The sequence below is a fragment of the Hibiscus syriacus genome, unplaced genomic scaffold (assembly GCF_006381635.1).
Source record: "Hibiscus syriacus cultivar Baekdansim isolate YM2019G1 unplaced genomic scaffold, ASM638163v2 tig00111689_pilon, whole genome shotgun sequence".
NCBI lineage: Eukaryota > Viridiplantae > Streptophyta > Magnoliopsida > Malvales > Malvaceae > Hibiscus > Hibiscus syriacus.
This window is the reverse complement of record NW_024063154.1, coordinates 638533-756610: the sequence shown is the minus strand read 5'-3', so window position 1 is coordinate 756610 and position 118078 is coordinate 638533. Positions and strand designations below refer to the sequence as shown.

The following is a 118078-nucleotide window of genomic DNA, read 5'->3' as shown; positions in this document are numbered from 1 at the left end:
AGGAAAGAAATGAGCCCACATTGAACAATGTCAATAACGTCTGCAAATAAACAGAGCAGCCTTTTTTTAATCAGGATGTCAATAATGTCGCTCTCTTGTTTTTAGTTGCATCAATTCTGCCTTTGAAATCATTCAATTTTATTAATTTCGTCCTTTAATCACGTTGATTGTTACAGTGTTGACGTGACAATTAATAGTTCAAGAGGAAACATTTATCATTCGATTTATTTTGAGGGTTAACAAGCAAATTTTGTTATATCAATGTCATCTTCGCAAAAAGGAAACATTTATCATCAATTGGTAATTGCAACCATATACATTAGCAGAGTCAGCGAATAGTTTTCATAAGAAAAACCATACCATCGTTTGCATCAATGTGACATCGTTAAAGAAGAGACCTTGTGAGTTTCAAGACCCGTTGTTTATTCCGCAATCCTTGTTAAGAGTATCTGAATACCATATTGAGGCTGTGTGGTGATGAACAGCATAGGGGCATGAACATATGTCGAAGATACTGCCAATGAGTATTGCCGGATAATCATAGCTATAACTATTTTCATCTCCACCATGGCTAAATTCTGGCCGACACAAATTCTAGGCCCTAAACCGAATGGAATAAACGAGGCTAAATGCTTTCGAGGTTCTTTAAATCTCAAGGGATTGAATCTGTTAGCATCTTCTCCCCATATATCAGTGTCATGATGAACAGCGGTCAGTGCCAGATAAAGCTGTGTACCTGCAGGAACATTGAGCTTCCCTAGCTTAACATCCTTGCATGCTTCCCTCATTAACATCACTGCCGGAGAGTATAGTCGAAGTGTTTCGTTTATTATCATGGTCACCTGTTTATGAAATCGTTTATGCAATCATATGCTTATCTTTAACATGAAAGCTGAAGGTTATCAGAAGATAAAAAACTTACAATCTTCAATTCACTCAAATGCTCTGCAACTGGAAATTTATTGCTTCCACAGACGCGAACCACTTCTTCTCTTGCTTTGTTTGTCTTGCCATTCGGGATTCAATGCCAAAAGCAAAAGTGCCCATGATAAAGCATTAGCAGCTGTTTCTTTCCCCGCAAGGTAAAAGGTCTTGCACTCGTTTATTATCTCTTCCTCATTTAACTTCTCTTCTTTATCATCCTGGCTCTTATATGAAGACATAAAAAGACCTAGTAGACTTGAAGAGTTTTCTCTTCTGTTTCTGTTAGACTGGATCACCGCCCTTATGGATTCGCGAGTTTCCCGTTCTAGTCTCCACCTCTCTCTGTTATTCTTAGTAGGCAAAAAACCTGACTCAACAATAACTTAGGCTATCACTTATCATGCATGGATAGACTAGGCATCAAAGATCATTTCTTCCTATTATTTTACCAGCATATGTTGTATCCATAGTTGACACTCATCTCGAGTTTGGACATTTACATAAACAAACTTATTTTGTTAAGTGAATTGGAAGAGAAAAGCCGAGAAAAGTAAAGGTTACCTGAACCCTGGGATATAGATACTTCTTATAGCCACTGAGAACAACTCCATCTGCTGTTCTTGTAGCATGAAGATACATTTTCCTTCTTCAAAATTGCTTCCGAATGCTGTTCTGGATATAACGTCAGCTGAGAGGTCATGAAGTTCTTTGTTCACTTCCAATTCGAATTCGTCTCTCCCGCCTCTTTCTTCCTCCCATTTCTCTAGCAGTTTCGTAGTAGCAGCTACGATTTCAGGTACCCAACCCTGAAGTTAAAGAAGAGTTGCGTGCAAAAACAGTGTTGGTTCGAGTTACATAATTGATAATCAGGAAGAATTCAACTGTACACGATTTTACATTCACAATTAGGCCTGTAAATGAACTGAACGTTCAGCGAACCGTTCATAAACCGTACGGCGGGAAGTTCGTTTATGTGCGTTTATTTATTAAATGAACGAACATGAACAAGATTTTGTGTTCGTTTAATTAAATGAACGAACATGAACATAGACTTCGTTCATTCATTTACGTTCGTGAACGTTCGGTTATATTCGTTCGGTTATGTTCGATTATGTTCGTTTATGTTCGTTCGATTATGTTCTTTATGTTCATTCATTTATGTTTAACCCAATCTTCTTAAATCAATTTTGGTGACCAATTTGTAAGCATCTTAAAAATATTAATTAATCTGATATTCTGATGATCAATTTCATAATTAACCCAATTTTATTTGTAGATTAAATCTAATATATTAACCCGTGAGACACCTCACACTTATATTCATTTTCCCCCTTTTTTCTCAAACTCTAGTGTTCACTAGAGAGTGGAGACGATCACTGAAAGCTTCAAAACAAGTTATATTATAGTACAATCTGAAGTTTTACAGGTATGTTTTCATCTCTTTCTTTGTTTTATTTAGCTTAATAGTTTATATGTAAAGTTATTGCAGTAAAGAGAAAAATATATAGAATTTGGTTAGATTAAAGTAGTGTGAATCATTTAATATCTTTAAAAGATCGATCGAAATATTTGATATCTTCAAACATTTCATCATTGCTAATCAGCTCTTACGCTATTTATCACTGAAGTTTTAGTTGATTTGCATTGTCGACTATTTTTCATGAAAGAACAATGGAAGGTAAGGTCTCCAACGTTTATGATCATTTATGTTTGTGTTCGTTTATGTTCCTTTATTTATTAAATAAACGAACATGAACAAGTTATATTCTTTAATAAACGAACATGAACAAAAAAAAATTTGTTCGTTTACGTTCGTCTTCGTTTATTTATTAAATGAACAAACATAAATATATCTCCGTTCGTGTACTTTCGGTTCGTTTACAGGCCTAATAGAAAACCCATAAATGGACACGGTTCGATTTTACCTTAACTATTTCCATATTGAAGGCCAGGTTTGCAATCCTCCTATGGATGGCCCATTGTTCACCTGTCAATCCAACAAGCCCCTGTCCGAACAGCAACTTGGACATGGGATTATACCGGACCTTATCAACCCGCTCGTGTTCATAGCAACTTCCTTGATCATATCAGGATCCGAAATTCCTAGCCTCGGCTTCGACCCGAACCAATACAGAAACGGCGTCCCGTACATACCCGACCACCTGTGGTAGAAGGGCCACTCGTGGAGGATATCGTGGTGGTCAACTGAAGCTGGCTTCAACTTAGCTTCCTTAAACAAACGTTGGATCTCGGGTGAGTTCCCAAGGATTGGACGGTAGGCAGGCCCGGTCACTCCTTGCCTTTTGAAGTGGTTTTGGATCTTCCAGGGAACCCATATGATTGATACAAATTTCAAGAAACATGCAAGGAATGAAATGAAAGCGAGAGTGAAGTGATTCATGGTTCAATCTGTGAGGTGTATCTAAGTTTGGGAAAGATCTGTGGTGAGCATGGGGGATCATAAGTCACAAGGAGCGTTGAATTCATATTTTTTAACTCTTAAACTGAAGCTTTGAGTATCGCTTTTGCAACCACTTGTTTTATTATTATTATTATGCATAGAATTAAGTTGGAGATGAATATTTAATAGCAAATGGTTATTGGCTTTGCGTCATAGATGACGGTCCTGTAGTGTACCAGAAACAGTCATCGGTCTCATCTAGTAGATGTAATCCTTTACAAGTTTTATTTTATATGGGGTCACAAGTTTCCCAATTGAGTTAAAAGAAATCGATGTTATTTGTAAAAATTATGGGTTTTCATATTAGTAATTGTAAAAGTGTTTTAATATTTATTATTAAATAATTGAAAGTATTTAGAATATATATTATTTTGTAATTATTTTAACTTAATAATTTAAAAAAGAGTTTAATTAATTGTAAATCAGCGGCTACAACACCATGTTATTCCAGGAAACAAATGCAAATCTTCGGATTGAATTAGTCATAATTTGAAGTTTTACTCCATTTGGTTTGTTTGTTCTTTCTTATTTACTCTTATTATACATGAATCTATATCCGACCCAGAATCTAAAAAAAATTATTTTATAAACTCTCCTCACCACTTAAAATATGAACCCAATCAATAATATTAAAATATGTCAATAACTTTTTATTAATCATTATTAAGTTTAGACTTAAACTTTTGATTATTTATTTATTTCCATATCAGTATTAAATTTCTATATTTTTTCAACCTCTTCACTCCCCTTTTCTTTCTCTTTGTTAACCACAATCACCTAGCCACCGTCGCTTCTCTTCCTTCTTTCCAATGCTTGCTATCTAAAACCGTAATTTTCTGCCAAATACTCCAAGATTTTTAACTAATGTGCACGCGTTGTGCTTGTTGATGAGCTTTGTAAGATTTTTAATCGGATGCTCGATGTTTATGGTAAAACCAAACTTTGAAGAGTGAAGAAACTATTATGGATGGCAAAAACTCGAGGCTTGGTAGATGTAATTAATCTCTTACAATATTATAATAAAAAAAATGACAGTTACGGCAGTTATGATGATTGTGGTTAACAGAGTAGGGGAAAGGAAGTTAAGATGTTGAAGAAGATATGGAGATTTAATATTGATATTGAAATAAATAAACAATTAAAAATTAAAGTATAAATTTAATGATCATTAAGAAAAAAAAACTGCTGACATGTTTTAATATTATTGGTTGGATTTATATCTTACGTGATGAGAAAGATTCATAAAATAATTTATCCAAAATCTAGCTCCCTCTTTTCTAAAATCTCTCACCTTACCTTTCGACCATAAATAAATTGTCTATACTTTTACTCAAACATCTAACACTTTTTTTTAATTATTCTTTGAATCGATATTCCTTTTTATTATTGGTACTTTTATTTAAAATATAATTCGATTATTAAAATAAGAAAAAAAAACAATAGATTAATAGTCATGGATATAGTTTATCCATATAATCAATTAGGGGTGTGTAAATCCGGGTACCCCGATTTTCGGGTATCCGGAACTTCCGGGTCGATGATTTCTCGGCCCGTGTTCCGACCCGGATGTTACGGGTATCTGGTAATCGAGTACCCGATACCCGGTTTTTAATTTTTTATTTTCAAATTATTAATTTAAAAAAATATATACACAAATTTAAATGTTCAAAACTTTGAATTACATACTCTAATATCCGAACATAAAATTTAAAAGTTCAAAATACAAAATATAATAATCCATAATATAAATAATTCATTATATTTTATATAATTATATATAAAAAAATAAAAAAAAATACAAACTAACCGGGTACTCGGGTAACCGGGTACCCGGAAAAACTAGATTTTATGACCCGGGCCCGACCCGGGAAATGTCGGGCCGGGTACCCGACCCGACCGTATAATTTTTTTTAAAGAATTACCCGATTTTTTTAGATCCGGGTCGGCGGGTCGGGTCAACCGGGTCGGGTAATTTTGCACACCCCTATAATCAATACATAAACTGGACGAAAATGACAGCAGCACTCTACTTCGTTCTCTAATTTCAATTGAACTTGGAAGATAATAAAGGGAAAAGATTATATATTGCACCTAACACATCGTAACAAATAAAAGAATCGACTCTGTATGAGGGATAACCCTGTCAACTAACCACAAATTGCAATATAGTCAATATGTGTCACTATTAGCTTCATGGCTTCCCTACCAACGGGAAATGTAATTTTCAAATTAATTATTGAATTTTTGATGTTATGGGCATTAAATCATTAATTAAAATTATTCAGCATTCAACTACGCTAATGGCGGTTTCCTCGTTGAAAGGCAAAATTTCATGGTTCCCCCTCATTTAAGGAAAAGCTAACATCAATCACACGTAACGGCAGCAAGTCAGCTACAAAGCCATGAAACCAAACATGAAGCCCACGAAACATCCATTTGTTTCTCATTTATCATATTCGGTCGCATTTCCCAGTCTCTGCATATTTTTTTTTTCTGAATGCGCTCTCGTTTGAAACAGCAGGCGAAAACAACCCCACCACCTACAAAGGCTCAAGGGCCCAGCTGCCAGGATATACATGCACTTATAGCTTTGCCAACTCACCTCATTAAATGGGGTTCTTCAGCTTTGAAATCTCAACTCCAAAGGGTCCTGCATCTTCTATTTACAAATTGACTACCCATTTGACCAAAGTTTTCACTTCATGCCCATTGTGTTGAGTCCATTTTTGGGAAACGGAACTCCAGTTGACAGTCAAATCTGAACTTGGAAGTGAAAACAATGATCTGAGAAATAAATAAACCAAAAAAAAAACTGTATATATAGTTGCATCATATTTCGTGCTACATCTGATGGCTGTTAATTAGATGAGTTCCTGTACAGCCTTTTCCCCGGATCCATCTCTTCCAGGTTTTACCTTAAGAGGAAATTAAGCTTTAAATGCATGTAAGAAAACTCAAAATTAATGTCTAACATCATTTTTTGGGTTCTAAGCTGTAACTTTTGTTTTTCATTTCGGCACTAGGGAACTCAAATCTCTAAAGCATGGTTGGGCCATTGAGTTTTATTTCAGGTGCACCGTCCCATGTTTCTCTAGGAGAATTACTCCCTCCTGCTCCAAATGTTGTCATGGTCGTTGCTCCGACATTGAAGCCACCTCCAAAGGAAGCGAGCAACGCAGACAGTCCATTTGAGGAAGCTACGCCGTTAGCCATGCCAAGGCCGAGAAGATCCAGCGTTGTTGGCTTGTTTCCAAAAAGCGAGGACGAGTCTATCATGGGGTTGGTTAAGCCAGAACTTCCGTTTGAGGGAACTCCAAGGGCAAGCCTCAATGTCTCAATGTTGCTGTCGGACTTGGCATTAAGATCTTGACCAGCGGAGGGAGCCGAGGATATTGTCAAGCCTAGACCACGAAGCAATGAAGGGTTCGATGCCGCGGCACCCATTTGGGCAGCTTTTTGTAGCAATGCAGTAGCCGACATGGGGAGCTGTGGAGTTGGAGCATAGTGACAATGATCGTTTTCGGGTCCGGTGAAGATGGAGGAGCCATTGTTGGATAGGTAAAGTGGAGACGAAAGAGATAGGGATGTTCGCTCCAATGGTGCAGATATGTTGGACGGTTGGGAGTTTGGTGCAAACATGCTAGAGAAAACATTGGCGTTTGAAGTAGAGGCAGTAACTGCTGCTGGAGTTGCCGGTGAAAATCCCATTGCATTTCCAGGTGTTTCTGTCAGACATTGAGAAAGAAAACAATCAAATGAAAAGAAGCAATGATAACATGGGAGCTTAAAAGAGAGAGGGGTTTCCTTTATGGTCCCATTTTTTAAGCCCTATGAAACTTGAAAAGCTTTAAGAAGTAAAACAAAAAGCAACAATGCCTTCCTTTCGTTCTTTCTTTCTCTGATCAATTCACACCCTTTTTGCTGAGCTTTACTTAATACTTATTGGCACTAATTAACTATCTTACTCGTGAACCCAAAACTAAACTACTCAAACACCTCTCTCTCTCTTATTCTTATTATATTCTGCTGCTGCTTCTCTCTCACCTACCACGTGTTAGGTTCCCTAAGACTAAACATCCAAACGAGAGCGACAATAATAAGAGACAACGCAGAGCCATAAAACACCAGAAACTTTATTTCAATGGACTCCCATAAACAAAAACGATTTTGAAAGGAAGCACCCCTACGATTATCTCAACTATGACCTATCTAATTAATAAACAAAAACAAAATATAGTGGGGAATCTTCAACATATATATATATAGAGAGAGACCCACACTAATATTTTTTTACCTGAACTCTGAATTGATAAACCCGGAAAAACTACACTAGTAGAGGGTGTTAAAGGTCGAGGTGGTGGTGATGTCGCAGCGTCAGCTCCTCCAATAATAGTTCCACCACCATTTCCATTCGCATTAACGTTTACTTCTGTATTAACAACTGCTACCGTTTGGGCCTTAGCGCTTTCCTCAGCTAACGCATCGCAGAAAGCTCTATGCGTTATGAAACTATCCCTCCTTCAAAAACCATCATCGTCGTCAAACCCAGAACCACCCACAGAAAAAACGCCCGGTAATGATAAAAGAAAGAGTTGAATTGTGAATGGGAAACGGATGAGTTTGTAATTGTATTTATACCTAGAAAAGATGGCGCCACAATCGCATTTATATTCTCGGGTGCCGCAAGTCTTCATGTGGGCCTTCCAATCGGACTGAACGGCGTATTTTTTAGAACACCGCTCGCATTTCCATTTCTTTTCACCGTGTTTCCTGCAAAAGTGTTTCTTTATACCTGTAAGATCACCTAGGGCTCGAGCCGGGTTGTGGTGGACACAACTCGGCTCGGGGCACACGTAGACTCGCTTCCGAATTTCTTTGCTGGTTCTTTGCCGTAGCTTCCATGGCAAGTTATGGCCTCGTCTGTGGAGTTGCAGGTTTTGATCTCGTTGGAAGCCTTTGTTACAGATCTCACAGACGAACCGGTTGGTCGCTAGTAGGGTTTTTGGAGATAAAGCTATCACCTCAGCATCTGGATCTGAAATGAGTCCAGAAAGAAGAAAAAGATAGTATTATTTTTTTCACAACAATACAGAAAACTTGGAAATTCAAAATTATTGAGATTAAAAAAAGGTGGAGTATGAATGTTCTTGTATACTTCACCTGGCATCCCGGGAAGATTTCTTTTCTTCTTCGGTGGTCCTCCTGCTGCTAGTTGAGTGTCTTGAATCTGATTACCTAAAGAAGAAGCAGTGGCTTCTCCAGAAGCTGCAGAAACTGTCACCGGCGACGAATTTTCAAGCTCCATCGTGTTTTTTATCAAACTTAAAATCCCAATAAAATACAGCCCAAAAGTTTCTTCGTTTTCAACTACAAAACAAACAATAACCCAGTTTTTTATACAACGATTCACCGCAAATAATGGTTTGGGTTTCAAAGATTATGAATTGTTTTCACTTTTCGAAAGGAAAAATGATTAAAAAAACACTTTGAAAGAAAAAGACAAAAAGCTTTTAGTCTAAGTATTTGGCTTTCATTTGAGTTAAAACAAAAACGAAACAAAATAAAATAAAATAAAAGCCACAATTCAACTAAGTCGTCGTCGAGTCAAGACCGGAAGAGCACGAGGAGGTCTCATAAGGCGGCTTCATGCCCATGATATATACATATATAGCGAAAGGAGAGAAAACAGTAAATAAGCAATGGAGACTAGAGAGATTGTGAAATTAAAAAATGCTTGATTACTTTGACACACTCAAATTTTTGAAAAAAATCAATATGACCCTAAAACTTATTTTACATCTAATATGACCTTTAAATTGAGAAAAAAATAATCTTGTCTTTTAACTTACGAAATTTGATGATAATGGTTATAATATTAATACGACAATTCATGGTATTGACATGATAATTTAAGGTGGATGATTACGTAACATAAAGACTTAATTAATTATTTTTAAAAACACTTAAAATTTTAAAAATATCAAAATATTCAATCAAATTAAGTTATTAAAAGAATATTGAACACAATGTTGTAATTTCAAAGAAAAATAAAAATAGCATAAAAATAATGTAGGTTATAAAATAATAAATGATAAATTCTTTTAAAAAAAATTAACACTTTCATAAAAAATGTCACCTCTAGTTATTTTGAGTCTACTACTTATTGAATATATTTTTGGTTAATCTTTTTTGACTTTTAATACTTTATATATGTAGATACAATGATAATGTAATTTAATCATGCTCATACCAGTTGGATCATAAGACAAATATAAATATATTTAATTATTTTTTAATTAAATCACTTTAAAGTTTTTTCGTTTTTATGATTTTATCTTATCTAATTCATTTAGACATACAAGCATGTCAAATATATACACGTAGTCATTGTGGTATATATTTCATATTTCAACTATATCGTATAGAAGCATGCTTTCACGTCAAAAATGTTTGAAGCATATAAATTAACTTAAATATCATGTATTATACATAATATATTCATGTAACATATACGTACAAAGAAAAATTAAACATATTCATATAATCGAATTAACAAAGTTGGTATACTTTTAATTTTCATATTCATATACTTTTAACATGTATGCCTACTGAACATACTTTTATAATCAAGCATTCATATCATTAATACTTGTACAAAGTATTCTTACTAGATTAGTCGAGACTTATAAATTTTTAATTTGAAAATAATAAGAAACATCATAAAATCATTTGTGTTAATACACATATCTAATCATATTTCAGATAATTCAAAGAACTATTTGTAAATTATGCTAGCATATAAACCACACTTATATTACTTATTTGTATTCGAATTCATATTTTTTATGATACTATGTTAGAGGAATATTCGAAAATATAAAAATATTACTATATTTTCAACTAAAAATATGTTTAATAAATGGTGGTAGACTCAACCTAATGAGAGACAATAAAAGACTTTTCGATTAAATTATTTTTTTAACAAATATTTTTTATATATTTTTTAAAACTTTTATTTTCTAAATAATTTTAATTTATCATTTATAGCTTTTTGATATTTTTTTGTAATAGATTTTATAATTTTATTTTTGTTATTTTGATCTTTTAAATTTAAATATATGTTTTATTTTTTAAAATAAATAAGACATCAAACTTTCTAAAAATTTAATTAAACCTTCGATCTCTTTAAAAAACAACTAAATACCTTTGTCACGTCAATATGATAAATCACCATTTTAACATTGTAGAATGTCATATTAGAATTGTGAACCCCAACATCAACATGTAACGCAACATCAACATGTAACGATCAACATTGGATTTTATTGTCAAAGGACCAAAAATGATTTTTTTCTTAATTTAAGGATCATATTAGATGCAAAAATAAGTTTAAATACCATATTAGTTTTTTTTAAAGTTTGAGGCTCTTAAAATAACAATTAACCAATAAAAATAATAGTTAAAGCGGCGCCAGATTTAACCATGGTTGAGTTAAGGTATCAGCTGTCCTTCAACTCTGAGTTCTGGCTGCGTTACAAAAACTGACCGTCTACGTGTCCCGTTTTCCAGCTTGCTGACATTTGTCGGGAGCAGTCGGGACTAGACGGTGCTTGTCGTTTAGTGAAAAGAGACCCCAAAACGAATTTCCTCTTCTCTTTTTTTTCTTTCTTTTAAACTCATTCCTCACGAATTTAGGGATGGTATGGGTCGGGTTTTTGTCCACCCGACCCGACTCGAGATCAAAAAATCTTTCATTTGAGATTTGACTCAATTTGACCTAAATAAAATTTCATCAGATCCGAATATAAATTGATATATAATTTAAAATTTTGACCTAACATGACCTAAAATAATAAAAAAATATTATTTTTATTTAATAAAAATAATAACTTAATTGAAAAAAATATATATATATATATGAGTATTATTGTAATTACTTTTAAATATATAAAGTAAAATTATAAATTTTTCGAGTCGAGTCTGATATTTTCACCCTAAACCCGAACCCAATCGACCTTAATTTTTTTTTTAAAATAACTCGATCTGATCAAATCGGATCGAATCGAAACCTGTCGGGTTTAGATATTTATGCCCATCCCTACTCAAGATGTTATTGTTTTTGCGAACCTTTTCGAAACTCACTGATATTATCGATTATACCCCTATATAAAACCAAAATTCACTGTTCTAGAAGGATGGTATTTTTGGAATTTCAAAACCAGTTGACCGTGTCACGTGTGTTTGCACGGTTAAGTTACCTAAATATTATCACCAATTAATTATTAAAATGATATTGTAGGATTTACCAAATGTGTATTTCGTGAGTTTAAAATTATTTTAAATAAAAGTTTAATTACAAAGGATCAAAGTAAAAGAAAATAATATGTTTAAGAAAAAAATAAATGAAATTTAGGTATTTTCATTAGAAAAACATTAATTTCTTTATTTATGTAAATAATGCTCAAAATATTATTCATGAAAATATCATTATGAAATATTGAAGATCTCATTATAAGAAATTGTCTTATATTTGGAAACTCAAAACAAAAAACCTGTTCATATGATTTTTAACTATCATATTATATAAGGGTAAAATACACAAATAGTCCCATGACTATAGGATATTGATTTATTGAGTCATTTGAAAAATTATAAAATAGACCATGATTATAGGGAGTTGCTTTGTTGAGTCCATTGACTATTAAAAGTTATAAAATAGTCACTTGATTGTTCATTATATTCCAAACTTATCTTTTTCCGTTAAGAAATTAATGCCACTCTGAGCTGGGCGTTAAATTGCTGACTGAGATATGATAAAATTTGATCTCATAATCTCAAACAACTATCATATCTCAGTCAGCATATTAACGTCTAACTCAGACAATCTTTTTTTAAAACAAAAAATGACGTGTTTGGAACATAATTAATAGTCAGTGATCATTTTATAACATTTAATAGTAGATGAACTCAATAAAGTAACTCCATAAAATCAGTGATCATTTTATAACTTTTACTAATAAGGGAACTCAATAAAATAATATTATATAGTCGGAAGATAATTGGTATATTTTATCTATTATTTAAATATATATATATTTTTAAAATATATAAAAATAACCTTTTATATATACATTTATTTAGTGATTGAAGTACACACGCATTTTTAATGCCGTTAAATCGGTTCTGTTTCTTTGCCAACAAGATGTTACTTAAATATCTTTTAGAGTGATGTTTAGGTCAATAATTTTAAATTTTAATCTCATGAAATTATCTAAAAGTTGTCTAAAAAGAAAAAGATGCATAAAGTTAACATTAAAGTTAGTATAAGTTGGTCTCAGATACACTTATGTACTAAATTACTAATCTTATATTTAATTATTAAATGTGTACGTTTAAAATAATATATTTACATTTAAAAAAATTTAATTAAGATGTAAGTCAGACTAATATCATTGCTTGACTCATACTTGTATTAACATGTGTTGAAGTATTGCACATATTTCTCCTGTTTAGATAAAACTTAAGGGTTGTTTGTTTATTTCAGAATGATTAAGCGTTGAATAATTAAGCGCTGAATGATTTAAATGCTGAATGATTCAGATGCTATGTATGAATTAACTTTGAGTGTGACATGTTGTTTGATAATGGCTCTGAATCATTCAGAATGTACTTCTGTGCTGAATCATTTAAAATGTACTTCTGTGCTGAATTATTCAGCACTGTTTTGTTGAATCAGTCAGCACTGAATCATTCAGAGGTGCGAAACAAACGCGCTGAATGTTGAACGGTTCAACATTCAACGCTGAATGGTTCCATTAAGAGATAAACAAACAGTCTATTATTTTTCTTTTAAATATATTATTTTTTATTTTTCGATGTATCTTTTAATGTCACGTAAAAAGACACAACACATCAAATGCACTATTAAAAAACACAGTTAGCGTGACATAACTTTCAGAAAAGTATATGATGTGTTATATTTTTCTTCGAGTAATACTCAAAATTTCATTTTAATAAACAATAATTAATAAATATTATTTTTACAGTGATATATGGATAAATTAACATGTTTGCACAGCTGAGTAATAAACTAATATAATAATTACTGTTTTTTTTTTGTTGTCATCCATATTCTCAAGCTTTCGTTCTGATTAATCAAGATTGATTCGAGCCACACATTTTGATTTTAGTGGATGAATCTCTCATCGAGAATTTTTTACATGTACAAAGAATCGAACTCGAAACCTGATTAAGCGATATCAACCTACTTATCACTTAAACCAATTCCGTTGGTATAATAATTACTAAGTTAGAGTAAGATTATATATATTTCTCAGGTTTGTTGGAAAGAGAAAAAACTGCTTTTTTTAAGTATTATTTATTTATATTTGATTAACAGCAAAGGCATGCCATTGAACAGATAAGGACGAGCAATACACAATGGGAGCTTGAAAGATTTTGGTCCGAAATTTAGTGGCTTTCTCGTGAATATGCTAAAAATTCTTGTCATATGCTCGTAATGCTGAGGCAGCTGGTATTTTTTTGCAATTATGATTCTCTGGCAATCTGTAATTGTATTTTCCTTCGATAGATGGGAATGGATATGAAAGTGGCAACTTTGGTACATAAGATGGTATTTTTGGACTATTTTCATTTTAAATAGTAAGAAGTCTCTGGTTTTTCTCTTTTTACTTGGCTTTTTGTCCATAATTCTGGTAAATACTCCATAATGTTTTTTTTGTGTGTGTTCAAATAGCAAAGCATGGATATAAGAGGAAGAAAGAGCAATACAGCTTTCTGGGGTTGGTTCGGGTTCTTATCGTCATTGGTATGTGTGTGCAATTTCCATTTCCATGGGCTTTAAGTCGAGTTTTGTATGCTTTATTCCATCTTTTGACAGATACTTACTAGAGGAGACTGTACGGAACTGTTGTAAATAAAAGAAGACGCAGCTATTGTTGCAAATATGGGAGGTTATTTGCTTTAACGACGTTGAAGGAAATTAGTGAGAAAAAAAGTTGAGTTGGAAAAGTTATTGTTCAGATCATAAACTTAGGGATTGATTTTTAAAATTTCAAGAGAAATAAATTTTTAAAATTTTAGGAGAATAAAAAAGATTATTAATATAAAAATATGAAATATATAATAATTTAAAAATTTTATACGAACGACCATCTCACATGCTCCCATTTTTTATTTAGATGGACGTACTAGGCTTCAACAATATCAATAATTGATTTCGTTCAAACTGAATTGTGACTTTTAAATGGTTATTTTATATTAAATGACATGATTTGAGGATAAAACGAATTTTTTTATGGAATTTTATTAGTTTGTAAACTGAAGATGGGTTGATTTATTGTATATATATATTTTATTTGAGTCGACTCTTCATTTAATCAAATAAATATATATATGTTTTAATGAAAATGTGTCTGAAAATAAATAATGATTAAAAAAAATTTGTTCTCCAAAAGAGTTTGTATGAAAAATTAAAATTATTGTACGACAATTACTTGATTGACAAGTTAATCTTATTTTAGGGAGCTTTCTTCTATGACAAAGGAGTTATTGACCAATTATTTCTAAAAGATAAGATCTTAGTACTTAAAACACATCTTAAATATTATTAATCGTGTTGGTTCAAGTGGTAAATAACTTGATATCGCTTAAGCGGATCTTGAGTTAGAGTTCTTGTGTATGCAGAAAATTTTTACTGAGAAACTTACCCACCAAAATTAAGTTTTTAAAAAATATATAAATATTTTACAATTTGTAATATTATACAAATATATAATAAGGACAATTTGGTCAAATATACATTTCAATAATCTTTTATTCTTTTAACTAAATATGATAATCTTACATTCCTGCTAAACCAACAAAAACACAAAATACAACATTCCCAGTAATCCTATTCCCTGGTAATCTTTTATTCACACTGGTAATTTTTTATTCCTACTGGTAATCTTACATTCCGTGAACCAAACACACCCTTATAGTTATTGATGCTCAAATCTAATACCTCTAAAGATAACAATTATAATTTTAATCACTAAAATAATTTAATTCGTACATCTATTTATATCTAATAAATCGGGACCTTAATTTTTATCTACATAATCAAATTCTCATTGATTAATTATTTGCTTCTGTTTTGAGGAAAAAAATACGTAAAAAATGAGTCAAGTGTAAGTCAAAGATTGAATGGGTTAGAATTAGTAAACGCACACTTCGTTTACGTACTTTGGCAAATATCATATTATATGCTTTATAGTATGGATAGACTACCAAAATTAAGAGAGGGATTTCGTAAGAGTTGAGCCAATCAAGTGTTTCGAAGGTGGACCCATGCTTTGCTCTGCATTTATGGATAGGATTTCTTTTCTTTTTATTCTCTTGCCTTTTCTTTAACTTTAACTAATTGTATAGCTTTGCTTCTCCATAATTTAAAACTATGAATGTGAGTGATGTGAAGGTTTAATGTAAAATGATTAGAAGTTATTTTTAAATATATATTATTTTATATTTATATTAATAAAAAATATATTAAATTTGATTAAAATCCAAAAAAAAATATATTTAAAGAGCATAATCTTTCACACCTAGTCATCTATCATTATTTAAAATTTAAAAAGTAATTAATTTATTTTAATATTTAATGATAATTAACAAGGAAGCTATCCGTTGTTAGAAATGTGGGTGAACACTCAATAATTTATATCTTTCACGATAATATTAATACAACTAAAATACAAATATTAATTGAGGCTAATTTATAAATACAACCTCTCTATCAAAAACTTGCTAAGTTTCACAACCTATCTCTCAATTTTTTTTCGCTCGTATATCATTTGCCGCCATACCCTTTGCTTGCCGTAAAGGAATTTGTTGCTGCCTCCATACGTTGATTAGCTTCCAATTTCCAAGTGTTTTGCTGCTCACATAGCTTTCAAAAGTTGCTTCTCTTTTTGCCACGTGTTTATTTTGCATCTTTATTTCTTAAATAAGATTTTGCTTCATTAATCAACCAACATCTAGTATTTACCACCTTAATCTTGCCAACAATATTGAGTCAAAAATCACGTTTGACTACCCTTCCCCCCTCAAACTTGATTTTTCATGTTAAACTTTTCTTTAAGTTTATAGAATACGACTCCTTTCAATGGCTTCGTAAAAATATCTGTTTGTTGATCTTCAATTCTGCAGTAAGTTAGTTACACAATTTTGTTCTTCATCTACTCTCTTGTAAAGTGATACTTTGTATCAATATGCTTGCTTTGACTATGGAAGACAAGATTCTTGGCAAGACATATTATAGACTTGTTGTCGACATAAATTGTAGCCGGTCTTCTTGTGTCAAGTTTAGCTTGTTCAAAACATTTTTTAACCACATTGCTTGGCAAATGCAAGCTGCCGCGGCTATATATTCTGCTTCACATGTTAAAAGAGCTACCGTTTGTTGTTTCTTTGACGACTATGAAAATGCTACGAAACCAAAGTGAAATAGATATCCAGAAATGTTTTTTCGATCATCTAAGTCTCCTCCGTAATCAATATCAGAATAATCAACTAGCTTCAAATTTCTGAATGCGTGTAGAATAAACCATGATTTATCGTACCTTTGACCTATCTCAAAATTCTCTTGGCCACAATCCAATGACCTTGTTTCGGGTTCTCTATAAATCTACTTATCAATCCCATAACGTATGTTATGTCTAGTCGTGTGATAGTCAGATACTTTAGACTTCCTACGATGCTTTTGAACAACACCAGATTCATTGGCTCTCTTGTTGAAATCACACTTAATTTTATGTCTGGTTATGCTGGAGTGGTTACCGGCTTGTATTCTTCCATATTGAATCTTCTTAAATTTTCCTCTGCGTACTTCTTTTGTGATATAAATATTCCATATTGAATTTGCTTCATTTTGGCTCCAAGAAAGTATGACATTTCACCAATATATGTCATTTAGAATTCTTTAGTCACAATTTTCTTGAAATCATTAAACATACTTGGATTATTCCCTGTGAAAATTATGTCGTCCATAAATAAACACATGATCATGATATCACCGTCTTCATTTTTCTCCATGTATAAGGCATGCTCGTATGAACTCTTCGTGTACCTATTTCTCTGGAAGTATTCATTTATTCTCGTGTTCCACGCTCTTGGAGCTTGCTTTAATCCGTACAAAGCTTTCTTCAATCAATAAACTTTATTTTCATATCCTTTTCAATGTATCTAGGTTGTTGCTCGATATAAACTTCTTCTTCTAGGTAGCCATTAAGAAATGCTGACTTCACATCCATTTGATAAATCTTCCATTTGTTTTGTGCTGCAACTATTGTGAGAAGTCTAATAGTCTCGATTCTTGCTACTAGAGCAAATACTTCATCATAGTCTATCCCTTGTCTCTATTTGTATCCTTTGGCAACTAGTCTTGCTTTGTGTTTCTCGACCTCTCATTCTTCGTTGATCTTAGTCTTATAAACCCATTTGACTCCAATTTGGTTGTGATCTTCTGATCGGGTTGTTAGCTCCTACATATCATTTTTTTCTATTGATGCAATTTCTTCATCCATCGTATTCTTCCATTTATTGTCTTAAACTGCTTCTTCATATGTTATTGGATAACTGTTTACAAGTAAGCAGAAGAGTTAAACATTTTGCAATTCATAATCATTGTACCTTTATGGTATTCTTCTCTCCCTCGTAGATCTTCAAACTTCAGTGGATGGTGCTTTAAGATTTTCTATTATATTGCTACCACGGCTGGTGTTGCTTGATGACAATGATACATTTTTCTTAGGACCTTGATCATCATTTTGTTCATCTTGATTGATAAAATCATCATCATCTTCATTAAAAAATAATCCTTCAACTTTCTTTTATTCTTTACTCCATCCCCAATATTCTGCTTCATCAAACTCGACATCTCTTGAAATTATTATCTTTTTGATAAGAGGATTATATAACTTGTAGGCTTTGTTTCTTTCATCATAACCAATGAAAATACATTTTTCTCCTCCGTCGTCAAGATTTTTTTTCTAGTCTGTTCAGGAACGTGCGTGTATACTTTGCACCCAAAAATCTTGAGATATTCAATCCTGGTTTCTAAACATTCTATGCTTCGTTTGGCGTCATATACTTCACACTTTTGTTGGATATCGGTTTAGCAGGTAAACTGCACATCATACTGCTTCGGCCCAAAAGTTTCTTGGTAGATGCTTACCTTTTATCATGCTTCTTGTCATGTTCAGGATTGTGCGGTCCTCCTTTCAGCAACTCCATTTTATTGTGGTGTGTATCTGACTATTAGTTGATGGATGCTGCCATGCTCTTTACAGAAGTTCTCAAATAAATTTGATGTATACTTACATCCTCTTTCAGATCTAAGTATCTTTAAATATTGAACACTTTGTTTTTCTATCATAGCTTTTTAAATTCTTTCAATTTTCCAACGCTTCTGACTTTTTTTTTTCAAGATATAAATCGAACATTTTCTGCTAAAATCATCAATAAAAGTTAGGTTGTACCTGTTCCCTTCAAGTGATGGTATGTCAAAAGAACTGACTATTATTGTGTGTACTATCTCTAATAGCTTTCTGGCACGCTAGGATCTACAAAGCTTTGTCAGTGTTGCTTTCCTTTAATGCAAGCCTCACATAATTGATTTAGAGGGTTAATCTTTGGTAGTCTTTTCACCATATTCACCTTCGATAAGAGCTTCAGACCTGAAAAATCCAAGATGTCCATAACGTAGATGTCATAACCATGAATCATTTTTATCGCAGTCTTCATGCACCTTATTTCTCCTCACTCAATATCAATTGTAAAGAGATCATTTTGAGTCATATCGACTTTGACAATTAATTATCCTTCTTTATTTTTGATAGCAAGAGAACGTTTCTTCATCTCCACTTCGTATATTTTTTCAAGAAGCTGTCCAAGGTTAATGATATTGCTTTTCAAAGCCGATACATAATACACATCTGAGATGTATGTCTTTTCACCATTTTCTGAGTAATCATGACTTCTCCTTTGCCTTTGACTTCTGCGTGTGAGTCGTCACTAAAGGTTACTCGTCTATGGATTATTTCGTCTAATTTCACGAACAACTCCTTTCGGCCACACATATAGTTGCTGGAATAATTATCAATATATCAAATATTTTTCTTGAATTCTTCATTTCCTTTATAAGTAAGGAACACATGAGATTTTTTTAATTTTTTCTTCTTCAACTGCTATGTTATTTATTTCTTCTTGTTTAGGAGCTGATCTACACTCATAACTATAGTGACCATATTTTTTGTAATTATAACATTATACTTGTGATTTATTTCTTTGTTGATATCTACCTCAGCCTCGAACTTAGATAAATCCTCGTCCACGACCTGATGTTTTATAATTTTCACTTGTTTGAGTGGTGTCATATGATCGACCATTACGTCCTCGTGCTCCTCGTCCTCTTCTGTATCTTCCATGATAATCACCATGATTTCCTCGACCTCGTGTGTAGCTTCTACTGGCTTCACCTTCATTGACATTCATCTTGCTTTGCAAAGCTTGCTCCAAATTTTCAGAATCTTCATTTTGTTCCATCTTCTGCTCATGGGCTTGAAGTGAACCTACAAGCTCATCGATCAATATTTGGGATAAATCTTTCGATTCTTTGATTGCCACGACCGCGTAATCGAATTTGCATGTCAAAGATCGCATAATCTTTTCCATCATTCTGACTCATCGAGTGATTCACAATTCATTTTCATTTCATTTAGTACCATTTTCACGCGATTGACATAATCATTGATATTTTCTGTATTTTTCATTTTTAATATTTCAAACATAACTCTAAGAGATTGTAATCGTACCTTTTTCATCTTTTCTGTACCTTGATGATATTTTTGCAAAATCTCCCACCTTTTTTGCGGTCTTTTCATCAGAAATTTGTTTAAAGATAGATTCATTTACTCATTGAAAAATAAAGAACAATGCTCTTTTATCTTTTTTTGGGATTCCTTCACTATTCTTTTCTCTTCATTTAACAGGACTATTTTTGTTGTTCATTTTCGGGCTCAACGTAATCTTCTTCGACAATATCCCAACAATCTTGGAAACCAAGTAACACCTTCATTTGAATGCTCTAATTGTCATAGTTCGCCTTTGTCAATCTTGGGATTTGTGGTTAAATCATATTGATCATAGTTTCTACCACGTTAAACTCAAACCAAGCTCTAGATACCACTTGTTGAAAGCGTAGTAGGGATTCAATAATTTATAACTCACATGATAATATTAATACGAATCAAAATACGATACAAACACTAACTATGGCTAATTTACAAACACAACTCCTATAAAAAGTTTTGCTAAGCTTCACAACCTATCAAAATTTTTTTCACTCGTATATCATTACATTGCTAATCTCATAAGCTATATTTATAGCATACCTAAACCGACTAATTTACTTCATCAATTGCCGCCAGACCCTTTGCTTACCGTAAAGGAATTTGCTACTGCCTCCACACGTTGATTAGCTTCCAATTTCCAAATGTTTTGCTGCTCGCCTAGCTTTCAAAGTTGCTTCTCTTTTTGCCACATGTTTACTTTGCATCCTTACTTCTTAAGTGAGATCTTGCTTCATTAATCAAGAAACATCTAGTCTTTGTCACCTTAATCTTGTCAACATTATTGAATCAAAAATTATGTTTGACATCCAACATCCTCGATCATCGTATAAACAAATATTCAATTAAACCAACATATCTTCACTACTTAATTACTTCTTTTTTACCTTAAACAAACTCAAGCTATAAATATGTTTTAATTAAAGATTAAACTTTCCTAAACATGTCATATCTTTTAGCACAATACATTTTTTGTGTTCCTCCCTCCTTTGTCTGCCATTGCAGGGTGTAGGTAAATATTGCATATAAGGGGAATATTCTGGAATTAAGTTGGGAGTAGATAGGTAAACGAAAAAGCTTTTGGTTCTAAAACAAACATGGTATCCGACAAGTTAAATTATGAAGCAATCTAGTTTTAACAGGTTTCAGGTCCAAGAAAACCCAAGCTTTTGGAGTTTTTCATGATTATGTTCATCTTCAACTATTAAGTTTTCATTTTCATTATTCTTTTCTCAATATGTATACAAAATGTAAGGTGATGAGCAATTGTCAAAAAGGAGAAAAGAAAGGTATTGAAATTGAAGCACAGGCCCTGGAGTACTAATCATCACCAAATTGATTAACTTTTTGCTTCTTTCTGTTTCCAATGGCAATAAGTAAGAAAAGGTCCACCTTGAATATCCAGACAGACAAGCACATTCACCTCCTTTTTTTCCATCAACTTTAGGAAAAGTTTTTGCATATATACGTACATTCAATAACAAGAGCTAAATTTATATAAAAATTTGAAATTTCTAAAAGATACAATTACTTTCCAATATCTCTCGATCTATCCCTACTTATATATATAAGGTGTGGGTCGGATTTCAGGATATTATTAGCTTGGGGTTAGTGGCTGAGTCAATATATTTTTCCGTGCTGACCAGTTGCCACCACCCTACAAAATGTATAGCAGCAAAAGGTTTAGGACCAAATGTATTTATGTACTAATGGCTAGATATGGCCTTGCCAGTCACTCTACAACACTATTATCCCAACTTTGCAAGTAATTTTATTCATCCAAAATGTACTTATCTGTGTAACAAGTCTGTTATGAGATTTTGGTGTATTTCGGACAAATTAAAATATAAAACTTCTAGTTAAAGATTAAAATTACAGTTTATATTTGTATTTTCAACTGCGTTGTGTTTATTGTTCTTATGAACATAATTGATAATATTGTTGTCACTGCAAGTATCGTGGTTGTGAATTTTCAATAACATATGCTATTGTGGAAATAACAGTTGTAGATATCACGATTTCGGACAATGTCGTCACCTCTATATAACGGTCGTTGTTGTGGTTATAGACCGTTTTTAAGTAATTGTTCTTAATAACAAATATTAAAAAAATAAATTTTAAGGATAGTTCCATAATAACAAGTATTGAAAAAATAGATCCCTAATAACAAATATTAAAAAAATAAATTTTAAGAGTATGCTCATAATAACGAATATTTAAAAAACTAGACCTCTTATAAAAAGTACTGGAAAAATTAGACTCATAATAACAAATAAATATTAGAAAAGAAAATGTATTTTAAAAATATGCCCCTAATAACAAACATTGAAAAAAATTAAGCCCCTAATAACAAGTATTGAAAACATTAGGCCCACAATAACAAACGTTAGAAAAAATATTGACAAAAAATTAAACACTTATACAAATATTAGAAAAAATTAATTATAAGAGTAAATCCTAATAATAAATACTGAAAAAAATTAAACTCGCAATAATAAATATTAGAGAAAAATTAAATCTTTAATAACAAATATTAAAGATAATTGCACCTTTTAACTGATATAAAATTATTTTTTACAAATATAATATATTAAAAAAGTTCTAGACCTGAACAGCTACCCCTCATGCCCAAACCCAAACAAGCCCTGCTTTGTTGTTCAAGGACCTCTACAGTACTTTTACGGAGTAATATATATATATATATATAAATTAATCTTTTAATTTGGATGTTATAATTTATTGGTTTAAGTTGAGGAGTACCTAACGACGGGTGTGAAAATGACGCGTCTCTGTCGTGTGAGGAATGATTGGCTTTTACTGAACTCCAAAGGTTATCATTTCAATTAGGTGCAACAAATATTTGCGAATCTCATCTTTTTTTTCCATATTGCTCTCTCACGATTGGCATTGACAAATGTTTGGGAACTTTTTTTCATTTGGAATAAGAAATGAATCCCTAGTGGGGAAAGCTTTTCACTTTAATTTTGAAGTGACCTTATACCCACAATCTATGAGATCCATCACTTGGGCAAGACAAATTAATTATTTGGAACCATTGCGATAGGTAACGTTTCCAACCACTTGCAAGTATTATTTAATGAGTTGACTATCTTCCATTATTATTATGTATTCGTTTGTATCTAAATTTAATTATCATTTAAAAATACAATATTCATAATTATCATTTACTTTGGTTTCAGCGCAGATCGCACTATGGATACTCATGGTGAAAATAATCTATATGGAAAGCCTCCACAGGCGGTATCATGGTAAGTGACTGCAGCCCTCTTGGCTTGAGCGAACCAGGAAACTATCCGTCACCTCTTGTAAGACAGCACTGTCATTAGTCGATGGTGGGCGCAGCTTCTCAACAATCAACCCCAGATCGGTCATTGGTCGACGGTGGTCACGGCTTTCTCAACAATAAACCCCAGATCCCAGGCATCAATACGAATGCTGAATTGTCCGTGTAGCTAAGGATTGGGATGGCTGGTAAAACGGTGGATACAATGGCAGTTGATCTGTGTACAAGTGGATTAACAGGATTGTGTTGTGACCAGAGCCACGCAAAAAGCTACTGGATTCTTTGCTCTATTCCCAACCCTTTTAACAATGGAATGAAGAGCTACAACAACGGAATCAACAGGTAATGCCTATGAATCACGCTAATTATAGGCATATGGAACGTGCTAATGGAATCGCCAGATTTATCAACAAATTGAAACCACTGCTCGTAGAAATGATGGTAAGGTGATTCTCTTCATCTTTATGTAAATTTTGTCCTCGTTTAATTTTACCTACTCTAAAAGCTTCCTATGGAACTCCTACTTAATTACAATCTTTTGAACCTTCTTTCTTTCATTCATCATTTTGATTAAAGAAGAAGAAAAAACCTTTAAAGACATGGATTTATGAAAGATACCTTTGGTACCTGAATCAACCATGAATTGAGATTATGGCCCTAAACTTCTGGATGGGGAGCACTTGGCTGAATCCTTCCCAGATTGTACGAGTACATCGTGATTTATTGATGCAAGTTGTGACAAGTTCTGCAATAAAAATATTAAATTTGAAAACTACAAATATACAAATGCGTATACCTCTGTATGTTTCAAGAAGATCAAGAGTCGTACCTTAAAAGAGAAATTTATTAACGAGAGATTAAGAGGAGAGGGATCAAACTCCGCCAAGTCACCAAATTCATCCATCTGAATCAGAGGAAACAAGAGATGATCATGACAGAATTGCTCCATAATAAGATGAACAGTGCAAATTGAAAACGGGTGAGTATTGCCGCATAATAAGAGAGCGAATTCCATCCAAATACACACACACACACACACACTGCCAGTGTATGGTGTACAAAAAATGAAACCATATTACTATACTGTTAACGTTAAGATACTTCTGTAAAAAAAACATTAAGATGCAAAACCAAGCATTATAAAACCACAGAGCCCTAACCACTAACTGGGTTCGACTACAAAGGTCAAATTCCAAACATTGAGCTTTATTAAGATCAAATTCTATACGTAAAAGGTCCCTTAATGACATCATTTAAAACAATAATTCTAGCACGAACCAAGCGACCTCGGTGGTAAAGTAATTGTTGTTATTCCTTGAAGTCCCAGGTTCAAGCACCATAAATGCCAAGGGTGTGAGCATTCAATGTCAAATGATTAAGAGTTATCTTTGAACAAATACCGCTTTGTACTTACCCCAGATTAATAATAATAATAATGATAAACAATAATTCTAGATGAAAACCAAATCTGAGCATGCATTCCCATGTCCATCCCTCTAGGGTTATGTCAAAAATATTACCTTTCAGTGGGATTGACTGACAGATACTGCGGTATATGAGTTAGTTAATTACCTCGGGTCCAGAATCTGATCCCGAGTCACAAGTCCCATTATCAGTATTACATTCATTCTCATCTGGGATTCCACTCGAAATTCGACTAAAACGTGATGTAAAATAGCTTGTGTCATCTGCACTGTCAGGGTGTGGTACAAAGGCAGCCTGCAAAAAGATAATGCTAACATGTTAATATTGGATTTCCATCAAAGACAAATCAACATTTTCTACCGTTCTCCTAATCACGCCCCCTTTTCTTCTACAAAAGACTTGAATACTGTTGCTCTTATATACATGCATAAAACAGAAAAAAGTAAGAAAACATTTATAAAAGGCTAGAACTTTTACAACTTAAGCAGAAAATAGAAGAAATCACTATATCAATACTAGACGTGCTTAAGCATATACAAAGATATCAATGGGCAATGGTTATAAATCCCAAAGAATAACGATAAAAACCCTAACTTATACTAATGAGTACTAGAAAGTCATCTTCAAATAGAAAATATTGGATTAGCAGAAAACATAACCGTCAGACATTCTGCTTGAGGCAGGAGAAGGATGGCTTATGTGGATGCATACCTTTTGCAATGCAAGATTATCCCAGTTAACTCCATCGAAAAATGCATGCAATTTAACCTATAAGATAGTCCCACTTAGTTAAAAAGAATGATATTAATGTAACATAATACTCTTTTTCAAGTTTTAGCAGTGAACAGAAGGTACATTTTGCTTTTCCATGAAATAAAGAAGTTAGAAAGTGAAGTACAACCTCAGTTGCTCCATTTGCTCCTAACCGCTGATTGGGGTCTTGTATAAGAAACCTGCAAGAAAATGAATTAATAATGAATAAGTTGTTTTGAATTAACTTTTCCCTTAACATGAATAAGTCGATAAAGTACAAGCAAAATCATATCTCAAGACTCAAAACCAAAAAACCTTTTAATTAGATCTTGAGCCTCATAGGACATCTCACTAGGAACAGATGGCCATGGAATTTTTCTGTTCAGAATGTTGTCAAAAATTATCTGCAAAGCCATGACAAAAACGGGAAAAGCATGAGACAAAGCTGTTCCTAGTCTCTGGCATCTTTTGGGCAGAGTTAGATAATAAGGAATCTGATAAGGAGTGAGTTCGAGAGATGAAAAGGGAATCCATTATCACTTTTTAAAGAACAAATTCAAGGAACACAAAAATGCTTAAAAGATGCATGGTAGTCGGGGATCATATATTATGGCAATTAATAATTGCAAGATGAATAATATACAAACAACTAAAGTTTAATGGAAAAGTTTCATCACTTATAAACATGTTTTGAAGAGATTATTTTGATAAACTGAGTTACCATCCAGTTCGATAAGAACTAAGGATAACAGACACAGCTATTTGCAGTTATAAAATAAAACCTCAACCAACGCTTCACTGAAAAATAAAGGTTCTTGTATGTGTTCCTTTTTCAAGACTAATCTAAATATCAGATTTTTTTTTTGGCTTGGCAGTAAAACATGTCGCCAAAACGGACATAACAATTGAACAGATTGATCAGAGTTATCTACTGCTTCAGATGAGGATACAAGTGAGAAGAGAATAGTTGAAGAAGATATTACCTCAGGGCGTTCAGCAGTGAAAGGTGGAATTCCTGTAATCAACTCAAACAAGATTATCCCTACTGACCACCAGTCTGCAGCATAACCTGCATGAATTTCATTGTAATAACATCAATAGTCAATTCTATTAACGACTTAGAGAAAAACTTACATCAGCTTGAATCCAAACCATGTTCAGTGCCAAGAAGAATTTCAGGAGCCAGGTAGTCAGGTGTCCCAACAGCTGAGTGTCGACTTCTATCCTCCAATTGTTGCTTATGTAGATTACAAGCATCTAATGAAGTGGTTCCATTTGTTTCAGGACCAGATAAATCAATTGTGTTGTTTATGAGACCAATTTTTGATAGTCCAAAGTCTGTAAGCTGGTAACATAACAATTATTAGCTCATTATCGGTACAATAACATGAGGTTATTGAATAGATGCAGAATGAGCAAGTCAAACTAGAATTTAATGCTTCTAAACCCGCAGCATAATGCACTTAATACATTAAAAGAAGAAAATTGAAGAACAATTCACCAGACCTTAATGTGACCATTGTGTGCAATCAATATGTTGTCTGGTTTCAAGTCACGATGCACAATTCCAAGGGAATGGAGATACTCTAAAGCAAGAACCTGAAATATGGATGTACCTTTAGAAAAGCTCATACAATAATTAGATCGGTTTCCATAATACAGAATGAGTTAGTACAAACCAGCTCTGCAATATATGTACGAGCTACTTCTTCGTCAAGGCATCCAACTTTTCTGAGTAAAGAGTATAGATCACCACCATTGAGATACTCCATAACCAAATAGAGGTTATCTCTACAGGTGAATGAATAAAAAAATCGAACCTGAAATTATAAGCTCACTTCTTTTATTCAACTAGCAACTTTCTTAGAGACTTGGACAATAAGAAATTATAAGTAGTTACAACATTAACTATAATCTTTGTCAAGTGATAACAAGGATAAATAGGTTCAAGACGAAAAAGAAATTGTGAGCAACAAGATAGACTTAAAAATGAGGTAAATGCATTTTATTTAAATCGAGTAAACAATGTAAGAGCTCAAAGCATGCTTGAATAGGCAATTACCACAAAAGGGTTTCGAACTGCTATTAGTATATATTTCGTTCAGCTAATATACGCTCAATATCATTTTTACGTATCATATCCAATTTCTTGAGAACCTGCAAAAGAAGCAAAATTGCATTGAGTTAAAAACGAAAAACAGACATTTCTTTTTCCAAGAAAAAAACTCAAGATTACAGCTCATCTATCTAACGCTTTACAAGGAAATTAAAAGACATGTACTGGCGATGAAAGCAAAATGTTGAGTGCAACTTCCAAAAACTAACTCAAGAGATGTGTTGGCTGCACAAAGCTCCAAATTTATTCTTAGAAGTCAATTAAGCAATCACTTGATTTGTCAACTTCAGTTTTTAGAAACTGAAACAAGATTCTTCAACATTTTCCTTTTCATATAAATGCATATTATAATAGACATTATAGATTCTTGAACAAAAGAGGAAAGCACTGAATGTTGACTTTGTTTTCGGTTGGAAGAAAAAACATCAAGGAACTTTTAGTTTTTTTACCTTTATTGCAAATAGGTCGCCCGTTGTCCTTTTGCGTGCAAGAAAGACTTTGCCAAAGGCACCTCTGCTAATGGGTTTGATGATCTCAAAATCATCTATTTTCGTTCTCTCTTTGTGAGACATATTTAAAGGAGTTGACACTGTACTACTTTGAGATGCATTCTCTGAGAGAAGTCTAGAATTTTTTCTCTTTGTTCACAGCACTTCGTTGGACTTTTTATATCTGCTGCTTCACATGCAAGTATATATTTTTCTCTGCATGAGTAGTTAAGTAACAAGATGAATGATTCATAAGTTGAGATATGTGTTCGGTCTCACAAATATAATTCTTTAACACTGTACTACCTCAGAAGGGTCTCTATCTGGCCTCCAAAAGTATCTATTACAAGAGCTTTAAGCTTACTATGCCGTAAAATATCTTGCAAATCTTGCATGCAAGCAAGCAAGAACTCATGAGACCCTTCTTTGGACAAGTCTGTGCCTGCTACACAACGGGCTATATCTGAAAGGTCAACCATCTGCCAGATATAAAAAAAGGACTGATCAACCTATACATAGCATCACACTTTGACAATACAACATTAGATGCAAGATAGAAGGTCATGGCAAGCACAATATCAGAAAAATGATTGAAAGAAAGTATATATTTAGACAAATGCATCAACTAATGCATATGCATATATAGATTGTCCAAATATATGAGCAGATTATATTTATCCATTTAATTGGGTCACCAATTGGATGAACATATAAGTGGAGAGTTTCTAATTGACAGAACAGCTCAAGAAACATATTAGCTCTATAAGATTCATGAGGATTTCATTAATCATTTTGGCAAATCGTTATGGATATTTTTTGCACCAAGTAGAAAGGGATGACAGTGTCAAAGTAAAAAATCCGAAATACTCTAGATCAACAGACCTGTTGTACATCTTCTAGCTCAGACGGATTGTTACGTTCCAACCAGAAAGAATCGAAGTGACTTCCTCTTGGAGTATTGTTAGATGATAGTGATGTCATGCTCCCAGTTGAGGAAGATGCTCCATAGTTTCCAAGCCTCATGCCCAGATGACCCTTAAAGTCAATAGAGACCAAATGAGAATCCTCAATACTGGCAGTGTCCATCTCATGTATGTCCTCAAACATTCCTTCAACGCCCTTGTTTCGCCACTCACTTATCTTGGGAGAATAACCTTCAGATGTCACTGCAGAGCTCAAATTTTGCATCCTTGAATTCTCAGGGCTCCCAATGGAATTCAAATTCCGTGACTCTATAATCTGTTCCAATATTTCTGCAAGCTTTACAAGGCGTTCATCTACATCTATGCAATTCAGTGCACATTTATCTGCATATGCACATATATAAGAATGAGACTCTAAATGAGAAATAGGAACAGCTTCCTCACATATCCTACAGATCGCTGAGTCAAATCCATCTAGTGCCTGTTCAGGCTCCATAAGTGAACCATCAAAACTATGGTTGTGCTCATGAAATGAACTACAACAGAAAATTTTCACTGAATCTCCTACAAAATAGCCATCAGCTTGACAAAATGGTCGCTCGTGTGAAGTAAAATCAGGTTGAGATCCCTGTGTAGCTGAAATTTTCTTAGGAATAGAGGAATCTTTTCCTGAAGTTATATCCTTCTGTACAGCTGGCTTGGGGAAAAGAGACACCTCACTTTGTCCCTGCAATTTTTTTTCACCATCAACCCCCTGATACATAGCATTAGCTGAGTAAGAATCAGCAATATCAGAAGTGAGAGCCCAACTCATTTCAACAGCAGGAATGCTTTCTAAACATTTCTTAAATTTGATAATAGAATTCTCATCAATCGGTTCTTTCTCTTTCTGGAACTGCAAAACCCTTGTACAGCGTGTCAAAATGAAGAGCATACGTGTGCACAGCCACTTCACCAATACTGTTTGACATTGTTGTCTTTTTTCTGTCAAATCTTGAACTATTGTTTCACATTTCACACGAAATTCGGAAGAGGTCATTTGAACACATTGTTGAGCAAGATAGAGAAGATCCTCTGCCGTTTTGCGACCCTCCAGAGATGAGGAGTCTATGGTCTGAAGAACATCCATCACATCTGCAGAAAAAGTAGCCAGCTCTGTGTCTACCACCTCTTTAGCAGCATCAAATCTTGAATGTAATGAACCAAATAGTTCCTGATGATCAATTAATAAAAAAGAGAAAGGAAAGAAACAATTTGCTAACTAATCAGAAATGAAAGAGTTCAATAGAACTGAAATTGTGGCAAAGAATCAGAAACATAAGCACCAGCTTCTCCATTAAGGTTTAATGGTACTACTAATTTTTCATGCAGAATTGCAATAATAATAATCCACATAAAGTGATAGAATTTTTTCTGCAGCAAACTGGTAAACTATCCAAAATCTGATTAATGAGTTTAAGAAACATATATTAGAATCAAGCTGTTCCTTCAACATGCAATATAGGTGAAGCCTCTCAAGAAAAGAGAAAACTACATTGTAGTTAATAATACCATGAATGCTTCATGTAATGTCAAGAATGTTAATAATTTTGAAAATAAATTGCAAATTCCTTTAGATTTTATTTTATCTCATGGAGGATTAGAAAATCATGTTATTAACCAGGTTATTTCTTTAAAAATATCAACAACGTACCTTTAAATCGTTGTAACTGTGAGCTCGAGGATGGGAAGATGGGATACCACCCTTAGGTCCTAATTCATGTGAAAAACTCTTTAGACCTTTTGACATTATGCTGTAGCCCGCACTCTCTGCTGAAGATTGCTTTCCATTGAACTTATTTTCTATTCCAGGTTTAGTTCTCACAGGTTCTTCTTTGTCACGTGACTTAACTTCTGACGTACCATCCTGTCAATCATGGTTTCATTGCAACACAAATATATAATGGAACTACTACGTAAACAATGTTAGAAAAAATAAGTATAATTTAATGTCACCTCAATATGTGTATTACTACTGAAGCCTTGAGTGGAATTCCTTGAAATATAAGATGAAAACCACTGTGCTATCTTCTTCCCTTTCTGTTCTGAAAGAGATACAAAACCAAAAAGAGCAACAAATAAATATTAATTTTCCTTTCCAACAATCAATTCTTCATTAGAAAATAAGGAAAGGTAAACCAGGGACTCAATACAAGAATAAGATAAGAAAAGATAATGAACTTGTTAAAATAGAAGCAATAATGTTAGGTAAAACGAGGGGGGGGGGAAAGCTTGGGTACATTCACATAGATCATAGCCTAAGATAACTTTAGCAGAAGTATTCTCCATAAAAAATTCGATTAGAAAAAGTCTTTAACTCACAAGAAAATTAAGCCTAAGAGCTAATGGCACGGTGCATTATTGAAGTTGCAAGAATCCTGATCAGATTAGTGCTTTAATAGACGAAAAAGTTTCTGTGCATAAGAAACGGGGCAAAATTGATGAAATCCATGGATAACTATTTTGATGTGGCATCATTTAAATGACACAGCCCTAGCAAACAACAATACTATAGTCTCTTTAACTTGTTTTCAATGGTTTCATGCAGGAACTCATTTTCTATGGTTGAAAATCTTCTTTTTTATGATTTTTTTTAGCAATAGCAAGTTGAATACACACTTCTATGAAGAGGCAATACATATTGATACAAAAGATAACAAAATGACACTCATATTCGTTATTTTATGCTTAATCATCCTTAAGCTCTAGAATGATTTTAACACGTTTCATATATACCACTATCACTTAGTTTTTCTTTTCATCCATGTCTTTTCCCTCTTTCAGGAAACGAACAGAGCCTTAGCAGTTAGCACAGACCTGTAAGCTTAAATTGAGAAAACAATAATAAAAATAAATAAATAAAAGGAATTCAAAACTTCACTATAGAAACCTGATGTTTTGCTTTGTGCATGAGCGACTGACTTCTGTTTGAGCTTTAAAAAAGGCTTCGAAGTCCTCGACTCGTTCAACCGGCCTGGTTTTGAACTCGGTTGTTCCTTCAAAATAACTCGCGGGGTCTTGATCCGATTCAATCCGAAGGAATCCCCACTTCCGACGGGAAAACGTGGTCACTTCGTCTCGTATCAGCCATCAATAACAAATATTAGAAAACTAAAACCCCTACACTCGAGCTTCGTTCAGATTACGGAAGCAGTTTGAAAATAGAAATAAAACGATTCCAAAAAAACCTTTGAAAATAACAGAGGGAATTTGAAAATCAGAAACATAAAAGGGAAAAGGGAAAGATTGAAACAAATATAGGGACTCCCGAGATTGTTCAGTTGGCGAAACAAAGGAGTCGTAGCCGGCGCGTTTGTTCCTTCTAGTTGCACTTGCAAACTTGAAAAACATAAAGCTATGTTGCGGCTCTCAATATATAACATTTTTTTATTTTTAATCTATTTATCAATCACGAAAATTGATGTTTCTATATTTATTTTATAATTATAGCAGTCTTTCAACGTGTATACTATTTAAATTTTACTTTAATTTTTTTCAAAAACATTGATTAGTCGTAAATTTAAGTGCACTGATTAGGTTAATTAAATATGTGTATATAGGAATTTGAGTTGAATGTAATTGATTTATACCATCATTTCAAAATTATTAAAAAATAAATTATGATATTATACGTAAAAATATTACCATAAGTTCCAATTATTTTTATTTGAAAGTGAAAAAAAATATTTGTTTTCTTTAAATTATATACTATTAAATATGCTTGTTTAAAACTTAATAATGTTAAGATTAAAACATCATGCACGAAATTTGACAAATTCTCAAAGACCCTTTCTATTCTATGTTCTCTCTTCCTGGAAGCAAATTTTGACTTACTCGTTAGGCATTTCAGTAGTAGATGCAGGATCAAAAAACATGAAATAAGTTTCTTCAATGGTTCAGAAGACTCCTATTTAATTGAATTCGAGTATTAATATTCTTTTTAAGTTTTTGAGGAGTCCTACTTCCAAATCCATATCTGGACAGGCTTCAAACATCAGGCACATATTTGAAGAAAGTAAAGAGTTGGAGCACCACCAAGAATAGGTATTTTTCAAACCATATTTGAAACAAGGGTTAATGCTAAAAGCTTCTGCATTTATTCTTTGTTTATGTAAATTAAAAATACAACATTGCATGCTCAAATGGCTTCATAATATCTTATGAAAGGCCAATGAACTATTTAAAAGCACCCCCTTGTTATAGAAGTTAATGGAAACTGTTTTTAACTGTTAATTGTTGTCATCCACAACTTGGCTGTTCATAAACAAACTTTCTCTACGTTTTCGAAAGCCGGTAGGTTCCAGGATTGATCCCCTATACTTCAGCTCTGGCGCAGCTCTATAATTGGGTTTGATAGATGCAGGTCTAGAACTTGGATCCACTCTATAATTAGGTTCAATGGACGCAGGTCTAGAGCTTGGATCCGCTCTATAATTGGGTTCAATGGATGCAGTTCTAGAGCTTGGATCCGCTCTATAATTGGGTTCAATGGACGCAGGTCGAGATGTAGGATCCGCTCTATAATTGGGTTCGATGGACGCAGGTCTAGAGCTTGGATCCGCTCTATAATTGGGTTCGATGGAAGCAGGTCTAGCGCCTGGATCTGCGGAACTCGGCCTGAAAGAACCAGCTGCTCCACCTTGATATCGAGAAGGAGATGCATACCTTCGACTTCGAAGACCGCTGCTTCTCAAGTTCCCCATATCGGAGCCTCCTGAAGAAGAATCTGTAAAGGACCTGTCTCCAGTGTTGGATCCTAGTGAAGCTCCGTCTGTAGCTGATGTAGAGCTAAAATGGTTATCTGGTCCCCATAATGTGAGTGCTTCTTTTTTCTTTGCAAAGAACTGCCACGCCCCAAATAGGAAAAGTATGAAAAATAGCACGGGGTTGGTCCACAGCATCGTATTAGATTCAGCTTTCGTAACCGGAAGGTTAGAGCGATACATTCCTACATAATCACCTCCAAGGCCAAGAACAATGAGCTTTTCATGATCACTCGCTATTAAGGACATCGTGTTTCTTCTCTCTTTATTTGTATCCATTGCTTGGTGAGTTAAAAACAACGACCTGATCTCATCCAAGCCGGCAGAGAAAAGAAACCGTGGTGCACCAGCCCTAACATAGTGCGGTGTAGAAACGTTATACACAAAAACCTTCTCTACATCAACGATAAGTAAATATCCTTTAATAGCCAGAAAAGCGAGAGGCTCATTCATTTCCAACTTTTTCTTGGACCTAACCCTGCACTTGAAGTTCATACTATCGCCCAACAGCAAAACATGAATCAAATCACCATCTGACGTAAAACCATAAGCTTTAGATCGCTCTGCTGCATCGAAGACATAATTCCGAACAAGAGAATGATTCAACCCTTCGCAATCTGATTCCTTAATTTTCATGCTCCGCAAATCCAATGAACCAGCACCGGTTTCTGTCAAGAATAAAAGCCTTTGCTTCAAGAACACAAGCGGCCTACTTGTTGACATGGCCGAACCATGAAGTGTCCCATCTTCTCTAAAAACCCTGATTTTTCCACTAAGATCTGTAGACAAAATATACCTCATTCTCCCAACATGATGAACTTCCAACATAGTTATCGGCAACCCTTCATCCCCGCCTTCTGCAGCAACAAATTTACTAACAGTCCCCATTCTAGGCGAACCCAATTCTTCTCCATTTAATCCTTCATAAATCTTATGCACCAATATCAAGCCGTTATGATGTCCTGTAACGACAACACTCTCATTCTTAAAAACAGACATGTATGAAACCATTGCCATAATTGAAGACTCGGACTTGGTGTGAAACTCGGCGGCAACATCTCCATTCCTTAAAAAGACAAAAACCCTTCCTTTTTCATCTCCAACAGCAACATACTTGCTAAGTCCCTCGTAATCACGAAACGGCAAAACGTTTATACAAGTAGCATCAGAATCTAATTTCACAGCTGACATGAACTGAAACCTCTCGGACCAAAAGGGACTGTACTTAGTAACAGAAACAGCCCTCCCTCTTTCCCCATCTCTAACTTCAGCTTCTTCAACGTTTGTTTTAACACTACAGCTGTAATCAACTTTTGTAGGTTCTGACAATTTTGATTCTAATCTAGAAACTATTTCACTAAGGTTTCTAACTAGTTCTTCGAGTTTATGCAACAAAACCTGTTGAGAATGAAATCACGCGGACTCTTAGGCTCAGTTTCATGGAGAGGAATCTGATCGTGCCCGTGCTCGTTTTGGATCGAGACGGAACTGGAGTCTACAAAAGCTATAGCAAGCGGTGGAGAAGAGAAAATGAAAAGAAAAAAGACGAGAAAAAACCTGCCTTTGATGGGAGTCGTCATTTTTGAAGGTGGGAAGCTTGAAGGCTTTGTTGATTCAATGTTTTGCCATTACACAAATCAAACCCTGTCTGAATTAGGGATCTTAATTGAATGTGGGTTCGGAGAATTTCTGCTGGAATCTACGTTAGATTCGATGAATCTAATGTCGGGAGATTAGAGATATGGTGACCATATATATTTTTACGCAGTGGTATATTTGTGGGATTACTTTTTATTATAGACGTGCGATTGTCTAATTACGTATTTTATTTATTTATTTATTTAAATATATATTGTATTTTATTTTTATTTTTAATTTTTTGATTGCTGGAAGTCTTTCACGAAAGTTGCTCTTAATCTGACGTTAGGAGACAACCTACTACCCTACCTCCCCTTATCCCATTACATATGAAAATAAGATTTTATTATTATTATTGTTGTTGTTTGTACGCTCTAATACGAGTTAGGGCAAGAAATTCGTATTTCCCCAAGCACAAAAAAGGGAAATTTCACATCGGATAAAAACATATCTAGAGACAATGATTCAGTCAGGTTATCTCACTTGTAATAAAAATGAAACCCAAACTGTAGCACGACACGTTGGTTTCAAGAAAACCCCTTTGTACTAAGTTTGACTTTGACCCTATATTAATTACATATAGTTTTAGGCCTCCTTGAAAATTGAAATGTGTTCAGCTCGTTGGTTTCGGGCCACTAAAAAACGAGGCGTTTGGTTACTGTTCCTTCTTGCTAGGTTAAGCACTGGCTTCTTTTTCCTTGCGAAGAAAGTTACGACCTAATGATAAAGATATTAACATTCAAACTTCAAAGCAATGTTACTTCTTAAACATAAGCCTAGTTGAGTTATGAATCTCATTTGTGAGTTGCAAAACTTGGCTGATGCAATCTTGTTGACCGACTGTTAATGTCAGAAAAATGAAATGGCAGCAAAAACCCATGGCAACCCAGTGTTTGCAGTAGGGATGATAACATCAGATAAGATCGAATTATAAGTATTTAGGTGAGTTAACAGGCACACGGCTTCGTTTTCCATCACTTTCACATTGAATATATATAAACAAAACCAGTTTTACAATCTTCAAACAATTGGAAATGGGAGTTTTTTGTATTGTACGCAAGCTAAACATTTAATATGCTAATCAACTACCTGCATGCTTTCTTCTTCAACCTTAAACATAAAAAAGTCTCCAAATAAAAAGTCAAGTTCCGGTATGGTGATATCTCTCGTTCGGATTTGTAGGATATGACCTGCATAAGCTCATCATAAAAGAGGAAACTGAAGTCTTGAAAATCCCAAGGCCTTGCAAGAATGGCGATCTCGTATTCAATTTGATCAAATGACAAGTTTGGTGAAAGCACCGCAAGTATGTTTTGAGCTTATATTAAGCTGTTTGCCCAAATGTATATGATTCAAACAAGCAAATAAACAATATTGGTGAACAACATCACATTTCCAAATCCCAAGAACTCTCTGCAATAATCTTTGGGATCTTGGTTTCTTCAGCCAGGTTGACAGATGCTGAAATCTGTGGAAGAAAAAAAGCGAACATAGTTAGAAATCATATCTGACAAGTTGTATCACTAAGCAAGAAGTCATGATATCAACAAATAGTATTAAGATATAAAAAAAATCATCATAACTCAACGTATCATGTATACAATACTCTCAAGTTTCAGCATTAGATTTATAATAGGTGTTCTGCTCCAACTTTTTTCCAAAACACAATGTATAAGAGCTTTCAAGACGGATTACCCATCCCCTAAATCACTCCTCTGATTTCTTCTCCTCAACCAACAGAGGGATCAAATCTGTTTCCACCAAGGCTATCTGACAATGCAAGAAGACTATGAATGGTCCTCTCTTCAGTAAAATCCACTGCTTACCAGTTACCACAGTGTATTCATCTAGAAACTCCCTAGGCCAAGAAAAAAAACTATTCACTTTATTCAGTATAAGGATTGCATAAGCAACAGTAGCCTCCCAATAAACCACCACTGTAATGCTTCAAAAACATGACCTAAGTTCAGTATTTATATCATCAACCTAAATGCCAGTGTCATTCGATAAAAGCTTCCCTTCAACAAATATAAATAGCGTGTACATCCAAGAAGGATATAAGCAAATTAATCAAGCAATCCAAAGTCTTGCTTGCTTCAAGCTCTTCTCAGCATTTGAGATTGAAAATCTGTCGCTATTGTGAAACCTTAATTTGCCTCTGTCATTATAAATTATGATTTCGCAACCACATGAGTCACTTTTTTTAAGTTCCATAACTAAATAAATTAGTTAGATCAGATTGAAATTCAAATTCAGAATCCAACTTGCAGATTTAAGACTATACCATGCAACAGAAACACGAAAAAATCGATGAAAAAAAACAAAGAAAATATTAAGAAAGAACAATCTAGTTAGTTTCAGTAACCTTAAAAGTCCCATTAAACTTAGAATTTCTCGACCACTCCAAGGCCAAATCCTTGCTCAATGTCAGATACGTTGCCTTAAAAACATCGTCATACACTCTCCTCGAAATCGCAAAATCCCACGCATTCTTCCCAAAATCATAACATGGCTCCAGAGTCGTAACCCCTCCGTGCACGTAACTGTACTTGAGCTTAAAGTTCCTCGTACCAAGCATGTAATTAGCCGACAGCTTGTTAGCAGAATCGAACGCGAGTGACCCATCCACCACGGTCCGGTTGTCCCCTCTGCTGTGAATATAAGTCAGGTTCAACGGTTTCTCCGCAACCTTAACTGAGTTCATAAACTGAAACCGGAAATCCTATCCCAAATATACAAAATTCAAGTAAGAAAAAATAAGTCAATGATTAATCAATTAAAGACGTAGTTAAAGAAATTTTGGTATTTTTCAGTTATGCGTGCCTTTTTGGGGACGTCATAGTCGATGATGAAGAAGCCGGGTTTCTCAACGGCAAGAGCCAAACCGTTCAGGCTGGGACCCTTGAAGACAGTGGCATCAGTCATGGAGGCGCGGAGCTTGGCATCGCCGGCATTGACGGAAAGGGTAACGGCCCCGATGCTCTTGTCATTAGTGTATCTGCCTTTCATTGACGCCTTCATTTTTCCACGGAAGATACAAGGAACAGAACTGGGAGAGTTTGGTGGAACTGCCGAGGGTTTGTGTTTTTTCTTCGGATTTTGTAATATTTAACATCCAAGATATTCTATTTTCTTTGCCGCATATTTTTTTTTCCGGCTGGAGCTGGACGGATCCTTGGGCTTTCATTGCATATGATGAAATTTATTTTGTCTGGGGGAACGAACTAATGGGCCATAAGCCCGTTATTGTGAAAATTTTGGATTTCACCCTGCTCTAATTTTAAAATAATTAACCATAATTTATGTTAGAAGTTTATATTCATACATATTAACCCTAAAATTAATACTTATTGTGTTAATGATTGTTTGAAAATGTGATTTTCTAATTTAGTACTTTGAATATATAATAATTGTTTGAATAACATACAAAATGAATTATCTTACTTATAATTTTAAATTTTTAAGAGAACGAATATCCTCCCTCGTCCCTTAACATTGATGTTTACGGTAATGATTCTGATGAAAGGTAAGTGGTTAGAATCCGTATATCCCCGACTGTTAAACTTACTCTGAAACATATGCTAATACTTAAATTTTCAGATTCCACCGGTGGGATTTTCATTCATCCGCGTTTTACAGTTTAGAAGATTCCATTTTTTTCTTTTTGGTATATTTTTAGCTAAATTCAAAACAACAATAAACTAAAATTAAAGTTAACAAATACTAAAAAGATGGTAAACAAAGAACCTTAATATATATATATTAATACATGTGAATCTCATAATTAAATAGAAATAATAGTTATAAAAATCTTCCCAAAATTCTGAAACCTGCTAACCTGTTTCATTCTAGGTAAAAAAGAAAAAAAAATCGGAGCGTTCGGAGAGTTGATTTTCAATTATGATTATGAAATTTTGGCCTAACCTTGATAACGAAGAAAGCCTGGATACCGTCCTGGAAGTGCCTATACCCGAGGAAATGTACACCAAGATGGGCAGCAATGAGATTTTAAGATGGCAAAACATGCGCAATTTTATGAAAGCTCAATCATCTCTCGAGAGCTCAACGTTTATCCCCGCTAATTCCGACAACGAGTTCTTAACATTGCTTAAGATCGTCGGTGCTCCCCTCATCCCTTTCCGTGTCGATTTGGAGAATTACACGCGTTCAAGTTCAATCAAAGATTGTTCCATCGTATGTTACAACTCTTTTCATATATGTCCATCATTGAAATATGGATCGATAGTTCGATACAAACATGAGTAACCAATATTGTTGTTTTGTCGATGCGTGAAACATGAAGCTTTGAGATAAAAAATTTAGAAAATAAGAGTAATAAATTAAACACGTATATCTTAAACTTAACGTGCCTTCTCCAATGTGCATTATATGTTAAAATTTAGAAAATAGGAGTAATAAATTAAAATTTAAATGTTGAGGACTCCAGGGACTGAGATCATAATTAAATCACCTAATAGTTCTAATTATTTCTTCTGTCTGCTACTTCACTGCTTTTACCCTTTTAGCCAGAACAGGGAGATTCGAAAGCTGAGGTTGAGAACTGAAAATGGAGGAGCAAGATTCACCCAGAACACTGCAAAATGCAATCACTTCACAGCAACAACAAGCAACATCGAGTACTGTGAAGAGAGATAGCTCCGTAACTGGTTTCTTTGGTAAAAGTGGGTACAAATTCTGGGTTTTGGCTGTAATTCTCTTACTTGCTTTCTGGTCCATGTTTACTGGCTCTGTTTCCCTCAAATGGTCTTCCGATGAACTTACTACATTCTCTGATGACTTTGAACTCTCTGTCCACGACGATCTCGACTTCCTTGTAAGTAGCCAAACTCTCAATTTTTTATAATTTGTTTGATTTTCTTGGATTTGGGTTGAGTAATTTTGGTTTAAAAACAGGAATTGGAGGAAAGAGAGACGGTGGTGAGGAAGATGTGGGATGTTTATACGCAAAGCGCCAGCGTTCGATTGCCAAGGTTTTGGCTTGAAGCTTTCGAGGCCGCTTATGAATATTTATCAAGTGATGTTCCTGGAGTTCGAGATGCTGCTATTTCTGAGATTGCTAAATTATCTATGCATTCCTTCAATTTTGATTTGGCCTCTTCTTAATCGAAGGTCACTCTCTTGTTATTTTCTCCTTCTTTTTCCATTTTTTTGTTGATCTTTTTAGCCGACAAAGCAGTTGAAACAAAGGTTAGAACTCGGATTTAGGTTTTTCCCTTTTGCATTTTTTGTGGGCTTTTTTATCTCCTAACAGACAATCAGATCGTCCATACCTTTTTGTTCTCAAAGGAACCTTGAAAGTAGATAGTTAAATTAAAATAAATAAATATGATTTGATAATAATCAAAGTTGAGCTGGAGTAACTCAGGCTATTGGTCGAACTGAATTTGAGAGCACCATAATACTGTAAATGCTTGCGAACTTAATTGAGTTTTTCATTAATAGATATTTTAAATATTTTATATTATTAAATTATATAAATATCCTTGTTTTTAATACAAAAGGCACTTAATTCCAATTCAAGTTTGAGTCCGAACTTAAAATATAAAAATCGTACTAGAGTTGAAAGATTTTAAACAGGGAATTACTGAATGTACCATGCTACGAAAACAGGTTGTCTCATATTTATCATGTTGTTTTGACGTGCAGAGCATCAGTGTAGGGAAAAAACTGCTCACAGAAAGGAGATAGCTGCAACTAGGACTACCTTTTAACTGGAATTCCAGACGCAGTTGCCAATGCAACTTTCATTCTATCGGATGAAATGGCAATTAGCTTCAAGTCTTTCGGATGAAGTTTGCTAAGGGATGCTTTGACAGGGATTCTACTTCAGTTTGAACCTACTGAGGGTGCCCACATTAACAGGTTATTGTCGGTCCAATAGAATCCTTATCTGAAATAAAGTCTTGATTCATGATCTGGCTGTAGAAAGAATTAATCCAAATACCAGTTTTGATATGAATTTAAAAAAAACTGCTCCAAGGACTTTACCGCAACTTTATTTACTTTCACAAAATCGCTAGAGCAGATTCAGTTATTGCTGCTGCTGTTGCTTACTCTAAAGGAGATTAAAAAAAGTACTGGCTGAAACATTTACAAACAGTAAAGCCAAATGTATTTACATCGACATTCCAGTAATATCATTAACTGTGAATATCAGAAGTTACGATCCTGTCTTGAGTCAAAATTCCCAGTCCTCAAATACCTGAATCTCACCCATCATGATACGTTTACTGACAACGTTAAATCCCAAAACAGCGGGGCTCACCTTCTTTCCTTTCTTCCCTTTCTTCTTGCCTCCCTCCTTTGAAGACGCATCTGGGGAGACTGCAATTTCCTGCTGAAAATTAGAAACGACAGTATTGCCAGAGTTCACATTTCCGGCACCTAACTTCGCCAGCTTTCCGACATTATGACTTTGAAACACAAGCTCAAAAGGTCCCCCACCCATCGACTGCTGCCGGCTTTTTGTAGTTCCTTTGGCAGGAGTGCTTTTTGTAGCCCAGCCACCCACATTTGCTACAAGAGGGAAATCACCTCTGTTTACAACAAACAATTCATATTTGCATTTAGTGATTCCTACTGAATTTGACAAATATTTAAGTCAGCAAGTATAAAAAATAACATAACGACAAAATGAATTCCCATAATGACTATGGCAAAATATCTCTTGAATTTAGCTACACTGAATAACAAGGTGTCGCAGAACAGGATAGCATATTGTATTATCTTTCTAGGCTAGAATGCAGGTGATAACAAAGATGCAATTTTCCAACTCACTCCAGCATGTGCAAGACAATCCGTTAAACATTTAGTGCAGAAAGGTGTGCCATTTCATTTATTTTATTTGCACGAGGGAGGGAGAAAGTAGGGGGAGAGAACATACTGCTTTGCTTCTTGCTTTGACTGATCAATTGGACCCCAGAATAGGTCATCGTCTCCTTTATATTTTGATTGAGAAGATACATGAGAATTTATCAGGACAGGAGATGTAGCCTTTGATGGTGGAGATGCAGTGGACCATGATGAAACCCCACCATGAGTCCACTGACTTAGTTGGGGCTTCTGAGGAGTTGGGATAGGAATCGGAAAATGGACAGACGGATCCTTTTTCTGCTCCTTTTGGATGTCCCTCAATGATGGGCATTTAGGAAGTTTCATAGAATCAGTAGCCCAAGCCGGAGCAGGTGCAGGGAAAGAGTTAACCTGCTTCCCTCTCCATGGAACAAAATCTCCCAAAGAAAGGCTTGAATGAGGCAGTACTTCCTTTTCCGGCTGTGATGGGTCAGAAATTTTGCCTTTGTCAATAGGACTTCCATTAACAAGCATATCAACAGTATTAAGAGGAACTGTCGCTTTTGCCACCATGCCCTTTGCATTGAAAGACTTTTTCCGACCATTTTTAGTCTCTTTAGCCTCAATATTGTCATCATCAATAGGTTTCGCAGTTGTAATGGTAACATGGGCAGTGGATGTAGGAACATCTATACCTCTTTCTCTGGATTTTGCCAAAACTTCTGCTGCCAACAGATCATGTAATGGGCTCTTTTTACTCTTTGAAGTTGCAGAGTTTTCAGGTTTCACAACAGCTGTCTCAGCAATACCTGCATCTTGTTGACTTTCTCTAGAAACTTTGGGTTCTAAACTAACCACGACCCCAGCCCACGGAGTTGACAAATTCATAGAGTTGGCAGAAGAAACCTCTGATACTGCCATTTCAGTTTGTGCCTTCATCTGTTCTTCCAGTTGGATTTCCAATAAAGACTTTGCCTTGAAACCAGGAGCAGGTTTCCAAGCATGTACCACAAGTTGTTTAGATGTGTTATGCGCTGGGAAAGAACCAGAAAATCTGGAATCATTCATGGGTTCTATAGTTTTAACCTCAACTACAACATTAGCGGCAGAAGAGCTTTTAGCAGAGTGAGAATCCATGGGGGTTATTCGAGACTTGTTCTCTCCCCTATTTCCTGGAGATGACCCAGTAGGGTTATCTGAAGCAGTCTTACCATCACACACAACAGGCTCTTCAGATGGCTTCAATTGCACCAAAGAGGAATCATTGGCAACTCCCTTAGCCTGATCAGAACTTGTGATTTACTAGATTTTTGTTTTCTAGACTTCTTTTCTGAAGCTTTTCTTACCTCACAAGCTTCAACATTCTTTTCTCTCACCGCAGAAGGATGATTGTTGCTTCTCTCTCTCTCAACTGGCAGTTCAACAATTTTAGCAGTAAGTTGAACACCCTCATTAACAGGCAAATCAATTTTATAGGTTCTAGCAGTAGAAATTCCAAGTTGCTCTATGCTTCCACACACATCATTCACTGAGGTGACACTTGGTAAAATTCTATCAATCTTCTGAGTGTAGTCCCGTGACTGAGCCAATGTAAGAGTGCGGCAGTCAGAAGAAGTCTCCCCGGAAGATAAGTCCGCTAGCGAGCTTTCAACAATTGTAGTCACTGGCAAAGACTTTTGGGTGTCATTAACCAGCTCCGGGCTGTTAGTCCCCCATCTTCTCTGACCGAACATCTGGTGAGGTAGATGCAAAAGAGGGGATTCAGAACTAACAACATAATTGATATCATTGGAAATTTGTGGAGGCAGAATCATGTAGTTATTAGCTTGTTCATCTTGGGTGCCAGGAAGTTGTACCTGTGAACCAATCTGAAGCACATCTTGTGATGATGGCTGCAGTTGAGTGGTATCCACAGATGCATTCACTGTTGGCATTGTAGTAGTCTGTATGTGTCCATAAGAGGGGTCACCCAAACACTGCTGGGGACAATGTTCTTGCAAAACCTGTGAAAGCAATTGTTGTTGCCGTAACAACTGTTGTTGTTCCTCCCGTTTCTGTTGCTGCATAAGTGACATGATCTTCTCAAGCAACATATGTTGTGTTGATACTGGCATCTGGGGTTGTAGCTGCTGCAACATATTTAGCAGTAGGGATTCTTGAGATATAGTGGAGGTTAACTTTTCAGGTGTTAAAGTACCAGTAGGATTATTCATATTTTGACCGAGTAAACTTGTCAAGGAAGGCAGGTTTGGAGCGACCCCAAAGGGAGCTTGGGTGGGAAAATTTCGAGTATGTTGTAACTCAATCTTATTTTGAAGAGGATCCAATGCACCTTGTGCGGGGAAATTTGGCCAAATCCCAACACTATTATTAACCCCAGGAACAGAAATTGAATCAGCACCTTGTGAATGATACAGCTTAAGAGTGTGGACAGTCAATGATGTGAGGAGCTTTGCATCAGGTGTTGGTGATTCAGAGATGATCTCTGGTTTTGAAACTACAGGTGCAGTATCTCTCCCTGGACAATAAGGGGAATCTTCTGGTAATGATTTCTGCCATTCAAGTGTCATTCTCTTTGCCAAGAGATAGAGATCACTCCCATTTTCTATTCCAGATAACGGAGAGCCACTAAGATTATTTGTACGATAACCTTGCAGACCTTGAAAAGGAAAAACACACGAGACGTGTTAGGCAAATAAAACTGTGAACAACTTTATAGATTAAAACCTTATGATAATCAACCTTCAGAGTTCAGCAATCAAAAGCGATATACAATATTATAATTAATATATGATCTCCACATAAAACCCAACCTTGGAATGGATTGCTCATGGCACCAGACATAAGAGACTCCAAAAACTTACTTTCAGCTTCAGTTTTCAACCTTTGTTCGTTTCTACTCATATCAATCTCATTTGCACCTGCATGAACTTTTCCAAGGCTACTAAATTTTGGCCTGCTTGACAAATCTGGGAGTTCCCCATGTTTTGACACATCAAATCCAGGAGGTGGTTTTGCTTTAGCTCGCAAGTGAGGCATTACATCACCAAGTAAGGAAAAAGAAGAGTGCTTCGGTGCACTTGCAAGCCTGACTTCCAAATCTATCCCAAAAAACCCTGCCTCAAACCAACCTATGATGTCAACCCCTGAAAAAGGGCCTTGAATTTCTCCTTGAGGATCTTTGTAGTGAAGGAGAAGGTCCTCCGGAGCAGGCTTCTTAGATTCTGCTTCACCCTTGAAAACTCTAGATGGCCGCCTCTTAATAATAGTATTGAGGTTAAGGTATCCCCTATGCTTTTCATGCAATGAACCCTCTGAATAATGTGAATAACTGTTATTCGGAATGTCAGATCTTTCCTCTTTAGAATCAATGGCATTTGACATATCTTCTGCACCTCCTGAACACAAATTCCAGCAGAAATTAAATGCTACCTAAAAATCAACACAAAACAGCCGAATACATCTTGATCTGATTGGATACCAGTCTTGTTTTGTCTTAAATGAGCAAACTCAATAGAGTTCTGGCTTGCGAGCCCATCTTTAGGCATCTTAGTAGCACCACTACTTGTTATGTCCCCTTTGTCAATTCCCTTCAGCACAACCTAGAAGAATGCAATTAAAACAACAGAAGACTCTAAATCAAACTTCACCATCATAGTACATAAAAAGGAAATTACCATTTCATCAGAATTAGGAGCACAAAGAGAGAGAGGTTCCAATGGTTCATCCAGTGTAAGAGAAGGAATTGATACTGGCCCTTCTAAGAGTTTATGATAAAATTCTCATGTCAGCCCTCCTATATAAGTCAAGTAATTTTATCCTACTATATCTTAAAGGGAAGGGCTCTCCACGGTCAATTTCACCCTTGAAAGATAAGGTTCCTAGAGATCGATGATAAGATGGTATACTAGCCCCAGTGTTTCCACCGGAACTTCCCCTTCCACGACCAGCAGAAAAGGTTGCTCCACTTCCCGGGCCATTGGAAAATGTTGGTGCCTGATTTTTTGGAGATAGTATTTGGTGATGAAGAGGCTCTCCCCTTCCTCGGCTTTGGGAAGAGCTCGATCTCCATGGGCGATAATGATCCCCCTCCCTATCATCCTTCCCATTAATGGAAAGATGAGACAACCCTTTCTCAAGAAGCATATCACCAACTCTTCCAGAATCTGTCCACGTGTCACCCAAGCTTTCAGCCTTCTTATCATCAGGCCCCCACCGTGTGTTCCATTTGCTTTCACGCTGTTGATCATAACTTGAAACGTTGTTACCTGAATCAGTCCACCGCTCAGAGAGTGCACGGCCTGCTTCCCCAAATTGCCTTGAAGGCAAGTTCTCTGCCCAACGGTTCATCTTGCGGGTGTCACCGGGATTTTTATCTCCATCCCTCCAGTTATCTTTGCGAACAGATAAATGGGTCTCTCGTTCCTCATCACGCCAGCGATACTTCCCAGTTTCCATATCAAGTAAAGATGGCCCGAAATCATCCTTCCTACTCGGCATATCATCTATCTCCTTGCCATTTCCCAAGGGCTTCATAACATTGGTCTGACTTCCCTGTACAGATGATTGAAAATTAAGGAGGTAAAAAGAAGCACCTATGGTATAGCAAGATTATTAATCATACCATGAACTAATTCTTGATATGATAACAGTGTGTTAATAGAGAAATGAACAAAACATTCACAAATCCGAGCCTAGGAATGAAGAAGAACAACATGAATCAAAGTAACCGAATTATATAACCAAAGCAGCAGCAATAACTCATACCATAGTTCCCATTCCAGGCTTACTGTCACCTGGCTTTGGCAGAAGCCACTGTGGTGAAAGTGGAATACAGTTGTCAGATCCTTGAACATCTGCATAATACAATCGGAAGCATCAATTGTAGATATGGTTTATATTTAAGGAAAACATTTGAAACTATAATGCTTAGTGTCATGTTCGACGATAATGCAGAACAGGTACGCTGGTACGCTAGCAATAGTCTCAATTCTGTACAATTTTATATGATTAATCAGATAAAATTTTGCATAAAAGTAGAAATTGGAGTACCACAATTATGCAAGAAATGAAATCGAAGAAGTATGTCCAATAGTTTCTTTTTCAAATCGAATTAAACTTAAATTCAGAATAATTAACTAAATGGACAAACATTGCGCTCACATTATACTTTTCAAACTGAAATTATTATTTTTTACTTTAAAAAAGGCTATCTTTTTTTTTAGTTTCGTAAGCCAACAAAAAAAATGCGCTGATTTGGAGACCAGTTTAAATCTGTCACCGTTCTTCTTAACATTTCAATGACTAAATGTCAGAAAACTGGAACCAGTGGGAAAAAGGCGGGAAAAGGAATGGCAAACGGTCTGAGTTAGGGTTTTAGATACCGAGAAGATGGAAGGTAAAATACCTTTGGAGATCGAAGGGGAAGGGTTGACGCTGAGATGGTGGCGGAAAGCGGAGGCAGGGGCATAAGCCATGAATGAAAGTCGAAATACCAAAAACCTTGTTCACAGTTTTCCTCTTATTTGCTTGCGCTTTTTGGTAGCGTCGCTTAAGTTAGTGAGGAAGAGGGTAATTTGTCGTCCAACTGTAATACAGTTAGTATTGGACGGATTCTTATGCTGATATTTTTATAATATCTACGTGCTTGAGAAAATCCGGTTTCTGAATGAGTCTAACGGTGGGTTGCACGCGAAGGTTGTTAAGAGTGGGAGATTCAGAGGGAAATTGTTTCATCTGTTTTGGATTTCGATGGGTGCATCATACGTCACGACCGTGGAACTTGGGGTAGACTGTCGAGTCGTTTTAAAAAAGTAAATCAGTGGAACGTGAGCTTGCTGAGAAATCGGAACTCGACCTTTTCAAAAGTTCAATTATCCATCCCCATTATTATTTAATAAATAAAAAAAGGTAAGTTACGAAATTGGTCACTTTTGTGTTGATTCTTATCAGTTTTGATTATTGATTTTTAAATCATTATATTTTAATCACTTATATTATCAATTTGTTATCATTTGATTGTTGAACCGTAACTCAAATTAGTTTGATGATTAGTATGATAATAATATAATTTATTTTGAATCTGACCTATTAATGTTTTAAAGTTTATTTTTGACCATATTGAAAAAAGAAAAGTTCTCTTCTTCTTTTTTCTCTTCTTTAATCTAAACTCTATAATTGATGTTATCTTCACCTCCGATCTTCGTCTATGTTGTCTCTAATACATCATTTGATCGATGAGACTGTCAAGCATTTACATCATATGGCGTCATCATATACTCTTTGCATGGCCCTCCTAAAACATTTAAGAGAGAAATTGAGATATATATTTTTTTAAGTTTCATTTTTTAATTCAAATGATTAATCAATGAAAAAGACAATGAAGGTGTGCATATCTCAATCACAAGTTCACCGAATGATAAATACCATTGACTATAAAAGAGAACAAAAGATGATAATACAGGTGATCTAATGACCTCGACAACCTATACTCGCAAATACCATTTATACTTAGAAAACTGAAAGCCCTGACAAATACTCCAATAAAATAATTATAGAGTGACCAAAAATAATAAATTACCATGGTTAAGAGGAGCAACGTAATGGAATTCCCAAATGGATGACGTCAGTGAAAGCCTATACTATAGTGGCTTTTGAGACTTCTTCATTAGTTTTAGTTAGGGGTGTATTCGGTTCGGTTCAGTTTTTTACTAAAAAATGAACCGAATCAAATTAAAAGATTTTTTTAAAATTTAAACCGAAATCGAATGGTTAAAAAATCATTTGAAACTATAAATTTTTTTAAAAAAGTTATCTATTCGGTTCAATATGGAACAAATGAGTTCCATATAGAAAACCCGAACCGAATCAAAAGAATTGAGATTTTAAATCAACCCGAAAACCGAACCGTATAATATTAAACCGAATTAAACTGAACCATTTTATTCGAATCGTATTACTTTTTCGATTTTTTCAATTTCGTTGCTCAGTCCTAATTTTAGTGGAGACAAAATCGTTGTCCAAAAGGCTTTCTTTTTATGCTTTACTGTGGTTTACCCGTAATTATAAGGGAAAACTAAATAAAAAAAATGTATGAGAGGCACAAGTGATTTGGAGTGGCGTTTGCCAGTTTGGGAGAACAGTCCACCCCCCCCCCACCTCCCCCGAGAGAGAGGGGTTGAAAGAGAATTTTTTTTAACAGAGTGAAAATAAAGTTATAAAAATTTGAGGGTCAAATTAGAAATAAACTTTATTACTAACATGTCATGTTATTATACGTTAACTCAAGTCCACCCCCCCCCCCCCTCCGTGAGAGAGGGGTTGAAAGAGATTTTTTTTAATAGAGTGAAAATAAAGTTATAAAAATTTGAGGGTCAAATTAGAAATAAACTTTATTACTAACATGTCATGTTATTATACTAACGAAAATTAATAATTTGATGATTAAATTATAATAGATCAATAACGTAAATGATCCAAATATTTATAAAAAAACTAGTCATCAAAACTAGATGAAAATGAAATAAAAGTGACCAAATTTATAATTTACCCACAAAAAATATTTAAATTATAATCATAAAAGAGATAAAACACCACACGAATTTATCAAAACTTTTTTTTTATTAATTCAAATCAAATTCTGTAAAGACTATTACGGGATCAATTTTTCATACATAATTTTATTCATAAACAACATTAAGATTGAAACATTTAATCATAGTTTTAAAAGATTTAATATTTTAGCTCTTTAAATCAACTTGTAAGAATTAATATATTATCTCATTAAATTAGTTTACAGTTAATTTATTAAAAAATTGATGAAAACCCACTTTTTAAACTCCAAAATGAGTCCCTAGAAAGCATTAATCACACAAAAATATAACCTCTAGATCCGAGTAGACATAGTTTCCTAGAAATGTAATTATGCAAATGATCCAAGAAGAGTTACAAATCCAATATGATAACTAATTCCCAGATCGCGAGGCAATCTAATAGAAATGTCAATGCGTAATACGGATTTATATATTTATGTATTAGATTCATTTTACGTGAAATTATATATTAAATGATAGTTTGATATTTATATTTTAGTATGTAAAATAATTTTAGGGTTCACCTGAATGAATGTTAGATTGAAATAATAATGATGATTGTGAAATTAATTGATGTTGATCGAATGCTTACTCATAGAACCTGCGTTACTGTTGAGAATTATTTTTGCCTAAGGATGCCAACGCACTATGGTCCAGTGGCATTTCAAAACACTTCAAAGTATATACGAATATTAATATTTAGATATTTATTATTTAAATTCGTTTTATACAGATAATAATTATTTGAATATATTTTATGTAAATAATAAATTAAAATTTAGATGTTATACTTTATTATTAATTTTAGCTTTTATATTTATTAAATAAAAACATTTAATAATTTCAGTTATTCAATAAATAATTTAATTAATTTAAATTTAATGCTTATAAAAAAATGAAAAATATTCAACCTTATTAAATTATTATCCTACAAACGTTTGATACGGGGTTTGTCATTGGAGCTTTTAAGATTTTACCCAGAAACGAAAAGAGTGAGACGTTTGGGCTTGAGAATGGCCCACAGGCCATTGCCGGCTGAGAGCATTTAAGCGGAGGTAGGGGAGTTTAGTTGGATATTGAATGGTGCGCATAGAAATGGCGGGAACACATGGCGCCATCATCTCATGGGTACCTAAAAATCCAGGGTTTATTTCTATATAACAAGAATCGCCCTGGCTCAAGATCGTTAGTCCTTAAACCAGTCTGTTGGAATCATTCGTTTCTTTTATGTCCGTTCTCAAGATCTCTCGCGATGGCCCAAGCAGATCTGATTAACAACAGCCCTGAAATCAAAGAGTCGTCCCCTAAAGTACCAAAACTCAGCCAAAACGGAGTACAAGAAGTTATCCAAGGTTCAGTATCGCTCTTGAAAGTAAAAAGACTCTCTGAAAAAGCTGTTTTGCCGTCTAGAGGCTCTGCTCTTGCTGCAGGCTACGATCTGTCAAGGTAATTTCTCAACCCAGTATCGTTAATGGAAATTTCCCTGAATTTATAACAAATTTGATGGATTTAAAAAAAATATATTGGTATAGTGCAACGGATACCAAAGTGCCTGCTAGAGGAAAAGCGTTGATTCCTACTGATCTAAGCATTTCAGTACCTGAAGGAACCTATGGTCGCGTTGGTATAAATCTCTTATTCTATAGCATCTTTCATTAACCCAATATGATTCGTTTCGCTGGCTGAATTAAAATTTGGGGAATTTGTTTTTGGGTGTAGCGCCAAGGTCTGGTTTGGCTTGGAAGCATTCCATCGACGTGGGAGCTGGAGTAATCGATGCAGATTACAGGGGACCCCTTGGGGTGATTTTGTTCAACTATTCGGATGTTGACTTTGAAGTGAAAGTGGGTGACAGAATTGCCCAGTTGATTATTGAGAAGATCATGACACCCGATGTTTTGGAAGTTGAGGATTTGGATGCTACCACTAGAGGGGCTGGGGGATTTGGCTCCACTGGTGTTTAAATCTCTGGGTTTTCTTTTTAATGTCGCAGTGTATTAGGATTAGGGCTCGTTTTAGAGGGCTAAGTTTGGTGGGCGGCACTGGTTAAACAAAATGCTTTTCTTTTTTGCTTATGGATATCGTCTTTTGGAAGAAGCCATGAATGGTCAATGATGTATTCGGTAATAGGCAGTAGCTGATTTTATCCGCATGTTAATTTATATGGTCTATTGTCAATGATTTTTTTGCTGCTCTGTTAACCTCGAGCCTCAAGCTTTCCATTATCTGGAATATGAATCATTGTGCACAAGTTTTCATTTGACATTGCCAGGGAAGTGTAGTTCCAAGTGATTCTAAGTGCTTGTACTTGAAAGATTAAAGCCATAAGTTGTGCCGTAATAAAGTGATGCAAAGACATTTGAATAACAACGAAGCCGATAGTTAAAACCGTTATCTGCAAAATGCTTCGCTAAATCAAATTTAAGGCAAAGAAGCTACTCACCAGCCCAATACTGTAAGCATTAAGAGATGGAAGAAATAGTCAGAGGGCCTATTTCCAGAAAATGTTAAAGGAAGATTATAACAGTCATCAAATAACCATTAAGCATGTAATGATTGCAGATTGCTTAATCAACCGCTCTTTATTAGTGAAAACAGTCTAATGTGTGTTGAATGAAACATAGCATATGGTAAATACAAGTTTGGAATACAACAAAGGAGCTTATACTTGATTATCCATTCTCATTTTAATAACTTGTAACCTTCGTTCCAGTATTCTTAGATTCCAGCCAAATTCATAAACCCCAAAGTAGCATTGTTAGTGATTCTAAGACAATTTAACGAGTGACAAAGACCCCCGGCTGCAGTGGAATTTTAGCCATAAACTTGTTTAGAAGGTGACGGGAAAAAGTTACCTTCAAATCTTTCTGTGGCCGAGTGTTGTAGATTAGAATGATCGAAACCATCTGAACTTAAAACGAAACGATCTCTGCAACCAGAAAAAAAAACATTTTGCTAGAAATTTAAATCCAATGGGAAAATGAAAAAATTGTCAACAATAACTTGAGTCGATGCGGGGAATTGAACACGGGTATCTTGGGTGAAAACCAGGTATCATAATCACTGGACGTCAATTAAAGCTCGTGCTTAATTCTGAAAATGTAAATCGTTAATCATTAATGAAGTTTCTTAGGGTTCTTTTTTAATCATCATTGGGTTGGCCAATGAATGACCTTTCTTAGGGATCTAGACGGGGGAGTTTAGAGAAGCTATCTACTCCCAGTAACATTCATGTATAATCCATATTATTCGTGTATCTTTTTTTTCTTATGTTATTAATTATTCATTTAATGTGTCAAAAATACAAAATCAATTTAATTTATTAGACTCTTTTTGACAGATTAATTTGCAAGATTTTAACTTAATATTTAAAATGTTATTTTGTATAACATTTGTAAATGATGATAAATAATTTATGATAATTGGATAAATTAAAAAGACTCTAAGCATCTTCATTCTTAGGTTTTCCTTCTTGAAATCCTAAACTTTCAAATTTTGCATTTTCCCTTTTATGTTCTACTAATAAAAACTGATTTCTAGCTGTTGTGGGAGGAGTGAACCTAAAGTTGGAAAGTGAAAGAGAACAAGTATTAGTACTTATAATAATGAGTTTACCTCCAAGCTTGGATTGGGTAAATAGGGACGAAAACTAAGTAATTTGGGAGAAAATATTATCTTTTTTAGAGGTGTAAATGAATAAAAACATTCAACAAATTGTTCGTGACCCGTTCGTATAACATTCATTTACTAAGCTAAATAAATGAGCATGAATAATTTTTATATTCATTTAATAAATGAACATAAACATGTATGTTCGATTTGTTTATATTCACGAAGATGCTTATTTATTAGATCGTTTATTATCTCTTTTATAAGCCCATTTAATAGGTCCCCCTTTTATTTTATCTCTCTCTTTTTTAAAATTCTAAATATCAATGAATATATGGACTAAATTGAATATAAGATAAATTTTGGAGTTCAAACTATGAACCTTAAGAAAATTAAGGATGATTATAACATAATTTTACATTTTTTGGCATGTAAATAAAAGTGTGAAAATAGAGTGAATATGCTCACGAACGTTAAATGAACATGTTCATGAGTGTCAAATAAATGAACACGTTATTAAAATTTTAAACGAACATAAATCAAGCTAAATACTTTCAAAAATAAACAAATGAACATAAACATAATTTTATTCGTTTAAGCTCGATTCATTTACACACTATCATTTTCCTTATTTGGGAAAAATATTACATGAGAGGGAAAGTACGAGGTGTTGAAAATTCCTTACATTCTTTTATTTTATCCTATTTTGTAAAACTCCAATTTGAGGAAAGGAAAGGTAAAATTATTTTATACAGAATTGACGACGTTAAGAAGAAGCCATTTCTATGGTTCTCGGTGAACTAAAGTTCCATCGCGTGACCATATATATCTCACACAAAAAGAAGAATTGTTGCCTGCATATTAGTATTTTGCTTCCATAGTCCAATGTAATTTTTTTTTTTGGCAAGTTGAGGAGAAGTTTGTATGAACAATCAATCAACTATAACAACCTTTAAAAAAAGGCATGGATTACCCAGTGCTTTATTAGTCTGCTTCATTATTAAAGATAATATATTACGCCAATAAATTCAATCAAATACATACATAACTCAACAAGACCTGGCTTCCTAATTTCTAAGTTGACATGAACATATTTTTCACACTTATCACCATCACTCACAGCAACATAATTCTTCCAACTATAAAGGGCCTAAAAGAATTGCTAATCAGGTATTACCCAATACCATTATTGAAAGATGACGAGATTAAAAGAACTCACTAAATGACAATAAAAAAAACAGCAAAAAAGATATCCACCGCCCTTTATTCATTCATCTGCCCGAATATTACTCTACTTTTCAGTTACCCCCGCCAGGGAAATTACAGCCATTAGTGCCTGTAAAGTGTCAAATATTCATAAAAAATTAAATAACTTGCTTTCTACACCAAAAAAGTAAAGATCTGCTTTAAGAAATTTGAACTTACTTGGGTTGTTTGAGGAAAGCATGGCTGTTTGTGAGAAATCACAGCTCGATGGATTCTGACCAGAAGTTAGATAGTAGAGATTCATTGCATATGCAGCATGTGCTGTTAACGTATTTGGTTCGAAGCAAGCCCCTCCTGGTTGAATTGGACCACAATCTATGCCTTGTCCACAAGCGTAATCCAAACTTGCCTGCAGTTCGGCATCTGAAACACCAGGCTTTGGAACACACCAAGCTGCTTTCTTCGGCTCTGTCGATGGTGTCACCGGTGCCTTCTCCGTTGATGGACTCACCGGAGACTTGAGGAGAGGAAAACAAAAACAGATCAAAGATAAGATTCACTACCAAGACTTAACAGTATGTTGATTTCTGTTGATCAGTAATAGTTGCAGTAGTCTCACCTGGCTGCTACTCTTTGAGAGGCCAACGTCATACGTCATGGTGAGATCGTCGGATTTGAAAAGCCCGAAAGATCTTTCGGATGTTGGTCCGGGTTTCAAGTTCTCATCGTAGAGAGCAAATAAATATGTGTCGACCGATTTCCCTGGCATCAATGGAGTTCCCGCCATTGATCGAAGGTGTGCAACCAAATTTCCATTGTAAGCCTTGGCGTTCTCAATGGTTGCTCCTACTTCATCGCTGTCTCCTTTGTACGGCCAACCTGTTTCTGCGACCACAATTTCAACGTTCTTGAACCCCATGGCATCCAATGCAGAACGAACAGCATCCACCTGTAGAAGCAATGAAATGAATCCACGTTAAACCATAGTACTAAATTGTTATCTTGACCCAGCATAACATCTGCAATCTTAATTTAATACTAGTATGTGTTAAAATAAGCAATCATTTTAAGGGGGCATTACAGAACATGTTCACGGGACTACCTGAGCATTGAACATGTTCATGTAATTGATTTTCGTGTTGGCATCGAAACGTCCCGGATTCTGTTGGAACAAGCAGAACGCCAGCGTTTCAGGCCTTGGATCGCTCCGGTAAGCAAAGTAAGGGTACGGGTTAATAGCAAAAGGCGAACCGGTAGCATTATTAAACGTTAAGAGTCCTTTCAACACGTCTCCATAACTCGGGTCGAATATCCCAGAAGATGGCGGCTCAGATTGTTTCAACAGATTCATTGAATGCACCGTCGAGACCTTCACTTTGTCCCCCAACGAAGCCGCATCCAGGGCATTCTTGATATTTTGCATGGCTGGCAACAAATGAGATATCAGATTGTTATCACCAGACATGATAACCTCGTTGCCAACGTTTACAAGGATGATTTTGCTGGATGGGTAATACGCAACTACGTTGGCATTCACCCAATTCTTGGCAAAATTTGGGTCTGAAGCTAAGGCGGGGATGTCACCGTTGGCCGTCGCGATGACGATGCCAATTCCGGTGTTGGCTAGCGCTTTGATGATTGCTGGGTCGGACCCGTACAGTCGGACCTTTTGGATTGAAGTTGATTGGAGAAGCTTTGCCGTGGATGACGGTGATGGAAGATTATCGGCAACTTGGCCATAATTTACACCAATAAATGATTGGGATTCTGCAAACAAAGACGTACGTTGTTAAACACTTAAACTTCTCTCTCATATTTTCTCAAGAGGTGCAAATTTCCCGTTATATGTCGTAAAATGAACCGTTGCCACTGCTTTACGTTGTCTAAAAAGCAAAAGTAAAGGAATAATCTGAATTTTTTCCTTGCCAGAGAAAAGTTTGCATAAACAAGAAAAATTGAAAAGAAAAAGAAAGTTTTACATATTTTCGAGCCAAAACGGAGCCAAACAACAAAGTAATATTTTAAATATAGAGGGAGATAAAAGGAAAGAAGTTTAATTCAACATTTACCATGCAATTCATCTCAGAAGCTTTTATTAAACTGTGGAAAGAAAGGAGTGAAAAAGCTTACTCGCTTTATTTACTGCCAGTAGCAGAGCTAGAAGAAGAAAAGTTCCAGTAAAACGAAACGCAGCCATAAGTGAAGGGATGAACTCTGTGTCTTGCACGTTGCCAAGTTTGATCATCTCATTCATCCGACAAAAATGTTGCAGCAATAAATAAAGAAGGCATGAAGCGTAGATTCGTAAAATAAAACTTTCGGTGGGCAAAGACTATAAGAAAAGGATAAAAAAAACTTAGGAACTAGTTTCGCGTGTTTATGGGACCACGTGGAATTCTTACAAGGAAATAAACTGAATTGCCGTAGAGGCAGCAAGCGGCACATGCTAATGGTAGGATTGTTTTTTGAGAATAAGATTTTGAAATATTTAAAGAAAATAAAATAAAATTAATTTTTAACTCATTCGCTCGTAAGTAAATCTCACTATATAACTTTAGAAATACTAAAAATAATAATATATTAAATATTTAAATGTATAAAATTAAATAAAAATATTTAATATATTTACTCAACAAGTAATTACTTATTAATTTAAAAATGAAATAAAAATTCAAATAAACAAAATTCTTATTCTAGACATAATATAATTAAAAGAAAATGAATGTAATATTTAATATATTGGTGAGAATGGCATTCAAATCATTAGTTGGAAAAAATATTAATGTTGGGAAAATATATAACATGTTTAGTCTAAAAGACAATATCATTGGTTTTTGAGTAACATTGAGAGTCCAAATGGGCCGTCGGTAATGGAAATAATTCAAAAGTCATGTTGAGCATTTCCATGGAGGTTACATAGTTTTTGTTTCCCTTGTCCATTAAGAAACGACAAGAGGAGCTCTGAAAATAACTAAGAAAGTAAAGCATATTCTATCAAAAAGAAGAAGAGCTTCTCACATAATTAGAGTGTCTTGGACAAAAGCACAAAAGGTGAACCAGCTTTAAGAATAACTGGGTCACAAGCAACTCTGAAATATTATATAAACCCGATTTTTAAACCTTCCACGTTAAGTTTTCTACTTGCTCCTCCCTAATAATAATAATATATCTATTAAAAGTGATTTTGTGTACCAACTTTATTTATACACTAAATCCCTTCATGGTTCACTATAACCCTTTAGTTATCAAATCCAATGAACCTAGTTTATGTGACATGTACGGTTCTGGTCAGGATATTTGTTTGCTTTGACTTTGAACTATTATTTTATTTAATAAAAGTCATTTTAAAAAAAATAATATAGAATTATAAGCATTATTTTAAAAGGAAAAAATGTAAACAAACAGATCGTGACCTCTTTCGGAATCACAAACAAACTTCATCATAAATTTTCTATTAGTTTCTTTATAATAACTATCATTATTGATTTGTTTCATTAAAAAAAATATTTTTAAAAAGTGAATTATTCAAGTTTAATTATCATTATTGATTAGTTATTTATTTTACTGATGATGATTTTAATTTTTTTATTTAATTTAAAATTTATTTATTATTAATATATATATATATATATATATATTTATATATACTTTTTTTTATTCGCTAATGCTTAACTCGTCCTTTGGCAATATTATGACAGGCAACACATATTTCTCCAACCCTAGTTTCTTTCCTTTTGGGCCTGATCCTTTAACCCAGAAATCGTGGCCTTAAAAAGCCCCTATTAAGGCCCATCCAGAATCTTCTTGGTCTAAGAAACAAGAGCAGTTCACGCCTAGCTTGCCTTTCTCCACGAGGACCACGACCAACCAACATCCATAGGAATAAGTGTATCACTCAAATCCAACCGTTGATCTTGTCAACCATGAAACAATCAAAACCGTTAGATATTTCAAATTCTGCTCCAAAAATATCCGCCACTCTGTATATAAATGTAATGGCGCGCCTCTTCAGTTTGTACAGTTATGCTTTTCTCTTGTTGTTTCTTTAAGCTTGATCGAAATTTCAGGTAGTTTGACGAGCGCTTCGTTATCTTTTATTTTGTGTTTTCCCTCTTTTGTTGGAACCCATTATTCCTCTCCAATCTCCATTCTTTGATTCGTAACATGTTTTCCGCTCACGCGATTACTAGAATCGATTTCTTGCTCATATATCTACTGAGGTATGCTAATGTTTAAGTTTCTGTATTCAATTACCACGTCGTTTGTTCTGTTCATCGATGTTTTAAGCTAGAGTTTGACACCCACTTTTCTTTTGAAGGTTGCTACTTGCTATAGCTGATATCTGTGTTTTAGTCAGTTATTCTCTAAAGAGACCACTTGATCATTTTTTCAAACTCGGATATCTATATTTGGGTCTTTGTCTATACATGAGGTATCAATCTTGAACCCTTATTTTATCTGCCTTTATTCTGGTTTCTTGATTGCGTGTTGTTTCTTTGACTTTTTTACAGCTGAAAATTTGTTCAGATATGATGACTGATTTTGGTGTTTGATGCGATCTGTTCAACGATGACGTATTGTTCAATGATTTTCGTGGTGTTGAATGCATTCGGAGAAAAAACAAGCTGTAAAGGGTTTGCGGATATTTGTTACATTTTGATTTATTTATTGATTTATACCGGTCTCTATACTGTAGATTGATGAGGTATTCTTTGTTTTGTTACATGGATCTTATTGTTGTAGTCTGATTAGCAGCTAGTAGTTGTTATCAGTTGAATAATTGAGAGTGAGAATATTGTTGCAGAGAGGATATAAGAGTTGAAAATTTTGTAAGGGGAAAGAAACAGTGTGACTGATATTGGTGTTATGCGACCTTTGCCATTACAGGTGCTTGTATGGCAGGTCATAAACCCTAATAAAATTTCAATTTTCTTGGTCTTTCGGGGGAGATGGCACGGGAAATATATTTTGTTTATTTATTTATTTTCCCCGGCACTCCCCTTTTGTGTCTTGGCCTCTTCCCTCTTACGTTTCTCCTGCATTGCTAACTCCTTATTTTCGATTTGCTGCTTTATGCAAAACATGCAATAATATTCCGTATCAAAACGTATGCCATTTGATAGATTTAAGTTGAATTCGATTCTGGAGAGCATATGGTTTCTCTGAGTACCATTGCAACTAACGAGGTATAATTCTTCATTGCAATTTTAACCCAAAATGTCCAATGCTACTTGTATGTTAGTTGGGCTCCATAACCAAACTATCTTTCACATCTCATACCTGATTTCGATTCGATACCAACATTTATATTATAACATCTTATATTTCCGTGGACAGTTATACTTTCATCACTGCTAGACTTGTCTTGCTTCCAAATGTTCTTATTTATGTGATTGACAATAGAAAGCTCAATAGTGGCCCTGGGAATTATTGGGGTGAAATTAGTATAGATTCCACTCAGCCTGTGGTTGAAGCCTTATTTAATAAGGATGTATTTTGTTATAAGAGAAGTGGTTATTTGGTTTGTTGTAAATTGTTTCTGTTGCTGGGTTGATACCTTAGTTCACAAATAAGTAGTATGCTTCATTGAAGGAACTGATGGCTTTGTTTGCAATTGATGCTGTTGTCATCCTATTACCTATGGCAACAATGTATTGCTGATGACACGTGTAGAGGTTTTTAGACTCCTAAGCTTTTCAATACCCTGTGGAACGTGAGCAACTTCTTGCATGTTTAGTTATTCTATTCTTTTCATTTGATGGTATGCCCATTAACTTGTTGGACTTGCTGATCAGGATTGCATGTTATACACACCCTTGGAAAGTGTTGAGCAACTTATTCAGAAACATTTTGCATGAGAAAGAATCTTGCTACATACTTCCAATATGGTGACTTCTTTTCGATATTTAATCATGAACTCTATATGTAAATAGAACACACTGTAAAATTGTTTGCGGTGGTCTGTTAGTTTTTGCTTTATTTCATTGTATAACTTTGTTCTGTTAAACCTGTCTCATTATTGTAGATTGATGAGGGAGTCTTTGTTCTGCTACATGTAGTCTGTTTAGCAAGTAGCAGTTATGTGTTAATGAATCAATGGTTAGAAATTTTTTGCTGAGAAGATACACGAGGTGAAAAAATTGTACAGAAAAAGAAACTAAGTAATTGATTGTGGTGTTATCCGACCTTTTCCATGACAGGTGGGCTTGCTTTGTGGGTCAAAAATCCTAATAAAGTTTCAATTTTCTTTGTTTGCTATGGGGAGATGGCACAAGAGATGTGGTCTAGTTTCTTAATTTTCTCATGCATCTCCAGTTGCCTATTTGTGATTTGCTGGTTTATGCAAACCAAGTAATACCACTTCCTATCAAAGCATTTTAGAATGAAACTGAATATGATTCTGAGAGCAACTAAGAAGGTATATTGCTTAATTTGCCATTTTAACCCAAAATGTTTAATGCAATGTTAACTCTATTTCTTATGCTTGGTTTTGATATGATACCAAATTAGTTAATACAATCATATATCTCCATATGACTGATGTGTTTTCAAGTCTTTTGAACTTGCAATGGTTCTCATTAATATGATTAGCAAGTTCAATGGCAGCCCCTGGGAATTATGGGCATGGAATAAATATTAGGTTGACCTTTTTTGTTTATATGAACTGTAACCGAAGGGTGGGTGTTATTACTCTACTGTATTATGGGCATGGTATAAATGTGGAGGTCTGCGTCGTCTTCTTATAGTATTGCTGGATATGATCACGTATTAGTTCATAAATAAGTTGTATATTTCATTGATCCAACTAATTGCTTCCTTTCCAGCCGAGGCTACCATCCAGATTTTAACCAACGCATCTTTGTGTTGATGGTGAAGCAGAGAGCTTTTCGGATTTTCTTGCTATTTCTGTGAGAAGTGAGCAACTTAATGTTTTTTTGTTACGTTAGTTATAGTCTCTTTCCATCCAAGGGCATGTGAATCAACTTGTTGAATTTGTGTTGCAGGACTATATGTTAGACTCACTCCTTTGGAAAGCTTTAAGCACCTTATGCAGGAACTATTGCATGGAAAATTGCTCCAAATACTCACAACATGGTGAATTCTTTGCAATACCTAGCAGACAATCTTATTATTTTAGGATTGCCGATGAACTGAAACTTTGGCTTTATGTTGCACCAATGATATATGTAACCAAATCATTGCTATCAGACACGAAAATTGACTAGCTTGCAATCATATTTCTCTTGAGTTCTTAGTCGCAGAGTTCTTTTGATCTTTTTCATGTAAAATCTTTTGCAACTCCAATCTAAGTTTACATATAAATCTTCTGGATTAATTTTACATGTAATTTGTGGAACATGATTTTGTTAAGTTAGATGTGGCAAGATACTTGTTTATGGAGCACCTATGGAGTAAGTTTAAATATGTTTAGGGTATATTTAATATTTTAGAATTTAAAGTTTAGTTCCTATATTTTATTTTATTTTTATGAAGTTGAGTTTTTGTATTATTTTTTATTTGAAAATCTTGGTCTTAATTTTTGTTTTGTTATGATTGACCTGATAGTTATAAGAAAGGTGAAATAACTTTTTTTAACGCATTACATTTGCATTTTTTTGTCAATTTGATCCTTAAAATATCATAATGTTGATGATTAAAAAATGTATTGTCTAATTTATCATATATATATTTTTATTTTAAAGAGCAAGTGTCAAATTGTTAAAAAATGTAAATAGAGTGCACTAAAAATGTTATTGTCTTCTTTTACAACAGTCAGGTCAGCAATTAGGGAGGATCAAGATTTTCAAAAAAATAAAGTTTTTTTTTAAGTAGCATATAGATTTTTTTTAAATAAAGTATAAGGACTATGATTTCTGGAACATTTATGATTTAAACTTCTATAATTAAAGATGTTCTGTTGAAAAAAAAAATAGTTTTGGTGCTGGTTAGACTGTGGAGGGAGGAGTGGCCAGTGTTTTGGTTAGGCTGTTGAATCCCAATTTTGGGGGCCCTGTAATAACTATTTTACCCTGCCTTTGGGTCATTACGAGCGGTTGGAATTAGAACCCGTTATCTGTGAACCTTGTGGTTGTGGATCCATAAGCTCAAAATCGGCAGAGCGCTCAAACATTGTGGTTTGTGAAGTTGGTGGTTCGAGTCCGCCTGGATCCTTAATTCCTTATGTCTTCAAATTTTCATTATTGTTGAGATATGTCTATGCAAAATAATTAAAATGGAACTTCCAAAAATTGAATGATCAAAATACATAAAAAAAAGTTACCACTTCAGTTTTATCTGTTTTTTCAGTTCTTTCGCTACATCTTTGTATCTGTTCATCTGTCTTTATTCCTTTTATCTTTTGGTATTGATATTCTTTTACTCATTTTTTACTAATGCGGAAGCTTTTCTTGGTTATTATCAGGTTTAAATTCTATATATTCGTATTAGAAAAATAAAAGCAGGAAAATTTGGAAAAGATAAAGCTTTTACTGTGTTGATGGAACAAGCACTAGGTTTGGCCATACCAGTTGTGCTACTGCTAAGAAAATAAGAACTTCTGAACTAGGACAACCCAAGTGTTTACTTTTACTTACCAGGCCGATGCAAAAAGGCATCATCGTTTTGCTCTCTTGCTGATGGTGATTAGGCGTTATATGTTGATTAAACAATCTTATACTTTTCCTTCCATTTAAATTTACAGACTTTTTGTATTACATGACATCAGAATTCATCAGATTTATCCCATTTTCTTCTGAAAGTTTTAGCAGTTGTTGAATCATGTTTCTTTCGATTTTTTTTTTAAATTTTGTAATTTGTGTGACCAATGTTTTGACTGCCACTGCTTTTTATATGAATATTGTAACTTGTCAAAGAATTGATTCCATAGGGAGACTAGTTGCGATAGAAAATTATGGCAACTTTTATGAAAATAATGCTCTTCTGTGGAAATGATATGAAACCAGCCAGCTGCCTGGTCTCAGGTGTGGTTCAAGTTTATGTCTCAGGTCTCATCCTTGTTTCCAAGGTGTGTGATCCTGCAGCATTATGTCATTGTTTGCTGTTGAATATTAGTGTATACAATGAAATTATTGATTTAGTTCATAATTCTTGCTCTATTTTTTGGTTCTTAAATTTGTTACTTCCTTAGACTGTAATGGTGTGGTGGTATTCTGGGTGGGGAGAACTGAAAGCAGATTTTCTCTGCAACTTTTTTGACTGTTAAGGTATACGGTCTAATTTCTCAGTTCTCACTTCAAACTTTTTAATTTAAAAGCTGATTACCTGCTATTTCAGTTGATTATTTCTGAATAATAACTCCCAAGTTTTGCAGTGTAATGCAGCAGGTTGAACTAGGTTGTCAGATCCTAGTATTAGTCAGCGTTGATAGATTTATCCAAGACGGATGGTATGGTTGATAGATTTATCGTGGTGGACATTGAGCACAAGTGTGCCCCCATCAAGTCGGCACACAACACTATTAATCCCAAGAGGTTGGCTATAGCATTTCTCTATAATCCCGAGAATTTTTGAAGCATTCTGGAAGGTTTGAGTTCTATCCTCTGCAACGACTTTTCATATTTTGCATATATTCTAGGCTGCCATGGATGAACCTTGTTCACTCCGCCTTTAATGTATTTGGACTTAACTATATATGCTTAGTCGTGTTTAATAACCCTAAACAATATTCAGAACAATTTTCGGAAAGCTAAATGAGGTGATATTGGCTCATACTGATTGATGTATGGGCAAAATACGAACTGAATTGGTTTGCTTTCATTTTTCGCAGATTGTTAAGTATTTCATGGATACAAAAACCTTCCACAAGGGGAAATTTGTGTGCCCTAGGAATACCGACAGCGTGGAGCTCATGAGATCATACTTTGACGGGGAAAATCTACCAACTGAATTTGGAGGGAAGGCCATACTGGAGTAAAACCATGAAGAATTCTCCAAACAAATTATCCAAGATGATATCAAGTCTGCCACTATCTGGGGATTCCATGATAAACTCCAATGTATTGGCAACGATCACTCTGGTTCCGACGCTGTTCATGCACCAGCAGCCGGTTGATCTACGTTCGCTCAGTCAATTATGCAGTAATAATTTCGTATTACATATATACGAGTTATAATTTCATATTTTAACTTTTTTTATCGTTAGCAAGTTTATCCATTTTCATCATGAAAGTTGATATGAACTCTTAACCAATTTAAAAATAGTGAACCCCTAAAAAGACTAATTGTACTATTTCACTTTAAGTAAATGGAGAATTTTGGTTTGAAAAGTATGTCGCGTCAATTTTTGACTGATTTAAGGGATCAGACTCAACTTTCGTGACAGAAATAGTCTAACTCGTTAATAACAAAATAGTTCATGTATGTAATTTTTTTTATAAAAAAATGTACGACATTGAAAATTAAGTGTAGCTCATATACCAAAAGTATACTTAAGCCTAAAAAACTATCAAAATGCGAAATAGGACTAATGCTTTTCTGAACGCACACACCAGTTTACTCAAAAACATAGTTATTTACAGGGAAATACAAGTCATACAGTATTCAACATGTATGCCTACACATTTACTTCCCCTATGTTTAAACTATCTAACAAACTAGCTGCAAATCTGCGCAAAATCTGTCATAAACAAGATGGTGGTATATATGGCTTTGGATCTCAAGGGAGGGGACTGTAATACCAATTTAGATGCAAGGTTTTAGATAATTGACCTTTTCAAGGTACGGGTGGTTGCTTGATAAGTGCGAACCAACAAGCCAACTCCTATACCAACGCCAAGACCGATCCCTACGCCGGCCCTTACACCTGCATTGAACCATGAGAGCTCACCGTCTTCATTATCCATGTACTCTGTTCTTCTCCAGAAGATATTGTTGTAGTCTTCATCATTCAATTGTTTGTAGTTTCTGTATTCTGATAACTATGAATGGAAATTGAAAAGTAAAGCGATGGGTTAGAAATGAGCTATGTGTTGTATTGTCTGGAAGAATCCAAGACATTTTTATCCTCTAAAAATAATAATAGAGAATCCAAGGGATCCCAGAGAAGATACTACGAATACAAATACCTAATGCTTACAGGAAATTCTTTTAAAGAGGGTTTGACACAAATTTGTTTCCCCATGATATGAGTTGCCTCCACAGACAAATATATCTATTTTCAATATCCTATCACTTTAGAAGTGTGCATTGCCCATACGCTGATGACACGTATAGGATAAAGATTCTGTTTCCCGGTCCATTCCAAATCTTGCAAGTATGGACCATGGTTTGAGACAGGAAGCACGGGGCAGCCTTAAAACGGAGGAAGGAAACTAACATAAAATAAAAATTTCACTGAATTTGAAATCACAGCACTTGACCAAAGCTTAAGAATGGTCATCCTTAAACAAACAGATCATGAGCTACTAAAACGGTAAGATTAAGAATACAGTGTCAAAGCATGGCTCAAACATAGCATATCTTGAACTCAGTCCACTAAAGTGAACAGAACAGAAAGGGAATGGAATTTCAATAGTGAATTGTCAGGTATGTTACCTGCATATATCCAGGTGACATATCTTTCTGGCACTCGGTGCTCTTATATTCTGGGATTGCTTCCAATGCTCCCTTGCGATTATGCTTCTTCCGGTAATTAAGTTGCAATGTTTTGGTTAAAATTATTGGTTTTCCAGAGAAGCAACCAGCAACATGAACCTCAATGGTCGGTGGAGATAATATGGGACAAGAATTAAGCTTTCCCTTCAGGAAAACACTGCCAGATGTGATCTCTGGATCACAATTCATACTCCATTGTTTCACAATATTTTTTGATTCCCCGATGAAGCCATTATTACCAGACATTTCCAGAAGACCAGAGAGAATGAGATCCTTTTTATCAAACACCTCGAATTTCACACTTCCTGTCAACTTAACATTATCTGTACTCACAAAGGTGACTTCTTCTGATCTTCTGTCTACACGATCCCTTCTAAGGAGTACAGATACTTCATCAGAGTCTATGCTGCGTCTAATTCCATTAACTTCCAAAAGGGTGTCAGGTTCTAAGGGGATATGATTGAGAGTTAGAAACTCCGGAGTCGAATCATCAACTTGAAAATTGCTGACTCTAACATAGAAGACTCTCAAATCAAACCAAATTGATGATAATCCGGCACAGGGTTGGAACAGTGAGTGCCGAATAATCTGAAGGTTGCCATCTGCTACTTTACCATTTTCTTGTGTTTCACAAAGATCCTCCATGATTGAGGAGCTTAATCCTCACTGAATCCCTCTTACATCAATTAGAATCACAACAGCCGATGAACCATAGAAATTGGTATTGAATTGCCTGTAAAGTCATAATATTAGGAGAGTAATGCCAGTCAGATGAACACAAGTAATAAGTCATCCGAATCAGCTAGGAGGAAATCAAGAGAGAGGGAGGGGGTACAAGAACAAAAAATATATGAGCAAATTCAGAAAAAATATATGCAGTCAAACAGTATTATCTCCACACCATAGAAAGAAGATACGTTTCCCACTTTACTATATGATCATCCCCAAATAGAGATCATGGAAAAGACTAATTTTTGCCCTTTGAAAAACACCCAATTAATTGTTGAATAACCATAAAGTGATAAAAAGCAAAAAGGAAATGAATTCCTAAGAACTTATCTGAATTTCCCATAAAACAACAAAAGAACTAAGACAGACAAGTTGAAATTTAAAACAACTATCAACTTGTAAAGAATATTCATCATTTGGAAATTGAAAAGGAAGTACCCACCAGCAGCTTCCCCAGGGGTCCTACAGATAAGCAAAGCAGGAATCAGCTTTCTCTTATCAACAGGTTTGGAATGAAAGCAAAACAAGAGGATCTAATTGAAGAAATTATTGAGTCTTCAATCATCTTCTTCTTCCAAGAGAGAAGAAAAAAATGGGGGGAAAAGGGGCTCTTAAGACTAAAAACTAGCTTGGCACTTACGTAAATATTAAAAACACACGTCACACAACTAGTCAAAATTATTAAAATATTAGCTTCTTTAGGAATACAGAGCACCACAAGCGTCAAAAGGAGTTTCCGTTAGACGAAAATAATCTACCAGGAAAAATTTCCATCCACAAAAATTCGAAAATTGCACTACTATATTACTTGTCTTCTATTATTCGAAATAGACCCTACTTTTCTAGCTTCCAGCTAATGACCCCACAAATCGCTTTCAATCTCTAAGATCAAAGCTTTTGGTTTCCCAAATAAAAATACTCCAAAACTACAAGACACTTCTAGCCTTGAATTACTATTACGGCTACACAGAACATCAAAATGGGTTGTCCCAAATACATCTTAAAATTAAAGAGATTAGTTGTTGGAAACATTGATAGAGATGGGCTACCTCTGACCTGCGCTACATATGCATCATAATGAGTCTGATATCGATGACCTTATCCGATTAGCAGCACCAGATTTTTGCTATTTATGAGGCTGGTGGCGTTTGAAAGGGATGGCCTGCTATGCCCCGGCCCGCCTTGCAGGCCGTCTGAGGAGTAATCAGCAGCTATGTCAACGTGGTCGTTGCCTGTTATGCCATGAAATCGTCATCAGAATTTGAATGTTAGAGAAGTAGCATCCTCAGACTCATTGGGCCTCAGTACTTAGGACTTCAAAAAACAAGCCTTTTAACATAAAAAACCTAGAGAAGCCCAACTCTTGGAACCAAGAGACCAAAACCAAATGCCCATTGTCTTTGAAAGGAAAAGAGGCGCGGAGCAACCAAGGAAATCCCAGTATTTGTCTGTAAGAAAAAGTAGAAGAGGAAACAGATCATCAAAAGGCAACAATTGTTTTCCGACAGGGGCTCTTTCGAAAGCTACACTTTCGCGCTTCTTTGCCTTTCAAACGACTGTGGAAGTTGCAAGAACATCTGAACACCAAATCCCAGATTCTTCTCTAATCTTAGATTCCAGGTTAGCATCTTTTTCTACGCAAAGCGAAAGTACAACTCTCGTAATCCTGCTTACTTTGTATTTTATCTCGAGTTTTCTCTACCCTAATTGATCTATATCATAAAATTTTGAAGTGGGTTTTGAGTTTCAAATCAAGGAAATGCAAGTTTAAATTCTGAGCAGCGGGTCGTTAGTTTCTTCTCGGGGATGCATTTTGGCCTTGTACTTCCTTTTTTTTTCTGGGATTGTAGTTAACTGGGAGTTGAATGTAAAAAGAAGACTGATAATTGATTTTGAAAGGTGTAATCAAGGTTATTCTTGCTTGGATTTGCCTAGGTTATGGCATACCCTGGGCCTCAAGGTGCAGAGAGAGAGAGAGTTCAGGCTTATCCTACCCCAAGAAAGCCCAGGATTTTACTCGCTGCCAGTGGAAGTGTAGCTGCCATAAAGTTTGGGAATCTCTACCATTGTTTCTCAGAATGTGCAGAAGTTAAAGCAGTTGCCACGAAAGCTTCTTTGCATTTCATTGACAGAACATCACTTCCCAAAGATCTTAAGCTTTACACTGACGAGGAGGAATGGTCTACTTGGGAAAAATAGGTGACAGTGTTCTTCACATCGAGCTCCGTCGATGGGCTGATATTATGGTCATTGCCCCATTGTCAGCAAACACGTTTGGCAAGGTAACATTATTTGGCCAAGTTTTGCTATATTTTTTGTTCCTGTATGTTGTACCTTGTATTAACTGTGGACGCTAAACATATTATGTTCATGTCAATGAAAAGAGCATTGGAGACGGTTGGGAGAATGCGAGAAAGTCTCCGAATTTCAGTGATTAGGGTGTGCTTTATATAGCTGTAAAAATATCCAAGTACCATTTTGATGCTTTAGGTCAATTATATTTTTGGTTGATCACGAGTTTACAATTGTGCTAAGCATTCATGTATCTGAAAATCAGTTTCTTCTGCTGTCGTATGCTTCTGATATTCCCATTTTGTGAACCTGGTTTGTTGCTTAAACAATCACATTGCTTCTTCTCTTGAGCATTTTCCTTTTCATCATTAGTATCTGCTATTGCAGATTGCTGGTGGATTATGTGACAATTTGCTAACTTGTGTTGTACGAGCATGGGACTATAGCAAGCCAATGTTTGTCGCCCCAGAAATGAACACTTTAATGTGGAGCAACCCTTTCACGGAAAAACATCTCATCACAATTGATGAGCTTGGGATTTCTCTCATCCCACCTGTCTCGAAGCTACTAGCTTGTGGTAACTATGGGAATGGCTCCATGGCTGAACCGTCTCTAATCCACTCGACTATAAGACTATTCTTGGAGTCACGGCCTCAACCAAGTGACTGTAGAACCTGTTTATTCACGATGAATACTAACTCTAATATTTGTTGTGTTGTAATCCATTTGATCCAGTATTGAGTGTGTTTCTGTTGGATGTCAAACAAACATAGTGTATATTTATACAGCAGGAAATCTGACCCTGTAAGGTGATGATATTTGATGATTTGGAGAATCGTAATAGACATATATTAACTGTGTCCCTCAATTTACTGAGCCACAAGGATTGGCCGTGTAGCGACACAAGTGTACAGACTCTGAGACAGTGTCCGGTTTCTGACTTGTGAGTCATATAGTACGTACAGTACACATCAAACTCTTCCACCAATCACCAGGGTAAAGTCAAAACAACAACACACTGGTTTAAAACCAGTACAAATTTAACCATGGTTATCTTGGCCACACCTGTTAACAAATTGATACTCTGTTCCACCATTTTTATCCCATTTTGACTAAGCACGTAACTTTAGAGATAATTTTGAAAATAACAGGATTATTCTTAAAAAATATTGGTAGATTTGATAAGATTTATTTTTATAGGTGTAAAATAATGAGACAAATAAAGATAAAAAAATAAATATAAGTGTATTTCTTTGTTAACTTTTCTAATAAGACATTGAATAAGATAATTTTAAAATCCAAAAAGGACAATTTAATGGCACAAAGGTAGTGCTAATTTTTATATTTAGGGTAAACTATACTTTTAGTACATAAACTATTGCTTTTATTCTATTCCGATACCTAAACTTTATTTTTTTTAAATATATCTAACTTTTAGTTTAGGTTTCATTTTGATACCTCAGTGTTAAATTTTTAACAAATATTGTCAACCCCAAAAATCTAGGTTAATATTTTATTCTCGATAAATTAAAAAATTTATTGGCTTCAATTATTTAGTTTTGGACTAAATTGAATAAATGCTAATTTTAAAGATATTGACTTATCTTGTAGTTTTATCAACTTATTTTTAGTAATCAATTTTCCTCAAATTTTTCGGTTTTAGAATTTTGTTTATAGTGTAATTCCTAAGTTTGTTTTATTTCAGGTTCTTTTCTTTATTATCTCATAAATATTATCTTATTATCTTAAATTGTTTATTTTATACTATCTATTATATTATTTATTTATTTTAATTTTAAAATATATTCTCTAAACTATTTATTTTGGAGTTGATTTTTAAATAGTATTTCTATCTCTATCTATATTTTAATTGAATTTGATCTTATTAATTTATAAAGTATTTTTCCCTAAACCCTATATATTGTCATGAAATAAATAGAGAATAAATTCATATTTTTTCTTATTATTTCGTTTTAAATTCAATTACTATTAATTTGGTTAGCTTTTCTAAGATCGTATGTCATCTCTCCACTAAACCTTCAACTCAAGATTTCAACCACAAGAGTCTTTGCTCATTAGTATCTTTATCTCTATACGATCTAAGGTGCATGTCTTACCGTGCTACAACTGTTTTAATTATGTTTAACAGTTTTTTTGTTGAATCTGAAATAAACAAATTCTGATTGATGTCGTGGTGATGTATCTGAATTTATATGTGTCTATATCTAATGCTAAATTTATTCTATCACAATTGTTTGATTGATTGAAAATTGTATTGAAGCATGATTTTTTTATAATATAGTATTAAATTTAATTTGAATAAATATATTATGTGATGCATGTTACATATCGGCTTCGAAATTTATGTTATGTATTTGGATTTTGAAATTTATGTAAATGTTATTACATTTGGATCGGATCAAAATTCGAATATGTATAGTTTGATGCCATAACACATGGGGTTGGGATTGATAGGGGAAGTTCAGTATATTCACTCGATGGGGTGAATTTCTCTTTGGATTCAGTGACATCTGCCTTTGTGACGGACTTCACTTCGGATGGTGTGTTGTAGAGAGTGGTTATGGAGAACTTACTCTTCGGACGGTGTACGGTGTATGGTTGCATTACATTTGCATATTTGTTCGTACCATGAATATTATGACTCAAACTGTGATTATGATTGTTTTTTTTTTCTAATTACTTTGTTTATTTGCACGTTTTGACCGCACTGAGCTCTATAGCTCAGACCCTTTATTTCTCCTTTTTAGATATTTCAAGATGTTAGAATCGATTCAACATCTCGAGGATCATAGTCTTAGATTTAAATTACATTTTTTAATTTTTTATGAAATGATAATAATTGTATAAATTATTTGAAAAAACTGAATCCACTTTATTAAAAATTTTGAATTAATTTATGGATCACTTTGGTGATCAACTTAACATTCTAGATTTGGTCGTAACGTTTAGGTCGGGTTTAGGGAGTTACAGAAATGTTGACGTGCCACCATAAGGTAATACCATGTCATCATTGGAAAAAAATATCACGTCAACAGTTCTGTTAATTTTTTAACGACAATGTATTAAATTGAAACTTAAACTAAATGTTATATATGATTTTAAAAATATAAAATTTAGATACCAAAATAGAACAAAATTAATAGTTTAGATACTAAATATGTAATTTACCCTAATATTTATCCAATTAGTATTATATATTTTGTATTGTTCCATATCAGACGTACTTATTTATTTTTCCTTTATTTGCTGAGTGACTTAATATAAAAATAAATGGTCAAATTATACATTTTTTATTTTAGGTGTCTAGATTATTTTTTGGTAAATCAAAATACCTAACTAACGTTATAAACGTTAAATGCTCCGACCGTAACGGCTGTTAAAAGTTTTTGCTAAATGATATGTGTGTATTTTGATAATTTTGAAGATTTATTTAAAAAAAATTAAAAAAATGTTTTTAGAAGGAAAATCCCTCCCCTCAACCCCGTCCTGCCAGCTTGCAATTTTTTAGGGAACTTCAGCTAATGATGAAGGCATAAAATTCTCTGTATAATGATTCATCCAATTGGCAATCAGAGACAAGGCTGCCTGTTGCTTATTGACCATCAGAACATAAACTATAAACCCAGCAGCCTGTTGGTAACTGATATATGTTGAAATACGTTGAAAATCAAGCTTGTTGGAATATGTGTTATATATAGCACTCTAAACCCTATGCAGTTTCTTTAACAGCCTAACAACCAAACAGCTTACATCAGCCTAACCACCTAGAGCAATCATCCTCTGACACGTATATAAGTGTAATTGACACTCAATACTATTATATTCAACATTCCCTCTACCTTTTCTCTTCGTGGTCAATAAATTGAACATTCATTCGGTCGCGAAAAAATTTAAAAGCACCTCAAGCCAAGGTTTTATAAAATCATCCGGGATTTGATAAAATGCCGACACATATCGCACCTATAGTTGTTTAACGATAATTTTATCACGAACGAAATACACATCCAGATCAACATGTTTGAACTGAGCATGATAAACTGGATTAATGCTCATTGTAATAGCTCCAGAATTGTCATACCATATGGTAGGAGGTATAGCCTGAACTTCACCCATATCTGTAAGCAAGGCACTGATCCATATTACTTTCACAGTAGCATCGGCAAGACTTTTGTACTCAACCTTCATGGTTGAATGTGAAATAGACTTCTGTTTCCTAGATGACCACCTAGAGCAATCATCCTCTGACACGTGTACAAGCGTAACTGACACTCAAAGCTGCTATATTCAACATAATATTTACTTAATTTTACTTTGGTCATGGGCTTGAGTCATCAATGTATTTTTTGTTTTCTATTTTTTGAAGATTCACAATAAGAATAAACTAGTTTATTATCACATTTGATCTAAACTAAATATTTGGTGATGGCGATTGGAATGATTTCAAAGGATAGTGATGGTGGTTGTGTCGTTGTGGAGATTCGATCGACAGCGATGGTCGGGTGCATATAAGGATTGAAATAAAAGTTTTCAAAATTTTAATTTAAGATTTTAGAAAATTTTAGATTTTTCTGAAAAGAAATTATATTTTAATCTTTTATTTTAAATATTTTTTAAACTACAATAACATGACGCTTAACGAAATTTTTTAACGCCGGTACTTAAAATAATAACATTTGTAACATTACACATTTAAATTGATAAAAAAATAATTTAAACGAAAAATAATATAATTTGAAAACTTTATTTTATATTAAGTCTATCTTAGATTTTGGACTTCTTTATATTCAACGAAATAAAAGAAAAACTTGTCTTTTCTTTATCTGCAAAAGAATAGTGTGTGTATATTTATATATACACACAGAGGAATGAATGGATAGGGTTGACAGATAAAAGAAAAGTAATTTTAATGGCTTTATGGCCTTTGTTTATTCTTTGCAAGTAGAAGCAATTACTATTGATATTGGTATTTAGTTGTAGATATATTGTATATGGAATAATAGAGAAATAGAGGAAAATAAACGAAAAAGGAAGAGATTGTATTAATGGGGTTTCCAGAATCTTGATATTGGTCCAGTTGCTTTAGGGTGTTGTATAAAAAATGCATACCAAGGAGCATATTTTGAATGAATTCTTTTGGATCCAATAAACAGAAGCGTCAACATTAAAAAGGATAGTAATTTAAAAGAATCCATTGGAGATTTGATTTTGAATGAAAGCTTATTGATAAGGAACGATTTGATGGGTAAGAAGAAGAAGCCTCAAAAAACCAAGCAACTTTCAGTAGCAATAGCTGAGGCTTCATCAGCAGGAGAAGAAGCAAAACAACAATCTCAGCTTCAGACTCCTAGAAAGAGAGGCAGACCACGGAAGATTGTTGAGAGAACCGAAAGTGAAGAAGAGGAAGCAGCTGAAGTTACCGAGAGTCGATCAAAGAAACTAAAAACTACCGAGGAACAACAGAGAGATGATGAAGAAGAGCCGCAACAAGAGCAAAATCCACAGGCAAAGGCAGAGGCATCATCAGCTTCGATGAAGAAAGGAGAGGGACAAGCAGTATCACCAAAGGAGCCTCCAACAAAGAGAACAAGAAGAAAAAGCAAACCCAGAAAGAGCAGCTAAAATTGCTTCAGTTTGCCTTAATGAAGTCTGGTAAATCCATTTTTTCTTGTTTACTACACACTTGTATGGTAGCTCCAATAAAGGAATATTAAAATGATTTAGCTTTTCATGTTTGAGTAGGATGAAGATGAAATTTCCAGGTTTCATGTTGAAAGCTTCTTGGTTTCATCAAATTTATTGCTCTATTCACCTGTTCCAAATGTGGACACAGAACAGCACTATGCAAAAGGCCTTGCTTTTATTTTTTTTCTTTTCTTGATTGCAGACATGCAGTAACTGGCCTTTCTTAACCATCTTCTTTATTCCATATATTTTCCGGTATAAACAAACAAGGATTGAAAGTAGCAAAGATAGTTTTTATTCTTATTCTACCATTATATGAATTAAATCAGATTAAAGTTGTTTCAACTATTAACATACATATTTTTCTTGTTAAACTACTCCATTTTTATTTTTATTATTAATATTACTAGTTTAGTTGAGTTTATCTTTTCTCCTTTGCCATGTTTATAATGCTAAGCAAACGAATAAGAACTTGATTACTCGGGAAAGAAAGGTTAGCTAGCAGCTACTGCATTAATAATGAGAACTTTAGTGGCAAGTGTTTACCGAGTTGATATAGTGGCGCGTGGGGTTAGTTTTAATTCGAGACTCAGCTGATAGACAAAAGTCAAAACACTAGTCTAGTTATAGCAGGAAAAAGCAGCAGCAACAACGAGAAGTGAAGAGTTTTTGCCACTTGCCACACCCAGACGCGCGCGCTTTGCCTGTAGGACCCTCCTTATCTGTACTCTGCATAGCTTTTGTCTAGTTGTTTTGTTAAATAGTTCCCATCGGAAAATCTCAGCAAAGCCAGTGTTTGATTGAAGTTGCCCACTGAACAGAATCTCTCGCCAATTCATTCTAATATCAACAGCATATGTTAGGGGTAACCAACAGAAGATTGTGATTGTTTCTCGAAGTAGAGATTTAATGCTTAAAATACTTTTTGGCGCCAAATATATTAGTTCAGTTGGTTGAGATCCATTAATGCAAGAATAAAGATTCAAGTCTGGCTAGCAATTCAATTTGTAAATATTGCTTTTAATCTTCTTTGAAGCATTTGGGAGACTCAAATTTTAGACTGCAAGAGCACGTGCAAAAGCCAGAAGCTGAGCCGAACATCGAAATGTTGGGCTCCAACACAGCTCTTGCTGTCATCCAATGAATGTTTGATTTAACATTTCCAGGGCCGTATTAGTCAATCTGGTTATTGATAACATCTCAACAACAGAAACATATGGAAAGAATAATAAAGTAATCTGCAATCGTCTTTTACCAGAAAAAAGGTAATTTGAAAATGACAAGTTAGCCATCATTTAAGATTACAGAGGGTAATAAAAATACGAGGAAGTCAGACGAAAGAACATTAACATGAACGATGAGGACATTTCCCAGTAGGAACATGACCCACATCTTAAAGTCTCGTGCTTAGGTTAATTATTACGCTGCTTAAAACTATCCAAGTCTTTGCACTTAGCTTTTAAATATGCTTTCCATTTTCAACTAATAGCACTCCCTATTGTTGGAATCAGATTTAAGAATCGGATTTTGAGCTTGAAATTTTTTTCAATTGATTCATATAGCTATAAATGTAATGTTTATTAACTTAGAGATTTCGAAAATTTGCATTTGTAACTCTATCCTCATTTGTACTAAAAACACATAACCGAGCCACTTACATGAGCTCTACAGGTAAAACGTCTGAAGTCAATTGTTCTCAGACAATGTAGTAATAAAGGTACGGGCAGAAAATTATATGGTGGCGTTTGATTGGCATGAATTTCTTGGAATTAGGGGGAATTGGAATTCAATTTCATAACTTTTTTATGTTTGGTTCAAGTTTTCCAATGGAATTGGAAACCCTTATGGCTTCAACTTTCCATCAAATGAGGGAAAGTGAATTTCATCCATTCTACGATGGAATTCAATTATCTTGTTGGAGGGAATTGAAATTTGACCATAATATCCTCATCAATTTTTTGGTAATTTATTTATATATTGAATAAAAATATTTTTTTATTATTTCAGGTCGGGTCGGGTTTCTAATTCATATATTTGGGTCGGGTCGGGTGAAACTTTATTTTGGTCGGGTCGGGTCGGTTTTTTTAAGTGTGATATTCGAGTCGAGTCGAGTTCGGGTTTAGGGTGAAAAATACCCGACCCGAATATATATAATTTTACCTTATATATTTAAGAATAATTACAATAATACCCCTTTATATATAATTTTTTTCTCAATTAAGTCATTTTTTATTGAATAAAAATAATTTTTTTATTATTTCGGGTTGGGTCGGATTTCTAATTCATATATTCGGGTCGGGTTGAGTGAAAATTTATTTTGGTCGGGTCGGGTCGGTTTTTTTAAGTGTGATATTCGGGTCGGGTCGGGTTTGGGTTTAGGGTGAAAAATACCCGACCCGACCAAAAAAAATATATAATTTTACCTTATATATTTAAGAATAATTACAATAATACCCCTCTCTCTCTATATTTTTTCCAATTAAGTCACTGTTTTTATTAAATAAAAATATTTTTTTTATTATTTCGGGTCGGGTCGGGTTTCTAATTCATATATTCGGGTCGGGTCGGGTGAAATTTTATTTTGGTCGGGTCGGGTCTCGGATGGAGGTTACCTTGTTCTTGGGTCGGGTCGGGTGGACCAAAAACCCGACCCAACTCGACCCATGATCATCTCTAATTGGGATGATTTTAACTTATGATGTTTATTAGCATGATTTTTATAATTTATTAAAATGAATAATCAATCAATAAAATTAAAATTAATTTTTTAAATTTTTTATAATATATTGCCACATGTAATTCATAAAACAAATTAAAATTAAGCAAAAAAAACAAGAAATACAATCCTTTCATTTTACATTACTGAAATCAAATTCATCTGACATGTATGCGAATCAAACAGAATATAGAATTGGATTCCAATTCAATTTCCTGCCAACCAAACAGAATATAGAATTGGATTCAAATTCCTGACAGATTCCAATTCCTTCACAGATTTCAATTCTTTCATAAACATTCCAGCGAATCAAACGCTATCTACATGTATAATCCTCACTGTTGGATGTGGTAGAACTGTAGAAAGATCAACATTATAGAGGAAGGGCAAGTAGTTTGCAGATTAAAAAAAAACACTATCAATAACAACAAGAGCAAAAGACTTACGATCCACAGCATGTTACACTTATGAATTTTAAATGTTGATATATTAAATTATCAATGTTTTAAGTACTTGTTCGTTCTTATGAATTTAAAATTAATTGAATTATTATATAATTATATTTCAATAATAATAAATTAGATCATTAACTATAAAACTAAGTTTTCGCCGCCATTAGTTTTGAAAAAGGAAAAGAAATCCAAAATTCACCATAAAGACATTATATAACTGCCCTTTTCCTTAGTGATGGCACGTGTCCCTCCATCTTGTTTGTTCGATTGTTTTCATACATCCTTGAGAAAAAAAGAAAGAAAAAAACAAACAGATTGTTTTCCTACAGCGTTTATTTTTTTTCGGGGTGGAGTGAAAGCTGAGATTTGAGATCATAAGAACTTACTTCTCTCTCCAGTCGCCTCCGTTTCCTCCCTCGGTTGCCATATTCCGTTTAGCAACATGGAATGTACAATCCAGTTCTCATTTCAGATTGCGTACTAGAGTAAATAATTTTTTCTTTCTTTTTCATTTTCCGAACCAAACAAAGGAATTATCTCAATTTAATTGTTTCGTTTCAGTTGCAGCCTCGTTTGTTAACTTGTCACCGCACATTTCCTTTGTTTTCCTTTTAAAGCATTGGAATTAGATTCGCTGCTTTTATCAGTCCCACTTGAATTCTTCGCTCTTTCTCTTGGTTCTCAAGATGTATATTTAATTCCACCACGCGAATTCCCAAAATACCAGTTGCCTTCTGGCGCTCCTTCTTCTCCACTGACTTTCCAGCTCCATTTTCTTCCCGGTTTCATCGCTTCTCCTCCGAACTTCCGGCCAAGATTAAAAGCTATCCTTGCCGCAGGTTACTAGCTATTCTTTCACTATTTTTTTTATTTGCTTGTTGCATTTAGCATTTGCATTTTGGGGTTTGTTGTGGTTGAGATTGAGGGAACTGTTTGTTTCGTGGGAGTTTTTATTCCGTTGAACTTTTGTTAGTTTTGATTGATAAATTCGCGTTTTCGGTGTTAATTGGAACATATTTTCGAAGATTCTTAGGCTCGGAACTCAACGTGGTGCATACTACGTGATCTTTTGATTTGGCTTCTGAGGTAAGGTTTCAAGTTTCTGTCTAAATACTACAGAAAAATCTCACTGTTTACTCTTACTAGTCAGTAGCCTCCCTCTCTTATGGTTTCGAACTAGTATATGCCTTTCATAGCTAATTTAATTAATAAATTGAGTTTTTAGAAGGAAAAAACCTCAAGTTCCAGTTACCAGGGTTTATAATAATTTGTTTTGAATAATGATTGGTGACGTGTGGTACAAGTTAATATAAATCACCTGGTTCGTTTCTACGCTCTAAAACTTGCATTCTCGCGAAAATCTTATGGTGCGATGTCATGAGTTTTGATTCGTGAATATCTGATTGTTTTTTGTTATTCAACTTGTTATCTTCATTGCTAATTATCTGAAATAATGATCAAACAGAAAGCGGATCATTGTTCATTCTACTTATAGCACTTTGAGTAATATTCATTCCATTTGAACATGAGGGCTACTACATTTATGCAATGGACTCTGTTATTACCATTAATGCTAATCTGGTTCTCCCTGCTAATCCATTTAGGGGATAATCAGTCAGATTCTCGCTACTTAATGGACTATGATGATGGGGCCATGTTAGGTGATAAAGCATTACAATCTCATGGTGGTGAGAAACCAAATGTATGGTCATCTCTTGAAGGAGGATGTAAAATTGATATAGGAAAACAGATTTTCTGCAACAGATCATTGAATATGAGGAATATTGTTGCTGTTGGATTTGATATGGATTACACCTTAGCTCAATATAAGCCTGAGACGTTTGAGTCCTTGCATATGAAGGCACAATAAGAAAATTGGTTTATGATTTGAGCTATCCTCAAGAGGTTTGTCTACTTTCTACATTTTGTACATCATCTCAGAAAGAATGTTGCCAAAGTTTGAGTGGTATGTAGAGGCACGTTGATAAGGATAAAATTTAATGCAGTTACTAGAGTGGACATTTGATTGGAAATACATGTTCAGAGGTTTGGTCCTTGACAAAAAGAGAGGCAACATCTTAAAGGTTGACTCAGTTATTTCCGCTATAGATTCTTCCTAGCCAATTTGATGGAATATTTATCTGTCTCTCTGTCATCTACGTTGCTTGAATACGATTTGTATTTATGGTTGTCTTTTACAGATGGATCGACATAAGTATGTGAAAGTAGCATATCATGGCTTCAGAGAGTTGTCCGAGGAAGATAAAGTTGGAATCTATGGGAATACACTCATACGGGATACTTTTGATGAGCCAGATCATGCCATTATAGATACACTATTTTCACTAGCTGAAGCATACATGTTTGCTCAACTTGTTGACTTTAGGGACAAGAATCCTGGAAAAGTTCCCGAGTAAGAAATTTTTTCCTGCTTTATCATATACTTTTTGTTGCTCTTAAAATTTCTATATTTCCAATTTTTTCTACTCTTCTGGAATATTATAATATTTTTTGGAGAGCTATTATCAATTGGTGGCCATTTGTTCATAATCACTGCAATAAGTAGTCATTGGCACTGCATGTTTAAGCATCTAAGAAGATAATATCTTTTAAAATAGCGCATTGTGGTTGGAATTTAGATATGATCCAGCTATATAGTTGCTGGACATGAATGTAATAAACAAACTCCATGGTTTGATCCTTGAATACAGCATATGGTGGAAAAATTATTAGGTATTTAAATCGTAGTTCGTTTTATCTGGTCTTGTATATTAAGCAATGCCAACTATATATGATGCTTTCAGTTACTCTCACATGTATTAAGATGTTCGGGCTGCAGTTGATTTGTGCCACCGAGATGGAACCTTAAAGCAAATGGTTGCAAAGGATCCTAAAAGTTAAGTTGAAAAGTGGCATTAGTTTTATAATTTAGTTTACAATTAAGGGGTTGTTTGTTTACTTCAGAATGATTAAACGCTGAATGATTCGGAGGCTCTGTATGAATTAGCTTTGAATGTGACATGTTTGATAATGGCTTTGAATCATTCAAAATGTACTTTTGTAATGAATCATTCAAAATATACTTCTGTGATGAATCATTTAACACTGTTTTGCTGAATCAGTCAACACTAAATCATTCAGAGGTGCGAAACAAACGCGCTGAATGCTGAAGGATTCAACATTTAGCGCTGAATGGTTCCATTAAGAGGCAAACAAACAGCCCCTAAGTTTCATAACCGTTGTGACTCTCTATTTAAATTCACATGAAGACTTAAAAATGGGTCAGACTGATCTTTGTTTGAGCATATCCTTATAATGCATTTTGTAGCGGTTTTCATATAGTTTTTTCCATTTCTTTTTCGGGTACATCAATGAGGATACCTCTATAGTACCTATGCTCAATCTGCTAAGGAATTCTGGCCGTTCAACGTTCTTGGTGACAAACAGGTAGATACTTCTTGGTGATATCAAGTTTTAATTGTTTAGGCCAAGGGTAATATGGGATTCAGTTCGAATTTTCTACTCCTTTTTTTGCCCTTAGTAGAAGAAAGCATAATGTACATATTCTACAAATGGTTTTTCTTTCATATTTGAATGATTCTCGAGGCTTTTTTTCCTATTGAAAGTGTTTATACTTATATTTATTACCTCTTTGATTTCCATTTCCAAGAGGTTGTGCACAACAATCAGTTGATTCTTGATTATATCTCTTAAAGTTTATGGGACTACACCAATATTGTAATGAATTTTCTTTGTGCAACGCACACAATGGATGGTGGTATTAATTTCAATTTTGATTGGCTCCAATATTTCGATGCTGTCATCACTGGCAGGTCATGTTAATATTTTTTTCATATTATAGATTGTAAATGCTGGTGTTTTGACCCTTCACAATTTGCACTTATGAATTGGTTTCAACTGAGTTTAACATAATCCTAATATTAATTTTGGTTTTATTAATCTGTAGCACATCTTAGGTCAAATTTTATGGTTAGTACCTATATTATGCTTAAGTTATGGATTTAGTACCTATAATCCAATTTGTCAATTTAGTCCCTGTACTTTTCAAAACTTGAAATTTCTATCTTGACTCGAGTAATACAGAGACAATAAAATTCACTTACACGAGTTAAAATGATCAAATTGGATACCTGGAATTAAATCTACAACTAATCTATAATATAGAGGCTAATGACATAATTTAATTTAACAGATTTCACAACTAGTGTATGAATCAAGACTGAAATTCAAAAATTGAAAAGTACAGTTATTAAAAATGACCAAATTGAAGTACAGGGACTAAATCCATAACTTATACATAGTGCAAGTACTAATCATAGAATTTAACCCACATGTTATCTGTTATATACTTTGATTTCTGATTCTGAAAGTGAAATTATTCAAACAGTGCAAAACCTGGCCTCTTCCTTGACAACTGTGCCAATATTTTTGAGGTTGAACCGGAGTCTGGAATGCTCCTCAATACTGACAATGGCACTCCTATGCCTCAGGTTGGGTGAAATATGCTTTTCTCATTCAGTATTTCACTTAGCAGAATGCTTTTTGTGTAATCTTCATTTACTGACCTAAACTTTACTTTGATAAAAGGTGGGAAATACTTCACTGAAAGTGCTGCCAAAAGGATTAAGCAAAAGATGTCGAGTTTTCCAGGTATTTTGAATATTATCTAGTATTAAAAAGTGGAGTTCTGTCTTTACCAAATTTTCTTCAAACTTGTCTGGGTGGCTGTGTTGGTCATCTACATAAGTTGCTTTCAGTAGAGTCAAGTTCACAGGTGATTCTTTCTTTGATTTGTCGAATCATTAATGACTTGTTGACTTCATAAGTTTTTTATTTTTTATTTATTTTGGATCATTGTATCTTTAGTTTGTTGAATTACATACCAAGTACTTTACATATTTTGGTCCGAGTTAACTGATGGATTTTGTTTCAGTGTTGTCCTCATAATCTAATTCTTCTCGTGCTTCTATTAGGTTATCTATGTTGGGGACCATATCTATGGAGATATTTTGCGCAGCAAGAAGGTTCTCGGGATATCTATTTTTCTACTCCATTTCCCTTTTCGTTGTAGCAATTAAATCGACCATTATTGTTTAATTTAATCATCTTAGATTGGAGCTTTAAACCCATCTGAGTATGAGAATTCTAATATATATCTAAGTCTATGGAATAAAAAGGGGTTTGGTTTTCCATATATAAACCTACACACACAGAGACACACACACACACATAAAGGGGTTTGTAGTATTAATGCCGCACTGTTAGATGGAATTTATTTCGACTGCAATTATTTTTGCCTAGACTGCAAATATTCAATTAATTATATTCAACACTTGAAATGCAGAAGAATGTAGGAACAATAAATCCTGAATCAAATGCAATGTTTATACCAGAGAGAACTAGATGATATTAGTTCTTATATTTGCTGTAAAAGTATGCAATATTTCTAATGATTTCATTGTACAAGATACAACGTAGAAAGGTCGACAGCTAAACAAAGATACAATGAGGCAAAGCGGGAAGCCAAGAAAATGGTGGCTAAAGCAAAGGATAAGGCATACGAGGAAATGTACAAGAGATTAGACACCAAGGAAGGGAAAAACGACATCTTCAGGCTTGCAAAATCTAGGGAGAATAGGAAAAAGGATATAGGTAGCATTAGGTTTATTAAGGACAACAATGGTGTTCTTTTAGCGAAAGATCATGATATTAAGAGGGTTTGGGGTAGTTACTTCTTCGACTTATTTAATGATGGTGCATCTCCCTGTAGAGATAGTACCGTGGATGGGTCAGCCGACCATCATACTATGGCCAATGACTGCCCTACAAGTAGGATTAGGTTTGAGGAAGTCAAAATGGCTCTTAGAAAGATGGGAAGGGACAAAGCTGTCGGTCCTGATCAAATTCCTATTACTGTGTGGTTGGCCCTAGGAGAAGAGGGAGTTAAGTGGTTGACCAACATCTTTAATATTATTTTAGAGACTTCCATGATGCCAGAGGAGTGGAGAGAGTCTACGGTGATACCAATCTATAAGAATAAAGGAGATCCCCAACGTTGTGGTAACTACAGAGGTATTAAATTACTCAGCCATACCATGAAGCTATGGGAAATGGTGATAGAGGCAAGGTTGAGACAAGTTACTAGGGTTTCGGAAAACCAATTTGGCTTTATGCCAGGCAGGTCTACCACGGAGGTGATTCATCTACTTCGACGGCTTATGGAGAAATATAGGGAAAATTCTAGAGATCTTCACATGGCGTTCATTGACCTTGAGAAGGCTTATGATAGTGCTCCCCGCGATACGATCTGGAAGACTTTGGAAACGAGACGGATCCCAACTGCTTATATCCGGGCGATTCGTGATATGTACTGTAGATCTACTACATTCGTCAGGACTACAGTTGGCGACACCGATGCATTCCCGGTGGAAATCGGACTCCACCAGGGGTCGGCTCTTAGCCCTTACATCTTCGCCTTGATTATGGACGACATCTTTTGTGTGACACCAGCCGGTGTACCATGGTGTATGCTTTTCGCTGACGACATTGTCCTAGTTGCTGAAACAAAATCTGAGTTGAATAGTAGACTGGCTACCTGGAAGACTACTTTGGAAGAAAAAGGTCTAAGGATAAATATTGAAAAGACAGAGTATTTATGTTCAAACTTCAGTAGGAACCAAAACGATGAAGATGTAGAAGTATGCATAGAAGGACACGTTCTCCCCTCAAAGGATTGTTTCAAGTACCTAGGGTCTATGATACATAAAGATGGGGGTGTAGATGATGACGTTACACACCGTATAAAGGCGGGATGGCTAAAGTGGAGGGCCGCTACTGGAGTTTTGTGTGACAAGAAGGTGCCTCTAAAACTCAAGGGAAAATTTTATAGAATGGCAATAAGACCAGCACTGTTGTATGGATCAGAATGTTGGGCAATCAAGAAGGATCACATAAGAAGGATAGAGGCCGCAGAAATGAGAATGCTTCGATGGACATGTGGTAGGACTCTGTGGGATATGACAACAAACTTTGCTATTAGGATGTCCTTGGGGGTGATGCTTGTTTCCGAAAAATTGAGGGAGGGAAGACTACGGTGGTTTGGGCATGTCCTTAGGCGACTACCGTCGGATGCGGTCAGGAGGGTAGAGTCGATTACAGTCGACGGTGCCAGAAGGAGAGGACGACCAAGGCGGAAGTGGGAAGACTGCTTGAGATCTGATTTGATGGATTTAGCCCTTACCAAGGACATGACCTCTGATAGGAAATTATGGAGACTTAAGACTAGGGTAGTCGAGTAGTGTGGGTCACATCTATAGGGTGTATCATCTCTGTCTTCTTTTAATGCCTTTGTAGTAATTTCCATGACTTCTACTTTTTATACGTTTATGTTATTGGTATTTATGAAGGCTTAGAACTGGGCTTGCTATCGTTGGCTTCTGTGTATCATTCTCTTCATGTTTCCTCTTTTAAATTTAGTCGGGTCTAACGTTACTGTCTATATGCAGAGATTTTTTCGCAGGGTTTTATTTGCAGGGATTACTTTCCATATAAGACGCGCATAGGATATTAATGACTACATATGAATACTGTTCAACTATGTATTTATGTATTTATTTTTACATGCATTGCATTGCATTTTATCTATATTTCTGATTTTCTGACTGCCGGAGGTCTTCCACGGAAGCTACTCCCAACCTGGCGTTGGGGGCAGCCTACTACCCTACCTCCCCCTTATCCCATTGCACATGGAAATTGGGTTTTGTTGTTGTTGTTGTTGTTTTGGGAACTTAAAATTTTGTGTCACCAAAATTTATATATTTTATTTCTCGTTAATAGTATCATGATCACGATTTTAAAATAAGCGAATAGTATATTTTGTATATGATGTTAACATTTTTTCTCTTGATGTATGTGGCCTTTGAATTCTGTATTTTTTTATGATTAGGATGGAGAACAATGCTAGTTGTTCCAGAGCTTGAGAGGGAGGTTGTATTTCTTAGGGAATTAAGAGATAAGCGAAAGGTGGATTTACATGTTGTTTGATATCATGTTAAATTGAGATGTTTATCATGGTATTAAAATTTTGTATCAAACTGCTTGGGTAATTTATTGTAAAACTTTAATTCATTAAGAAGAATGTGTTGTAATCACACAAGTGGCATAACTTCGACGATATGCTGCCTTTGTCTTGATAGGAATTCATTAATCCATATCTATATTATCTCATGGTCCATCTATCTGTTGAGTAAGATTTGAGGGGAATTCAGCACGAAACGTGTAGAAGTTTTAAAGCATGAGAACTCTTACTACGTTCCTGTTTTATCATAGCATTTTGATTCCTTGCAACTGATACATGTACTTCCATGCAGCAACTAAGGTTGTTGAGGAACGAGCGTGATCTTGTTGAAGACCAAGTTCATCATTTGAAGTGGTCTCTCAAGTAAGCACCGATTTTAAGATTTTATCATTCAAAATGATGTCATCAATACTGCTACCCCTGAATGATGTCTTTAGTATCATTACCCCTCCTGTTTTCACGCATAACGACAATGTAAAATTCTATATTGGAACCCTGGATTCAATATCTTTAAAAAATAGTGATGACTTTTTAAAAATTTCCTTCTATATCTTTCGTATTAATTTGTACTTGATCGCTTCAAATCATTAGTACAATGGAGATTTTACATCTTTGCTCAAGTAAATTTTGTTATTTTTATTTGTTTTGGTTCCTTTTCCTTTCATTCTTATTTAGTAAAGAATTGTTCTTGTTACTTGGATTTGAAAGTCTTCGTCATGATGAAAAGCATAATATGATTTCAACTTTGGGTGAATTGGAGGTCAGGCCTTTGAACCTTGATGTATTTTAAGCAGTAGTGGCAGACGGAAGATTTGAAGCTTTTTAATGATATTATTTTCAACCGTCTCTTTTTAACAGTCTCGAAGGGATCAAGTGTGTTTTGCTCATCAACAGGCTCAACGGGATTGTCACCAAAAGGTAGAACAATTTTTTTTTCTTGGGATAATTTTCAGTTGTCAAGGGGCTATCGGGCTTAAGCGACCATTCAATAAAGATACTTACAATGGCTATTTTATTTGTTCACCAAAACGTTCCATAGGATCTGGGGGCAACTCATGAAGACTGGCTATCGGAACTCTCGCTTTGCTCATCAGGTACCTACCATCACCTTTAGATGTTCCCTTGCCAAGAACTGAAGGTAATGTTGCCTTTCAAAGAAGCAAATAACTTTTCTTTCGTATTTTGATAAAGCCTCAACCTCACATTCATCTTACCTCTTGAGGAGCTTTATTGTTCTTGGATTTACCCATTTACATTGGCACTTGATATAAAAAATTGTCTGTTTTCATCGATCCTCGTTTTGAACATACTTTTTTTTCTGGATCTTTTATTTTCTTAAAAATAATGTACAATCTGTTGCTGGTGTTGGATTATCTTCTAAATATGTGGGAAAAAAAGATTGTGTTGTTAGACATTTATATATTACATCATTTAATTGTGAATATAATGAAAGTTGATCCATTTCTTTGGATGTACACAAGATCTGTAACTGATTATAACTGTAACCCCCTCAGTCCGATGCAGGTAACCTGATCCGATCTGGGTTGTCACATTAGGGCCATCGGAGCGACCTATCGTAAAAATAGCGGAAAATTTAAAACTTTTTATCAGAACATGTAAACTCATAAAATCATATATCAGTATTCAGAAATAAAACAAATTTTCAGACTCGTATATAAAATAAAATACAATTGCATGCCCCCTAATCACATGTATCATACTTTGCAAACAACGCCGGAAGAACTCCTTTACTGAAGTTGATAGTTGTACTGGTACAATTTTTTTAACCTGCAATGGTGAGTAATAGAGTGAGCAGCTCAGTAATACAGAACTACCAGATGATGCTGAAGAATGTGCAGATACATATAAACATATATTTTCTTATCGGTTCAGACATCTACATATCTTTATGTTGAACAGAAATCCTACTGATATTTCAGGTAGTAACAGACATTGAGCTTTTAGTTAAGAGAAATATTACGGATGACTGAGTTCAGGAGATCAGAATAGGTTATCTAGTGTGTTCCCGTAAAACCAGTGAAAAGATACAGATCTTTTTAAAACTGTAGCAATTTAAAACATATTTACCCTGTGCACAAAGCAAAGAAGCCTGCAAAAACGATAAGGCCTTACCCTTGCACATAGCAAAAAAGTCTAGAAAACAATAAGGTCTTACCCTTGCACATAGCAAAGGAACCTGGGAAAAATTGTAAGGCTTACATTTGCACACAGCAAGGGAACCTGGGGAAACTATAAGGCATGCCCTTGCACACAACAAAGGAACTTGGGGGAAACTGTAAGGCTTACCCTTGCACACAGCAAAGGAACCTGGGGGAAACTGTAAGGTTTACACTTGCACACAACAAATGAACCTGGGGGAAACTGTAAGGCTTACCCTTGCACACAACAAAGGAACCCGGGGGAAACTGTAAGGCTTACCCTTGCACACAGCAAGGGAACCTGTGGAAACTATAAGGCATGCCCTTGCACACAACAAAGGAACCTGGGGGAAACTGTAAGGCTTACCCTTGCACACAACAAATGAACCTGGGGGAAACTGTAAGGCTTACACTTGCACACAACAAATGAACCTGGGGGAAACTGTAAGGCTTACCCTTGCACACAACAAAAGAACCTGGGGGAAACTGTAAGGCTTACCCTTGTACACATCAAAGGAACCTGTGGGAAACTGTAAGGCTTACCCTTGCACATATCAAAATAAACTGTATTCAGAACATCGAGTATTGTCTCATAAAAATATTCAGCATGTGATTTATTAAGATCATATTTTCTAATGAAAATAGGAAACCTGATAACATTTTTCAAATAACTATAGTTCATAAAACCAGTAGATTCAATGATGTCATAAATCATGAATAATTCACATTTTTCGGTGAAAACCGTAATCGAAAAACATATAACATGTTGTCACGGTTCATAAACTAGTAAATCAATAATTTCGGTGAAACTCATTTAAAAGCATATAAAATCGTCATGTAGTACATGTGGAACATACTAGGATATCCAAGTATTTCTTAGAGACACTTGGTAGTTATCAGAATAGATAACATGAAACTGATGAAATTTGATCGGATTCCATAAACGAGGTCATATCGAAGGAAATCGATTGTCAGTCGATCTAATCTGACATTTAAGGTTGATATTTTAGAATCACACTATGATTCATATGTATCAGGAAAATGTTCAGAAACCTTTATACAGAATAAATTATAGATTCAGATTTACGGAGAGTGATTACATTAGTCAATAATCAGGGGTATTCAGAATCCTTTGCATATGAGTTACTTACGTGTTCAGATATAACCGGAGTGATTTGAGTTGATAAGGGAGAAATGAAGATTCAGGATATTTATAGTCTGTGTCGATCTATCGGATTATCGAAATAACTCAAGCTGAACAACTCCCAAAACTAATGCATGTTGACCGGTCTATTCGTTGCCCTTTCATGTATTTAATCTTTAATACCAACAATTCTTATCCATAAATCATTTTCTGAGCCATCGTTGAATGGATCTTAAGGAGACGAACCGATATTCTAATGGTCTTTAATTCATTTCCATATTTCAACTATATCAAGAAATTTTGACGTGCTTGATTTATGGTTCATAACCCATAAGGATGATGCATCATGTAAGTTTATCAGAGTTTCCAGACTTATCCCAATCACTTACTTAATCCTCAGTCATTGAGGTTACTTAAATCATTTAGCAGTCAAGTCTATCCCGATTTCTTCAGAGTTTTCCAGAGTAATTCGGATGTTTCTGAATTTCAGATACATATTGTACTTCCGTTCAGTTCAATTTGGTCTTCTTGGTTGATTTATCTAACGAATATCCACTTCTTAGTACCGAATGTGATATAGAGTTGAGCTGAACTGAGTACTTCCATAATTATCGTTGATCCAAACTTAAGGAGACAAACAAGCATTCAAGTGGTACTTATGCCATTCAGGTACTAATATAGCACTAGCATTGGTTGACTCACTTAAGTTGCGTTCCATAGCTTTTAAGAGCAATACAACATCAATGTTTATTTGGATTTCTTGATTAGTCCATGACATTTACTTATTTTAGATCATAAGGGTATTTTGGTCATTTTGGTGCTCAATATTTTTCCATTCATTTCAAAGCTTGAGGATATATATTCATTCATGAGCTTGGTGATATTCTTGAGTTATTTTCGTTATAGGGGTATTTTGGTCATTTTATAGATCTAGGGTATTTCAATCCTTTCCTTCCGTCCGGTCTTATTATTTAATTCAAATTTATCATCTATTCCAGTCATTTCAAACAATTCTGACAAAAGTGCACCCTCAATAAATTATTTTTCAGGTATTTACTCATAACTCGGAGATTTACGGCTTATCAGGAATTTTCTATATAAACGTGTGAACTTAACGATGAAACTAGTAATTCATCGATTTAGGCATGACTTTTTGAGTACTTTTCCATTCAGGGTCAATTCTTGTCTTTTTACAACATAAGGGTATTTTAGTAATTTTACCAAATCAAAGTATTCATATAATTTAGCATATAAGTACCTTTAATAAGATAAATTATAATTTACATATTCAGGACTAATTCTTTTATCACTCAATCACAGAATTTGTAATTCAATAGAGTCTTAACTAATTTATCACTTAAACCGTATTTGGTTTGAATCCATCAATAATTAAACAGACATAATAGACCAATCATATATATATACATTATCAACATGTTCCATAAAGCATAAAGAGATAGTAATGTATTACCTCAATTTTTGTGCCATACTGATAGACCATTTAAACTTTCTTCAAACGCCCTCGGTCTTGAAATCAACTTCCAATAATTCCTCGGATACATATCTACAGAAATTTCATAAAAAATGGAGCTTAATTACGAAAAACGGATCGAATAGGGTGATAAATCAGGAAAAATCAACTTACCGGGTTTGAATTTGGTGAAACAAGCTTCAGATTCGGATTCAACACGTCGAAAACATAAAATACGACTTTATGAAAATTTTGACTTTTTGGTCAAAGTCAACGGGTTTGACTGACAATTTCGAGGCTTTTGGTTTTGAATTTTGGAAAAAGAACTTCAGAATCAGACTCAAGACGTCGAAAAACATAAAATATGGAATTTTGACTTTTTTGGTCAAAGTCAACGGTCAACGACAACGACGGTCAATGGTCAACAGTCAACGGGTTAGGTTAAATCAGGTCAAACAAGTCGGGTCAAAACGGGTCAAACTGCCCCAACAGTTTCCGAAGCTCCCCCACTCGCAGGGGCGCGTGAACAGTGCTACAGTGTTCAAAAAATTCTCGAAACTTTTCTAAAAATTATTTAAGGTATTTTGAGACACTTACCAAGCTCGGTTCACAATTTTGAATGATGGAGAGCTCGATTCCGAAACTTCGAAAACTTTGACTTTCTCACCCCTCCACGCGCCGATTACGAAGGAGACACGGAGGACACCGGTGGACTCGGAACGATGCAAGGAACACAATGGTGCGGGAGGTGTCGAAAACGAGTGGTCGGATCGACGGAAAATCAACGGAAATTGAGTTAAAATCGACGATACTTTCGATTGAAATTAACGACGAACGATTCCGATTCACAACGAGAAGTATGAGGGGTTTTGTTCATCGTTCGACAACGAACACGATGGTGGTTTTGGTTCGTCGAACAATGGTCGGACGGTGCATAGATCGGAGTTGAAAGAAAGGTTGAGGAGAGGAAATGGGAACATTTTCTAAAAACTGATCGGGAAAATGAGATTATATTTTCAACATTTAAGCAAAATGGTTAAATGCAGGACTAGGTCATTGAATTTCCTGAACTTCTTAAAATGGTCTATCAACTTTAAAATTTTACAATTTAATCCTCAATTTCTTCCAAAATACCAATTAAATTCACCACTTTATAATTTCTTAATTTTAGCCCCTAAATTGGAGCGTTACAATAACAATTTGAAAATCGTTGCATCTTGATCCTGTGATTCCAGCTTCAAGTACATTACTGTTAAATGTATTCTCAGTGGTCGTATTTTAAAAGGACTTAAATTGATGGGTTTGAACCAAATTATACATAGGATGACATTGCAGTTTTGGGACCAAGATATTAACTCGCCCAAACGGGCACTGAGCTAGATAGTTAGACTTAAGATCATAGAATTCAGTTCTGTACCAGTACTGGTACCGGTCTAGTAATAAATTGAAATGCTCAACTTCTATTTCTGCACACGTTTAAATTCCCGTATGGTTGGGTAAATTTTGGTCGCCTTGGCTGAAACATCGTGCATTGGTCGGTAATAACCATAACCAGAAACGAAATGGATAAAAATCCAATGGGAGAGTGATGAAAGAGAAAGATATATCAAAATGACGGTCAAACGTTGTCAAATCAATTGGTTAACGTATCACATTAATATTTTATTAGAATGAAAAACATTAATAGAAAAATTGATAATCAAATTCAAGTAATCAAAGTGACTATAAATTGACAGATCAAAGTGATCGATATATTATAAATTGATAATATTAATGATGAATTTAATACTTTTGAGACTTTAATAGAAAAATAAAATTTTATTCAAATATTAGTGACTTTTAATATAGTTTACTCTTATATAAATGTAACACATGATCGAAAGTCAAATGCAGCAATGATAGGACAAACATCGGTGACAGGATGTTTCTTTGCAAATTGCAATAGAACAAAGTTTTGTTTTTTAGAGAGATGAGATGAAAGTATTATAAATGGTTTAAATTTTTAAAAATAAATTATAGAAATTATATGATGAGTGGGCCGGATTTAGATGAATTAGAAAAGTGTCCCATCAGTTTAATTTCATTAATTAAATAATATATATTAGTATTGTTCTGTTTAAAGAGCTAATGATATAATTGATAAATAAATAATTAAAATATTGAAAATTAATAGTATAAATATTTATAATTTTTTATGATTAAATAATTAAATAATAAATTTATTAATAATTATACGATACTATATAATTTGCCGTTGTAGTATTAATTTTGATGATAATGATTTTAATGGAAGTTCACATAAAAAAACCCTACTATGACTGTCATTGAAGTCCATTTTTCACGTCATAAATATTTTTTTTGGGTAATAAAGAGAATAAAACTAAAATCTACACACTATAGCTATGTTGATCCTTCTGCAGCAGCAGCTGCCTCACCAACTCCGGTGGTTCCATGAATTGAACGCAGTCCATCCTCCGCTTATCCGCTGTCTTTGCCATGCAATCGGCAATGTTATTACCTTGTCTAGGTATATGCTGGAACCTCACAACCCAATCCCTCTTGATCAAGGCTTCCACGCTATGTAGAATCGTGAATCGAGAGGCACCATCTCGGGCTTGTTTCACGACCTTGATCGTCTCCATGCTATCAGTCTCGACGATGATATGACGGCTTCCCATATTCCAAACGCATAATAATCCACAGTAGACACTCCAAATTTCAGCTTCTAACACCGAGCAAATGCCAAGAAATTTGGAGAACCCCATTTGCCATTTACCCTCATGGTTTCTAATCACCCCTCCACAAGCAGCAACCTCTGCATCACTGCTTCGAGCTCCGTCTGAATTAATTTTTAACCACCCCGAATCAGGAGGTTTCCATCTACCATCATTCTGTAATCTTTGCTCCCTTGTAATTACTCGAGTAGCCCCCTTACCAGTTGCTCTTTTAGTAATTTCCAGCCAATATAAGCTTCGTTTCACCACCGAACGCCACATTATAAATATTTTAAATTTACTCTATTTGTTAATATATTAAAATAACTAATTACAATTACAATTATTTAAATTAAATATTTTCATATTCTCTCGGTGTAAATAAAAAGTTTTGTTTTTAAGTTTTTTTTTTTGATAATTTTGAATAATTATAATGTAATATTTATACATAATATTTTTTAGTTAGAAATGTATCCGATAGTTTAAAATATTCTCCTTGCAGTAGACATGCATGGACGATGAGGATTCTAAATCTAATCATGGTTCTTCTTTCTCTTTGGATATTCCCAGAAAAGATGGAAACGCCACGGTCAACCACATATTGGCTTCCTACTGTTGACGTCCAAATTTAAGTGAGAAACGCATTTTCAATATTAATAAAGAAAATGAACATGTACAATTAATTGTACGGAGCCGTAACAGTTTTGGGGTCTTCTTGAGAAGACATTAACAACTGGAGTAATAAAAAAAAAGACGAACAGCAATCTGGGCGTGAAGATTTTACTGGGTAGCAATGGTGCAGCTAGCCCTGAATATTGTTAAACATTACCAGCACAGCCACTGGTTGGTCCACCCTGATGAAGCCTGTATCTTCTGTTCACACTGCCATTGCTGTACTGGACTGGACTGTTAAATTAAATTCTTATACCTTCTAACTTCTAATTAAACAATTTTTTTATTAGTATACTTGTTAATTAAACATATATATATATATATTATTAATATTAGAATAATTATTTGATACTTCCTTGGTGAAAAATAATTTCACAAATCATATTCCGATGATGTCAAAAATTTATATTTCTAAATATATTTTTAAAAAATATTTGATATTATCTAAACATTCCTGGTATAATTATTTTTTCACTAATAATATATCTACTACTAAATTTTAGGTATAATGGTATGAAAATTATCAATGTTTATAAGCTTTTTAATTATTTTATTATAAAATATTTTATGTTCATAATCTTTCTTAATTATTATTAACATACACACTCTGTAGACACAATTGCTCAAATTCATGATCTTAAGGAATAACAATACTCCATTTAACTATTAAGATCACTTAATATATTAATATTAGTATTTAATTTTTTTGAGTCTAAAATGATTCATGAATCTGTTTACTTTTCTCACATTAGTATTTAATTTTTTTGTTTGTACTAATACTTTTGTCTGTGAATGAAAAAATATGTTATATAGAAATATCTTTATAAAATGTCTAAAATTGATTTTAGGTTAGGAGGTAAAGAATTAATATATAATTTTATTATATATAAATTCAATCTTTACGTAAGTGAATTTTAATCATTTTATTTAATGGTTATATAAAAATATGAAAAGGCACAAATGCCAATATTTTTATCCATCTTTTATGAGGATTTTTTAGTATTTTGTAACTGAGTTAATATTCGATTAACCGGTAATACTAATTGAATCAAACTCTTAAATAATTGTATAGATAGCTTTTATATTTTTATAATTTATAAAAATTAATTATTATATATATATATTATAGTTTATAATATTTAATGTTTTGTTTTTTTTAATAATAATGTGAGATGAACTTGCAGTGATCTCTCTCTCTCTTTTAACATCGTTGCAAAAATATATCAATGTGAGAAAAACATATAAAATTAACAAAAGTTATTTAATAAGAAAAATTAAATATTAGTGTAAGAAAATTAAACAAATTCAAATCTTAATATGAACTAAAAAAATTAAATATTAATGTGTTAAACGTAAATAAATTCAAAGATTAAAATGTGACGCATTCCTAAATAAATAAAAACTAAGGGGTTGTTTGTTTACTTCAGAATGATTAAGCGCTGAATGATTTAAATACTGAATGATTCAGAGGCTCTGTATGAATTAGCTCTGAATGTGACATGTTGTTTGATAATGATTCTGAATTATTCATAATGTACTTATGTGCTGAATCATTCAGAATATACTTCTGTGCTGAATCATTCAACACTGTTTTGTTGAATCAGTCAGCATTGAATCATTCAGAGGTGCGAAACAAACACGCTGAATAGTTCCATTCAGAGCCAAACAAACATCCCCTAAGTGTTGTAGTATATTTGAAGTTTTTAAATGCTTATGTGAGTGTGTTCTATGAAATGTTTTTTCACAAAAATAATTCGCTAAAGCATGTTTTTGAGAGTGTCGATTTTTTGTGTAGAATTCAACTCAGATTTATTATGATACAAATTAACGAAGATATAAAATAAAAAGTAAAGGGAAGAATAAGAAATTTAATTTAGTTGAAAATAGGAAATATATTTATTTTATATTTCTTTAGAGTGGAAAATCTATTTTAATTTCTACTTAAAATTTTTTATTTTTAAAATAATTATTTCTATAAATAAATTCTAAAAATTAGAATTAAAAATAAAATTGTTTTCACAAATTCCTTTTTTATTCTATTTTTTTGAATTGAAATTTATCCACTGCGACAAACAAAATCTTAGTTATGCGTCGATTATTTCTCTTTTTTTATAGTTTAAGATAATTATAATATAATATTACTTTAGAATCTTTCTTAATTATGAATATCGTTTGAATTTATGATCCGGAGAATAACGCTAATAATAATTTTAGTATTATCATCATCTTTTCTTACGATTCCCGGAAAGCAACGGCAAAGAACCAGTCAAAAGGCCCACCATTCCCAACCTCCCACTTTTCTTCATCTCCTATATAATGAGCCATCATTTGACGGTCTCTTCATACAAATCTTTCCATAGTTCTCTCTCCTTTTCCTCGACCGTTCCGATTACCAGTGTTGTATTCTGTTCCGCAACTGCAATGGCCTCAGGATCGAGCTGGACACCAAAGCAAAACAAGTTGTTCGAGAATGCTTTAGTTACCTATGACAAGGACACTCCAGACCGCTGGCACAATCTAGCCAGGGCAGTCGGAGGGAAAACCGTGGAGGAAGTAAAGATACATTACCAGAATCTCGTCCAAGACCTCGAGCAGATTGAGTCCGGCCAAATCCCCTTACCCCCTTACAAGAAAGCTGGAGGGAACAAAGCATACGATTACATGAATGAAGAACACAGGTGCAAGTGCCTTTCATGGCTTTCTTTTTAATTTCAGTCTACTTCATAATGCATGGCTAATAACTTAACACTACTGCTCTGTACTGCTTAAATGCTATCATGTGGTAATTTTTTAGTTTATCCGTGGAGAAGATTGACTAGGATCTGTTGTGTTGCAGGATGACAAATCTGAGGCTTTAAGTTTAATATGAGCCAGAACCGGAAGAAAGAAAGGTGTTAACCTTTAATAAAGCAAAGCAAAGCAAAGCGAGCAGTAAATATGTATATGTCACTATTTGGTTTTCACTGTGTATCTTAACCTCGTCAAAGTTGTTTCTTCCTCCTATACTTGCTTTATACTGCATGTGCTTTCTCATGTCCCTACCAAGCATCTCGTTGCGCTTGTCTACAAAGTTCCCCTTATGCATCTGTTTTTAATCCAGCATATTCCATTAATGAATGCCTGTCTTCCATCTCACCAAAACAAGTATACATTAAATAGCCACATGTATAACAATAACATATGCAGAACCCAAGTTTTAAATTAAAAATGACCAGATTTTGTCAAAACATTTTAGGTAAAATATATATATATATATAAGAATTAATTCAATAATTAAAATGAGACTAGAGTTAAAATCCAGCGACTAATAACAGTATTGTTTACGGAAAAGACTTAATAGTCATGGGATGGACTTTAGAATAAAGTTCAGTTTAGTAGCTGCATTGGTAGCCACAGGTTGAAGTCCAGAACCGATAATTAGGGGGCATGGGAGCAGGTCCTATTTTGGCCAGCGTACCAAACACGCGATCCTTCACCGTCTATTTTTTTATATCAGCGGCGTTACTGCTGCGCAGGCCTAACCTTGGGCGCCATTCAGCTTAGTTTCATGTGTGGTTCCTGTTTGAATCACTTTAATTAATGATGCTATTTCTATTTACTGTTTCCGCTGCTGTAAAATAAGAAATCTTAGTACTGACCTTTTTTTATATTTAATGTATGGACAGCGTCGGAGCCACACAAGTTATATGATGTAATGTAGTTATAATTATATATATTTTAAGAACCCTAACATATGCGACGAACATTATAACACTGTTTTCAAGTCTGAATAAACAGGCCGCAAGTGTTTTGGTTGTAACCCAGCTCTCATTCCATTGTCCTTTCGTTCCTTGTTTGTGTTCTCCACCTTCCGTACTCTAATTATTACTAGTAGCAATCACGAGGGTAGGCACATAAAATGAAATGTAGTGGCTTACTCTTACCTACTTGATGCCTGCTCCATCACTGTTTCTGTTTACTTATCCCAAGGGGGTGAAAAGCCCATTGTCGTTTTGTGAGATCTGCACTATCTAGGTCTTGCAAGATTGCACTATCCCAAGGCAGTTGATAGATATCGTGAAGGCTACAAAGCCGGAATAATGTGGATTCCACTTCTTCATACGTCTAGTCTGAACAGTATCCATTAGTGTGGTAGTTGCTGGCGTTTCACCAACTGCAAATTTATTATACTTTTTAAGGATAAATTACATTGTTTCGTCCCTGAACTTTTGAGATATTTTCCTTTTACTCATCAAACTTTTAAAACTTATATTAAAATCACTGAATTTTAATATCACTTTCATTATGGTCATTACCGTCAACTGCTCAATAGAATGTGCCCAATGTGCTTATTGTTGTTTCCAAGTTTTCAAAATATTCAATTATACCCACCTCAATTGCGTAATTCGCAGTATATGTTTCTTTGGGTAGAAGGGAGACATGAGGAATCAGATAATAAGAGAAAAGTTGCAAAATAAAAATTCAAATCATAAAATGTCGGATTAAAATTTAGGTTTATTTTGTTTCACAAAATTGGATAGTAAATGTTAGGCACATCAAAAGAGATATAAGAAAAACAGAGGATGAATTTCTAATGTTTGAATCCAATCAGATATTGGGAAAGTGAAATATGTTTCTTGATTAGTAATGTGCATTGAGCAAGGCTAGAGGCACAATTGGGTCATTTTGATCTGATTTGAGTAAGTAATTTAGAATTGAATTATTTTGGGTTTAGACTATATTTGATTTAAGTTTAAATTTGGTTAGAGTGGTTTTGAATCGAATTTAATTTGGATCTATTGTATGTCGAGTCAGTTCAATATTGAATCAATCAATTTTTTAATCGTGTCAACCTTTGGATCTTCAAATCATTTTGGATTGAGTTGGATATACGTATATTCGAGTATATAAAAAAATCAATATATTCTTGTAAAAAAACTTGTCCTTTTATTTGTCAATCTTATCATTTATGCTCAATTTTAATTATCAATCGTTCAATATTTTGAATTCAACATTTATTTAAAGATAATAATTTAACTTAGAACTTATCATGTGACGTATAATTAAATAAATCATTTAAACATGTTAAAGTATATTCAAATAATAATATCGGTGTAAATCATGAAATAATAACCTTTAATAAATAATTTTCTGAAAATGTCATTTGGGTAAAAAGGCCTCTCTCAGGCATTCCAGCTGCCCCCAGGTGATCCTACCTTCTTCGCATTGCAAGTTGGCAGTTTTGGCATTATTGCAATTTAGCGATGAACTCAGTTTTCGTAGCTGGCAATTTCTATTTAAGTGTTGGAAACAATATCATTTACAGCCCACGAAAATTCACGTGGTGGCTGTTAGCATAAAAATGTGAAAGAAAAGGAAGCAAATAACAATAATTATGAAATTGAAAGCTTAAAAGCTAACGCATCGACCAATAAATACTAACCAACGCATAGATGTGATTTTTAAATATATATATATATATATATATTCAAAATTTAAAAGATAAAATCTTAAAAAATAGTATAAAATTAAATTATTAATAAAAATATATTTAAACTGTATATTTTAGAAAATGTGACTATCTCGATATTCAGGTCCATCTCTGAATGCAAGCAAATAATGAAATCACGTCCAAGGAAAAGAGTGCTGTCTGCGTCTTCGAGAGTTTACTACTTGAGATTATATTCCATCTTAGCCCTTTGTCTGTGTTGTTTCCCCCCCTGAAGCTTCCATTTTCGCGGAATATACCTTTGGGCAAGGATCTGCTATAAATCTTACATTTAGATTTTGTTGGTCCCTAAAACACCTACCAGCCAGAATAATTAACGATTTCTATCCCAACCGTCAGAAGTCAAAACCAGGCCACTCCCTTGGGTTCATTGCCGTCAGCAGACCAGGTCGGAACCATGAACCAAGGGGGCGTAGTCGTCGCAAACGGTGGCTCGGGAAGCGGCTCAGTCGGCGTTCAGTTCCATCAATCCCGAAGGCTCCCGGATTTCCTGCAAAGCGTTAACCTCAAGTACGTAAAGCTAGGCTACCACTATTTGATTTCCAATCTTTTGACCCTCTGTTTTATCCCTCTAATCGCGGTGATTTCAATCGAAGTTTCTCAAATGAATCTCGATGATTTGCGCCAACTGTGGCTTCACCTTCAATACAACCTAGTCAGTATAATCACGTGCTCTGCTATTTTAGTCTTCGGGTTAACAGTCTACATCATGACCCGACCCAGACCCGTTTACCTCGTCGACTATTCTTCTTACCGTGCTCCTGACCATCTTAAAGCTCCATTTGGTCGTTTCATGGAGCACTCTAAGTTGACAGGTGATTTTGATGAATCGTCTCTGGAGTTCCAGCGCAAGATTTTGGAGCGCTCCGGGCTGGGAGAAGAGACTTATGTGCCTAAAGCAATGCATAATATTCCTCCGACGCCGTCAATGGCGGCGGCGAGGGAAGAAGCCGAGGAGGTTATGTTTGGGGCACTAGATATTCTTTTCCGTAACGCAAATGTCAAGTCCAAAGATATTGGTATTCTTGTTGTGAATTGTAGTTTGTTTAATCCAACGCCTTCATTGTCTTCCATGATTATGAACAAGTATAAGCTAAGGGGGAATATTAGGAGTTTTAATTTAGGTGGGATGGGTTGTAGTGCTGGGGTGATCGCCATAGATCTTGCTAAGGATTTGTTGCAGATGCATAGGAATACGTATGCTGTTGTTGTGAGCACTGAGAATATTACTCAGAATTGGTATTTTGGGAATAAGAAGACCATGTTGATACCCAATTGTCTGTTTCGCGTAGGGGGTTCTGCTGTTTTGCTTTCGAATAAGCCTAAGGATAGGGAACGGGCCAAGTATAAGCTTATTCATGTGGTTCGGACTCATTGTGGAGCTGATGATAAGGCATTTAGGTGTGTTTATCAGGAGCAGGACGATGCGGGGAAGACTGGTGTTTCTTTGTCTAAAGATTTGATGGCCATTGCTGGAGGTGCACTAAAGACCAACATTACTACTTTGGGTCCTCTCGTGCTACCAATCAGTGAGCAGCTTTTGTTTTTCACAACCTTGTTGGTGAAGAAACTGCTCAATGCCAGTGTTAAACCTTATATTCCAGATTTCAAGTTGGCATTTGATCATTTCTGTATACATGCTGGGGGGAGGGCTGTGATTGATGAGCTGGAAAAGAATTTGCAGCTGCTACCAATACATGTGGAGGCTTCTAGAATGACGCTTCATCGTTTTGGAAATACTTCTTCAAGCTCGATCTGGTATGAATTGGCCTACATTGAGGCAAAGGGGCAGATGTTGAAGCGCAACCGTGTTTGGCATATTGCATTTGGAAGTGGCTTCAAATGCAATAGTGCAGTTTGGGAAGCACTTCGGAATGTTAAGCCATCTAGTAATGGTCCTTGGGAAGATTGCATTGATAGTTACCCTGTGAAAATAACCAGCTAGCCGAGCAACAGTTTGTGTTAGATTCTACATTCAAATAGAGGATTTGTTTGGTAGGCATCACCGTTATGTCAGTGTCTACCTAGTTCTCAATATGTACTGTAGTCTGTCATTCTTCTTTGCAGCATGTTGTCAAATGCGTTTTACCTTTTCGTCTCATTTTCTTGCGCTGACATGCATATCTGGAGTACTCTCATGTTAGACTTGGTCATCTTGTACTATAATTCTACATGTATGTACTGGTAATTGATCTGCTTGAGACATTATTTTTTTTCCTGAAAGTTTTCGTCATTGTGGCGTCATTGCTTTCTATGTTATTAGGACGGCTATGAAATACCTTTATTATGTGACTAAAAGTTGAAAGCACGGCTATAGCATGAATAGTTATCAGTGGTCCTTGCTTTCCTGCTGAGTCGGTACATTTATTCCCAAGTACTGGTTTAGATGAACTTATTGTATATAAACTGCAATAACAACACAAAATTTGTGTAAAGATACCAGTCATTTATAGTTTGTGGCTGGACGAGGAAGGATAAAGAAGGGTTTTAGTGCTTCCTTCGTTTTTGTTCAGCACTTTTCTGTTGGAGTGAATTAATCACAAAAATATGAAGACAATTGTTTGAGGATGAAATTTGAGGCTTGTAGAAATACAATCCAGGAAGAAAAGATGCCTGGTAGAGCATGTATATTCCTTGGTCCCGGGAGTAGCAATTTTGGTTTGGATTTCAATAACTGTAAGGACGTTAACAGGCGAAAAGTTTGAAGATCTGCAGAGGTAGATTATGGGAACTTCTGCTTAATGGAGCCCATCAATTAACAAAATGGAACCACTGATGGGCCAAAACATGCCTAACAGGTAACTCTTTTAGACCTTCTGACCCGCTTATTAATCAGGGCTACCTTAGGCTTGTTCGTATTGGGCTATCATTTGTGATACAGCTTATTATACACGCGCTGTAATTGAGCGTGGAATATCAATAACCGATGAAACTTTACGTTCTCGGGAGACAACACTTGTTCGGCAATTTGAAGAGAGATGCAAAATTAAATCACAGATTAGATGGAGAAATTTAAGAATTAAATAATAAAAAAAGGGTTGTCACTCCACTGTTCTATGTTTGGAGTCATTATACTTTTTTCCTAACCCTCCACTCGCTCATCTTTTTCTTCCTCTCCTGAAACCCGACTCTCCCATTGCCAACGTCAAATCTACCACCGCCGCCGCCTTCGTTAACTACCGGTTTCTGAATTACATCTCAAATTTTAATCCATCTCATATGGGCGAACAAACTCCGGCGAAGCCTCAACCACATCCTCAATCTCAGGCCCCAAATGATTCCTCCTCTACACCGACTCAAGCCCAACCTCAAACCCTAACTGAAGACCCAAATAATACCTCAGCCGCGGCTGTTTCCTCCGTCACCACCGTAAGTACCGCCACAGTAGCCCCTGCTTCAACGGAGCTCGTCAATGTTCCTCTCCCAAGCTCGTCTCCTCCTTCGAAAATCCCTTCCCGCCCTAGAAAGATCCGGAAACTCTCCCCTGACCCGAACTTCTACACTAATGCCTCCCAACAAGGAACGAGCTCCTCCACATCCGTCAGGGAACCGCCTAAAACCGTCGGTAAAGCTTCCAAAACAAAACTCGCTCAACATCGAGCCTTAGCTGTGGTGGTTCCACGAATAATTGCGCGGTCCCTCTCATGCGAAGGCGAGGTCGAAACCGCCATCCGCTACCTCCGCAACGCCGATCCCCTTCTCGCCTCATTAATTGACCTCCATCCACCTCCAACCTTCGACACTTTCCATACGCCTTTCCTTGCTCTCACTCGAAGCATTTTATACCAACAGCTCGCTTTTAAAGCCGGAACCTCCATCTACACTCGCTTCATTGCTCTCTGTGGAGGTGAAAACGGCGTTGTTCCTCAAACTGTCATTTCTTTAACCCCTCAACAACTGCGACAAATTGGTGTCTCGGGACGAAAAGCGAGTTACCTTCATGATCTCGCGAGAAAATACCAGACGGGGATATTATCAGACTCTGCGATTGTAAATATGGATGACAAATCACTTTTTACCATGCTTACAATGGTAAATGGGATCGGTTCTTGGTCGGTTCATATGTTTATGATTTTTTCGCTTCATAGACCGGATGTTTTGCCAATTAATGATCTAGGGATTCGGAAAGGAGTTCAAATGCTCTACAATTTGGTGGAGTTGCCAAGGCCTTCGCAGATGGATCAATTGTGTGAGAAGTGGAGGCCATACAGGTCAGTTGCTTCGTGGTATCTGTGGAGGTTTGTGGAGGCCAAAGGAACTCCTTCGAGTGCTGCGGCGGTTGCTGCTGGTGCTAGTCTTCCACCACTGCAGCAACAAGAGGAACAGCAACAACATCAGCAGCAACCCCAGCTTCTGGACCCCATTAATAGCATTCTTAACCTTGGGTATGATCTCTTTCTTAAAGAAAACAAAGTTTGCTTTGTTGCATGTTTTGGGGTCATATGTGTTACTTGCATTTTGTGAAAAGGAAATGTCTCCTCTCCTATTAAGAGCTGGGTTGATTCTAATTTAGAGGCATTTAACATTTAAAAAGAAATTAGGCCTTGCCCGTTTTTGCCTTGTGTGCTAGAAGATTCATTTGAATAGCTATATTTTTAATGTAGGATTGATAGTAACTAAGTGCTATCTTTTATAATGTATTTCAAGTGCTACTTTGTAGACTTAAATGTTATTTTTCTGTCTTTAGCTCTTACTGAAGTGTTAGGATGTGAAGTTCCTGTTACGAATTAAGTACTTACATGCTTCAATATTATATGTACCTTGCAATGCAATATCCTTTTCTGGGGAAAAAAATTGAGAAAAGGGAGCTGACCGTCTAACTTAAGGCAACTGGCAGGATTTACATGAACATAAAAAAATGCCCTGAAATTCTATATTAATTTGTATAACAGTTTGTAAAGAAAGGAAGACAACAAATTGGTGGATTCTTCCATCCAGAAGAAAAAGGATTTAATTTTTTATTGAAAATGACTAAATGAAAGATGCTAATGGTGACTTCGACTGATATTCAGTAGCATTTATGCCACTAAAGTCAATTTGATTTTTAATTTCTATTTCTATATTTTTTTTCAATTTACATGCTACGGAAATCCTGTTTACCTCTTTCAATTGTTAAGGTCGGCTTTTGAGTGTTATTTCATATATTATCTATTTGAAAGTATCAAATCTTTATAGCTAATACACAGATGGTAATAGGGAGAGCATGTGTAGATCTTTGTTCATGGTAGCATGAAAACATCTTGATGATAATTTGTTCACGTTTTGCATTTGAAAAAAGATAATGAATTGATGTTTGGTCAGGACGGCAGTTAGAATTAAAGAGAACTACACAGCTTTTTTTTTCTTTTTCCCCCCAAAAGTGTGATATTACAAGATGCGTAACCTTTGGGGAGTCTCGTTTTCTGGGAGTTAAGTTTAGGATTGTTGTGGATACTCGCGATATCATGTTCAAACTAATCATTGTTTTATGATTATGTCTTTGCATCCATGATCATTTTGATGGTGAAGTTTATATTACGAGTATTTTTTAGCACAGATCCCAAATATTTAGCTGTTATAATGGTATAAGTCAAGGTTTGTACTTGTATTGGAGATAAATGGCAAAATAGGGCTTGTTAATCATTGTATGCTTTTCAGCCTTGTATGGTTTGTGTGCCTGAACTTTTTTGCTACATTGCTTGGAATTATAGTAGAACCTTCAGGTTTGGATTCCCATTCTACTAAATGAAGTTCCTTGAAAAGTTTAGACGATCTTTCTGCTGGTTGATTGTATGCAGCATCTGTCCTTTAATTATATTCTTAGTTTGATATGAATTTGCATCCCTTTCACTTGTTTACGGTAAAAAGCCTGAATAGGAAATATCCTACATTTTTATTTTGGTTTCTAGCAGCTTATTAGTTTCCAAATGCCACAAACATTCAATAATTAAAAAAGAAATCCTGTTTAAAGAAGTTGAGTTAAATTTCCATGTGCTATTCTAGGTAAATAATTACTTTTCAGCATAGATCTAAATTTTTAAATTGATATTATGATATCAGTAGGGATAGTAATGCTCTGCATAATTGACCCCACGTAGAACCCCAAGGGACTAATCTAAAATTCATGATAACCTATTAATTTTTGCAACAGAATTACATGGTAAATTACAAAAATCATCATGGGGGTTAAATGATCCATGCAGCCTGGAAACTATCCTTTCTTTCCTTGTTTGTTTCTTTTTCAAGCTTTAAAATTTCTTTATACTGCTTTTGTAATGGTATTTCTGCCTGTTTATATGTTATTAGGGCCTGTGCGTGGGGGCAATGATTGTCATTGGAGATGGAATGTTTGGATTTTGTCACAATCCATTGATCAACTTGTAAGGCAGGCACTTCAAAGGAAAATATTTGTGTGAAATCTTTGTTCTGAAAGCCATTGATGTTATAAGCTATCAGTCTTCTAACTTGGGTCTGCTAAATTTGCTTTTAGATTTTGAATAAACACAATGCCTGGTTGGTCTTTGTTAAAGAACATCAGTTTTAGATGTCAACTGTCGAATACAAGACGTTAATGGATTGCAAATCACTGCTGATTGTGAAATATGTCTCTTGAATTGTCTAATAACTGGTTGCATGTTTTATTAACCGATTATGGTTAAGCTAATCCTCAGATATGGACGAGCCATTGCTGAAGATGAATACAAGTTACACTAGCACCCTCGGTTTAGTCGTCTATAGGGAATATATGATACTGCTTTACAAATATATGAAAGCAATTCTCCGCATTCCGTTTTTCTCTCCTCGGCTCTCTCTCTCTCTCTCTAAACTCTTTTGTTATTTTTTTTGTCTTCAATTAATTTTGGCAGCTTGGCAACTTGTCCCGGCGATGACGTCGTATTTTTTACTAAGAGTGGGATTAGTAAGTGATACTTAAAAGAGTCCATGAGCAGTTGCAGCATCCAGAAGTTGAGAGAATATTGGTATGTTTGTTTGAGTATGAATGTGGGTTTAGGTTTTTTTTATTAATTGAAAATTTAATCCGTTTATTTAATTTGAATATTCATAACTGATAATTAATTGAATAAACCATTTAAATTAATTAAGCTTATCAAATAAACAAAACATATTAAAAAATGAACTTATTTTAATTAAATCAATTCAGTTTATTAAATTTAATCGATTTCTCTCTCTTAAAAACCGACTTGAACGTTTAGGCGAGGTTGAACCGATGAAGAAATCTGTCTTGTAAATTCTAACGAGGAAGGTAAGACCTTGAGACCCCAAGTGGTGATGAAATATAATTTATCTACAATTTATTTTGTAGAAATTTGTTTTTGTTTAATAAATATTTCCTTATGAAAACAAATGAAATTTCTTATTTTATCTCGTTTGAGATTTGATCTTGCTTTTATATATATTTTGTATTTTTCTTTCATGGGTGGTCAATTCTTTTCTAATAATGAAGGGTCCAAAAATATTTTTGAAGTAGCCATATTTTGTAAAGATTTTATATTTTGGTGGACACAAAAATAAAATAACATAGTGGGTATAATTAACAAAATCAATAACTACTAAAAGAAAATTTAGGTTTAAATTTAAGTGGATCACGACATTATTTTCTAACATATAATACCTTTTTTATTAAATTTGTTCTTTATTAATTTTTTTGTCAATTTTTAAAATTTTAACTCATTATTTAAAATTTATTATTGATAAAAATATATTTTAAAAACCTTTGTTGCAAATAAATTTGTCCGCCGCATAACCCTACAAAGATACCTATCAAAAACCTAAAAATATAGCTATTTGCCGCGTTTTATCAGATCGTTATTAGTATTATGATCTTGGAATTCCCGCTGTATCTGAAGATCCAATAATTAGATGTTTTTAAAAGTTGTTATTGTCTCCATCAGCTCCTCCAGCCCTCTCATTATTTCTCCGAATATTCCATTAGGTAATCCACATGGCAAAGAACCTGGGACGGCATTGGACAAGCCTATATTAATCTAGCAATTAGCTGACAGGAATGTGAAGAATTTAACGGGACAAATCATGTACAAACATCAATAAGCTGACACTACTATAACTTTACCGTTTAATCATATTCCAGTATCATACTGGGATATTCTCATGAATATTTCCTTGTTCTCTCTGTCATCTTCAATGTTGACAGCATTAGCATCTTATCCCCAACGATGACTGGGCATTTCTCACTATAAAAGTGGGCTGACTATGTAGAAAATCTACCAAGAACAAGAAATATGAATTATGAAAACTACGATCCTATTTTCCCTGACCAGCCGGTTGTTGACCTCTACCTCCCTATATGGGCTAGCTTACCTGCCTTTAGGTCCAAGCCAGCTTTCATTTGGTCCGAAGATTGCACCACCAATTCAAGCAAGACCTTAACGCTTACTTATGCTCAGCTTAATGATTCAGTGCAGTCCATTTCTTTTCAGCTGCTCAATTCATTACAAAGAAGAGACACTGTAATCGTTTTATGCACACCTGGGCTAGAGCTCGTTGAGGTTATTTTTGGGTGTCAAAGAGCTGGATTTTTGAGCGTGCCAATATTCCCACCAGACCCTTCATTCGCCAAACAAAACTATCACCACCTAGTCAGAGCTCTATCCCAGACAAAGCCGAAAGCTGCTATTGCTCACCACGATTATATCACAAAAGTTCAGCAATATCTCTCTTTGCCCTCCAAGGACAAGAGGCTTGCTGAGATGCTACAAAAGCTGAAGTGGATTCCCATTGAAGATGTTAAACGTGAAAGTGTAGATTCAAGCGTGGATTCTATGCTTTATAATGGCTGCAAACCTGATGAAATTTACCTGATTCAATACACCTCGGGTGCTACAGGGATCCCGAAGCCAGTGCTTTTGACAGCCGGATCAGCAGCTCACAATGTTAGAATAGCGAGGAAAGCTTATGATTTACATCCAAAGAGTGTTACTGTCTCTTGGTTACCTCAGCACCATGATTGTGGCCTTATGTTTCTGTTATTGACCATTGTATCTGGTGCAACATGCGTGTTGACATCACCCACAGCTTTTGTTAATCGGCCTAGACTATGGCTTGAGCTCATGACGGAGTTCAAGGCAACTTGTACTCCTGTTCCATCATTCACCTTGCCATTAGTCGTGAAGCGTGGTGGAATCGAAACCGGAAGCTCACCTATTAATCTACGGAGCTTAAGAAATCTAATCATCATCAACGAGCCCATTTACATGGCATCAGTTGAAGAATTTCTTCATGTGTTCAAGCCTTTTGGACTAAATTCATCGTCCATCTCCCCTTCTTATGGCTTAGCAGAGAATTGCACTTTCGTTTCCACGGCATGGAGAAGCAATGACAACTCCGGAAACTCGTGTTTCCTGGCTTTCCCCTCTCACGACAATCTCTTACCCAGTGCAAGACTTGTCAGTGATGAAGAAGAAGAGGATATGGACATTATTGTCGTAAATGAGCACACACATGAGCCTGTTGGTGATGGAATTGAAGGGGAGATTTGGGTTTCGTCTCCGAGCAGTGGCTCGGGTTACTTAGGCCATCCTTTCTTAACTCAAGACACATTTAAAGGTAGACTTAGCAACAAGGTCAGCCGGTGTTACGTCCGAACCGGGGATAGAGGAATTGTGAAAGGGGAAGAAAGATTTCTCTTCGTAACAGGTCGTTGCCAGGAGGTGATTAAGCTCCCAAACGGTCAGGACATACACCCTCATTACATAGAGACCGCAGCTTACAATAGTTGCCCACAGTTCATAAGAGGTGGTTGTCTTGCTGCATTTGATGTTTCAAGAATGATCGTTATTGTCGCAGAAATGCAGAGGAGTGAAAAGGATAATAAGATAGATTTTGAAGAATATATGTGAAAGAATCAAGGAGAATGTATTCGAGAAAGAAAAAGTTGATGTAGGGAAGGTAGTTCTTGTAAAAAGTGGAAGTGTTCCGAAAACAACTTCAGGTAAAATTCAAAGGTGGTTGGCTAAGGACAATTTTGTAGGAGGTAAAACGAATGTTTTAACGGAAATCAAGTTTGATATCAATGCTGGATTTTTACAGTCAAGTAATGGAAGAGGACAAAGAAGAGGAAGCGACAGAAGGGAAGAAGGAAGAGGCCTGATAGCTGACGAGAAAGAAGAGGTCGTTAATTCACTCTCAAGTGGTCCAATTGGTCGTCCATGGTTGTCTCGATTGTGATTGCATTAAGAATCTAGGACAAGGATTTTATCCGTGTGTGTGTTGTGCCCAAAAATAGTGTGAAAGGCTTGTTCTTAAGCTCCTCTTTGTATCCTTTTTTTGTGATCATAAACAAAATTTTTAGCTTTTACCATTGATACCATTCAAAAGTTTTTTTTAAGTAATACGGGGAAATATTCATTTATCGGAAATCGTATCAACAACGTCTTGTCAATTACAGACTGAACAAACACAATCGTGACTATCATAAAATCTTATAATGATCGCCCATAAACAAAAGTATGAACAAATGAAGCAACCTGAAAAATCTTATCATTGCCAACTGCAGAAAGTAAACCAGATTTTCATTGCTACGAAACCCTGCATTTGCAGTAAAGTTTCCCTTTCAGATTTGCTTAGATAAATCCACCTAGCATTCTATCTCTAATTGCAATAATTTGACAAAAAAGTAAGACAAAAGTGACAATACAAATAACATTTATTTTGATATCCAGCTGCATCATACATACAACTCTTTAATATCTGAGTAAGATCCAATCCAGCCATTGAATCCAACTACCAATTGCATGCATTTTAGATTCGAAGGTTCAAATAATATTTTTTTAAAAATCCATATATTAATGCACTAAAATCAATCCAGTAGTATCCAACTGTTTTCTGTTCAGTGTCTCATCCGGCAGCTGACGTGATAAGCGTCCTTGGTGACGCAAGACTCTTGAATTTGTAATGCCGTTGGTGGAAACTGTACTGCAGACAAAAATCATGAAATCAATACAACTTGGAAAAGTGCACCGAGACTAATCGGTTGCATCACGGAAAGTAAAGGCATTGCTGGGGGAGCAAGCGTGGTTATTTGCCTGAGCCAGAGTTGCAAAAATGAGAAATTTGGGGTATCCATTCACTCAGCAACAGGACCACAAGGTCCACAACTCCACTGTGGACCATCCCCAAAGATTTTTTACTTTTCCCTTTATCTTCTCACCTTGAATCCGTAGCTACAGTTAAAAAACAAAACTAGTATCTTTTAGCCTGTGTTGGAGTGCTTATGGAAACCGGTTTTATTGAAGAAAAGTCGAGGTTTATGCTGGGTGGTGGGAGAGGATTATGGAAGAAGCAAATCTACGTCGCATCAAGAGGCGAGTCTATAAGAACTATAAACTATATGCTCGGTCAATTGGGGCAGTGGATTTCAAGTGGATTAAAGATAAGAACTAGGGGAATCTCTCTTTTAGAGAAAGGCCCTGATCTTTCCCCGGCCTCAAACTAAGCAACCAAGTTGTCTCTTGTTGGGACTAGGAATATATATATATATATATATATATATCTGTAGTTGGCTTATTGGGAGCACAAAAGCAAAGACAAATAATCCTTAACCCTAAACTCAGACTCTATCCCAAACCCCAAATCTACCTCGTTTCCCTTCCCAATTTTTTTTGTTGCTCCTTGCTAATTGGCGACGTTTAGACAGTGCGTCAATGATGTGGTAAAGGCCTAACTCTGCCGTTTGCTCATCTTTTTTCTTACAAGTCTGTGATTTTGGTCCCATTTCACTTTAATGTCTTTTTTTTTTTGTTTAGGGGGTTAATTTCTCATTCATATCCTTTTATTTCCGTAACAAATCTCTCTCTCTCTCTCTATATATAGTTTCTCCCATCCCGTTGATATGGGTCTCAGGATTTTGGTAGCATGATGCTGAAAAAGTTAATATCTGGAGGAAGATAAGGAAAACCATCAAGATATCTAATTTGGTTATTTACGGGAATAAAGATCCATTATTAGTTGAACACTAGTGAGCTTGTATAAAATATCATAAAAATAGTTTACTTCTTAAAATATGGAGGTAATAGGCCAAGAACATGAGCCAGGGTCTTTTGCCTTCTGTCATCACTCGCCTGGAGTTGAGACAAGAAGAGATGGGAACCATAATGGTACGGTTGTTCTCACTTGCACTCAAACCCTAGATTATGTCCACCACCACCAGAGACAGCAATCAATCGGTCAAGGAAGATCTCCGCACCCGGATCGAGTCACTGTCGCCACTGCTGCAGCTGTTGCACCTATTGCAGTTGGTTGAAACACAAAGCCCTCCAGCTTCATCAGATATCGAGAGTGTCTCAAGAACCACGCGGCCAACATCGGCGGGAATATTTACGACGGCTGCGGCGAGTTCATGCCTAGTGGAGAAGAAGGAACTCTCGAGGCCTTGAAATGTGCTGCCTGTGACTGTCATCGCAACTTTCATCGCAAGGAGGTTGATGGAGAGACCCAGATTCGGAGCTAATCCCAGTAGAAGTTTGAAGCTTCACCTACTTCAGTTATCTCCACCGTTTGGCAACGGCGGCGGAAACGAGTCATCAAGCGATGATCTTGATGTGTTCCAATCTAACGCGGAGGGGGATGCCGCCACCTCCCTCTTATGTTACATCAAAGAAGAGGTTGTTGGAGTTAGCCGAGAAAGTGGGTTGGAGGATCAATAAACAAGACGAGGAGTTAGTGCAGAAATTTTGTGATGAATTTGGGGTGAAAAGGCTGGTTTTCAAGGCTTGGATGCATAATAACAAGAACCTGAAGAAGCAGCCACTTGAGTAAGAACTCTTCATTTTCAACGTTTTCGTACGATTCTTCATTATAAGCCACGGTCATATCTTAGAATTGAGCACTGTTCCCTGGTATTATATTTTTCTCTTTAAATTATGCTACTTTCTTTCTTTCTCATGATTTATCTACCACCGTCTGAAAGCAAGGAAATTTTAAATTGGGCAAATGATGGTGTCTTGTCTCGTTGTTCAAGTTTAGTGCTGATTGAAATGGTGAATTTCATTGCATGCAGGCTGTTGTTGTGCAACTGTTCCATCGGATCATGTAAGAATTAGTTCTTGCTCGTTGAATCTAACCCGTCCAACAAAAAGAAAAATAACTTGTTTTTATTGATTAGGATATATCCCTATAATCATTAAGATAAGAAATTTGTCACTTGAGGTTATATAAAAATCATACGAAGAAAATGTCAAAAACTCTTTTACAAAAACTCGAAAAAATAAATATGAATAGATCTGACTATATTAACAAACGAACCACAATTGGAGATCAAATTATTTAAAGATTACCAACAATTACAATAAGGTGGCGTTTGGTTGGTTGGAATGTTTACAAGAGAATTGAAATCTGTGAAGGAATTGGAATCTGTAGGAATTGAAATTCAATTCCATATTATGTTTGGTTGGCAGGAAATGGAATTGGAATCCAATTCCTTGAAAAAAATATTTTAATTGTTAGACTATCTTATTTTTGAGAAAAAAAATACATTTACCATATGATTAATATATAGAACTTATATTTTTAACTAATTTTTATAAGTATTATATTTATTTATATAAAATATAATATAATATTAAAAATAATATTATGGTCATGAGTGGATAAAGATATTGTTTTTCAATGGATACAATCTATATTTTTAAGTACTCAAAATTAAATATTATTTTAAATAATTATATATTTTACAATAATATCATTTTCCATCTCATAAAATTATAAAAGAACAATATATTAAATATTAAAAAAATAATTTTAACTACTCAAATTTATTTAATATTTTACTGAATCAATATTATTATGTTTATAATTTTGAGTAAAACACTGAGAATAAAATTGAGAATGATCCAATGGAAAAAATCCGTTATTCCAAGGGTACTCTAATCTAAAGTGGCGGGAATTGTGTATACCTATAAATTTGGAGGTAATGACATTTCTAAATTTTTAATTAAAATCTGCTACTATTAATAATAAATTATTATTTGATAATAAATTTTCTTGTAAACCAAACATGAAAGTATAATTTCTAAAAATATTATTTTTCTTGCTAATTTTTTTTCGAACTAAACGTTCCTAAGACAACTAGAAGATTGGGATAAGTCGAGCATCTTTCAACATATTTGATCTGATTCTAATTGGATAGTATGGGCCCAGGCTTATGTCTCAAAAGGCAAATGGGTTTATGGAAATGCAAATACTTCCAATTGTAGTTTCTAGAGGAAGTTTTTTAAGAGAATGCGTGAGTTTTTTTTTTTTTACATAATATAATATTAGAAATATATATATATATATATATATATAACTCAAATGAATCATGAGAACGAATAAGTGACTATATACATAGTTAATCTTTGATTTTTGAATTCTTTTTATTTGATATATTAAAGAAATAAAATTATTTTTCCTGCCTTTCCATCAAACTTAAAAAGAAGGCAACTCCTTCTTATGGTTCCTTCTTTTTATGTCTGTAGTGGTAGATCCATCCTTAATTCCGAATGAGCATGTGTCATCTTAAAATTTTATTTTTTTTAGTTAACTATTTATTTTATTAATTGTATTTAGCATGAAATTATATTTATGTACAACCTATACGAAAATTCTATATTATTAATGCAGGTGTGTTTATGTTAAAAAAATATTTATGGATCCATTATTGAATGCACGTGTGATATCATCTATCTCACTGATATCAGATTCCTTAGGAAAATCAATATCTCCCTGATTCTTTTTATTTACCTTTTACCATATTCCATTGAGATTTTCTGTCAATATTGATTGGTTCTCTCTTCAGGTTCAGAGTACAATTTTGGACGCTGAATTTCAAATAGGTAAGATGTAATGCTGCTTCTCATTGATTAATAATGATAAAACATTATGTTTTATTCTTTAAATTCCAAGCGCTTACGAAGCATGAGGATCGAAATCAAATTATGTTTAATGAATGAACGTTTACTGCTCTCAATGATGAAATGGAAAAGAAAACTGAAATTGTTACGTTAATGTTTGTCATCAATCGGCTTGATTAGTTAGTGTTATTTCCAGGGGGGAAACAAACCCTATGTTTCACTGTTGATTAGACGATTGCTTAATTTATTGTCTTTGTTTGAAATCAAACAAGATTAACATGGATTCAATAAAGAAAGCACAGAGCATTAGTTAGTAATACTAGTAAATATTTTTTTAATTTGAATCTGGAACTTCAGTACAATACTCACAAGCTTAATAATTATAGAGTTCAACTTTGTTGTTATATTAACAAACTGACTCGATCACTCGATGTAAAATAAAATAGGTAGAATCACGATGCGAATTCCCCATTTCTTCATAATTTGTGCCTTATTATTTTAGTTTATACAGATTCTCTGACAGTGCAGTTGAAACTTCTACTTCATTGGAGCTTTAGATGCTTCATACACCTGCGGAGGATTTAAAGGTACAAATAGAAAATTAGATTAATATATAAGAGAGCATCAGCACTTGCCTGTTTATGTTAGATTGTTAACATTATTAAAAAAAGGTTTTATTTAAACCTGAAATCTATGGTTAAAAAATGGGTTATGTCAGATATGAATAGGAGAAGCACCGGCTGACTTATTTATTTTGATAATGGATTTCAAGCTCTTTGGATTATATATAGGATCATGTGCACGTGATCTAAAGAAAAATGACTAGATTTCATGTGGGGAGTTTTTCTAAGTAAGTTGAAATAGGGGATGGATAATAGATATAGTATTTATAAAAAAGAAGCGCAAAGTAATTAAAAAAAACTTGAGGGGAAATAGAGGTCGGTGTTTGGCTTGAACTTTCAACTTTACCAACCAGAAAGGGAAAGGTGAATGCATGGCATGCTAGGAAACATGGATATGATTACAACCGACTTTATTTTTTTTCATGAGCTAAATATTTGAATATCTTACAATAGATCCTAGGGAAAAATACTGGATAACATTCTTTAAATGATTTTAAAAAGGGTACTAGGAAGGGGTCATGTAAACAATCAGGAAGGAAAGAAAAAGAAACCCCTCGCATAGTTTACTATTATATGCTGTGTTTTGGAGCTCGAGGGTTTTCCCATGTTTCACTTTAGGGGTGTCCTCTTGAAACTACAATTGTTGACTGCTCTTAACATGGTCAACCTAATCTTTTTGGAGAAGTTGAATAAATGGAATTTTTCTCAGATTCATCATGTTCCTATTGTCTTTGTGAAAACCTTCACTGCACGCCCTGCCTAGGCGCTGTCACAAGTTGATAGCGTTTGGCATTGCCGAGGAAGATTAAAGAAAGATGGCTATTTGAATCTTTTGATCTTGCTAATTTAATGAGAAAAGTATTTGGATCCAGAAAATAGATCGTTGCATGACTGATAGAGTGATAGTTTTCAAGTAGAAAAGAATAAAAAGAGGTATTAATACACTACCTTTGCACCACAGCAGTTCATCTTCTGTTATTCCCAGTGCTTTTGTAATTGGGTATAGGGATTTGACCAGATTCAATATACACGAGATCCCTCACGAGGATCTCATAGTGCCTCCTTACTTCCTCTACTGATTTCTCACCCACAGCCGCTGCCACCTTTTGCCAGCGGTCTGGGGTGTCCTTATCATATACAGCGAGTGCCCTCTCAAATAGCTTGTTTTGCTTAGGAGTCCAGTAAGAGTCTGAATCACGTGAAAAAGTAACAGGTAATGCCATTTTTTTACTTGGGGAGCCAATGAAAAGAAAGAAAAATATGATAAAAGCTAATATCAGATGAGTTCGTTTTGAAGGGGAATGCAAGTCTTGCAGGATGAGATGTTAAAGGGAGAGTAACTAACAAAATAGAAAGAAGATAGGAAAGGAAGAAGAGATTGCTGCCTCAGTCAAGGGGGGTGGTATGGTTAAGAAATTGTAATGGTTGCTGCTTATAAAGAGCAACGCTGGTGGGGGGTTGCGCAAGTTGGTGAATTTTTTTGCGGGAGCATAATAAGATATTATTCGCTTGCTGAACTAAAGCTTTCATGGACAAGAATCAAGTGCCAAAAGAAATGACATTTTATACAAGTCTTTTCTGTGTCTTTTTTAATATCACCAACAAGTTGATTTCTTCGAGAATTTATCAAATGGTGGGGATTAGATCCCAAAACAGAGCCTACCCTTTAGCCTAGATGCTTGAACACTATAATGTTCCATCCTCCTTTTAAACTCAGCAAAATATACAGTAAGATATTCTGCCAGTGTTTTAGTGGGAGGACTGGATTTTTCTTCCCTTCATTATTTTGGCAACTTGGCAAAAATATACTCTATTTAAAGACTAGTGCTTATGTTTATTCTTCTTTTCTAAAATATACAGTAAGATATTCTGCCAGTGTTTTAGTGGGAGGACTGGATTTTTCTTCCCTTCATTATTTGGCAACTTGGCAAAAATATACTCTATTTAAAGACTAGTGCTTATGTTTATTCTTCTTTTCTCAAAATGGTACTTTTGAGAATATGAGTGCTCGTAGCAGAGTAGAGAGATCTTATGATCAATGTGACCTGATACCTCATATTGGTATGGAGAGAAGGGGCTCTGGTTCAAATTTACTGCCACATGATATAGTGATGTAAACAAAGTGAGGTCTTGGAACAGTTAACAAAGCCGAATTTAACCTGCAAAAAAGATGTGGAGTGTCGGAAAATGCATGATAGTTGTCTGAGTAACTACTTATCAATCTTTTTATACGCAACTGTCGTCCTAATTTCTAAAGCAGGCTGGAACTTGAGATTTTTGGACTTTCGGCAGGGTGGTTACTATCAGGAATATTTTCCAACTTTTTAGTTTTTTTGGTAAACTTTGATGATGCGGGAACTGGGAACTTGGAGTTTTTGTGGTGGTGGTTTTTTG

At 34.8% G+C, this 118078-nt stretch overlaps 14 protein-coding genes, 1 long non-coding RNA gene and 5 pseudogenes across 21 annotated transcripts; 11 read left to right on the top strand and 9 right to left on the bottom strand.

Annotated features, from left to right (window-relative positions):
- LOC120167577 overlaps positions 1-3386 on the bottom strand; it is a 13757-nt pseudogene extending 10371 nt beyond the window's left edge.
- A 2789-nt stretch (positions 3387-6175) lies between these two features.
- Positions 6176-9096, bottom strand: LOC120167579 (zinc finger protein GAI-ASSOCIATED FACTOR 1-like). 2 transcript variants are annotated; one of them, XM_039176552.1, is made up of 6 exons: positions 8997-9096; positions 8546-8752; positions 8024-8420; positions 7680-7903; positions 6724-7110; positions 6176-6684 (listed from the first exon to the last, which is right to left on the bottom strand). In XM_039176552.1, exons 1-6 carry the CDS (start codon positions 9037-9039, stop codon positions 6422-6424), a joined length of 1521 nt encoding a protein of 506 aa, XP_039032483.1. In that variant the 5' UTR covers positions 9040-9096; the 3' UTR covers positions 6176-6421. The 2 variants fall into 2 exon arrangements, with proteins under 2 accessions (XP_039032483.1, XP_039032482.1); XM_039176551.1 differs by having other exon boundaries at positions 6176-7110.
- Positions 9097-23991: 14895 nt separating this feature from the next.
- LOC120167567 (probable serine/threonine protein kinase IRE4) lies at positions 23992-32692 on the bottom strand. Its single transcript, XM_039176545.1, is given in 20 exon segments — positions 23992-24344; positions 24429-24503; positions 25172-25318; positions 25736-25792; positions 25926-25977; positions 26093-26181; positions 26761-26846; positions 26930-27122; positions 27284-27376; positions 27457-27597; positions 27840-27869; positions 27872-27934; positions 28343-28525; positions 28528-28597; positions 28688-28860; positions 29264-30517; positions 30998-31210; positions 31300-31388; positions 32234-32380; positions 32383-32692. Coding segments are annotated over 20 exon segments (3303 nt in total). The 5' UTR covers positions 32435-32692; the 3' UTR covers positions 23992-24248.
- Positions 32693-33419: 727 nt separating this feature from the next.
- Positions 33420-35827, bottom strand: LOC120167520 (annotated as a pseudogene).
- Positions 35828-37048: 1221 nt separating this feature from the next.
- LOC120167491 (outer envelope pore protein 24A, chloroplastic-like) lies at positions 37049-38795 on the bottom strand. Its single transcript, XM_039176490.1, has 3 exons — positions 38568-38795; positions 38110-38466; positions 37049-37212 (listed from the first exon to the last, which is right to left on the bottom strand). The coding sequence occupies exons 1-3, from the start codon at positions 38763-38765 to the stop codon at positions 37132-37134; spliced, it is 636 nt and encodes a 211-aa protein (XP_039032421.1). The 5' UTR covers positions 38766-38795; the 3' UTR covers positions 37049-37131.
- A 1449-nt stretch (positions 38796-40244) lies between these two features.
- LOC120167512 lies at positions 40245-41679 on the top strand. Its single transcript, XM_039176509.1, has 3 exons — positions 40245-40578; positions 40659-40874; positions 41412-41679. Exons 1-2 carry the CDS (start codon positions 40312-40314, stop codon positions 40866-40868), a joined length of 477 nt encoding a protein of 158 aa, XP_039032440.1. The 5' UTR covers positions 40245-40311; the 3' UTR covers positions 40869-40874; positions 41412-41679.
- Positions 41680-41742: 63 nt separating this feature from the next.
- Positions 41743-43825, bottom strand: LOC120167507 (protein ESSENTIAL FOR POTEXVIRUS ACCUMULATION 1-like). Its single transcript, XM_039176504.1, has 3 exons — positions 42649-43825; positions 42243-42301; positions 41743-42209 (listed from the first exon to the last, which is right to left on the bottom strand). The coding sequence occupies exons 1-3, from the start codon at positions 43692-43694 to the stop codon at positions 41944-41946; spliced, it is 1371 nt and encodes a 456-aa protein (XP_039032435.1). The 5' UTR covers positions 43695-43825; the 3' UTR covers positions 41743-41943.
- LOC120167505 (protein ESSENTIAL FOR POTEXVIRUS ACCUMULATION 1-like) lies at positions 43770-46374 on the bottom strand. 3 transcript variants are annotated; one of them, XM_039176501.1, is made up of 6 exons: positions 46235-46374; positions 46039-46159; positions 45371-45955; positions 45044-45216; positions 44414-44740; positions 43770-44290 (listed from the first exon to the last, which is right to left on the bottom strand). In XM_039176501.1, exons 1-6 carry the CDS (start codon positions 46235-46237, stop codon positions 43799-43801), a joined length of 1701 nt encoding a protein of 566 aa, XP_039032432.1. In that variant the 5' UTR covers positions 46238-46374; the 3' UTR covers positions 43770-43798. The 3 variants fall into 3 exon arrangements, with proteins under 3 accessions (XP_039032432.1, XP_039032431.1, XP_039032430.1); XM_039176500.1 differs by having other exon boundaries at positions 43770-44424; positions 44458-44740; XM_039176499.1 differs by having other exon boundaries at positions 43770-44740.
- LOC120167513 lies at positions 45554-67684 on the top strand. The gene is made up of 3 exons (XR_005520053.1): positions 45554-45565; positions 57991-58015; positions 67442-67684. It is a non-coding gene; the product is annotated as an uncharacterized LOC120167513 (long non-coding RNA).
- LOC120167510 (deoxyuridine 5'-triphosphate nucleotidohydrolase-like) lies at positions 51205-52152 on the top strand. Its single transcript, XM_039176508.1, has 3 exons — positions 51205-51595; positions 51682-51773; positions 51869-52152. Exons 1-3 carry the CDS (start codon positions 51258-51260, stop codon positions 52111-52113), a joined length of 675 nt encoding a protein of 224 aa, XP_039032439.1. The 5' UTR covers positions 51205-51257; the 3' UTR covers positions 52114-52152.
- Positions 54860-57272, bottom strand: LOC120167506 (glucan endo-1,3-beta-glucosidase 7-like). Of its 2 annotated transcripts, XM_039176502.1 has the most exons (5): positions 57095-57272; positions 56067-56731; positions 55584-55913; positions 55184-55481; positions 54860-55094 (listed from the first exon to the last, which is right to left on the bottom strand). In XM_039176502.1, exons 1-5 carry the CDS (start codon positions 57216-57218, stop codon positions 55057-55059), a joined length of 1455 nt encoding a protein of 484 aa, XP_039032433.1. In that variant the 5' UTR covers positions 57219-57272; the 3' UTR covers positions 54860-55056. The 2 variants fall into 2 exon arrangements, with proteins under 2 accessions (XP_039032433.1, XP_039032434.1); XM_039176503.1 differs by lacking the exon at positions 54860-55094 and having other exon boundaries at positions 55341-55488; positions 55583-55913.
- Positions 65436-67940, bottom strand: LOC120167508 (uncharacterized protein At1g01500-like). Of its 3 annotated transcripts, none has more exons than XM_039176507.1 (3): positions 67693-67940; positions 66518-67317; positions 65436-65901 (listed from the first exon to the last, which is right to left on the bottom strand). In XM_039176507.1, the coding sequence occupies exons 2-3, from the start codon at positions 67220-67222 to the stop codon at positions 65680-65682; spliced, it is 927 nt and encodes a 308-aa protein (XP_039032438.1). In that variant the 5' UTR covers positions 67223-67317; positions 67693-67940; the 3' UTR covers positions 65436-65679. The 3 variants fall into 3 exon arrangements, with proteins under 3 accessions (XP_039032438.1, XP_039032437.1, XP_039032436.1); XM_039176506.1 differs by having other exon boundaries at positions 67700-67940; XM_039176505.1 differs by having other exon boundaries at positions 66518-67318; positions 67747-67940.
- A 417-nt stretch (positions 67941-68357) lies between these two features.
- LOC120167509 lies at positions 68358-70354 on the top strand (annotated as a pseudogene).
- A 4467-nt stretch (positions 70355-74821) lies between these two features.
- LOC120167496 (transcription initiation factor TFIID subunit 11-like) lies at positions 74822-75493 on the top strand. Its single transcript, XM_039176492.1, has 2 exons — positions 74822-75268; positions 75359-75493. Exon 1 carries the CDS (start codon positions 74858-74860, stop codon positions 75236-75238), a length of 381 nt encoding a protein of 126 aa, XP_039032423.1. The 5' UTR covers positions 74822-74857; the 3' UTR covers positions 75239-75268; positions 75359-75493.
- A 3211-nt stretch (positions 75494-78704) lies between these two features.
- Positions 78705-87829, top strand: LOC120167618 (annotated as a pseudogene).
- Positions 87830-97091: 9262 nt separating this feature from the next.
- Positions 97092-97723, top strand: LOC120167497 (protein RADIALIS-like 3). The gene is made up of 2 exons (XM_039176493.1): positions 97092-97405; positions 97564-97723. Exons 1-2 carry the CDS (start codon positions 97149-97151, stop codon positions 97583-97585), a joined length of 279 nt encoding a protein of 92 aa, XP_039032424.1. The 5' UTR covers positions 97092-97148; the 3' UTR covers positions 97586-97723.
- Positions 97724-100312: 2589 nt separating this feature from the next.
- Positions 100313-102467, top strand: LOC120167534 (3-ketoacyl-CoA synthase 4-like). The gene has a single exon (XM_039176527.1). The coding sequence runs from the start codon at positions 100613-100615 to the stop codon at positions 102158-102160; it is 1548 nt and encodes a 515-aa protein (XP_039032458.1). The 5' UTR covers positions 100313-100612; the 3' UTR covers positions 102161-102467.
- Positions 102468-103293: 826 nt separating this feature from the next.
- Positions 103294-106795, top strand: LOC120167588 (probable DNA-3-methyladenine glycosylase 2). Its single transcript, XM_039176560.1, has 2 exons — positions 103294-104600; positions 106501-106795. The coding sequence occupies exons 1-2, from the start codon at positions 103435-103437 to the stop codon at positions 106520-106522; spliced, it is 1188 nt and encodes a 395-aa protein (XP_039032491.1). The 5' UTR covers positions 103294-103434; the 3' UTR covers positions 106523-106795.
- Positions 106796-108455: 1660 nt separating this feature from the next.
- Positions 108456-110400, top strand: LOC120167535 (4-hydroxyphenylalkanoate adenylyltransferase-like). Its single transcript, XM_039176528.1, is given in 2 exon segments — positions 108456-110051; positions 110053-110400. Coding segments are annotated over 2 exon segments (1944 nt in total).
- A 1829-nt stretch (positions 110401-112229) lies between these two features.
- Positions 112230-112989, top strand: LOC120167563 (annotated as a pseudogene).
- The last annotated feature ends 5089 nt before the right edge of the window (positions 112990-118078 follow it).

What these genes read in the sequence shown, in the direction of transcription:
- LOC120167491 (XM_039176490.1), bottom strand. Translation starts at nt 38,765, where the DNA reads ATGAAGGCGTCAATGAAAGGCAGATACACTAATGACAAGAGCATCGGG. An exon ending in ACTATGACGTCCCCAAAAAG is followed by an intron (nt 38,467 to 38,567) that starts GCACGCATAACT and finishes TATTTGGGATAG; the next exon opens with GATTTCCGGTTTCAGTTTAT. An exon ending in AGTTTAATGGGACTTTTAAG is followed by an intron (nt 37,213 to 38,109) that starts GTTACTGAAACT and finishes TTTCTTCCACAG; the next exon opens with ATTTCAGCATCTGTCAACCT.
- LOC120167588 (XM_039176560.1), top strand. Translation starts at nt 103,435, where the DNA reads ATGGGCGAACAAACTCCGGCGAAGCCTCAACCACATCCTCAATCTCAG. An exon ending in AATAGCATTCTTAACCTTGG is followed by an intron (nt 104,601 to 106,500) that starts GTATGATCTCTT and finishes ATATGTTATTAG; the next exon opens with GGCCTGTGCGTGGGGGCAAT.
- LOC120167507 (XM_039176504.1), bottom strand. Translation starts at nt 43,694, where the DNA reads ATGGATTCTCACTCTGCTAAAAGCTCTTCTGCCGCTAATGTTGTAGTT. An exon ending in TCAAAGCAAGAAGCAAAGCA is followed by an intron (nt 42,302 to 42,648) that starts GTATGTTCTCTC and finishes TGTTGTAAACAG; the next exon opens with AGGTGATTTCCCTCTTGTAG. An exon ending in TACAAAAAGCACTCCTGCCA is followed by an intron (nt 42,210 to 42,242) that starts AAGGAACTACAA and finishes AGCAGTCGATGG; the next exon opens with GTGGGGGACCTTTTGAGCTT.
- LOC120167496 (XM_039176492.1), top strand. Translation starts at nt 74,858, where the DNA reads ATGGGTAAGAAGAAGAAGCCTCAAAAAACCAAGCAACTTTCAGTAGCA.
- LOC120167534 (XM_039176527.1), top strand. Translation starts at nt 100,613, where the DNA reads ATGAACCAAGGGGGCGTAGTCGTCGCAAACGGTGGCTCGGGAAGCGGC.
- LOC120167505 (XM_039176499.1), bottom strand. An exon ending in TTTAAGACAAAACAAGACTG is followed by an intron (nt 45,956 to 46,038) that starts GTATCCAATCAG and finishes ATTTGTGTTCAG; the next exon opens with GAGGTGCAGAAGATATGTCA. An exon ending in CACCTGTAGTTTCAAAACCA is followed by an intron (nt 44,741 to 45,043) that starts GAGATCATCTCT and finishes ACTTTAACACCT; the next exon opens with GAAAAGTTAACCTCCACTAT.
- LOC120167497 (XM_039176493.1), top strand. Translation starts at nt 97,149, where the DNA reads ATGGCCTCAGGATCGAGCTGGACACCAAAGCAAAACAAGTTGTTCGAG. An exon ending in TACATGAATGAAGAACACAG is followed by an intron (nt 97,406 to 97,563) that starts GTGCAAGTGCCT and finishes GTTGTGTTGCAG; the next exon opens with GATGACAAATCTGAGGCTTT.
- LOC120167506 (XM_039176502.1), bottom strand. Translation starts at nt 57,218, where the DNA reads ATGAATGAGATGATCAAACTTGGCAACGTGCAAGACACAGAGTTCATC. An exon ending in TCTCAAAGAGTAGCAGCCAG is followed by an intron (nt 55,482 to 55,583) that starts GTGAGACTACTG and finishes CCTCTCCTCAAG; the next exon opens with TCTCCGGTGAGTCCATCAAC. An exon ending in GCTTTCCTCAAACAACCCAA is followed by an intron (nt 55,095 to 55,183) that starts GTAAGTTCAAAT and finishes GACACTTTACAG; the next exon opens with GCACTAATGGCTGTAATTTC.
- LOC120167510 (XM_039176508.1), top strand. Translation starts at nt 51,258, where the DNA reads ATGGCGCCATCATCTCATGGGTACCTAAAAATCCAGGGTTTATTTCTA. An exon ending in GCAGGCTACGATCTGTCAAG is followed by an intron (nt 51,596 to 51,681) that starts GTAATTTCTCAA and finishes ATATTGGTATAG; the next exon opens with TGCAACGGATACCAAAGTGC. An exon ending in AGGAACCTATGGTCGCGTTG is followed by an intron (nt 51,774 to 51,868) that starts GTATAAATCTCT and finishes TTTTGGGTGTAG; the next exon opens with CGCCAAGGTCTGGTTTGGCT.
- LOC120167508 (XM_039176507.1), bottom strand. Translation starts at nt 67,222, where the DNA reads ATGGAGGATCTTTGTGAAACACAAGAAAATGGTAAAGTAGCAGATGGC. An exon ending in TGTCACCTGGATATATGCAG is followed by an intron (nt 65,902 to 66,517) that starts GTAACATACCTG and finishes TTCCATTCATAG; the next exon opens with TTATCAGAATACAGAAACTA.
- LOC120167579 (XM_039176551.1), bottom strand. Translation starts at nt 9,039, where the DNA reads ATGGGCATGAAGCCGCCTTATGAGACCTCCTCGTGCTCTTCCG. An exon ending in GACCTCCTCGTGCTCTTCCG is followed by an intron (nt 8,753 to 8,996) that starts GTCTTGACTCGA and finishes TTTGTTTTGTAG; the next exon opens with TTGAAAACGAAGAAACTTTT. An exon ending in AAATCTTCCCGGGATGCCAG is followed by an intron (nt 8,421 to 8,545) that starts GTGAAGTATACA and finishes GACTCATTTCAG; the next exon opens with ATCCAGATGCTGAGGTGATA.
- LOC120167512 (XM_039176509.1), top strand. Translation starts at nt 40,312, where the DNA reads ATGGAGGAGCAAGATTCACCCAGAACACTGCAAAATGCAATCACTTCA. An exon ending in ACGACGATCTCGACTTCCTT is followed by an intron (nt 40,579 to 40,658) that starts GTAAGTAGCCAA and finishes GTTTAAAAACAG; the next exon opens with GAATTGGAGGAAAGAGAGAC.